The sequence below is a fragment of the Bufo bufo genome, chromosome 10 (genome assembly GCF_905171765.1).
Source record: "Bufo bufo chromosome 10, aBufBuf1.1, whole genome shotgun sequence".
Classification (NCBI taxonomy): Eukaryota; Metazoa; Chordata; class Amphibia; order Anura; family Bufonidae; genus Bufo; species Bufo bufo.
The window spans coordinates 62,923,957-63,034,040 of NC_053398.1; the positions used below are offsets into that span (position 1 = coordinate 62,923,957).

The 110,084-nt window shown below is 44.6% G+C and overlaps 3 protein-coding genes across 6 annotated transcripts; 2 read left to right on the forward strand and 1 right to left on the reverse strand.

Annotated features, from left to right (window-relative positions):
- Nucleotides 1-21,229: 21,229 nt before the first annotated feature.
- LOC120981219 (microtubule-associated proteins 1A/1B light chain 3C-like) lies at nucleotides 21,230-53,717 on the forward strand. Its single transcript, XM_040410768.1, has 4 exons — nucleotides 21,230-21,309; nucleotides 29,807-29,862; nucleotides 44,491-44,597; nucleotides 53,379-53,717. The coding sequence occupies exons 1-4, from the start codon at nucleotides 21,240-21,242 to the stop codon at nucleotides 53,536-53,538; spliced, it is 393 nt and encodes a 130-aa protein (XP_040266702.1). The 5' UTR covers nucleotides 21,230-21,239; the 3' UTR covers nucleotides 53,539-53,717.
- Nucleotides 43,314-76,186, reverse strand: ZBTB3 (zinc finger and BTB domain containing 3). Of its 4 annotated transcripts, XM_040410761.1 has the most exons (4): nucleotides 76,045-76,186; nucleotides 75,653-75,761; nucleotides 58,991-59,113; nucleotides 56,222-58,582 (listed from the first exon to the last, which is right to left on the reverse strand). In XM_040410761.1, exons 3-4 carry the CDS (start codon nucleotides 59,028-59,030, stop codon nucleotides 56,472-56,474), a joined length of 2,151 nt encoding a protein of 716 aa, XP_040266695.1. In that variant the 5' UTR covers nucleotides 59,031-59,113; nucleotides 75,653-75,761; nucleotides 76,045-76,186; the 3' UTR covers nucleotides 56,222-56,471. The 4 variants fall into 4 exon arrangements, 3 of the variants coding, with proteins under 3 accessions (XP_040266695.1, XP_040266697.1, XP_040266698.1); XR_005774649.1 differs by lacking the exons at nucleotides 56,222-58,582; nucleotides 58,991-59,113 and adding an exon at nucleotides 43,314-43,805; XM_040410763.1 differs by lacking the exon at nucleotides 58,991-59,113.
- A 136-nt stretch (nucleotides 76,187-76,322) lies between these two features.
- On the forward strand, nucleotides 76,323-97,841 carry POLR2G (RNA polymerase II subunit G). The gene is made up of 8 exons (XM_040410767.1): nucleotides 76,323-76,455; nucleotides 79,136-79,245; nucleotides 82,467-82,626; nucleotides 83,014-83,064; nucleotides 86,701-86,766; nucleotides 96,399-96,470; nucleotides 97,360-97,393; nucleotides 97,646-97,841. Exons 1-8 carry the CDS (start codon nucleotides 76,444-76,446, stop codon nucleotides 97,657-97,659), a joined length of 519 nt encoding a protein of 172 aa, XP_040266701.1. The 5' UTR covers nucleotides 76,323-76,443; the 3' UTR covers nucleotides 97,660-97,841.
- The last annotated feature ends 12,243 nt before the right edge of the window (nucleotides 97,842-110,084 follow it).

Genomic DNA, 110,084 nt, shown 5'->3' on the forward strand with positions numbered 1-110,084 from the left:
GTCATCAAAGGTCCTATTCCTCACAAAAGAAGACAGAAGAGATGCCGGCTGCACGAACAAGTGGATTAAGGTGAGTTCAATTTTTTTTCCGTTATTTTTTAACCCCTCCAGCCCTATTGTACTATGCATTCTGTATTCAGAATGCTATTATTTTCCCTTATAACCATGTTATAAGGGAAAATAATACAATCTAAACATTCAGTTTTTTATCACGCGTGTGTAAAACGCATTGCACCCGCGCGATAAAAACTGAACAACGGAACGCAATCGCAGTCAAAACTGACTGCAATTGCGTACCTACTCGCGCGTGTTTGCCGCAATGCACCGGGACGCATACGGACCTAATCTGGACACGTTTGTCTGCAAAGGGCCTTACTGTTTCCGATCCGCAAAAAACGCATAAGGAAACCATACGGATATGTTTTGTGGAATAACTGAACGGAAGAGGACTTAAATCAGAGAGAAAAAAACTCAGATACGGAACAACGGATTCGTGAAAAACGGACCGCAAAACAACAATGGTTGTGTGCATGAGCCCTAAAGGAAAGTTTTCAGACCATTTTACTTTTTTCACATTTTTTAATGTTGCGGCCTTGTGCTAATATAAAAAAAATTCTAGTTTTTCACAATCATTCCACACTCAATACTAGTTTTTTTTACCATCATTCTACACTCAATACCCCATAATGAGAAAGTGAAAACTGAATTTTAGAGATTTTTTTCAAATTTATTAAAACGGAAACACTAGAATTTTGCATTTACATAAATTATTCAGACCCTTTACTCAACACTTAGTTGAAGCACCTTTGGCAGCGATTACAGCCTCCAGTCTTCTTGGGTGTGATACCACAAGGTTTACACATCTGGATTTGGGGATTTTCTGCTATTTCAGTGGCTGTCCTGTCTCCCCTGAACGGCTGAGTATATTGAGTACAGTATGTCCCGCTTTCACCTCCTCCATAGTACGCAGAGACAGCTGATTGTAATGGTGAAGCAGGGAGCCGTCCACTCCCCGCTTCACTATGCAGCTCAGCCGCCGGCACTCCACAGCAGCAGCACAATATGCCTTCACACATCGCGCTGCTGTCTGTGTAGAAGGAGCAGGGAATCAGCCTCTGTGCTTCTTCTCCACAAACCAGCAGCATGATGTGTGACATCACATTGTGCCGCTGCTGTGGAGCGCTGGCATCTGAGCTGTGAGCATTGGAGGAACTAGGCGAGTATTTACTGTGTTTTTTACTTCTTCTGAAGGGGGCACCTATCTGAAGTAACCTCTGTGAGGGGGCACATATCTGGGCATAACTATTGTGAGTGGGCACATCTGGGTATAGCTACTGTGAAGGGGGGCACATAACTACTGTGAAGAGGGCACAGTGTGGGCATAACTACTGTGATGGACAGGATCCAGAGTTTTCACCAATGACAGCCAGCCTCACACACAGCCTGTCTGGGAATTCCCCTAGCAGGAGCTGCTAGAATCATTATTCACCAGAGACAGGAGCTGAACACAAACATATCCTGCCAGAGTTCAGTTTTATGGAATCAAAGAGGCCAAAAATAGGTATTTAATACAGTTATGATGTGTTCCTATTGTTAATAGTGTGATTAGAGCTGTATACTGAACTGGTTATATGTGTTTACTTGCAGTTACCTCAATTGCAACCGTACAATTGCAAATACAAATTGCAAGCTACAAATCGCAAGCATTAAGATTCCATATTGCAATCCAAATTGAATACAACCATACCAGATCATACTCAACCAATCTGCAAATAGTCACTGCTAACTGCATACTGCAAGTGAACTATTAGTTAGACCTCAGATATACCTCTCAGAGAGATCATAAAGTGCTTAAATAACTTAAAGTGATAGTACAGATACTCAAGAGAGAAAGGACCCCTAAATGTATCTGGTGGTCAATTGACCGTGACTGTAATTTCGGAATTATCCCGAGGGTCCCAACAAGGGCTCAAGAGTCTAGATTACAGTGAGGGGGCACATGTCTGGGCATATTTCTGAGAGGGGACACAGCTGGGCATATTTCTGTGAGGGGGCACATAACTGGACATGAATACTGTGAGGGGGCACATATCTGGGCATATTTCTGTGAGGGGGCACAGCTGGGCATATTTCTGAGGGGTCACAGCTGGGCATATTTCTGTGAGGGGACACAACTGGGCACATTACTGTGAGGGGGCACATATCTGGACATAATCTGTGAAGGGGGCACATATCTGGACATAATCTGTGAAAGGGGCACAATGCTCACATAAATACTGTGAGGTGGCATAAAATGGAAATAATTACTATGTGGGGGCATTTAGGGGACTGGGTGGGATTAGGTGTTTAGTTATTTTTTGGGCATAGTTAGAGGCGTGGCCTAGTGTGGAAAAAATTTGCCCATGCTCAATTCGCACATAGTGTCCCTCTTCCTTGTTTTCAAAAGTTGGGAGGTATGCATTACTACTGTGAGGAGGGCACGTCTGGGCATAACTACTGTGAGGAGCACAATGTGGGCATAACTTCTGTGAAGAGAGCACAGTGTGGGCTTTACTACTGTGTGTTGGCAGAAAGGGGAAATAATTACTATGTGGGAGCATTAAGGGGACTGGGTGTGTATAATTATGTTTTGGGCAGAGTTAGAGGCATGGCCTAGTATGAAAAAAAAACAACGCCATGATATTGTCCCTCTAAGTTTTTCAAAGGTTGGGAAGTATGCATTATTTTCTGCAGATCTTCTCAAACTATGTAAGGATGGATGGGGACTGTCAGTGGACAGCCATTTTCAGGTCTCTCCAAAGATATCCTATTGGGCTAAAATCAAAGCTCTGGCTGGGCCACTCAAGGATATTCACAAAGTTGTCCCTAAGCCACACCTGTGTTGTCGTAGCTCTGTGTTTAGAGTCACTATCTTGGTGGAAGGTGACGCTTTGGCCCAGTCTGAGGTCCAGAACACTCTGGTTCAGGTTTTGTTTAAGAATATCTCTGTACTGTGCTCCATTCAGCTTTCCCTCAACTTGCCACTACTATGCATCACTGTAGGGATGATACTGGGCAGGTGATGAGCAGTGTCTGGTTTCCGCCAGACATGACACTTATAACTGAGGCCAAAAAGTCCAGTCTTGACTTTCTCAGACCAGAGAATCTTGTTTTGCACTGTTTGAATGTCCCTTAGGTGTATATTTGCAAATGCCAGACTGACTTTCTTCTTTTCATCTTTAACTGAACAGAGGCTTCTTTCTCATCACTTTCCCATAAAGCCCAAATTAGTGAAATCTTGTGACAGTTGACCTTCTGTAAGTTTCTCCCATCAGGACACATGATCTCTGGAGCTGAGTCAGAATGACGATTGGGTTCTTGGTCACCGCTCTTACCAAGGCCCTTCTCCCTTAGTTTGATGGGGAGGCCAGCTATAGGTCCTGGTTGTTCCAAACTTCTTCCATTTAAGAATTATGGAGACCACAGTGCTCTTGGAAATCTTCAGTGCAGCAGAAATTTTGTGTGCCCTTTTCTCCACATCTGTGCCTCCACACAATCCTGTCTCTGTGCTCTACAGGCAGTTCTTTCCTCCTCATGGCTTGGTTTTTGCTCTGATATGCATTGTCAGCTGTAAGACCTCATATAGACAGCAGGGTGTTTTTCCAAATCATGTCCAATCAACAGAATTTACCATAGGTGTACTCTAGTCAAGGTGTAGAAACATCTCAAAGATGATCAAGAGAAATGAGTGGCACCCAGAGCTAAATTTCAAGTGTCATAGCAAAGGGCCTGAATACTTAACGTTTTTTTTTAAGGGAATATGGTTAACTGAAGTGGAAGGGTCAGGGTCAAAAACTTTAGCGTGTGTGTGTGGATTAGTTTTGGTCAGCCACTTGCTGACCATTGTAACAACCAGCAACGGTGCATGTGGTCACCTCATTAAACGTACCTATCCAAATAAATGCGTCTGTCATCCCTCTGTTGTGTCCTGCCATACTTCTTGTTCTGCTACAGTATTAACAGTATTTTTCATCCCATAAGACACATTTTCTTCCCCCAAAAGTGGGGGGAAAATGTCCCTGCGTCTTATAAGGTGAATACTAATGAGTGCTTCCATTATGGAAGTGCTCATTAGTACCAGAGGACTGTGAAGTGGTGAAGGCTCTGTACTCTCTGCTTCCTGGTCCCCCACAGCAGGAAGGGCAGGAGAGGTAAATTGATTTATTGTTTTATGTGCTTTGTGGCATGGGGGCTTATATGAGGCAATGGGGGCTGATGAGAGGCATTTGGGGGCTGATGAGAGGCATATCGCAGCTGATGAGAGGCATATGGGGCTGATGAGAGGCATGGGGTTCTTAACTTAGGTCTGTTTGGCGGTCATTCACATTGGGGTCTGAGCTGAGGTCTGATCTAAGGTCTTACTAAGTTCAGAAATTTTCAGATGCGGCGATACATGATATGGGCTCCAATTTGAAGGCATAGGGAGCTGCATCCCTCTCATTTTCCTCACAGATGTCAAGCTCACCGTTGATTGCGGCACCTGAGGTGTTAAATGACGGAGTTTGGCGGGATTGCTGTTCCCTGTCATTGCGGCCGTGCCTGCTGTATGATACAGCCGGCATCTGCAGTGTATGGAGCGGGCTCACTGGAGCAGCCAGGGGTGGACTGGAAAAATGTTAAAAGTGGCTCCATGGGGGGCATGGCCAGAAACTGATACAGCCGGACGTGTGAGCGCCTGTCTTCCCAGGCTCAATACTACTAAATTAGCGATCACCCCGACACACAATGAGGAAACCCCCAGAACCAAGACCTTGGGAGCCCTCCACTCCCAGACTTTGGACTCCTACTTATAGAGGAGCACTGACCATGCAGCCTCCAAGATGGCATTGCCTCGTTCCTCACCAGCACCAGACGATGAGGTACCTCTTTCCCTGTCTCCTTATCAGGCGATTAACAGCACGCCGACTCCCACTTCAGTCCTCTGGGGAGGGAGTGCAGTGCTAGTGTCTTTGCAGTCCCCTGCAGCCCTGTCACACACCGCCCCAACATAGGTTCCAGGCTTCCTCTAATGCCTCATCGGCTGAATGTGGCATATCGGCCATAGAGGACCTGGATACTGGGCAGCCTCCACAACTACAGGTTGCCGAACTAGCTCAGACTTCCCCCAGAATGTAGCCTGAGGGCCCTCAACTAAATGTGACCCTGCAGCCACCTCCTTATGGAGACCCCCATCTACTGGCTCCAGCTTAGGTACAACATGTTCTCTCTATGAACAGATCACTGCAAAGTTTGGAGATTCCTCTTTTAATCTCCAGCATTGTTGCTCCTGTCTCTCAAGACAACCCCCCAGTGCCTCTTCTGCTAGAAAGCTGCCTCCTCTTCCTCGGAGACCTGACAAATCTCTAGATGACCAGTCTGTGCCAGATTCTGCATTCCCTGTATCAGCGGGGGTATTGGTGTCCCTCAAATCTTGCAATCTTTCTCTTCATCAAGGCAATGGTGAATTCCTTGTCGGACTCTAATGGTCCTACTTCTCCCATTGAATCTCCTCCTAACTGGTGGTCTCATATGCAACAATTGCCTACAAAGCAAGATTTTCAGGCCCTTATCTCAGAAGTAAAAGATGCTTTTAAAGAGGATTTAGTTGCAGTAAGACAAGATGTACAAGCCAGCGTCTACACCAGCTGGAAGAGGATCATAATGCTTCACAGTGATTCACACCCTTCAAGTTCAAACAACCTCCAATTAGGCAACCTACAAAGCCATGTTGAAGATCTAGATAATAGGGGCCATTGTCATAGCATACGGGTACGTGGAGTTCCAGAAACTCAAGGAGAAGAAGATGTCCGTTGTACCCTTCTTACTATCTTCAATGCTATTTTGGGTCATCCCTGAGCTCACCCCATTCTGATGGACCGTGCACATAGAGCACTGCGACAGAAATTTCTAGAAGGAGTACAGCAAGATATTTTATGCTACGTTAATGACTTTAGTCTAAAAGAAAATATCATGGCAAAAGCACGTTCATTGCAACATTTGGATTACCAGGGGGCTAAAGTGTCTCTATTTCAAGATCTGTCCTGGATCACTCTTCAGAAAAGGAGAGAACTAAAACCTTTATGGGATCTTCTCCGCAAGCATACGATCCCTTATAGGTGGGGTCAAGGGGCGGACTGAGAACTGGTGGTCCTGGAAAAACTACAAAAAGTGGCCGTTGTAGTCGGGTCCAAATTGATGGAAGGCAGGGCAAGCAATATCATATTGTGGCACATTATACCACACCAACAGAGCCAAAAACCACAGTCCATCACAAAATACATCCCCAAAAACTTCCACTGGCCGGCCGTGAGGAGGGCTCAGACGGCCCCCTGGGCATCGGCCCACCGGGAAATTTCCCCGTAAGGCTACTTTCACACATTGGCGTTTTGGCTTAACGTTTGTGAGATCCGTTCAGGGCTCTCACAAGCCGTCCCAAACGGATCAGTTTTGCCCTAATGCATTCTGAATGGAAAAAGATCCGCTCAGAATGCATCAGTTTGCCTCCGTTCTGTCTCCATTCTGCTTTGGTGTCCGTATGGTGAAACTGAGCTAAACGGATCCCTTCTGACACACAATGTAAGTCAATGGGGACAGATCCGTTTTCTATTACACAATCTGGCACAATAGAAAATGGATCCGTCTTGGCTATGTTAAAGATAATACAAATGGATCCGTTCTGAACGGATGCAGATGGTTGTATTATCTGAACGGATCCGTCTGTGCAGATCCATGACGGATCCGCACCAAACGCGAGTGTGAAAGTATCCTAAGATCTATGGCCAATCTGCCCTGGGTGGGGTTTCCCCTTCAGTCTCCCTGCATGCAAAAAATGGGAATATAGCAGTCATAGAAAAACCTGAAGATCTTTCAGACTTTTGCGCCCGGCTAGCTATTACTCCACCAAAGTTGCCTGATTAGGAATGAACAATCAACCTTCCTCCGATTCCAGCGACCTGGACCACTGTTGGATCTCACAAAAGACTTCTGCAATCATCTACCACTGAGCGGTGAACTGGGTCCGTCACATGGATGGTTTCTTAACTAAGGGCACTGTACTAACCTTTGTTCCTTGTTTTTCTTCCTTCTTCCCTAAGAAGGTTTATATGTTCTATAGGGGTGTTTACTTTATGTCCCTTTTATCTATGGAGTCCTAGGGAGGGAGAGACTCTTGTTTTTGGTCTTGGTTGGGCGGTTCCTGCTATTTTTCCCCATGTGAGTTCATTGTATTTTGTTCAGCTGTCACTGGCTGGCTGTATGTTTAGTTCTTTTTGCTCCATTTTTATGACCGAATTCAATAGACATAAGATAATTAGTTTTACTATGCCTTTATTGTTACAACTAATTACCTTAGAATATTGTTCTGATACTGTCTCTAACAGTCTGTAGTTCTATAGTCTATTTTCCTCTCTCCGTGTCTTCTGTTCAGCTCTGTCCCCTGTCTTCTGCAGGTATTGAAGGTCTTCAGGAGGAACAGCTTGGTACCCTCTTTTTGGGGCCCTCCCTTTAAATATTTTTGCTTCAGAAGTGTGCTACCCTTTTTGCTTTGTCCTTATGGCTAATTATGTCTTTAAATGTTAAGGGTCTTAACTCAAACCTTAAAAGACACATTGCCTTGCGGGAACTTCGTAGATCCAAAGCCAATATTGATCTTTTACAGGTGACACACTTGACATCTGCTGGTCCATCCGCTTTTGCAAAGCATTGGTTTCCTAGAGCATACACAGCTTCTGCTAGATCCAAGTCTGTGGGAGTTGCAATTCTGATCTCCAGATTTTGCCCACTTCAGGTTGACAAAGTAGACCCTGATCACCTGGGACGATACCTGATTCTACAAGGTACTTTATATGGTGTCCAACTGCAGCTCTGCACGGTCTGCTCCTAATTGAGGTCAGCTTACCTTTCTTTCCTCTCTTTTATCCACTCTCTCTTCTAAATGAGGGCCAGTTCAGCTGATGGGGGGGGGGGGGGGGGGGGATTTTAATGTCCCTGTTTCAGAATGTTTTGACAGACTTACCACACCCCCGACACCTCGTAGTCAGAGTAAACGCCTTTCCAGAGGTTTCCGTAAGCTTATCCGCACACACTCTCTCTATGATCTTTGGAGAGTGGATAACCCCCCCCCCCCCTCTCGATAATTTTTTGGGCATTGTTTTGTCCCTTAGGTCCTTAATTGATGCATCTATTGGTCTGATCACCTGGTCAGATCATGCTCCCATATTCTTGGAACTAGCTCTTTCTTCTTCAGATGCCTTCAGATGACCCCAAAGATAAAAGTCTAAGGGGGTCACTGGATATGCGGAATTGCTACATGGTGATGTGTTTCCCTCTTTATGCACTGAAGCTGGCACGTTCCCTGAGTTTTTCCAGCAAGATGGTGCACCACCACATTAGGGGTGTCAGGTCCAAGAATTCCTAGATGAACAGTTTCCTGGAAAGTGGATTGGTCATCATGGGCCAGTTGAATGGCCCCCAAGGTCTCCCGATCTGACCCCCTTAGACTTTTATCTTTGGGGTCATCTGAAGGCAATTGTCTATGCTGTGAAGATACGAGATGTGCAGCACCTGAAACTACGGATACTGGAAGCCTGTGCTAGCATTTCTCCTGCGGTGTTGCTATCAGTGTGTGAAGAGTTGGAGAAGAGGGTTGCATTGACAATCCAACACAATGGGCAGCACATTGAACACATTTTATAAGTGGTCAGAAACTTGTAAATAACTCATGAAAGAATAAAGTTACGTTAAAACCAAGCACACCATTGTTTTTCTTGTGAAATTCCCAATAAGTTTGATGTGTCACATGATCCTCTTCCTATTGAAAAAACAAAAGTTGGATTCAAAATGGCCGACTTCAAAATGGCCGCCATGGTCACCGCCCATCTTGAAAAGTTTCCCCCCTCACATATACTAATGTGCCACAAACAGGAAGTTAATATCACCAACCATTCCCATTTTATTAAGGTGTATCCATATAAATGGCCCACCCTGTATACAGTCTGCTTTTACTAACTTTGGAATTACAAACATCATAGGTTTTCCAATCAGATTCTGATAGCGCCTGTTTCAAATGCAGGTTTAGCCCTCTCTAGTATTACCTTATAATATCTAGCAACCCATTTGAAGCATATTGCCTCTTGATCTACGCTTCATTCATACAATTGCTGGACCGAGATTGAGCGACTGTGGCTGCCACCAAGCCATCCAGGAACTATCATCTGGGGCTCTCCTCCTTCTATGCCAGCCTCTGATTTACTTAGCCCTATGTTGTTTACCAGGGAGATCTGGTATAGGAATAGGATTAGATATAACCTATCAACACTACGTTCTCCTCTTAATTTATTTCTCTTTACTCCTCACCTCTTGGAAAGCTCTGAAGAAGGGATGGTTAGACCAAGGATGGCTGCAGGACTTTATTGCTTTATCGACCCTTTCTGTGCGTATTTTGACCTTTGAGGAACTCCAGACTAAATTCTCCCTACACTTTAGTATTTCAATATCGCAGAATAATCCATTATTGTAGGAGTATTGTTAGGATCATCAGATGTTCCAACCCTCTCTTCTTTTGAACGTGTTTGCATCCGAGGCCCTTCATCTAAGGGCCTTATTTCTGATATATATCAGATTCTGACTTCTTTAGACTTGTGATTGCTTTACACTGGAGAGGTCCTGTACCTTCTACGAGATCTGACCGCTACACTCAGATGCAAGATATAAGGTCCTTGGAATACTCAGTGTCATGCCCGGCTCTGACGGTGTGCGGAGGTCTGTCAGATTGGCAGCACGTGTCTAACCTTTTGTTTGTTTTGGAGTCATGCTGGATCCGCCTTCCTTCAGGTGCTCTGGGTGGGGTCATTGGCTTAAATTGCCTTCAATCCCAGAGGGCCGTGCGTGTTATAGCTTTCTGTCTTTCTGGAAGGAAGGATTGTCTGTTCCAGCTTATTTCTGTTTGTGTTGTTTGCGGTCTAGGCTATTTGTGTGTCTTCTCCCCCTTCTCCCCTCTCACCATCTCAGGGATTCTAGGGTGTTTGCAGTCCAGGCACGTGGACACTTCATTCCTACCATTAAGGTCTGAAAGTGGGCTTAGCAGCATAGGGAGAGAAGTCAGGGATGTGCTAGGAGGTGACCTGTCCCCAGCATCTAGCCTAGACACTTGTGTATTTGGTTGTTTGTGTATCTGAGTTCCTGTCCGCCGTGACATTATAGCACGCCATACTGTGACTGCCATCACTCAGCGATTTAGTGATGGTGTCAATTGATGCACTGGTTGACCGCATGCAGGGATTGTCCCTGGAGGTTGCGGATCTGCGTGGTTCGGTCACACAGTGTCAGAGGGTTCTGGCATCAGGTGCAGGTCAAATTGGTGGGGAGCCTAAAGTCGCTCTTCCCGAGAAATTTACAGGGGGTGCGGATGATTTTGTCTGCTTTAAGGAGTCATGCAAACTGTATTTTCGACTGCGTCCATTGTCGTCAGGTGATGAAAGTCAGAGGGTTGGTATCATCATGTCTCTGCTTAAAGGGGACGCGCAATCCTGGGCTTTTTCTCTGCCGCCCGGTTCTCTGGCCCTCCAGTCGGTGGAGGAATTTCAAAGCCCTGGGATTGATTTACGATGACCCAGATCGGGTCTCGATGGCAGAATCTAAATTGCGTAACTTACTACAGGGTAAACATACTGCTGAGGTTTACTGCACAGAGTTTAGGAGGTGGGCTACTGAGTCGGGGTGGAACGACCCCGCCTTACGTAGTCAGTTTTGTCAGGGGTTATCTGAAAGGTTGAAAGATGCCCTGGCTTTTCATGAGTACCCGGATACTCTAGAGAATGCAATGTCTTTGGCTATACGGTTGGATAGACGTATCAGAGAGAGGTGTAAGGGTCCCTCCGTGCAAGGTATCCCTTCTGCATGTGGTTTTGTCTCACCTGCTGCCCAGGGTGATACTACTTATAACTCTGGGGTAGGGGAGGAACCCATGCAGTTGGGTCAGATATCTTTTCGTTCTGGTAGGAGAAACTTTAGGAGATTACATAAGCTATGTTACTACTGTGGTAAAAGTGACCATCTTGTTTTTGCTTGTCCTTTTGTTAAATCATGTGATGATATGAAAGAAAGAGAAACCGTCCTGACTCTTGGAAGCGTGAATGGAGTAGTGGAAAAAGCAAATATGCAAGCTCCCTGTAATTCTCGTTTTCTCCTTCCAGCCATGGTGGCGCTAGACTCAAGAAAATTCTTTGTCGAGGTATTCATTGACTGTGGTGCTGGGCTAAACCTTATTGACTTTCTTTTCCTTCAAAATCTGGGTCTAAGTACGTGCACTTTGGAAAGGGAGATTCCGGTGTTTGCAATAGATTCTTCACCTCTTTCTCAAAGGAGTCTCACTCATATTGCACATAATATTCAGTTGAGGTTGGGTGATTCACATGTAGAGCTTATTTCTTGTTTTGTCATGAGGAATTTGCCTGCTCCTTTGGTCCTAGGTTTGCCTTGGTTGACAAAACATAATCCAATTATTGATTGGCAGGCAAGACAAATTATTGGTTGGGGAGAGTTTTGTGCGGAGAATTGTCTTGGCACATCTATCTCAGGGGTGTCCATTGCGGTTCTACCTCAATATCTCTCAGACTTTGCGGATGTCTTTTCGGAGGGTGGGACCCAGGAATTGCCCCCTCATCGTGACTATGATTGTCCAGTTAATCTCATCCCAGGAGCTAAGTTGCCAAAGTCTCACCTTTACAATCTTTCCCAACCTGAAAGAGAGGTCATGCGAAAGTATATCGCCGAGAGTTTGGCAAAAGGTCATATTAGGCCATCTAAGTCTCCGGTGGCAGTAGGTTTTTTCTTTGTCAAGAAAAAGGATGGATCACTGAGACAGTGTTTGGATTTTCGGGAATTGAACCGTATTATGGTCCGGGATCCGTATCCCCTTCCTTTGATCTCCGATCTTTTTGATCAGATTGTTGGTGCCAGGGTGTTCTCCAAGTTGGATTTGAGAGGGGCCTACAATCTGATCGGAATCAAGGAAGGGGATGAGTGGAAGACGGCCTTCAACACGCACGCGGGTCATTTTGAGAATCTGGTTATGCCTTTTGGGTTGACGAACGCGCCAGCGGTATTTCAGCGATTCGTCAATGACATTTTTCATCACTTGGTGGGGAGGTTCGTGGTGGTTTACTTGGATGACATTTTAATTTACTCTCCTGATCTGAAGACCCATCAGGATCATGTGAGACAGGTTTTGACGATCCTTCAGGAGAATAAGTTATATGCCAAATTGGAAAAATGTGTGTTTTCTGTGCAGGAGCTTCCGTTTTTGGGATATCTGCTTTCCGACTCTGGTTTTCGTATGGACCCCGAAAAAGTCCGGGCGGTTCTGGAATGGGACCGACCAGAGAATCAGAAAGCTTTGATGCGATTTTTGGGGTTTACTAACTATTATAGAAAATTTATTCTAAACTATTCCACCATTGTTAAACCTCTGACTGATATGACAAAGAAGGGCACTGACGTCTCTGTTTGGTCGGAGGAGGCATTGCAGGCCTTTTTGACTATTAAGGAGTGTTTTGCGTCTGCTCCCATTCTGGTGCAGCCCGATGTGTCTCAACCATTCGTGGTGGAGGTGGATGCATCAGAAGTGGGGGTGGGAGCGGTGCTGTCGCAGGGTTCATCTCCTGGCAAATGGGTCCCGTGTGCTTTCTTTTCCAAGAAGCTCTCGGTTGCCGAGAGGAACTATGATGTGGGAGATAGAGAGTTGCTGGCTATAAAATTGGCCTTTGAGGAATGGCGTCACTGGTTGGAGGGGGCTCCTCACCCCGTTACTGTTTATACGGATCATAAGAATTTGGCTTACCTGCAATCTGCCAAGCGTCTGAACCCTAGACAGGCTAGATAGTCACTGTTTTTTACCAGGTTCAATTTTGTTGTCACTTTTCGTCCGGGGGTCAAAAATATCAAGGCAGATGCGTTGTCTCGCAGTTTTCCTGGGGGAGGTGATTCAGAGGATCCTGCTCCGATTTTGGCCGACGGGGTTGTGGTTTCCGCCCTGTATCCCGAATTGGAGATAGAGGTGTTGGGAGCTCAGGAGGGGGCTCCTGGTTCCTGTCCCCCAGGGAGGTTATTTGTTCCCGAAGAACTGCGATACAAGGTTTTCAAGGAACATCACGATACTGTCCTTGCCGGACATCCTGGTGGTAAGTCCACCTGTGACCTTGTGTCCCGGAGGTTCTGGTGGCCCGGGTTACGTAGGAGCATTGATGATTACGTGGCAGCCTGTGAGACCTGTGCACGATCTAAGGTTGCTCATACTCGACCGGCTGGGTCACTCCTTCCTTTATCTATTCCGTCTCGTCCTTGGACGCACTTGTCCATGGATTTTATTACGGATCTGCCGAGTTCCTCGAGGAAAACAGTAATTTTGGTGGTAGTTGATCATTTTAGCAAGATGACTCATTTTATATCGTTAACTGGTCTGCCTAATGCTAAGACTCTTGCGCAAATTTTTGTTGACAATATCATGAGATTGCATGGTATTCCTTCGGATGTGGTTTCTGATAGGGGCACGCAGTTTGTCTCCAGGTTCTGGAGGGCGTTCTGCTCTCGGCTTGGCATTCAACTTTCGTTCTCTTCGGCTTTCCATCCACAGTCGAATGGTCAGACGGAGCGTACTAATCAGAACCTGGAAACCTACTTGAGGTGCTTTGTGGCGGAAACTCAGGAGGACTGGTCCTCATTCCTGCCCTTAGCGGAGTTTGCTTTGAATAACCGTAGACAGGAATCCACGGGTAAGTCGCCATTTTTTGTCGCATATGGTTTTCATCCTCAGTTTGGTACCTTTTCTGGGACTAGTTCCTCTGGGATGCCAGAGGAGGAAAGGTTTTCTTCCATCTTATCCTCTATCTGGCGGAGGATACAAGTGAATTTGGAGACGATGGGTGAGAGATATAAGCGAATGGCTGACAGGAGACATGTGACTGGTCCGGACCTGTGTGTGGGTGATCTGGTGTGGTTGTCCACTAAAAACATTAAATTGAGAGTGCCATCTTGGAAACTGGGTCCAAGATTTATCGGCCCGTACAAAATATCTGCGCTGATCAATCCAGTAGCGTTTCGACTGGATCTTCCGCAGACTTGGAAGATCCATGATGTGTTCCATAGATCTTTATTGAAAAAATATGTGAGACCAGTGGAACCATCGCCATTGCCCCCTCCTCCTGTTCTGGTCGATGGGAATTTAGAGTTCGAGATCTCCAGGATTCTTGACTCTTGAGTTCTTCGGGGTTCCCTTAAGTATCTGGTACACTGGAGGGGATACGGCCCCGAGGAGAGGATGTGGGTTCCGGCACTGGAGGTCAACGCCAGCTGACTGGTTAGGGCTTTTCACAGAGCCCACCCGGATAAGGTTGGTCCAGGGTGCCCAGAGGTCACCCGTAGAAGGGGGGGTACTGTCATGCCCGGCTCTGACGGTGTGCGGAGGTCTGTCAGATTGGCAGCACGTGTCTAACCTTTTGTTTGTTTTGGAGTCATGCTGGATCCGCCTTCCTTCAGGTGCTCTGGGTGGGGTCATTGGCTTAAATTGCCTTCAATCCCAGAGGCCCGTGCGTGTTATATCTTTCTGTCTGGCCTTGGATTCAAGGAAGGAAGGATTGTCTGTTCCAGCTCAGATAAGTTTGATTTCTGTTTGTGTTATTTGCGGTCTAGGATATTTGTGTGTCTTCTGCCCCTTTTCCCCTCTCATCATCTCAGGGATTCTAGGGTGTTTGCAGTCCAGGCACGTGGACACTTCATCCCTACCATTAAGGTCTGAAAGTGGGCTTAGCAGCATAGGGAGAGAAGTCAGGGATGTGCTAGGAGGTGACCTGTCCCCAGCATCTAGCCTAGACACTTGTGTATTTGGTTGTTTGTGTATCTGAGTTCCTGTCCGCCGTGACACTCGGTCACACTTCAATGTGGCATGACGACCATATTTTTGAAATGCTGGCAAGCACGGGATGCTCGCAGGCCTACAATTCCATTATAGACGTGGAGAGACTTTATTTGTTTTTTTAATTCAGATTTTTCTTATACTTCTGTACAAAATGTAAATAGGTCCATATGTTTTCGACCATCCTCCTTATTGTTTACTGTTTGTGGTTTGAAAAATTGAAGACTTAATAAAATATAAATAAAAAAAATAAAAAAGTGGCCCCATGTTGTAGATGCGTCCAAATTGACAAAAGACAGGACAACACAAGTAGGCGGGGTCAGCAATACCATAGTAAAAATACCATCCCATCAGAACCATATACCATAGTGCAGCACAATATATTGCCCCAAAATCTGTCCCTCTGTGGTGGCCATTAATAGATGCCATTTTCTGCCCTCCTCCTGCTCCTTTGCTGTTTCTGATAAAGATATGGAGCAAGGGGCTTGAGATATGAGATTCGGGCCACAGCAGTTGAATTCAGGAGGGTATGTGTGGTCACTGGCCAAGTACACGAGTACCTGATCATTCATTATGTACCCAGCCAGTGGCAAAGAGCAGGGCTTGGGTGGCCCCCTGCGCATTGGCCCACCAGGAAATTTCCCTGTAAGGTCTATCGCCAATCCGCCCCTGACCTCAACCAAGGGGTTAATAAAAAACTCCCATTTCCCTGCACTAGTACCTGTACGGTTCTTCTGTTCTTAAGCTGTACTTGGATTTTTAATTTCCTTTGTGCTCAGCTGTAGGACCTTCCTCCCGATGTGCTCTCCTGCTATGGCTGATCATACAGATTGGCATATCTCCCAACTTTTTGGATGGTTAAAGAAGGACACTTATGGTTCATTGTGTGAAAGTCCATATTTACTGTATATTTATACACTTTAATAGTTTTCTTAGCGCACAATAACACAAAAATTATCTGATCATAGAAATTTCTAATAATGAAATAATTTACAAGGTGGGTCAAGTATACAGATGTATATTAGATGAACACTTTCTTGATCAATATTTTAAGTGTAACAATGCCAATCTACACTTCAAATCAAAAAGAGGGACATTGATGGAGAAAAGAAGGGACTTGGGTCCAAAATAAGGACTGTCCCTGCAAAAGAGGGACACTTGGGGTACCTGCAGCACATTTGGGAGGTCTCGATCAGTGTCGGCAGGGAGAGAGAGGAGAGTGCAGATGCACAGCTGTCTCACTGATTAGGCAAAGCGCTGAATGTGCGCTCTTCCGGATCATTAAGACAGTAGTCAGGAGGTTTGGCTATGCTGGATCTCTTGACTGTTGTTCATAAGACTCAGGCACTTTTTAGCAAATTTTTTTTCGCGTCTTAAAGCGAAAAATACTGGATGTCCATGTGAAATTTAGTTTTCAATAAATTTGCAAACATTTTTAAAATACTGTTTTTACTTTCTTATAATGGGGGTATAGAGGCCAGATTCATGGGGGAAAACCTGCAAAATGTGAAAAACGTGAAAGGGTCTGAAGACTTTCTAAATGCATTGTAAAATACAAAATTAGGTACCAGTGTAGCTTTCTGAAGGCAGAGTGCTGCATTTCTATGACGTCATACTTCACAGACGTATGTTAAAGAACACCACGTGGGAAATCACACTAGTGATGGAGTTTTATTTACAAAACACACTGAATCCGCAGGAACATACATGACCCTCACACAGGTTTCCAGATCTGACCGGTCTGGATACACATATACAGAATTAGTCACACAAGGGTCACAGCGTCCTCTTTCACCTCTTTGTCAGATGCGCGGATTTATTTGCGGTTATTTTAGTGTGTTTGCTCACACTCTCCAAGCCTTAAAGTGACTTTAATAGTTTGTTTTCTCAATGTAAGTGGAATCAGCATTGTGTAAGCTGTGAGCTGGGCCATTCTATGCTGATCACTGGATCCTGGTCTGAATACTGGTACTTACAGCTCCATTAAGGTGGATCTAATTGGTTTCTGTTTTATTTTTATGCTCATAATAAAAGAAACTAGTTTGAACCATGCATACATAGAATCACTGGTATACAGTAAGTTACACTTCACACTTGCAAAAAGACACTTAAAGGGGTTTTCTTACAATTGACATTTATCAATTATCCACAGATAAGGATAAATGTCTGATCACCGGGGGCCTACTGCTGTGACCTCCACCAAATCACTAGAACAGGAGACCTGAGCCTCTCAATCCTCCTCCCCGTGGTCATGATTTAATCGAGCAGTGGTCATACATTTGTGGTGCCCCTCTAGTGGTCTACAGGACTGAGGGAGATAGCCCAGAATGGCGCTCAGCTGTTTCCATACAGAGGCAGGGTTCATGGGGTTGTTCCACAAAATGTATTACTATGCAATTTATTTTCAACTAATATACATGCAATAAAATACTGCTTTTTTATATACTTATTATTTTATCTCTGGAAGCGTCCCTTGCCGACTGTCCCTCTGGTCCATCATCTCTTGCATTGTTTGGTGGACTACCATGCTCAGTGACATCTCTGCCCCCCTTCCTCTCAGTGCTGACATGGTGATCCGATAGTGAAGCTGCCCTGACACCTTTCATTCGTTCATCTTTACTTCTAAGGTCATAGAAATATTTAGCTTTATATGTCTCTATGGTCAGTGGGGAAGGAAATTGTGGGGGCATTACATACCATTTGTGTCTATGGGTCTATTTTCTTTGCAGGGAGTAAGGGGTTAACAAGCTAATTGCAGTACATCTCAGAAGATGCAGGTGCTTAATGTACAGCTGCCCACCCAAAGAAAGACAGGGAAGTCCTCCACATATGCAAGTATAAAAGTTTTACATTTGTGCGATAAACCCTTTAACTGCTGCTTCATTCAAGTGCCTCCCCACAGTGGTCATGCAGTGAGGAGCAACGGGGGGCTCAGGATCCTTGTTCTAGGGATTGTGGGGGGGTTTCAGTGATGTAACCTGCAGTGATCATACGTTTATCTCCTATTCTGTGGATACATGGTTATGAAATAAGCTGCTGCAAGAGGTTTTTGGCAGCTGCTTTCTTCCTCTCACCATGCAGAACACATGCATGCTCAGCCGAGCCTAGTGGCCATGTGAATGGGGGATGCGGGAGAGATAGCTGCTGGCTGAACGAGTACAGTTATCTTATGTCTATGGCCATGTACACCTCATAACATGACTGTCGTCTGCATTTCATGCAAGCATCTAGGGGGACATTTACTAAGACCAGTGATTTAGACTCCGGTCTTAGGCATATCAAGTTGCAGCAGACAGGGACTAAGTTATGTAGAGGCACCGATCCCTACATAACTGTCAAGACCATGGTCATGGTCGTGACTCTTTGGTCGCATGCTGTTGTCAGCGGTTTCCTTTTGTTGTCAATCACAGGTGAGGGCTCTGTGTATCTTGCCTCATGTGTGGTTGCCGCTGGCAACATGATGTGGTTGGCAGTGTAGCAGCTGGAGCTGGTGGCTAGGCTGCTCGCTGTCATAGCATGCAGTTGCCTCTGGCAACGTGTGGTTTTAGTGTTCACTTTTTATGTTTGGTGAAAGGGAGTTTAATGTCTGTACACTTCCCCTTTAAGTGACACTTACTTGGTTTGGTGATGGAAGGGTTAAGCTCCTTTCCTAGTGTGTGTGTGGGTTTGGGTTATTTAGCTTCCTGCTGGATGGCAGAAGCTTGAGGGGTACTCCAGGCATGTTGCTGGAGTTGTCCTCCTGGTATCCTGTTACCATCCTTCCAGTAAGGGCCACCCTTCCAGTCATAAATCCTTATCCCTGATGTTTGGTTTATGTCCTATGCTTTTGGTTGTTATTGCAGCTATGAATGTCCTGGTTCCTCTGTGTTCTTATGTGTGTGCTGTTTGTCTATGTCTGTGTGGACAGCGTTCCTGAGCACAGGTTCCAGTCAGCAAGGCTGTGGCAGGTTAGTGTGGAACAGTTAGGTTCACCTGTCATATTCATAGGCTGTTCTTGTTCCCTTTCTCCCTGCTGCTTGGCCAGTGAGACTCCTGTTCCTCCGTGCCTAGGAGGAATAGGTAGTCTTACCCTCCTCCTAGTTCAGATCCAGCCTGAGGGCTTCCAGGGACTATTAGCTTCCAGAGTATGAGCCCTCCTACCATCGGGGTCGGCTCATACGGCTAGGAGACAGGGTCAGTGTTAGGGACGCAATAGGAGGTGACCTGCTCCCTAATTCTGTCGTCCTGGCCGAGTAGCGACCGGACATCTTCTGAATATCGCACGGCTGAGGGTTTCCCCCATCCTCAGCCGTGACAATAACTTAGTCACATGACATGATCCAGCGGCCGTTCAGCAAGATTAAATCTACACCATCTCCCTTGCTGGCATAGATCTAAGTTATTTTATACGCCAAAAACAGGAGTAGAAAATTATGAATTAGCTGGGCATCCTGGCTTACCCTCTTCTCCGCCCATGCCATGCCCCCTTTTTCTCGGAACTCAAGAAAAGAGGTTTAAAGGGCTTCTGTCACCCCACTAAACTGTTGTTTTTTTTTTTGTTTTTTTTTGTGTACTTATAATCCCTATCCTGCGATATTGCTATACCTTATGTTATTAATAATTTTCGTTCAGTAGATTTTGTAAAAAAACTTACTTTTATGATATGCTAATTTCCTTTCTACCAGCAAATAGGCGTCTACTTGCTGGTAGCAGCCGCAGAAAACCGCCCCCTCCTTCTGTTGATCGACAGGGCCAGCCAGGATCTCCTCCTCCGGCCAGCCCTGTCAGCATTTCAAAAATCGCGCGCCTGTGTTGATTCGGCGCAGGCGCTCTGAGAATAGGAGGCTCGTCTCCTCAGTGCACCTGCGCCGATGACATCTTCTCTTTTGGTGACGTCATCGGCGCAGGCGCACTGAGGGAGTGCTGAGGAGCCGAGCCTCCTTATCTCAGAGCGCCTGCGCCGAATCAACACAGGCGCGCGATTTTTGAAATGCTGACAGGGCTGGCCGGAGGAGGAGATCCCGGCTGGCCCTGTCAATCAACAGAAGGAGGGGGCGGTTTTCTGCGGCTACTTGCTGGTAGAAAGGTAATTAGCATATCATAAAAGCAAGTTTTTTGCAAAATCTACTGAACGAAAATTATTAATAACATAAGGTATAGCAATATCGCAGGATAGGGATTATAAGTACACAAAAAAAAAAAAAAAATGTTTAGTGGGGTGACAGAAACCCTTTAAGTGGCGTACAGTCACCTATTTTGCCACAAAACAACTTTGCGACAAAATCTAATGTCTAGGGCTAATGTATGTGGGAAAGTGGGAACACTAAGAGGTAGTAAGCATTTTGGGAGGAATTTAGTTATTAGCTGTAGAAGAGATATTCAATAGAGAGGGGGCACTAACAGTGAAAGGACAGGTCACAAGGTGCTGCAAAGTCACAGCGGGAAGGCCGAGACATCATGGGGTTACATGGAAGTTATGCCGTTCCTAAGAAGAAATCACAGAAGGGAGGCAGAGACATGAAGAGAAGGACACGTACATCATGCAGGAGGTCGAGGCTGACTACTAAGCAAGCGGCAGATACAAACCCAGACACAGTAGATAGAAATCACATAGTTTTGGGTGGCTGTTATTAACTTACAACATTTGAAACCACCACAAGTCACTAAGGTGCATAGCAGGTTGCTCCAAATTGTGCCATTTTGATAAATTTGCGGATGCGCATGATTATTGGGAAGTCAATTATCTTGTGTGGCCAGGTTTCATTTACACTTCAGTACTTGATCAGCATTTTTCATCTATTTTTAAGCCAAAACCTGGATCCTAAACACCAAAATATAATGGAAATATTTGTATTTCCAGATGCTGGTCTAAAATAAAAAAAAAGAATTAAAATGTCAACTGTGAATGAGGCCAATATTGTCATGATTTGGTTGACAACCATAACATTCATATACTGGAAGAATCAGCTGGAGAAGATTTTTGTGTATGTTATACACCTATGTACCATATAGAAGAGATTTTCTACCTCTCTGTGATTATGGGCCCCATGGTTTAGTGTGATATTTCAGGCCCTCCGGTAAGATGTAAGATCTGCAGTTTTGCATTCTAGAGAACGTTCTGTAAATCTTCTGCAGTACATGTCACACACCAGTGAAGGAGCTGAGGTCAGGTCTACAGCTGGGTGTGAGATGTGGGGGGCAATTCAAGCATTCCTGGAACAGGGGAGGGTGGGAGCTGCCAGATCTAACTGGTTTCAGCTGCTGGCTAGTTATAAAAAGTGGGCAATAGTACGGGGTAGATTCACACAAGAGACCGAGGCCACACACAGGGACAATGCCACCTCTGATGACCAGCACCAGCCTGGAATTAAACACAGCCTCCTTCAAGCAGAGAAAAAGACTAGGTAAGAGGTAAACTAACTACTAAGGTAAACTAACATGGGGCATGGCTGGATACAGTGGTCCAAGATACTTTACTAAGTAGACAAGATGTTTCAGTTTCCTACATATATGGTTGCATGGCATTTTCAATCTCTTTATGGTTAGGTTATGATTTTTTTTTGCTTACGTTTTCACACCAGAAGGTCTTTACAGATTTAAAGGGGAACTACAACAGTGACAATTCACTCCTTTTAGGACAGCGACGGAAACACATTCTAAATCTTTCTTCTGCTGTACGTATACATGTCAGTCTAAATTGTCAGAACCGATAAGGATTACTGGCTGCAGTCCACTAATGAGTATACATAATACACACTGTGTGCTGTCCGCATCCGTATGTCCGTTCTGCAAAAAAAAAAAAATATGGAACATGTCCTATTCTTATCCGTTTTGCCATTGTTACAACAGGTCCGCAAAAAATAAAGATGAAACACAGACGTCATCTGTATTTTTTGCGTATCTGCGTTTTGCAGACTTCAAAATATATACAGTCTTATGAATGCACCCGAAATCATTGTGCCTATTGCACAAAACCAATAGGTAATGGCAACTGCCTATGCATTGTAACAATGATTATTATTATTAAAGCACAATTCATTGCATGGCGCTGCACATATGAAAAGGGGTATATACATAATAAAAAAAATGAAAACTTGAATTTTCAGTTGGAAATCCCCCTTTAACAATTAGTCTGTCATTTTCTGACAATACAGTCCTGATCAAAAGTTTAAGACTACTTGAAAAATGGCAAAAAAAATCATATTTTACATTGTTGGATCTTAACAAGGTTCCAAGTAGAGCTTCAACAAGAAGAAATGAGAGTGAGACAAAACATTTTTTGAGCATTCAATTTAATTAAAACAACGAATAAACTGAAACAGGCTTTTTTTCAGCTGATCAAAAGTTTAGGACCACATGCCTTTAAAAGGCCAAATCTGTGCAAAGATGTGGATTCATTGTCATTTTCTGTCAGGTAGTCACACGTTGTGATGGCAAAGGCAAAAAACTCTCCCTTTTTGAACGTGGTCGGGTTGTTGAACTGCATAAGCAGGGTCTCTCACAGCGCGCCATCGCTGCTGAGGTGGGACGCAGTAAGACAGTCATTTGGAATTTCTTAAATGATCCTGGGGGTTATGGAACAAAAAAGTCAAGTGGAAGACCCAAAACAATTTCACCAGCACTGAGCCGGAGGATCCAATTGGCTGTCCATCAAGACACTGGACGATCCTCGACCCAAATTCTGTTTTCTACGCGCCACAGTGGAGGGGGCGCCATAATGGTCTGGGGTGCTTTTTCCTTCAGTGCAACTATGGAGCTTCAGGAAGTGCAGGGGCGTCAAACGGCCGCTGGCTATGTCCAGATGTTGCAGAGAGCATTCCTCATGACTGAGGGCCCTCGTCTGTGTGGTAACGACTGGGTTTTTCAACAGGACAACGCTACAGTACACAATGCCCGCAGGACAAGGGACTTCTTCCAGGAGAATAACATCACTCTTTTGGCCCATCCTGCGTGTTCCCCTGATCTAAATCCAATTGAGAACCTTTGGGGATGGATGGCAAGGGAAGTTTACAAAAATGGACAACAGTTCCAGACAGTAGATGGCCGTCGTGCGGCCGTCTTCACCACTTGGAGAAATGTTCCCACTCACCTCATGGAAACGCTTGCATCAAGCATGCTGAAACGAATTTTTGAAGTGATCAACAATAACGGCGGAGCTACTCATTAGTGAGTTCATGTTTGGAAGTTGGATTTCTGTTTTGGCTGTTTTGGGGGCGTTCAGTTTTTTTTTTGAGGTGTGGTCCTAAACTTTTGATCAGCTGAAAAACAGCCTGTTTCAGTTTATTCGTTGTTTTCATTAAATTAAATGCTCAAAAAATGTTTTGTCTCACTCCCATTTCTTCTTGTTGCATGGTGAAGCTCTACTTGGAACCTTGCTAAGATCCAGCCATGCAAAATAAGATTTTTTTGCCATTTTTCAAGTGGTCTTAAACTTTTGATCAGGACTGTATGATGATACTAGGACTGGAAATGACCTTGTCAGCAGTGGCATACCCTAAATGTAGGCAGACCACACCACTGCTTTGGGGCTTGGGCAGTGGAGGGGACCCCCTATGCTAAACTCTTTCCTCTTCTCTGTGCAACAAAACAATGTTTTTTTCATGTAGTGGCTACTAGGTGGAGCTCAGTGCAAAGAAATCAATGGTAAGTATATAAATTCCTATGTACTGAGCTCCCCCTAGTGGTGGCTGCAGGCAAACAGTTTTAGTAAGCATAGTAAGTTTTGCAATGGGGCCCTGGGAGATCTGTGTACTCCCCTGCTTGTCAGTACTAATTGATTAGATGGCCATATAATGAAGATTAAAAAGCATACACCAAATATGAGTATAGGCACATTAAATAATTATAGAAACAAAGAACAGCAAACTACATATACACTGATTTTAATTATATATTATATATATATATATATATATATATATATAAAATATAGAATTCCGCAGCACATCCAGAAAAAAAACGTGAGTTTATTTACCAAAGATACAGCAACGTTTCAATCCTCTCAATCGGATCTTTCTCAAGCAATAGTGATACAGAGTAGTGCTCAAACACAGGTATATATACACCCACAATGCAATTAATCAATAAAAGGAATTAAAAATAATTAATACAAATAACATCAATATCAGTATGAAAAAATACATAAGTGAAAGTACATCATGTGAGTATAGGTGAGTTATAACATGATGAACTCATAAGAGTAAAAAACGCTGTGATGATATCTCATATATTAATATAAAAACCAAGGTTCATCATAAATAGTGATAATTACATGATTGGAAAAACATGTGAGAACACATATGTGATAAGTTAAAAAACTGCTTAAGGCAATACAGACAGTATGTGAACACTGACCAGCATGGAGACATATCATCAGCCTGAGCGTCTTCACAAATCGATTGCGCATGTCAGTAGAGATCTCCGATCACCTGACCAACCGACGTCAGTAGGTATAGGTCACGTGATCGGATCAGTGAAAATTGCATAGTGCGTCACCGAAGGTCCTTGCAGTCACAGGTAATTCCACCATGGATAATCGTAACTACCAAGGGCCTGCACTATCATGGGGCTGCTGAAAGAGTCACATGATCGGCTATTATAGTGACGCACAGAAGATTATAAATATATACCAAAGATAAATACAATATGACAACATAAATGGCTCTATTACAGTGACATAAGTATAAACAATATCACGGGTGGTCACCCAACATTCAACTCCATTGATACTATGCTCCATACAACAATATATAATGAATAGTAACAATTCATGAATAAGAAATAAGAAATAATGTTAATAGGCAATAAAAGGTGGGCATAAAATGCTGGAGTATAAGTATATCACACCTGCATCAGTAATATCATCTCCTCATGTTGCTGACAGCAACATCCAGTTCTCATCAGGGAGTACGGAAATAGCTGTCATTCGCAACAATATTGCAAGGAGTGTGCGGTGTAGACAGATAGTAAAATACTAAAGAGAATTCACAAGGGGAACCGACACCCATTGATCAGTAGACACCACACGGCAGTGTAGGGTCACCGATCGGGTTACCGAGGGGGAGCCTCACTGCCTGACAATGAGGATACCCCAAGGATCTGTCTGTCCCACACAAGATGCTAGAGGCCCATTCACACCACTAGACACAATGATCCTCACACTAAGCCCAGTCTTGATTGCTTAATTATTAACATGGAGAAATACATATGGAGTCACATTGACCTCCTCCGTGTATTGTATGTGTAAATAGGTCATGTCACATATAAAGAAACCAAAGAATTATGTCACATATATATATAGGCCAAGAAATCACAAAGGTAATCTTGATAGGCTTTTGATGGTAGCATGCTGGCCAGATAAATCACCTGCTCCCCCTTCACCAACTGTTAATAAAAACAAAAATAAAGAGAAATTAGTATATTCATATTTTAATACATAAACATACTCAAGTGGTGAGAACAGACAAAAAGTTCGAACACCTCAAAGGAAAAAGACAGAAATAAAGGATAAAAGAAAGAAAAGAAGAAGTGGAGAAGAGAAAAGAAAAAGAAATAAGGAGAAACTAGTTAAGGATCCACGGTCTGTATTCAACCTTTAAACCATATGGTTTCAATGTATTCAATTCGGACATCCAATGTAATTCACGTTTCTTCAGCAATAAATTTCTATTACCTCCCCTACGTGGGGTTGGATTATGATCTAGTAGCATCCATTTTAACTCACTTTCTTTATGGTCCAACTCAGTGAAATGTTTTGATGTGATATCTAAATCCAAACCGTTTTATGAGAAGATAAAAAAAGGATACGCAAGATACAAAACTGTCAAAATGGCAACGTGATCTCACTGATTATAATAATGGCGCTGTTTATAATTGGAAACTGAATAATCAAAGAACCCGTCTTCCTAATCCTAGGACTGTCAATAGAGCAGGTTTTAAGAAATCTACACCAGATTTACCAACACAGAACACAGCTGATTCTTTTTTAGAAGATCCCTCTACCTTGGTACAAAAAGGACAACCAGAAGAGTGGACGCAGGAGACGCAGACCCCCAAAAAAATCAAGAACAAGAAACAACCACAACGGAGAAAGAACTAGTGGAAACCAATACGGTAATAAATATCTCATCCCATGTTCTATCCTCTGTGCAACTTAATGTAGTGGAAAAAGGCCTCAGTTTCTGTCCCAATGTACATACTGACTGGTTGCAGGTCGATGCTGACCTGCACCAGTTTTTTCAGCGACTCAAACTGAAGGCCTGGTTTTCCATACAGCCTAAGAGTACAAAGAAACTGAGAACCTCAGAATTGAGCCTTGATGATTTTGATTTGTACAACAAAAGTGACTTTAACCGTCCAGTGGCATCACTTGCTATTGATCTTTTTTCTGAAGCTGTGTTACGTGACATACATGTTTTGAAAACCACATCTGTATTGTTGCGAATGACAGCTATTTCCGTACTCCCTGATGAGAACTGGATGTTGCTGTCAGCAACATGAGGAGATGATATTACTGATGCAGGTGTGATATACTTATACTCCAGCATTTTATGCCCACCCTTTATTGCCTATTAACATTATTCTTATTTCTTATTCATGAATTGTTACTATTCATTATATATTGTTGTATGGAGCATAGTACCAATGGAGTTGAATGTTGGGTGACCACCCGTGATATTGTGTATACTTATGTCACTGTAATAGAGCCATTTATGTTGTCATATTGTATTTATCTTTGGTATATATTTATAATCTTCTGTGCGTCACTATAATAGCCGATCATGTGACTCTTTCAGCAGCCCCATGATAGTGCAGGCCCTTGGTAGTTACGATGATCCATGGTGGAATTACCTGTGACTGCAAGGACCTTCAGTGACGCACTATGCAATTTTCACTGATCCGATCACGTGACCTATACCTACTGACGTCGGTTGGTCAGGTGATCGGGTCAGGTGATCGGAGATCTCTACTGACATGCGCAATCGATTTGTGAAGACGCTCAGGCTGATGATATGTCTCCATGCTGGTCAGTGTTCACATACTGTCTGTATTGCCTTAAGCTGTATTTTAACTTATCACATATGTGTTCTCACATGTTTTTCCAATCATGTAATTATAATTTATGATGAACCTTGGTTTTTATATTAATATATGAGATATCATCACGGCGTTTTTTACTCTTATGAGTTCATCATGTTATAACTCACCTATACTCACATGATGTACTTTCACTTATGTATTTTTTCATACTGATATTGATGTTATTTGTATTAATTATTTTTAATTCCTTTTATTGATTTATTGCATTGTGGGTGTATATATACCTGTGTTTGAGCACCACTCTGTATCACTATTGCTTGAGAAAGATCCGATTGAGAGGATTGAAACGTTGCTGTATCTTTGGTGAATAAACTCACGTTTTCTTTCTGGATGTGCTGCGGAATTCAATATTTTATGTAAGTCAAGTGGGTGGATCGCCCCCATAGCTGCTGGCACCCAGTGACTTTTTTTCATATTTTGGCTGTGCTGCCCTTTGTTTTGTATAATATATATATATATATATATATATATATTAGTGCAGAAGGACCCGGCTTCGCACGGGTATATTTCATCTAATGATGGTGTATGTCATTAAAAGATATTGACAGTATCCACTATAACAGTGACATCTACAGTACCCGCCCCTTTAACAGCGGGGTACTACCCCCTTAACAGTAACATCCAAAGTGTTCTCCCCTTTAACAGTGACCTCTACAGCGGCCGCCCCTTTATAAGTGACCTCCACAGTACCCAGTCTCGTTAACAGTTATTTCCACAATAACCCGCCCCCTTAACAGTAACATCTACAAAGCTCCATTCCCTTATAATGTGACCTCCACAACACCCCACCCCCTTAACAGTAACCTCTACAGCACCCTGCCCCTTAACACTGACCTCCATAGCGGACCGTCCCCTTAACTGTGACCTCCCCCACTCTCTGTTCCCTTAACAGAGACCTCCACAGCAGCCGTCCCTTTATTAGTGACCTCCACAGCAGCCGTCCCTTTATTAGTGACCTCCACAGTACCCCATCTCCTTAACAGTGATTTTCACAACACTCCGTCCCCTTAACAGTGGCCTTTACAGAAATCTGCCCCTTAACACTGACCTTAATAGCGGACCGTCCCCTTAAAGGGGTTGTCCGAGTTATTTTTTTGTTCTATGTTCCTAACTGGGCAAATGTAACAGCTCTCCAAATAACTCACTTTATCTCCAGTGGCTGGTTTCTCAGATTTCACCGAGAGTCACATGACCTGTGATGTCAGCTTCTCTCCCTGCTTTGGTAAAGTTTGTTTACAAGCCTGTAAACGAGACGTCACTGTGCTGGCCACGCCCCTCTTCACTGCCGGCTGTCTTCTCTCTCCTAGGATTCTTAACCCCTTCAGCTCCACACACTGGGTAGCTGCAGCAGTGAGGAGACAAGGCTGGGCACAGGAGCTGACAGACTAGAGAGAGCATTGCACAAGAAGGTAGGGGGAAGATCATGTGTGTATTAGCAGTGTCATTATACAGCTGGGACTTGTAGTCCTACACATACAACATGCTGCTGATTCTCCCAGCAGGCAGACATGTCACTCAGGGCAGCACTTGTATTAACTCCTTTAGCAGTGCAGGGGGAGGGGCAGAGAGATTGTTTTTATTGCATGTAAACAAAGGGCCAGAAAAGAACCAGGGAAATTAGGAAATATATATTTATTTTTTTGCATAAAACTTGCTTAGCTTAGTTATATATTGCTGCCCATCAGATTTTCAGTACTATATATTTTTTTTCATAACTCTGACAACCCCTTTAACTGTGACCTCCACAGCAGCCTGGCCCTAGGGTTGCCAGAAGTCCGGTTTTAGGCCGGAAAGTCCGGCTTTCAGACTCCCTGTCCTTTGAACAGCTCACTCTCAGACAGCAGCACTGTACTGTCTGAGCGTGAGCTGCAGGGAGAAAGTCACCCTCTCTCTCAACCCTGCAGCTGACAGAAGTTGATTTTTACCTTCATTTTTTCAATCCCCCAGTGGGAGGGGGCATGGCTTAGTGGGACCCGGGGGCAGGGTTTTTAAGTCCCTCTTTTGCCCCCTTAACTGTGACCTTCACAGCACTCCGCTCCCTTAACAGTGTCATCCACAGCGCCCTGCCCCTTTAAAGCTGACCTACAAAAGTGAAGAAAAATGGCTGGGTTGTTAGGGAAACCTGGTGTAAAACTGTGTGCATGTGGAGACGAAGGGCCTGCGAGCTTCTATTGGCTGATAAGGGTAATGTGACCAGGATTCTATTGGCTAATGTTTTTTTTTTGGGGAATATCTCAGGAACGGTACGTGCTAGAGAGCTGAGACCCAGTCTAAAACCTTCCCGGACACCTGATGTACCTGTGTGCCAAATATCCTGATTGTAAATGCAACGGTGCGGATTCCTTCAGCGGACATACACACACATACACTCAGCTTTATATATTAGATATATATTTAATGATGAAAGTCACATTGAAATTCTCACTTTGCTTTATTGAAACATTAAAAATATATGCTTATGGGGCAGAACTTTATTTTTAGGGGCCCTACTATACCTGCAAACTTGCCCGTTCTACACACTTCCAGCCTTGCCATTACCTCTAACAACACACACAATGTCAATGATGCATGCAGCATTTTTTGGCCGGCTGACAGCAGGCATTAGAGCCGACTCTCAAATACTGAGATGTGAACTCTGCCTAAGTTTTGCAGAGAAATGTTAAGTGAATGCTTTTATGAAGGATACTATGGTCTGTATTGGTGCCAACGAGGCTGTCGTGATTTGTACAGGGGTTCTAGGAAGTGCAATTACTGTAAGATTATAAATGAGAAACCTAAGCAATTCATTTTATATTTTTGTAGACAGTCGAATTCATGAAGTTAATAGAGTGAAGAGCAGATACCCCTGCAAGATACCGGTAAGATTTGATATTTTTTCTCCCTTTTTGGTTTTTAGCCAAAGCCTTGAGTAGGACCTAAATATACATAACATGGAAGGTCTCTATAAAGGTCTCATGCACATGACCATGTCTATATTTTGGCCTGAAAACAACAGGTCCACAAAATACAGATACCCTTCATATAATTATTTTTTTTTTTTTCAGACTCATCAATAGAAATGCCCATTCTTGTCTGCAAAATGGGACCAGAATAGTACATGTTCTATAATTTGCAACGTGTGAATGGTCCATAATGAATGGGCCAGTGTTATATCATAAAAAAAATGCGGCTAGCCGAAAGATAAAAAAAATATGGTCACATGCATGAGGCCTACATTTCTTTTTCGGCTTAAAAAAAAACTCAAAACATTTACAAAAAAAAAAATTTGTCCGAGTTATATAAAAGAAAAAATAAAGCACTGTAAATTTGATGGTCAGCAATATGTACATAGGCTAAGAAAGTTTTGGCCCTTTGTTGACATGCAGTTGCAGAGCTGTGGGGGCGTGTAACAACAATCTCTGAGGTTTTCCTCATGAATATTTGTGGGTGTCAACAAAGACTGCCTTTCCCCTCCCCTTGCTCTGCAAAGGGAGTGAATAAAGGTGCAGCGATGTCTGCAGTCTCACTGCTCGGATACTTATGTTGTACGTGTGGGACTACAAGTTCCAGCTGTAGAGTACAATGACATTGTGGATACACACAGGATCTTCCACCTGCCTGTTCTTGTGCAATTCTCTGCAGGGGAAGTGCAGGGGGCATGGCTCGTCTCACCAACCAGCACAGCCCAAAGTGAGGTTCAGTGCACAGACACAGACCTGCTCCTCCTGCTTCCTCAGGCTGCTGCACGAAACGTCATCAGAGCAGGGGAAGAAGCTGACATCACAGGTCATGTGTCCTCAGATTACTAGGAGAAGGAGGCCACTCAAGATGAAGTGATTGAAAAACATTTGCTTAGTTAGAAACATAAAAAGAACAAAAAAATAACTTTAACCCCTTAAATGAAATGTAGCACTAAAGGGAAAGATGACAGAAAATTACGTAAAAATTGCACAAGAATAAAAAATAAAAAAAAGATATGTTTTTTATGTTATTTCTGTAGTGTTTTTGTTTCAGAAACAGTTCTAGGAACATTTGTTTAGAGCCGTGTTAATGGCAAATCTAGTTTTCCAGAAAGCCTAGATTTTCAATGTTTTTTTTTTATAGCAGTGACTAACTGCAAAAAGCCAGAATTAGACTTACCGGTTATTCAGTTTCCACTAAATCACTACGATGGCCCACAAGGAGATTGACCCCTGACCTCTGTAGGGGCAGGAACAGAGAGAGGGTTTAAATTCCCCCCTCCCACCACCAACACCAGTGTGTCCAAAATTACAGAGACATAAATAAAGGTGGTGAGAAAAAATAAATAAGTCAAGAGGATATTACTTCATAACCTCCAGGATCAAGACCAAAATCTAGGGTAGGGAATATATGTGCCGTCGTGGTGATTTCGTGGAAGCTGAATTACCGGTAAGTCTAATTCTGGCTTTCCACCTCATCACCACGACGGCCCACAAGGAGATATAAAAAATTATAAACTGGGGACGACGACCGCCTGGAGGACTTTACGTCCAAAAGTCAAGTCTGAACCACCTGATAGGTCTAGTCTATAGGGCTTCATAAAAGTGTGAAGGCTAGACCATGTAGCAGCTTTACAGATGTCCTCTAGAGAAGCTCCAGCCCTCTTAGCCTGGGAAGAAGACATGGCTCTAGTCGAGTGGGCTCTAAGGTTGGAGGGGCAAAGGAGGCCCTGGATCTCATAACAAAGAGAGATGGAGTCCTTAATCCATTGTGCTAGAGAGGACTTGGAGGCTCTCAGACCCTTATTCTTACCTGAGAATAAGACTAACAGGTTATCGGTTTTACAGAATTCTTTTGAACCTCAAGGTACCGTAAAACTGAGCGTCTAACATCTAGTGAATGAAAACTAGATTCTCTACTGTTAGAGGGATTGCTACAAAAAGAAGGCAAAATTATCTCCTGGTTCCGGTGGAAATCAGATACCATTTTAGGGAGAAAACCAGGATCTAGTCTGAGAATGATTCTATCATCGGTGATACAGAGATATGGTTCTTGTATGGATAAAGCTTGTATTTCACCCAGCCTCCTTGCGGATGTGATAGCAATAGGGAAAGTGGTTTTCAGAGATAGGTGTTTAATTGAACAATCTGACAGGGACTTGAAGGGGGCAAGTGTCAGGCCTGTGAGCACTGCATTTAGGTCCCAAGTAGGGTTCCGGGACTTTATAGAAGGACGGAGCCGAGAAGCTACTTTCATAAATCTTCTAATCCAACGGTGGTTGGCTAGATCTTGATCAAAGAAACAAGCTAGGGCTGAGATCTGTACCTTCAGGGTGGAAGGTCTAAGACCTAGCTCAAGACCTAGCTGGAGAAACTCTAGGATTTTTTGAAAGTTAGAAGGTCCAGAGTTCGGGGCGGGGTTACCGATCCAGGAGCAAAACCTCTTCCAAATTTTCAGATAGATCGAATAGGTGACTTTCTTTCTACTTGCCTTAAGGGTAGATATTACTCGATCGGAGAGACCTTGTGATTTTAGCATCTGGACCTCAGGATCCAGGCTGATAATTTGAGGAAATTCGGGTTGTGGTGCAGGATTGGTCCCTGATTAAGCAGGTCCCTCCTGGATGGGAGAGGCCACGGGTTCTCTACCGAGAGGTTCTTTAGGGAAGGGAACCAACTTCTCTTCGGCCAATAGGGGGCTATTAGTATTAGAGTTGTATCTTCTTGGTTGAGCTTCTGGATTATCTTGGGAAGTAGAGGCACAGGTGGAAATGCATAACAGAGGTTCCAATTCCACCGTATCGTGAGCGCGTCCAGCGCCCAGGGATTGTCCCGTCGATTTAGGGAGCAGAACCTTGGTACCTTCGCGTTCTTCTTTGAGGCGAACAGATCTATTTGAGGGGTGCCCCATCTGTCTATCAGCATCTAAAACACGTCCTGGTTCAGTGACCATTCGGTGTGGTCTATTATGTCGACTGAGGTACTCTGCTTCTACGTTTAGTGCTCCTTTTAGGTGAATCGCGGAGATGGATCTTACGTGGGACTCTGCCCAATTGAAGATCTTTTCTGCCATGAACATGCAGCTTCCCTGATCTTGTCCCTCCTTGGTGAGAAAGGTACGCTACTGCTGTCGTGTTGTCGAAAAAGGACCTTAACATGTAGGCCCTCGAGTAGATCTTCTGCTGCCTTTAACGTTTCCCAAACCGATTTCAGTTCTCTGAAGTTGGAGGATTGAGAACGAGTTGTTGGCGGCCAGGAACCCTGAAAATAATGATCTCCCACTTTCGCTCCCCATCCTTTTTCGCTTGCGTCTGTTAGGACTTGAATGTAAGGAGTTTTCTCCCAAGGAACTCCTAAGGAGAGGTTGTTTGCGCTCGCCCACCAGTCTAGGGAGGCCTTTACCGTTGGAGGGATAAACACTTTGTGATTTAAGGAGGTCTGTTCCAGACTTTGAGGATACAGGCCTGGAGGGTTCGGAAGTGCGACTGGCTCCAGGGGACAGAAGGTATGCAAGACGAGAGAAGCCCCAGAAGGCTCATGGCTTCTCTTATGGGGCAAGACCTCCTGCCCTGAAACCGTCGGATCTTTAATTGAAGGTTCCCGATCTTGTCCGATGGGAGGAATGTATGTTGAACCCGGGAATTTAGTATGACCCCAGAAACTGGATTGTAGTAAATTTGATTTCTTCAGGTTTACTAACCATCCTAGATCCTGAATGAGTGACAGGAAGGTTACTAGGTCTGTTTTGAGCTGGCTTTCTGAGTTTCCAATCAGGAGAAAGTCGTCCAGGTATGGTACGATCACCAAGCCCTTGTGTCTCAGGGAGGCCACCATCTCGACCACTAGTTTCGTGAAGACTCTGAGAGCAGATGATATCCCAAAGGGAAGAGCTGTAAACTGGAAGTGAAGGGTTGCACCCTTGCGATCTTGAATGGCGAATGTCAGAAACCTCTGGGAATTCGGATAGATCAGGACGTGATAGTAAGCATCCCTTAGGTCTACTGTACACATCAGAGCGTTCCTTCCTATTAGTGGTATCAGGGATTTTAGGGACTCCATCCTGAATTTCCGATATACTATAAACCTGTTTAGGATCTTTTGCACCAAGAAGAGATTCGAATAGAACCCCTGTCCTAGCTGTGTTGATGGTACTTGGGTTACCACGCCCATGTCTAAAAGGTTCTGAACCCCCTGCAGGATCATCTTGCGTACATTGAAAGAGCTCGGATTGGTTACAATGAAGCGGTTTGGGTGAGATTAAGAAAACTCTATCTGGTAGCCGGATTTTATGATCTTCCAGACCCAAGGATTCAGAGTAATGGACTCCCATGGGGCTAGAAAATTCTTCAATCTCCCCCCGACCCTGGCGTCATTGTTTGTCAGAAGATTTATTCTGGGAAGAGGGGGGGGTACCTCTTCCCCTGCCTCCATTAGGGTAGCTCCAGCGCCCCGACTTCCCTTTATCTCTGTAGGGCCTACTCTGACTAGTGGGGGCACGAAAGGGATATCTCCTTTTATAGGGTCGTTCCTCCAGGAAACCCTTCTTCTTGTCTGCCACTTCTTCTAAAATACGGTCTTACACAGGGCAGAAGACGTACTCCCCCGAGAATGGGATGGAGCACAGCTTAATCTTTGAGGTGTTATCCCCCGACCAGCACTTCATCCACAGAGCCCGGCGGGCCGCATTGGAGAGGCCGGCGTCTTTGGCAGCGAATCTGACAGATTCTGCCGAAGCGTCCGCCATAAATGCAGTGGCGGATTTTAGCAAGGGAAGGGACCTCAAGATCTGTTCCCGAATATGAGACTCCAAGTCGTTCAACCACAATCCCATGGACCTTGCCACAGAGGTGGCGGCTATATTAGATTTTAGGCTGTACATAGCGGCTTCCCACGATTCTTTCAACAGACTATCCGCCTTCCTGTCCATGGGGTCGCGTAACTGGGAGGCGTCCTCAAAGGGTAAGGCAGTCTTTTTATTAACTTTTGCCACCTGTACATCAATTTTAGGTGATTCATTGAATATCTTGCATTCATTTGGATCAAACAGCAGTCGATTCTTAAAGGATTTGGACATCCCCACGCGTTTCTCGGGATGTTCTCTTCTACATGTGAAAACTCTGCATTTTCACACAGCTGCCACTAGGGGGAGCTCAATGCAAAGAGATTATTACAGTTTCCATGGTAGTTGTTTTTTTTCCTAATCACCGAACTCCCCCTAGTGGTGGATGAAGCCAGGCTGGCTTTGTAATAGAAGCAGGAGACTTGTCAATGTATTTTTGGCAGTTTTGTAACGTAAATACATTGAGAAATATGGTGCCCATATATTTGAAGCACCTATTCCACTTTTACCAACATACAAGTCAGATAAAGTGTGTGAGACCAAAGGGAACTTACTTTACTTTATTACAGTTTCTAATTAAAATTGCTGCCACTTAATAAAAAAAATAAAAAAAAGGAAATTCATCAGAAATCTGTGTGTGTTACTCATGTTCTGCATTGCCTGGGAGTGATTGATGCATGCACACTGGGAAACTAGGTGCAGGGGGCCCATACTAAGTTTTGCTAGGGGGCCCTATGAGATCTGTGTACACCATTGGCTCAGGGCAACAATTCAGTTTACTGTCTAGCCCTAAATACACTTGCCAGAGTGGCTACTTGCCACATCCACCCTTGCAGTAACCCATTTGTAAACCAACCGTTATTAAACCAAACTTGCCAACTCTCCTAGATAAAGAGGAAACCTCCTGGAAGAGTTGGCAAAGCTCCTGGGCATAGACCACCATGTATTTTACTTGTATGTGGCAGTGAGATTCTCAGTCATTATATGAAACTCTGGTGGCCAAAGTGCATTGAGGGGGTGGGGCGCCATACAAAAAGGGAAAGCAGGCAGACGTTCCGTGGCCTCTTCCTCTCAGGGAGGACCTACTGTCTTAAGGACCGCTCTTCCACCAGAATTTACGGTCACTTCGTTTAACGGCGTGGCTGTTGAGACATCCTGAAGAAGAGGGGCTTCTCGGACTCTGTGGTGAAGACCATGATCATGGCCAGAAAACCAGTTTCATCCCGGATATACTATCTTACCTGGAAGGCCTTTCTTGCCTTTTGTGAGAAACTGGGCGTTTCTCCCCTTCGTTTCTCGGTTCCGGTGGTCCTCTCCTTTCTCCAGTCGGGCCTTGAGATGGGAATGTCGCTGAGCTCTCTGAAAGGCCAGGTCTATGCTCTGGCCATTTTCTTTCAGCAATCCCTGGCTCTGCTCAGTCCAGTGAGGACCTTCCTACAAGGGGTGGCGCATTCGGTCCCTCCGTATGTTCTTACCCTGCCCCCTGGGACCTAAATTTGGTTCTGTCTTCCCTCCAGGCGGCTCCCTTTGAGCCTCTGAGGGAGGTTTCTTTGAATCTTCTCACCTGGAAGGTGGTCTTTTTGGTGGCGATCACCTCGATCAGGAGGGTATCGGAGCTGGCCGCGCTTTCCTGTAGGGAGCCCCTTTTGGTCTTCCACCAGGATAAGGTGGTGCTACGCCCGGTCCCTTTATTTTTGCCCAAGGTGGTCTCCGCCTTCCACCTTAATGAGGATATAGTCCTGCCCTCTTTTTGTCCATCCCCGGCGAACTGCAAGGAGTGCGCTCTCCATTCCCTGGACGTTGTCCGTGCTCTGCGAGTGTACCTGTCAGTTACTGCCTCTTTCCGCCGTACGGATTCCCTTTTCGTGATTCCTGAAGGGCCTCGTAAAGGTCTGGCGGCTTCCAAGGTCTTGGTAGCCCGGTGGATTCGGTCGGCTATTGCCACAGCCTATAGTGCCCGTGGTAGGGTTCCCCCAGCCGGGGTTACCGCGCACTCCACCAGGGCGGTGGGGGCCTCCTGGGCTAGGCGTAATCGCGCCTCGGCATCTCAACTTTGTAAGGCGGCCACTTGGTCCTCCTTGCATACCTTTTACAAAGTTTTACCAATTGCACTCTTTGGCATCGGCTGATGCTGTCCTTGGGCGCAAGGTATTGCAGGCGGTGGTTCCTGTTTGACCGCTGGGCGTTTTCCCCTGAAGGTGCTGGTTTTTCCCACCCCATGGACTGCTCTGGGACGACCCATGGTCTGTTTCCCCCAATGGAATGTACGAGAAAAGTATGGCGCTTGTTACTGTGGCTTAAATACCAGCACACTACCACTGGTAAGGTAAAATTACAGGGAGCGCTGCGGGAGAAGTGGCCACCAACAGCTAGGCTCTGGGAGACACTGCGCCTGCGCACAGAGCCTTAGCTACAGTAGTAGGGGGTGGGGTGGAAGCTGCGATGTGTGGAGAGGTGGGGTGGAAGCTACGACATGTGCGATGTGTAGAGAGGGAGGGAGCACCCATCGGCCCGCTGCCTTCCGTGTGAGCCTGTGAGATCAAGCCAATGCATTACAATACAGAAGTATTGTAATGCATTGTACAGGGAATGAGACCCCCAAAAGTTGAAGTCCCAGAGTTGGACAAAAAAATAAAGTGAAAAAAAAGTAAAAAAATAAATAAAGTTTAAAAATAAAAAAAAAGAGGCCTTTTTTTCCAAAATAAAAGTAAAAAAAAAAAAGATTTCGCCATCGGACCGAAAACCTTCAGGTCCCGAAGAACTAAACCAACCCTTCCTACAACAGGCAAGAATGGGAGGGAGCTGTGTCCCCCAATGGAAAAGACGAGAAAAAGATTTTACAGGTGAGTTTCACAAAAAATCTCCTTTTCTCGTACATTCCATTGGGGGAAACAGACCATGGGACGTCCCAGAGCAGTCCATGGGGTGGGAAAAACCAGCACCTCCAGGGGAAAATGCCCAGCGGTCAAACAGGAACCACCGCCTGCAATACCTTGCGCCCAAGGACAGCATCAGCCGATGCCAAAGAGTGCAATTGGTAAAACTTTGTAAAAGGTATGCAAGGAGGACCAAGTGGCCGCCTTACAAAGTTGAGATGCCAGGAGGCCCCCACCGCCCTGGTGGAGTGCGCGGTAACCCCGGCTGGGGGAACCCTACCACGGGCACTATAGGCTGTGGCAATAGCCGACCGAATCCACCGGGCTACCGAGACCTTGGAAGCCGCCAGATCTTTACGAGGCCCTTCAGGAATCACGAAAAGGGAATCCGTACGGCGGACAGAGGCAGTAACTGACAGGTACACTCGCAGAGCACGGACAACGTCCAGGGAATGGAGAGCGCACTCCTTGCAGTTCGCCGGGGATGGACAAAAAGAGGGCAGGACTATATGCTCATTAAGGTGGAAGGCGGAGACCACCTTGGGCAAAAATAAAGGGACCGGACGTGGCACCACCTTATCCTGGTGGAAGACCAAAAGGGGCTCCCTACAGGAAAGCGCGGCCAGCTCCGATACCCTCCTGATCGAGGTGATCGCCACCAAAAAGACCACCTTCCAGGTGAGAAGATTCAAAGAAACCTCCCTCAGAGGCTCAAAGGGAGCCGCCTGGAGGGAAGACAGAACCAAATTTAGGTCCCAGGGGGGCAGGGGAGGAACATACGGAGGGACCGAATGCGTCACCCCTTGTAGGAAGGTCCTCACTGGACCGAGCAGAGCCAGGGATCGCTGAAAGAAAATGGCTAGAGCATAGACCTGGCCTTTCAGAGAGCTCAGCGACATTCCCATCTCAAGGCCCGACTGGAGAAAGGAGAGGACCACCGGAACCGAGAAACGAAGGGGAAAAACGCCCAGTTTCTCACAAAAGGCAAGAAAGGCCTTCCAGGTAAGATAGTATATCCGGGATGAAACTGGTTTTCTGGCCTTGATCATGGTCTTCACCACAGAGTCCGAGAAGCCCCTCTTCTTCAGGATGTCTCAACAGCCACGCTGTTAAACGAAGTGACCGTAAATTCTGGTGGAAGAGCGGACCTTAAAACAGTAGGTCCTCCCTGAGAGGAAGAGGCCACGGAACGTCTGCCAGCATCCGAGTGACGTCCGAGAACCAGGCGCGGCGAGGCCAATCGGGGGCGATGAGAATGGTCGGAATCCCTTCCGACGTGATTTTGCAAAGGACCTTCGGTAGTAGAGGCAGAGGTGGAAACACATAAAGGAGGGGGAAGCCTCGCCACGGAGACACCAGCGCGTCCACCCCGTACGCCTCCGGGTCCCGAGCATGGGTCAGAAACGTGGGAACCTTGTTGTTGAGTCTGGATGCCATCAGGTCGACGTCCGGGCGGCCGCACCGGCGACAGATGTCCTCGAAAACTTCTGGATTTAAGGACCACTCTCCTGGATCCACCGTGTTGCGGCTGAGAAAGTCCGCCTTCCAATTGTCGATTCCTGGGATGTACACTGCCGACAGTACTGGAACAGGAGTCTCCGCCCACTGGAGGATCCTTTCTGCCCCCTGCATCACCGTCCTGCTGCGGGTCCCACCCTGGTGGTTGACGTAAGCCACGGCTGTGGCATTGTCCGACTGGACCCTTACTGGGTGGCCTGCCAGGAGAGGAGTCCAATGAGAAAGGGAGAGGAAAATTGCTCTGAGCTCCAGGACGTTGATCGGAAGGCGGGCCTCCGCCGCCGACCAAACCCCCTTCACCGTCCGGGCCTGTAGAACGCCACCCCAACCCAGGAGGCTGTCCAGGAGATCGAAAGAAAGGACCTCCCTGAAATCAGGTTTTGGGGGGACAGCCACCACTGGAGTTCCACCCGAACCCGAGGAGGCAGACGGACTCGAGAGTCCAGACCGCGCGACGTCCTGTCCCAAAAGGACAGAATCGCCCGCTGTAGAGGCAGAGTCTGAAACTGGGCAAAGGGGACGGCCTCGAAGGAGGCCACCATCAGCCCCAGAACCCTCATGCACTCCCGGATGGAGAGTCGTCGGGAGCGCAGTAGGAGAGATACCGACTCCTGAATTCGAGAGGACTTAGAACCTGGAAGGAATATCCGAGCTGCCGTGGTGTCCAGAACCATTCCTAGGAAGGTCACCCTATGTGAGGGGTGAAGAGATGACTTCTGGACATTGATCAGCCAGCCGAACTGCTCCAGAGTCTGAACAGTGATCCGGACGCTGTCCCTGGCCTGGGGAAGGGAGGAAGCCTTTATCAGTATGTCGTCCAGGTAGGGTAACAGAGATATGCCCCTGGTACGCAGGAGCGCCAAGAGCGGCGCCAAGATCTTCGTGAATACCCGAGGGGCCGTAGCCAGCCCAAAGGGCAGGGCGACAAACTGGTAATGCTGCCCACCGACAGCGAAGAGCAGAAACCTGTGGTGAGATTCTGCTATAGGGACATGCAAATAGGCGTCTTGTATGTCCACCAACGCAAGGAATTCCCCTGGAAGAAGAGAAGCAATAACGGATCGGAGGGATTCCAGCTGGAACCTCCGGACCCGCAGAGACCTGTTTAACAGCTTCAGGTCTAGAACAGGACGCACCGATCCCTCCTTCTTTGGCACCACGAATAGGTTGGAGTAGAAACCTGCGCCTTGCTCCTCCAAGGGAACTGGAACAATCACTCTTCTGTCCAAAAGGGAAGAGACCGCCTGAAAAAGAGCCGAGGCCCGGACCGGATCGCCCGGAACCCTGAGAAGAGAAGAAACGCTCCGGAGGCCTGGAAGCGAATTCTATTTTGTAACCAGATGTTACCATTTCCAGGGCCCAGGCGTCCTGGATATGAGCTCTCCAAACCTTTTGAAAGGAGAGCAATCGGCCCCCCACCGTAAGAGGTGGGGCGCCCCTTCAGGCGGAGGAGTGGAAAAGAGGGAATTCCTGGCTACCAGGAGAAGGAGATTCCCCCTGGATATCAAAAGTATCCCGGACCGCCGCCACCAAGTCTGCCACCATAGTGGACAGCATGGGTGAGGGCTCCAGCTCCAGCTCTGTGTCCTCGTCAGAACTCGACCTTTCCCCTTCCGATCTCTGGTCCCTGCGAGGAGGGGAAGTGTGTGAACTGGCCTCCAAGCGAGGAGGGGAAGCAGAATCATCCGAGGAAGGATGCTGCTGTGTACGCTACCTCTTAGTGGCCGAGCGTCCTCTGTGGGAACCACTGGGAAGCGGATTGGTGTTAGCCGCAGGATCCGTGGACGCCATGCGTTCCATGAAGGCCATGGCGGCCCGAGAGACTTGGGCTAAGTCAGCGGCCGTCCTAGAAATGGCAGAGGCCCAAGCGGGTTCCGTGGGCTCCGACAGGGCGGAGGGAGGACTGGGCTGAGTGAGAGGGGGTGGAGGGGGGAGAGGATGATCCTGCCCAGAGGCAAGGCAAGAGTCACAAGATCCTGTGACCGAAAGTGGCAAGCAGCAAACCTTACATAGCCCCAGTGGGGCCTGAGGGGCCGACTTGGATTTTTGAGAGGCCCCAGGTTTCGGCATGATGGTGGCAATCCCATACCTATCCTACCGCGACAGAGTGGAGCCGGGAGCAGCTGCGTATGGAGAGCGCTGAGCCGGAAGTGCGGAGCAGAAGAATAGGGCACCGCCCACAAATCGCGTCAGTAGGCGCGCGGGAAATATGAAAAATAACAGAGACGCGGCCGCCAGAAGGGTAGGAGGGCCCGCCCCCTAGACACTGCTGAGGGAGAGCCGAGGAAGTTGCCGCTTCTGATAGCGATGCCCCAGACAGGGATCCTTCCCCCGTTCAAACCACCCACCAAGCAGTGTACTTATCTGCGTCCTGCAGTCTTCGCCCTCAGATCCACACCAGCGAAGGTCACCTCTCAGTCAGCTGGCACAAGGAGTGGCAGTGATCTGGAGGAGGGCAGTAAGGTGACCCCGAATCTGGTAGGCTGCCGGTCGAGCCCGGTTCCACTTAACTTCTGGGGGAGGGTGGGAGGTAGCCGGGGACGTCAGTTCGACCCCGGCGCTTGCTCCACCGAGAGACCAGGGAAGCAGAATTGCGACCCTGCGTCCCTGCTGAAAAAAATAAACGGGAGTAGAGTCGAAAATGTCACCTCCTTATCTGACACTAAGCAAGACTGGGGTCCTCCCGGTGGAGCATGGGGGTATAGCCCGGGGAGGAGGAGCTTTCTTTTTTATTTGCATAGTGTCTCCTCCTAGTAATGACCTAGGCTATACCCATGGTCTGTGTCCCCCAATGGAATGTACGAGAAATAAAAAATAAAAACAGTGCCAAAAACAGCAATTTTTTGTCACCTTGCCTCACAAAAAGTGTAATACCAAGGGATCAAAAAAGTCTCATTTACCCCAAAATGGTACCAATGAAAACGTTACCTCATCCCCGCAAAAAATGAGGCCCCACATAAGACAATCACTCAATAAATGAAAACCAATGGCACCCGTAAACCAATCCATCAAAATCTGTGCTGAAAAAGCCTTATGGCGCTCCTTCTGTTCTAAATCTTGCCATGTGCCCCTACAGCAGTTTATCACCACATATGGGGTGTTGACGTATTCAAGAGAAAATGGGTAACAAATTATGGGGTGCTTTTTCTCCTGTTACCTCTTGTGAAAATGAAAAATTTTGGGCAAAAGCAACATATTTTTGGAAGAAATGAAACTTTTCATTTTCACAGTCAAGCGTTTCCAAATTCCGTAAAATGCTTAGGGGGTCAAAGTGCTCAGTACCCCCCCTAATATATTTTAAGGGGTGCAGTTTCCAATATGGGGTCACTTTTTGAGGGTTTCTAATGTAGGGGTACATCAGGGTTTCTTCAAATACAAAATGGTGCCTAAAAACCATTCTAGCAAAATCTGCCTCCAAAATCCATATGGCACTGCTTTCCTTCTGACCACTGCCAAGTGCCCATAGAGCAGTTTACTGCCACATATGGGGTATTTCTGCAAACTGCAGAATCAGAGTGATATATCTTGAGGTTTACTTTGCTGTTAACCCTTGCTGTGTTGCAAGAAAAAAAATTGATTAACATAAAAAATCTGCCAAAAAAGTGAAATTTTTAAATTTCACCTCTATTTCCTTTAATTCTTGTGGAACACCTCAATGGTTAACAAAGTTTTTAACATCAGTTTTGAATAATTTGAGGGGTGTAGTTTCTAAAATGGGGTCATTTATGGATGGTTTCCATTACATAAGCCCCTCAAAATCACTTTATAACTGAATTGGTGCTTAAAAAAATGGTTTTGGAAATTTTGGTGAAAAGTTTAAAAATTGCTTCCAAAATTCAAAGCTTTCTAACGTCCTAAACAAATAAAATGACATTTTCAAAATTATGCCAACATAAGACATATGGGGAATGTTGGTTGATAACTATATTATGAGGTATCGGTCTTAAAAATTGAGAAATTCAAATTTCAAAAATTTTGAATTTTTCCAAATTTGGATTATTTTATAAATAAAGGTGAAATATATTGACTCAAATTTATCAATGTCATGAAGTATAATGTGTCACAAGAAAACAATCTCAGAATGGCTTGGATACGTAAAAGCATTCCAAAGTTATTACCACATAAAGTAGCGCATGTCAGATTTGCAAAAATCGGCCTGGGATTTAAGATAGAAAGAGGCTCGGTAGTGAAAGGGTTAAAGTTTTTTTCCTTTAACCAATATATTAATTTACCTTCTAGGATAGCGGATAAACATCTAATGAGTAGGGGTTTGGTTGCTGGGAACACCACAGATCACAAGAGTCTCGAGTCCCCGGAATGAATAGAGTGGCAGTCAAGCATGTGCGTTGCTGCTCCATTTGTTCTCTGCTGGATTTCTGAAGATAGCTGAGCTCTAAACCTCGGCTACACAAAGACTTTTTGCAAAATAGGATTTACTATAATAAACATGTCAAGAGAGCTCCTCTATAAATCCAGTGACTCACAGGTGAAGTCTCCTCTGATTGTAGACATTCTCTTTCCTTTTCTTCTGCATTTGGCTCATACCACCATGATCACTTCTCCTGACAACTCCAGATCTTTCTGCCAAGACATCCTTGGCCCCTCGTTTCTGCATCTATCACCAGCCTCTATAAAACACAAATAAATTCAGCCATTAGAGTACCTACAGACACAGGAATAAATACAGACCCCTAAATAATTAATTGTTGAATATTTGATCATTTACAGTTAACACATTTATGGCTTTGGTGGTGAAATAAGTCAGACATCTCCTTTAGTCAATTTACAGGTATAATGGAATGCTATCACAGAATAGTACAAGTACAAATGTTTCCGACTCTATACCTAAATGAAATCACTGCCTAATAGGATAATAATAATATTTTCTATTGCCGTCCCATTAGGCAGTGATTTTATAATGGAATGTTATGCAATTTTCTAATGTATTTTGTGTGTCAATCCCTCTGCTTGCTGTCATTGTAATGGAACCTCCATTGTTTACTTCCAGAAGCTGAAAATCCTTCCAGGTCATGTAATGAGCACACAGTAGCATGGGTTGTTACAGCCACAGAACATTTATCAAGGCTCTCCTATTGGGACAACCGATAAACCTGTGTGTCCATCACATGACTCTGGGGGAAAAAATATATATATTTTATTACAATTACAGCAAACGGAGATCTCCGAAACCATGATGAAGTGATACCGTACAATGGAAATCTACACATTTTGTATCTAAAAGTACAGTGTTCTATGCATTTCATAATATAGTATATAGGAAAGCATATTTATTTAACCTTTTTATGTGTGCAGGTTATAGTAGAGAGAAGTCATCGGGAAAAACTGCTACCTCCACTTCAGAAGATTAAATTTCTTGTACCTCCAGAAGTCACAATGGGGCAATTTGTCAGTATGATAAGGTAAGAAGAACTTAGAAAGTAGAGATAAACAAACTAAAACAGGCTGAAGAGTCATATACCTATACAGAGAGAGAACTAGCCATACGTTTCCCAGTGTCTCAGAGTCTGTACATTGGTAGTTTAAATTGATAGAGAATGTTAAAGGGCATCTGTCAGCAGATCTGTACCTATGACACCGGCTGACCTGTTACATGTGCACTTGGCAGATGAAGGCATCTGTGTTGGTCCCATGTTCATCTGTGTCCGCATTGCTGGGAAAAATGTTTTAATATATGCAAATGAGCCTCTAGGAGCAACGGGGGTGTTGCCATTACACCTAGAGGCTCTGCTCTCTCTGCCACTGCCACACCCTCTGCACTTTGATTGACAGGACCAGGCAGTGAAAACTTCAACACGACTGGCCTTGTCAATCATAGTGGAGAGAGTGCAGCAATTTCAGAGAGAGCAGAGTCTTTAGGTGTAACGGCAACACCCCTGTTGCTCCTAGAGGCTCATTTGCATATATTAAAATATCATTTTTCTCAGCAATGCGGACACATATGAACATGGGGCCAACACAGATGCCTTCAGATGCTATGAGCACATGTAACAGGTGAGCCAGTGTCATAGGTACAGATCTGCTGACAGATGCCCTTTAAGAAGCTTTGAACCCCGTTTTTTTTTACTAACTTGCTCCCAATACCTGTGTAATGTTCTTACCTGTAATCTTACATAGCTGACCTAATATGTTAATCATCAAAAACTATTATGACCATGCATTAAAACCGACAAACAGTGAGCCGGCAGACATTCAACCACATCTTACAGCACTTGGATGCAGAGAACTGGGAACAATTACCTTATTAGGACTTATAATATTGGTCCAAGCATAACTGATAGGTCAGATATATCTGTTCCATAACAGCGACAATCCAGCATCGACATCACACCCAGACACTCGGTTGTGTGCAAAAAATTAACCCCTAGCAGACCAAGGGTGATGATGTTGATGGCAGAATGTCACCATTATAGGACAAATAATCATGCCTTGACCGTATTATTGAGACTGGCTTGTTAATTATTCCTGGTCCTGGGGATCCGAGGGTTGTAAGATGTATTTCCATGTCTGCTGACTCACAGATCGTCCCTTCGAATCCCTGCAACAGAGTGCTAGTAATTAGTGGATGCAGTACACATTGTAGCCAAGGTGACTGGGACACGGCAAGTCACAGCGCCTGTGCTACACAACGTGCCATATTGTTACCATGGTGATGGGGATGCTTTCAGCCAGCAGAATGCTGTGAGTAATAGTCCCTGTGCTGTGCAGGTTACTAAAATGTGAGGAAGCTGTAGGGATTTCCAAGTGCGTGATGTGTGCTGCATGCTCAATTCTGATAACTGGACATGCATGCTAAATGTTAAAGGAGTACTGTGGTGTATTTCCACCACTGGTGAGATTTGGGCTACAGCCAACTAGGAGCTTTTTTGAACAGGACTTTCCCTGATTGGGTCTAACACTGCTGTTTTCTGATCACACTGGCATCATGGATTCTGTTATGAAAAGATCCATGATCCTAATGAATCTCATTGACCATCAGATCAGTTTTTTTTTTTGTATAACCAGCAAAGCTTGAATGAAACCATGAGGACAGTGTGAATATGCTCATAGTCCCACTCTGAAGCCCTCAAATGATTTAGAAAAATCAAAAGGGGGCCAGCAACCCCAGGGTAATCATAGTAAAACTTTAAGGGGTTGTCCGGATTCAGAGCTGAACTCAGACATAAGCTCCCCTTCACTCATTTACCATGTATGAGAGGAGCTTCGATGTTCCCACTTGTCCTGCGCTGTCCGCCTAGCATACCCATGTGGAGCCCGGTACGTCACTGGTAGCACAGGGCGATGCAGGGCAAGGGGGAGCATTGGAGCAAGAAATGCTCTGATGCTCCTCTTAGACATGGTAAGTGAGTGAAGGGGAGCTTGTGTCCGGGTTCAGCTCTGAACCCAGAAAACCCCTTTAACTTTTAACTCCTTCAGTTCAGAGCTATTTTTTTCACCTTAAAGGAGTTCTGCACTTTGTTTAAACTGATGATCTATCCTCTGGATAGATCATCAGCATCTGATCGGCGGGGGTCAGCTGTTTGAGAAGGCAGCAGCAGTCCAGCAGCGCCGCGGCCTTCTCACCGTTTACTGCTGGCCCAGTGACGTCATTACTAGTATCAACTTGCCTGAGCGGGGCCAAGCCCTGTTCACTTGAACGGAGCTTAGCCGCGCCCAGGCCAGTTGATACTAGTCATGACGTCACTGGGCCTGCGGTAAACAGTGAGAAGGCTGCTGGAGCGCCGCTGCCTTCTCAAACAGCTGATCGGCGGGGGTCGCGGGTGTCAGATCCCCGCCGATTAACCCCTTCACGACTGCAATCTGTATATATACGTGATAGTTGCATATGCCCCGTGCAGCTACCACGTATATAAACGTTCTGGCAGCTCTTAATTAAAGCTTCTGCCCCTGCCCTGCTGCTGTCATGGACAGCATACAGTGCAGTAATGCCGACAAGGGACCAATCAGTAATGCTGGCAATCGATCCGATTGGTTAGTCTGTGTAGACTAACCAATCGGATCGAGGCAGTGTTAAAATGCCGGTTTCAGGCTCTGATCTGCGCTCTGCAGATCAGAGCCTGAAATCAGGTAATGTGTCCTGAAGCCCCCGATCTGTGCCCCCTTCTTGAAGCCCCCGATCTGTGTCCCCTTCTTGTCCTGCCCCCGATGCGGTCCGCCCCCTCCTGCCCCGATCTGTAATTTGTAAAATGCTGCCCCCCCTCCCCCCTTTCCAGCGATGCCCCCGATCGGTCCCCCTTCTGTGTGTGATGGCGGCGGCTCCATTCCTGAGCCGCCGCCATCAGCAGCGTGTCAGCTCTATGCTGACACTGCTGTAACCCCATAGATGCCGCAGTAGCGGCATCCATGGGGTTAATAGAGGGAGGGGGCTCCCTCTCTCAACCATCAGGGCTGCTGCGATCGCAGCGCCCGATGGTTCCCATGGCAACCGGACGCTTTGCAAAGGCGTCCGGTTGCCATGGCATAGGCGTCCGGTGCTGCCACCTACAGGGCATCTGATTGTATTATACTTTGCAATGCAGAGCATTGCAAAGTATAGTACAACCATCAGCCCCACTGGATCTTCAAGATCCAAGAGGGAACTGAAAAAAAAAAAAGGGAAAATAATAAAAGTAAAAATAAATAAATAAAAATGTAAAAAATAAATTGCCTTTTCCTATAAAAAAAACAAAAAACAAAACAAAAACCACACATATTAGGTGTCACCGCGTCCGTAATGACCATCTCTATAAATATATCACATCATCAACCCCGTCCAATAAACACCATAAAAAATAAAATATAAAAACGGTGTAAAAAAATAAGCAATTTTTGTCACCTTACATCACAAAAAGTGCAACACCAAGCAATCAAAAAGGTGTATATACCCCAAAATAGTACCAATCAAACAGTTACCTCATCCCGCAAAAAATGAGCTCATATTTAAGACAATCGCCCAAAAAATAAAAAAGCTATGGCTCTCAGACTATGGAGACACTAAAACATCATTTTTTTGGTTTCAGAAATGCTATTATTGTGTAAAACTTAAATAAATAAGAAAAAGTATACATATTGGGTATTGCCACGTCCGTAACGATCTGCTCTATAAAACTGTCACATGACCTAACCCCTCAGATGAATACTGTAAAAAAAAAAAAAAAAAAACTGTTCCAAAACAGCCAATTTTTTGGCCACCTTGCCCCATAAAGTGTAATAATGAATGATCAAAAAAATCATATGTACCCAAAAATGGTACCAATAAAAACCTCAACTCTTTCTGCAAAAAACGAGCCCCTGCACAAGACGATCGGTAGAAAAATAAAAAACATATGGCGTTCAGAAAACCAATCCAGCAAAATCTGCCTTCCAAAAACCATACAGTGTTCCTTTCCTTCTGCGCCCTGCCGTGCGCCCTTACATCAGTTTACGACCACATGTGGGGTGTTTCTGTAAACCGCAGAATCAGAGTAATAAATATTGAGTTTTGTTTGGCTGTTAACCCTTAATGTGTAAAAGAAAAAAATGTAATAAAATAGAAAATCTGCTAAAAAAGTGAAATTTAGAAATTTTATCTCCATTTTCCTTTAATTCTTGTGGAACACCTAAAGGGTTAACAACGTTTGTAAGGCCTCTTTCACACTTGCGTTGTCCGGATCCGGCGTGTACTCCACTTGCCGGAATTACACGCCGGATCCGGAAAAACGCAAGTGTACTGAAAGCATTTGAAGACGGAACCGTCTTCCAAATGCGTTCAGTGTTACTATGGCACCCAGGACGCTATTAAAGTCCTGGTTGCCATAGTAGGAGCGGGGAGCGGGGGAGCGGTATACTTACAGTCCGTGCGGCTCCCGGGGCACTCCAGAATGACGTCAGAGCGCCCCATGCGCATGGATGACGTGATCCATGTGATCACATGATCCATGCGCTTGGGGCGCCCTGACGTCACTCTGGAGCGCCCGGGGAGCCGCACGGACGGTAGGTATACTGCTCCCCCGCTCCCCGCTACACTTTACCATGGCTGCCAGGACTTTAGCGTCTTGGCAGCCATGGTAACCATTCAGAAAAAGCTAAATGTCGGCTCCGGCAATGCGCCGAAACGACGTTTAGCTTAAGGCCGGATCCGGATCAATGCCTTTCAATGGGCATTAATTCCGGATCCGGCCTTGCGGCAAGTGTTCCGGATTTTTGGCCGGAGCAAAAAGCGCAGCATGCTGCGGTATTTTCTCCGGCCAAAAAACGTTCCGTTCCGGAACTGAAGACATCCTGATGCATCCTGAACGGATTTCTCTCCATTCAGAATGCATTAGGATAATCCTGATCAGGATTCTTCCGGCATAGAGCCCCGACGACGGAACTCTATGCCGGAAGACAAGAACGCAAGTGTGAAAGAGCCCTAAAATTGGTTTTAAGTAACTTGAGGGGTGTAGTTTCTACAATGGGGTCATTTTTGGGGGGTTTCAACTATGTAAGCCCCACAAAGTGACTTCAGACCTGAACTAGTCCTTAAAAAGTGGGTTTTAAAAATTTTAAGAATTGCTTCTAAACTTCTAAGCCTTGTAACGTCCTAAAAAAATAAAATAACATTTCCAAAATGATGCCAACATAAAGTAGACATATGGGGAATGTTATGTAATAAATATTTTATGAGGTATCACTTTCTGTTTTAGAAGCAGAGAAATTGAAATTTAGAAAATTGCAAATTTTTGGGTAAATTTGGGATTTTTTCATAAATAAAGGTGATATATATTGACTCAAATTTATGACTGTCATGAAGTACAATGTGTCATGAGAAAACAGTCTCAGAATGGCTTGGATAAGTAAAAGTGTTCCAAAGCTATTAACACATAAAGTGACGATTTGTAAATTTTGACCTGGACACTGGGGCATCAATGACCTTTGGTCATGAAAGGGTTAAACAAAGTGCAGAACCCATTTAAGGACCAGGACAAATTTTGGAATTATGATGTGTCACTTTATGTGGTAATAACTTTGGAACACTTACTTATCTAAGCCATTCTGAGATAGTTTTTTTGTGACACATTGTAGTCAATGATAGTGGTAAATTTGAGTCATTATAAAATCACCTTTATTTATAAAAAAAAACCTACATTTGCTGAAAAAAATTTGCAATTTTCCAAATTTTTATGTGACTGCTTTTAAGGGCTCATGCACACAAACGTATTTTCTTTCTGTGTCCGTTCAGTATTTTTTGCTGACAATATGCAGAACCATTCATTTCAATGGGTCCGCAAAAAAAAGGTAAGTAAGGCTACATTCACACGTCCGTGGTGTGTTGCGGACCCGCAAATTGCGGGTCCGCAATACACCAGCCCGTCACCCCCATTGAAATGCCTATTCTTGTCCGCAAGCTGCGGACAAGAATAGGACATGCTCTATCTTTTTGCGGAGCTGCGGACCCAAAATCGGGGCCGCGCTCCGCAATTGCGGCTGCAGACAGCACACTGTGTGCTGTCCGCAACCATTCTGTCCCCATAGAGAATGAATGGGTCCGCACCCATTCCGCAAAATTGTGGAAAGGATGCGGACCCATTTTGCGGACGTGTGAATGGAGCCTTACTCCGTGTCCATTCCGTTTTCGTATGTCCGTTCCGCAAAGGAGTAGAACATGTCCATATTACAGACAAGTATAGTAGTGTTCTATTAGGGGCCAGCTGTTCCGTTCCGCAAAATACGGAATGCACATGGACGTCATCCGTATTTTTTGCGGATTGCAAAATACATAAGGTGGTGTGCATGAGCCCTAAAGCAGATAGTGGTACCTTACAAAAAGTTATTACTTTATATTTACCGTATGTCTACTTTATGTTGGCATCATTTTGTAAATGTATTTTTTTAAGACATTAGAAGGCCTATAATTGTAGAAGTAATTCTTAAAATGCTTAAGAAAATATCCAAAATCCAAAAGGACCAGTTCAGTTCTGAAGTCACTTTTGAGGCTTACATAGTAGAAATCCCCCATATATGACCCCATTTTAGGAACTACACCCCTCAAGGTATTCAAAACCGATTTTACAAACTTTGTTAACCCTTTAGGTGGTCCACAAGAATTAAAGGAAAATGGAGATTAAATATCTAAATTTCACTTTTTTGGCAGATTTTCCGTATTAATCCTTTATTTCCTGTAACAAAGCAAGGGTTAACGGCTAAACAAAACTCAATATCTATTACCCTGATTCTGCAGTTTACAGAAACATCTCATATGGGGTTGTAAGGGCGCACAGCAGGGCTCAGAAGGAACGGAGTGCCATTTGGTTTTTGGAAGGCAGATTTTGCTGGAATAGTTTCTAGACACCATGTCCCATTTTAATCCCCCTGATGCACCCCTACAGTAGAAACTCCCAAAAAGTGACTCCATTTTGCAAACCACGGGATAAAATAAAGCTCAATATTACGCTTTTTGTGAGGCAAGGTAACCAAAAAATGGCTGTTCTGGCAGTTTTAATTTTTGTTTTTTTACAATGTTCACCTGACAGGTTAGATCATGTGATATATTTAAAGAGCTGGTTGTTATGGATGTGGGAATACCTAATATGTCTATATTTTTTTATTTTGGTTTTACACAATAAAAGCATTTTTTTGAAAAAAAAAATATCATGTTTCTGTGTCTCCATTTTCTGAAAGCCATATTCTTTTTTATTTTTTGGGTGATTATCTCATGTAGGGGCTCATTTTTTGCGGGATGAGGTGACTGTTTGATTGGTACTATTCTGGTCTATATTAGACTTTTTGATCTCTTGGTATTACACTTTTTTATGTAAGGTGACAAAAGAAAATAGCTTTTTTGGTACAGTTTTTATTTTCTACTGCATTCACCTTGGGGGTAGATCATGTGATATTTTTAGAGCAGGTTGTTAAGGACCTAAAATGTCTATTTTTAAAAAAAAAAAAAAAATCGGTTTTACATAATAAAAATCATGTTTTTGTGTTTTATTTTTTGATAAAAATGTTGGGGTGATTGTCGTATGTAGGGGCTCATTTATTATGGGATAAGGTGACTGTTTGGTACTATTTTGGGGTACATAAGACTTTTTTATCACCTTTTATACCATTTTTGGGAAGGGGGGGTAAGCAAAATTGCAATTCCATTATAGTTTTTCTTTTTGTTAAGTGGCTTTTTTTTTTTTTTTTATACAGCAGGTCGTTACAGACGCGGCGATACCAAACATGTGTAGTGTATTTTTTCATTTTTAACCAATTATAAATTTGTGTATATACGAAAAAGTTAGATTTTGTAACTTTTTTTTGTTTGAGCGCTACATGCCACCGGCCATCCTGAAAGGATGGGTGGCACACTGAGACCTGCGGAGGGGGGCTGTCATTCATAAATTTCACAAGGTTCCGATCCCCACAGTTCATGATCAGAACCATTTGGCGGCAATTCAATCCTCTTATTGGTTAGTCTGTACAGACTAGCCAATCAGAGCGAACATCAGCTCAGGACCGCCCTCATTGGTCCTTGGCTGTATATAACAGCTGCGATCTCAGCATAGACATGGTGACAGTTTGCAGCAATGATTACCCTGTACGTCATGGAGGCTTAATGCAGTGCAGTTAAGGATGTAAAGGTACGTCATGGTGGCTTAAGGGGTTAATGTCCTTGTTTATAAAAAAAGATATTAAAATATTGCTCAAAACAATAACAAAATGCAGCAAATAAGGTGGTGCTGTTGACTCAACCATGCTCTATAGTAATCGGAGTGGTCTTACCATTCCTGTTGACACGCCAATATGCAGAGGGATGCAGCAGGTCGTCACAATCTGGGTTCCCTTGAGTAGGCAGCAGGACACGCTATCTGTCCCTAAATTGCCCTACTTGGCCTAGTCTTAACTGTATGTCCAGCCAAGCAGAGCACCAGCCTCGAAAGGGGCGACCTCTTTGGACAGTCCATCTCTTGCCTGGAGACCCTCCACTCAACCCTGACCCAGGTGGTAACGGTCCTGCTGTACAGAGGTGACAGAAAGTGAAGCAAAGTTTTGGGACTCCGCTTGGCTGGACGTACCAGACCATAATACGTTTTGCTATGGGTCTGTGAGATGTGTATGCCTCTGATGATACAGTTACACTGATTTTTCTGTACATAACCCAGACCTTTCACTTGTCATTATAAATAGCTGGTTTCCCATGTAACAATACCCTGTCTGAGGAATAACTGCATTCGTTCTAATGGCCCTTACTGTCTACACAGGTGCAGACTCTCCTTGCCTCCATCGCATTCACTCTGCATAATGGTCAATGGACGCCAAATGGCAAGTTTATCAATGACCATGCTGGAAGTTTACGCAGAACATCGGGACCAGGATGGCTTTCTATATGTGACTTATAGGTCACATGAAGTATTTGGCTGAAGACCTCTTCAAGCACTCATTGAGCAGTACACTGTAAAAGTTGTGATCACTCACAGTTCTGGCTGAGAAATTCTGCATGATCTCACTACCTCTGTAAGGACAGTGACAAGGTGCAGTGGTATTTAAAGGAAAGGTATAACAATCGTAGTCAGATACTACATACATTTGCAATGAAGATGCATGTTTCACTAGTGACTATCAATAAGTGCTTACTGCTATCTGGAAGCAAGATGAGATTTTTGTAAAAATATGGGTTAGATTTAACAACAATATGTGCAATATGCATAGCAATATTGTAATACTGGACAACCAGACGATGCTCCTGGCTGGATATCATTGTAGGAAGGTGTGAACTACACTGACCACCGTAGTAGTCATTTACACAAAAGCAAACGGCTGCAGAGACCTCTTTACATGAAACTAGAAACAGTGAGAACTGTCCTCCCACAGTTTGGACATTCAATGTAATCGAACATGAAGAGAAAACATGGGCCTCTTCAGGATTTATTACAGGATGAGAAAAACCTTCCTGCACGTGTTAACGGGTTCTGGTACTGCACAGGGTACCTTAAACACTGCATATTTTTGTCCCATATAACGGTTTTAATGTGGGAGCTTTCGTTTCCTCCAGAATGTGCACTTGGCTTACTCCCTGTTCTATTAGCCCTCTGCGGGGTCGGGTGCGACTACTGCAGAAGGAAAAGTGTAGCAGGCGCTAAGAAACATTTCAGGACAAAGCTGATGGAAATAGGAAGTCCTGAATGTAAACATCCGGCCTCCATGCTGAGAACAGGGGAAGGAAAGTGCCGACATGAAAAGCAGGTATATGGGGCAAAATGTGCAGTGTTTGGGGTACTCTGGACAGATTGGAAAAACTGAATTATGGGACTAGAGAAACCCTTTAAAGGAATATACGTTATATTGCTATAGATATCACAGTAGACTGAGAAAACTATGACCTAGATCAGGCATGCTCAACCTGCGGCCCTCCAGCTGTTGTAAAACTACAACTCTCACAATGCCCTGCTGTAGGCTGTTCAGGCATGCTGGGAGTTGTAGTTTTGAAACAGTTGGAGGGCCGCAGGTTGAGCATACCTGACCTAGATGGTCATATTTAGGGGGCATCTGCTCTTTGGCCTCCCTTTTATTACATTGTTCGGCTGGAGCATTGATAGTATTCTTATACTATGAGCAGAGGCAAGAAACAGATATGCACTTGCGAGTAAATAGTGGAACAAGCTATCACCCTAATATGCTGCTTTAATTCAGGTGAGCATACTTTTGTGTTCAGATCCACACGACCAAATTCTAAGTAAAAACAGCTTCTTTTGTAAAATAGGCTTAAAACAAATTTGTTTTATTCAGGAACGCATGGCTGCCCCCATTCTTCTAAAAGCCTTTCTATAGGAGGCTCCTGTCTTCGAGCTAATACATATTATAAATCTTACTATATGACCATAAGGCACCTACGATTTTATGCGGAGACACACAGAAGTTTTTTTTTCTGTATTTGAGAATATGTGGGAACATTTTGTATCACAGGGGAATTCACTGTGAGAAGTATTTATACTAGGGAGAAGAGGCACCACACAACTGCACACGCAGAATAGATGTAGTACGTAATAAAGCCCCACAGAGACTCCAGTGCCATATAGGGTCCATGGCTACTTCAATGCGGTGTACATCTTAGAAGATCTTAGAAGGGTGGAAAAGCCCTGGGCATGAAAATAACTCCTAAATTTGTCTGCTCGATAAAAACATTCACTTGCATGGGAGCTGAGCTGCAGTATGCCTGATCAGTAGGGATGCCAGGTGTTGGACCCCCCACCAATCTCATACTGATGACCTATCTGGAGAATAGGTCATCAATATCTAAAGAGGGGAAAACTCTTTTAGATATTTTCCTGGTATTTTTCTGTCTATTGTCCTTTGCATTTTCTGTCAAATTGCAGCATGCTCTGGGTGTGGTATTTTTTTCAGGCTCGTTTTTTCAGACTGCTCTAGAGAAAGAAAAAAAAAGGTCTGAGAAGTAAAAAGCTGTGCGACTATAAAACACCACCCAAAAAAAGGGTAAAAATACATCACTACTACCTGCTCTTATCTGTACTACAGAAACTGCCCGGCAGACAATACTACAGGATTTCTTTTTCTTTAACATAATATGCACATTTAAACATATTGTAAATATATTACTTCTGTGATACATTCATTTTGATTCTGGAATTAGCATTTTTGGTATTAAAAACATGTTTGCTTTACAATTATATCCCGGGTCATCACTTCTGCTTCTTGTATATTTTATACAAACACTGTACTGACATGTGCTGTACATGGGTACAATGAGACCATAAGCTTTGGCTTTTCAAATTTCTAAAACACTAGAATGACCTAACTGCAACTAACAAGGTCCAGTAAGAGAATCATCAGATTCTTGCTAATACCATCTGGTCTACTATGCATATTGTATTTATTTGCCCTGAATTTTGCATTTGATTTCCTGGAGCAATTTCACACACACCAACACTCGTCAGGAGACACTGTTTAATGACTCTTGTGAAGACACCACTGATATACCAGAATATCAGAGTACAGAGAAGTGCACAACATTATTCCAATGTTGCCAGCTTCTCAAAGCACGTTAGTAACTTAGAAAGCCAGTACTCTGATGTACACCACTATTTTAATAGCTATCTCACTTTTGTTATTTAGCAAGTTCCAAGCTCTGATCAATTCTAGATACAAGAAAAAACCCACAATATTACTGTCAATAAATAAAACCAATTGAGAAAGCCTTAGGGATAAAAAGGGAATATGAACTTGGCTTGGTCCATAATGGACACAGCTCTCCCAACTAATTTCGAACTCTCGAAAGTCAAAAGTTACTGAAAAGTTAATTATATTAGCTCAATGATGTAAAGTAACCATCCAACATTTTAAGGCAAGTTCGGGGGTGTAGGCTCCAGGTCCCCCTTGGCTTTTTTGATGCCTGGTTCCTGTTGACTGTGTGCCTTGCGGATATGTCTATACAAGTCTCCACTCTGTGTATAACTGCGCAAACAATAACGGCACTCATAGGGGCGCTCCCGTGTGTGAACTGTAGCATGGCGACGAAGGGTATATGAACAAGAGAAGGTTTTTCCACATGTTTTACAGGTGGGCACATCTTCAGGGAAAAGTGGAAATCCAGGATGTCCTTCAAAATCCTGTAAATACATACCCTCTGGGTGCATGGATGGAGGCAATATGCCTCCATAGCTTGGGTGGTGCCCACTTGGCACAGCAATCATATGGTAAGGCACATACCCAGAATCTTCTTCTCCTTCCTCCTCTTCATCATATCCATGTCTTTTAAACGTTCCAACTGCCCTCTCACACTCTTCGTCAGATATAACAATGGCTTCTATCTTTACGGCAACACCAGGAGCTGGCTGGCCCTCACTTACAGTGGAGCTACATGGGCTAGGTGCAGCTGCTGTTTCCATGCCTGGCTGAGTGGTGGTAGTAACTGTCAACTCCGATTTGGTGCATTCTCTTTCTTCTTTCTTGGCAGCAGGGGACTCTGGACTATGCAAAGGGTATCTTGACGTTCCTGGCAGTGCCAGTGCATTTGTTGCAGACTCTGGACTTTGAAGAAAGCATCGTGATGGGCCAGGAGCTACAGCTGTGCTAGCTGTGGGCTCCTGAATTTGCAGATTATATCTGACACGCATTGGCACTCCCTGTATGCTCCCTGTGGGTTCTTGTAAGGAAAATCTAGAAGTGACTGACTGTGCTAGGCTGTTGCCTGCCAAATCTGGACTCTGAAGTGAATATCTGACTGTACCTTGCATTGCCAAAATGCTTCCAGCGGGATCCTGAGTTTGCACAGAGAATCTGGAGTTTCCTACAACTGGCAATGTAGAACCAGCCTCATCCTGTGACTGCAAAGAGTACCTAGGCGGAGGTAAAGACTCAGTACCCAAACCAACAGTATCCTGTGCCAGATGTGAATATCTAGAGCTTCCATTACCCTGTGTGCTTCCAGCTGGCTCTTGCCTCTTTGGGGAGTTTCTAGAAAGCCCTGTATGCCCAACTGACCCTGTATCTTGATTCTGTGAGGAGAATCTTGGATTAGATGGCATGGCTGTACTTTCAACCGCTTCCTGGACAGAGCATCTTCCAGCTTCCTCCATCTGTTCACTGTTTGCCATGTCCTGGATCTCAAACCTAGATGTCCCAGCCACCTCCTGCTTGTTCACTGTTATTTGTTGCAACTGACACTTGGCGCTTCCAGTGACTGCTTCACTACTGCCTGCTCCTTGGTGCAGCTCAAACCTGGAACTGCCTGTTATACCCTGTCCACTTTCTGCCATGCCCTGCATCTCAAATCTGGATATACCCGCTACTCTTCCTGATGCTTCAGGACCCTGACATTTTATAGTTGTTAATAACTTCTGACTATTTCCTGCTGTATCTTGCCTCTGATATCTGCTGCTTCCTGCTACTTCCTGCAAATTGTACATGGCACTCCCGGATGCTCGCTGCCTATTTCCTGCTGTTTCTTGCCCCTGGTACTGCAAACTCTTTTCAGCTGTGTGGCCACCCTCTAAGTCCTCGTGTCTATGGTCTCCATTATTATCTTCTAAACCTAAGCAGCTTGTTCCACTTTCCTCCTCTCGCCGTGTGCTATCTGCTTCAGCAGGTGCTCGACCCTGCAACCTTTTCTTGCACACCCTTACAACTTCATCCATATGCAAATAGCTAGCAGCTGCCAATACATCCTCAGTAGGTGCCTCCTGAAAACTAAGTTTTCCACAATACATAAAGCTGAGGAGTAAAGAAAATGCTGGCGCTGTGACAATCTGGTTGTTGAGTGTGAGTTCTTGAATGTCTGGTCGCTCCCTGCATGACATGTGGAAAAATGGGCTGCATGATGCGAGGACTGAACGGTGGGCCAGGAAACGAGCAGTACCAACTGACACTTGACAATCACAAAGGAAACCCTGGGACTGTTGGTTTCTAAGGCTGTGCAGTATACGACGACTGTGATCAGGAAACTCCATGGCTAGGAAAAAAAAACAAAAAAACACAAAATAAGTAATTAACACTAATGAACCTGGTTTAAAAAAATGTATTCTGGTTATTAGCGCGAGATCAAAAGTTCAGGAAAAAATAGACTTCTCACAACTTCAGTGCATAGAAGAGATTACTGAACTATGATAAAATATATATACTGTGTAATGTCCTCCATTACTGCTCCTGCTTCTGGGGTTGCTCTACAAAGAGTATTTGAGAAATTACAGACAGACTGCAGAGGGAAAAAATGCTAAAAATGGCAGATACAAGTCATATAATGATCAGAAATAGTGTTATTCCTCATGTACACTCACATGGCAGCTTATTCTGAGAAATTACCTGAAACTGCAGTTACAGTTCACAGTACTTGGTGTCCTGTACAGTGGCGTGTCCTCACCTGTAGACTGCTGAGGACACTGCCTGGCTGCAATGGTCATGAGCCATATCCAGACACATCGCGGATGCGGTTTGAAAACAAAACAGCGGCCAGAGTATCGGTGGACCGCTGCCGAGAACGGCGCTGGAATAAAGGGCGAGTATATGTTTGTATTTTTTTTTATTAAAACACATTCTAGTTGTTGTCTGAGATTTAATTAATTCTTTAAAGGTCATACGCTGATCACACAAGTCCTTAAAGTGGTTATCCAAGGCCTATAATGTGCCCCCCCCCCCTCCCTCGCTCCCCGACACCGACGTTGCTTTTGGAAGAGGCTGGTGATAACTCAGGGTCAACGTTGGAACAAACGACAGAAAACATGGTACGTGGAAGATCCTTAATCATTTCAAAGAACTAAGGGGGTCAATTACTAACCAGAAATATGCCTATTAGGCGTATTTCTGGAGCAGATTGTGGCACAAAGATCCTTTGCACTGCGATCTGCAACTTTTCCCCACTCACGCCAGGTCTAAAAAAGTGGGCACGACTGGGAATGGGACGGGCTGATAGGCCTGACTCATTTACCATATTTTACGCCTGGTTTAGGCTTAAAGATAAAGGAATCTCAGCTGCTGTGTCTTTATGAATAAGCTTCTTTTTATTTTCTCAAAGTAGAATGTCCTACAACCAGGACGCGTTTCGGCATACAAGCCTTTCTCAACAGATACATCCAAAAAGAAAAATCAAGCTATATATAACATATAGTACCGCCCATCTAGGGACATCCCCAGCCATTCTGATGGGTGGTATTCAATTAATGATCAATCAAACTGATTAAACAGTTTGATTGATCATTAATTGAATACCACCCATCAGAATGGCTGGGGATGTCCCTAGATGGGCGGTACTATATGTTATATATAGCTTGATTTTTCTTTTTGGATGTATCTGTTGAGAAAGGCTTGTATGCCGAAACGCGTCCTGGTTGTAGGACATTCTACTTTGAGAAAATAAAAAGAAGCTTATTCATAAAGACACAGCAGCTGGGATTCCTTTATCTTTGATACATTGGAGGTTGCTCCTCTCCCGTGCAGCGTGCAATACCAAGGTGAAGTGCTGACCTGTTTCCTTCTTTCCATGGTTTAGGCTTAGACTGGGAAAAGATACTGTCACACAATAATACAGATAATGGGAGAGTTTTAAAAGGGTTTTCTGTGATTTAAATACTGATGACCTATCCTCGGGAAAGGTCATCAGTATCAGATCGGTGGGGTCCGACATCCAGAACCCCTCGCTGATCAGCTGTTTGAGAAGGCACCGATGGTCCTGTGAGCACTGCTGCCTTCTCACAGCTCACCAAGCACAGCATTGTACATAGTATAACAGCTAAGCTTGCTATTGCGCTCAGCCCCATTCATTTCTATGGGGCTGAGCAGCCGATCAGATACTGATCACCTATCCAGAGGATAGGTTATCCGTAGTAAAATCTCAGTAAACCCCTTTAAATCTACTTTGAATAATTAATAATTATGTTGTAAAATGTATTCCTGCAGGTAACAAACATAAATGACTGCAATTAAACCCCATATGGCCTACTTTTAAAAGGGCAATAAATAAATGCATTTAAAAAATACTAATCTGAGAGGTCCGTTGTAGCATTTGACATTTACAAGGGACTCGATAACATATATATATATATATATATATATATATATATATATATATATATATATATATAAAAACCAAGGTAAGTCTGCTAAACAATGACAACGAGGAAGATGGTCACTGGGGATCAGGAAAAGGATATAGTCCAAACTAAGCTAAATAAAGTGAATGTGAACAAGGCTCCGGCTCCAGATGGATTACACCCAAGATTTCTTAAAGAGCTCAGTTCAGTTATTGCTGTGTCCTTGTTCATAATTTTTAGAGATTCTCAAGACCAGTGATTGCAAACCTTTTATAGACCGAGTGCCCAAACTGCAACCCAAAACCTATTTATCGCAAAGTTCCAACGCGGCAATTTAACCTGAATACCAATACAGTATACAGGTACAAGAAAAAGTATGTGAACCCTTTGGAATGATATGGATTTCTGCACAAATTGGTCATAAAATGTGATCTGATCTTCATCTAAGTCACAACAATAGACAATCACAGTCTGCTTAAGCTAATAAACACACAAAGAATTAAATGTTACCATGTTTTTATTGAACACACCATGTAAACATTCACAGTGCAGGAAGAAAAAGTATGTGAACCCTTGGATTAATAACTGGTTGAACCTCCTTTGGCAGCAATAACTTCAACCAAACGTTTCCTGTAGTTGCAGATCAGACATGCACAACGGTCAGGAGTAATTCTTGACCATTCCTCTTTACAGAACTGTTTCAGTTCAGCAATATTCTTGGGATGTCTGGTGCGAATCGCTTTCTTGAGGTCATGCCACAGCATCTCAATCGGGTTGAGGTCTGGACTCTGACTGGGCCACTCCAGAAAGGCGTATTTTCTTCTGTTTAAGCCATTCTGTTGTCGATTTCCTTCTATGCTTTGGGTCATTGTCCTGTTGCAACACCCATCTTCTGTTGAGCATTAGCTGGTGGACAGATGGCCTTAAAGAGGACCTTTCACTACAATAAAAAATCTAAACTAACTATACAGACATGGAGAGCGGCGCCCAGGGATCTCCCTGCACTTACTATTATCCCTGGGCGCCGCTCCGTTCTCCCGGTATAGGCTCCTGTATCTTCAGATTTTCGGCTCAACTGGGAGGAGCCTGCCGGCGTCTCCTTCTCCCAGGCTGGAGTGCTGGCCAATCGCAGCACTCAGCTCATAGCCTTTTTTCTCCCAGGCTATGAGCTGAGCGCTGCGATTGGCCAGCACTCCAGCCTGGGAGAAGGAGACGCCGGCAGGCTCCTCCCAGTTGAGCCGAAAATCTGAAGATACCGGAGCCTATACCGGGAGAACGGAGCGGCGCCCAGGGATAATAGTAAGTGCAGGGAGATTCCTGGACGCCGCTCTCCATGTCTGTATGCTTAGTTTAGATTTTTTATTGTAGTGACAGGTCCTCTTTAGGTTCTCCTGCAAAATGTCTTGATAAACTTGGGAATTAATTTTTCCTTCGATGATAGCAATCCGTCCAAACCCTGACGCAGCAAAGCATCTCCAAACCATGATGCCCCCACCACCATACTTCACAGTTGGGATGAGGTTTTGATGTTGGTGTGCGGTGCCTCTTTTTCTCCACACATAGTGTTGTGTGTTTCTTCCAAACAACTCAACTTTGGTTTCATCTGTCCACAGAATATTTTGTCAGTACTGCTGTGGAACATCCTGGTGCTCTTGTGCAAACTGTAAACGTGCAGCAATGTTTTTTTTGGACAGCAGTGACTTCCTCTGTGGTATCCTCCCATGAAATCCATTCTTGTCTAGTGTTTTACGTATCGTAGATTCGCTAACAGGGATGTTAGCATATGCCAGAGACTTTTGTAAGTCTTTAGCTGACACTCTAGGATTCTTCTTCACCTCATTGAGCAGTCTGTGCTGTGCTCTTGCAGTCATCTTTACAGGATAGACACTCCTAGGGAGAGAAGCAGCAGTGCTGAACTTTCTCCATTTATAGACAATTTGTCTCACCGTGGACTGATGAACAGCAAGGCTTTTGGAGATACTTTTTTAACCCTTTCCAGCTTTAAGTCAACAATTCTTAGTCGAAGGTCTTCTGAGAGCTCTTTTGTGTGAGGCATCATTCACATCAGGCAATGCTTCTTGCAAAAAGCAAACCCAGAACTGGTGTGTGTTTTTTATAGGGCAGGGCAGCTGTAACCTCCAATCTCATCTCATTGATTGGACTCCAGTTGGCTGACACCTCACTCCAATTAGCTCTTGGAGATGTCATTAGTCTAGGGGTTCACATACTTTTTCCACCTGCACTGTGAATGTTTACATGGTGTGTTAAATAAAAACATGGTAACTTTTAATTCTTTGTGTGTTATTAGTTTAAGCAGACTGTGATTGTCTATTGTTGTGACTTAGATGAAGATCAGATCACATTTTATGACCAATTTGTGCAGAAATCCATATCCTTCCAAAGGGTTCACATACTTTTTATTGCAACTGTATGTTCCATGTACTCTATCATTTAGCTATAACAGCCTACCTACATTCACTGTACTGCTTGTGCTGTTCATAGTGCGCCCTGCTCTGATGAAGGGCAGGAAAAGTCTAAGGCATATTGGTACCCCATAGACATTTTCCAGGGTGCGGGTGCCCACAGAGAGGGCTCTGAGTGCCGCCTCTGGCACCTGGTCCATAGGTTTGCCACCACTACTCTAGTGAATGGAGCAGTGCCAAATCACTGGCACTAGGCAACTGTGGTGCCTAAATTCAACTAACTACTACTTCACCAGGTATCCCAGGCATCCGGGGATAATAGCTGCGATCAGCGATAGCATTGATTTGCAGACATTTAACCCCTCTGATGCCTTGGTCAAATGTGACCATGGCATGTGAGAGGTAAAAAAAATATTCAAAAATCAGCCTATTTTCCTCAAAATGAAAATAAAACTAAATCAATAAAATAAAAAAAAACAATATCATAGCCATTGCCCGTCTGAAAAAAATATAATTTTTTTTTTAATCTCATATGGGGAAAGGCGTAACAAAAACAAAAAACGGCTAATTTGCTGTTTTTCGGCGCTTCACTTTCCAAAAAATTTAATAAGAAGTTATCAAAAAGACACACTCCAAAATGGTATCAATACAAAAAATTAGCTTTCACACAGCTCTGTACACATGCCTATAAATCAGTTATAGTGGTCAGAATATGGCAATGAAAGGAAATTAAAAAAAAAATCCAAAGTTTTTATTTTTTTCAATATTAAAACATAACTATAAAAATGTGGTATAATTGTAATCACACTAACCCAGAGAATGAAGGTAACAGGTCAGGTTTAGGAAGCACAGTAAAAAAAAAACAAAAAAAAAAAAACATAAAACTGTGGCGGTTGTGGGTTTTTTCCCCAATTCCACCCCATTTGGAATTTATTTCCAGCTTCCCACTACATCATATGCAATATTAATTGGTGCCATTAGAAAGTACAATTTGTCCACATATGACTATTGGGGGGGGGGGGGGGGGGGGGAAATAAAAAATAAAAATAAAGTTATGGCTCCAGGAAGGCAGGGAGTAAAAAATGAAAACACAAAAACAGAAAATCACCATGTCAGGAAGGAGTTAAAGGACTATATACAGGAGTATGTGACTGTTAATACCATAAGTGATAACCAGCATGGGTTTACCAAGGACAGACGTTGTCAGAATAACCTGATCTGTTTTTATGAGGAGGTGCATAAGTGTGCACACCCTCTTATAACTGGGGATGTAGCTGTGTTCAGAATTAAGCAATCACATTAAATAGGAGTGAGCATACACCTGCCATTATTTAAAGTTCCTCTGATTAACCCCAAATAAAGTTCAGCTGCTCTAGTTGGTCTTTCCTGAAATTTTCTTAGTCGCATCCCACATGTGGTATAACATATTTTTATTGCGCGCATACTTAGTATCTATTGTGACTGAAATTTATTTGAAGCACATTCATTCATTTATTTCATTTTTATTGATTATTGATCAATTTATTTTATTGGAGGGACAGGATTCGATATGTAGGTTGGGTAGTTTTTTATTGGTAAAATACAAATACATTTTTATTAGTAATATACAAACTAACTTTTAGAATTGTCTGTTTCAAGGCGTAATTTCTATGCAAATAACCGGATATTTGCGTGCCCTCCATATAATTTAATTGACCTCTGAAATTATATATATATTATATATATACACAGTACAGACCAAAAGTTTGGACACACCTTCTCATTCAAAGAGTTTTCTTTATTTTCATGACTATGAAAATTGTAGATTCACACTGAAGGCATCAAAACTATGAATTAACACATGTGGAATTATATACATAACAAACAAGTGTGAAACAACTGAAAATATGTCATATTCTAGGTTCTTCAAAGTAGCCACCTTTTGCTTTGATTACTGCTTTGCACACTCTTGGCATTCCCTTGATGAGCTTCAAGAGGTAGTCCCCTGAAATGGTTTTCACTTCACAGGTGTGCCCTGTCAGGTTTAATAAGTGGGATTTCTTGCCTTATAAATGGGGTTGGGACCATCAGTGGCGTTGAGGAGAAGTCAGGTGGATACACAGCTGATAGTCCTACTGAATAGACTGTTAGAATATGTATTATGGCAAGAAAAAAGCAGCTAAGTAAAGAAAAACGAGTGGCCATCATTACTTTAAGAAATTAAGGTCAGTCAGTCAGCCGAAAAATTGGGAAAACTTTGAAAGTAAGGGCTATTTGACCATGAAGGAGAGTGATGGGGTGCTGCGCCAGATGACCTGGCCTCCACAGTCACCGGACCTGAACCCAATCGAGATGGTTTGGGGTGAGCTGGACCGCAGAGTGAAGGCAAAAGGGCCAACAAGTGCTAACCATCTCTGGGAACTCCTTCAAGACTGTTGGAAGACCATTTCAGGGGACTACCTCTTGAAGCTCATCAAGAGAATGCCAAGAGTGTGCAAAGCAGTAATCAAAGCAAAAGGTGGCTACTTTGAAGAACCTAGAATATGACATATTTTCAGTGTTTTCACACTTGTTTGTTATGTATATAATTCCACATGTGTTAATTCATAGTTTTGATGCCTTCATAGTCATGAAAATAAAGAAAACTCTTTGAATGAGAAGGTGTGTCCAAACTTTTGGTCTGTACTATATATATATATATATATATATATATATACACACACACACACACACACACACACACACACATATACAGTGGATATAAAAAGTCTACACACCCCTGTTAAAATGTCAGGTTTCTGTGATGTAAAAAAATTAGACAAAGATAAATCATTTCAGAACTTTTCCCACCTTTAATGTGACCTATAAACTGTACCACTCAATTGATAAACAAACTGAAATCTTTTAGGTGGAGGGAAGAAAAAAATAAAAATAAAAAATAACTGGGGATGTAGCTGTGTTCAGAATTAAGCAATCACATTCAAAATCATGTTACATAGGAGTCAGCATACACCTACCATCATTTAAAGTGCCTCTGATTAACCCCAAATAAAGTTCAGCTGCTCTAGTTGGTCTTTCCTGAAATTTTCTTAGTTGCATCCCACAGCAAAAGCCATGGTCCACAGAGAGCTTCCAAAGCATCAGAGGAATCTCATTGTTAAAAGGTATCAGTCAGGAGAAGGGTACAAAAGAATTTCCAAGGCATTATATGTACCATGGAACACAGTGAAGACAGGCATCATCAAGTGGAGAAAATATGGCACAACAGTGACATTACCAAGAACTGGACATCCCTCCAAAATTGATGAAAAGACGAGAAGAAAACTGGTCTGGGAGGCTACCAAGAGGCCTACAGCAACATTAAAGGAGCTGCAGGAATATCTGGCAAGTACTGGCTGTGTGGTACATGTGACAACAATCTCCCGTATTCTTCATATGTCTGGGCTATGGGGTAGAGTAGAATGGCAAGACGAAAGCCTTTTCTTACGAAGAAAAACATCCAAGCCAGGCTACATTTTGCAAAAACACATCTGCCAAAAGCATGTGGGAAAAGGTGTTATGGTCTGATGAAACCAAGGTTGAACTTTTTTGCCATAATTCCAAAAGATATGTTTGGCACAAAAACAACACTGCACATCACCAAAAGAACACCATACCCACAGTGAAGCATGGTGGTGGCAGCATCATGCCAAGGGGCTGTTTGTCTTCAGTTGGAACTGGGGCCTTAGTTAAGCTAGAGGGAATTATTAACAGTTCCAAATACCAGTCAATATTAGCACAAAACCTTCAGGCTTCTGCTAGAAAGCTGAACATGAAGAGGTACTTCATCTTTCAGCATGACAACGACCCAAAGCATACATCCAAATCAACAAAGGAATGGCTTCACCAGAAGAAGATTGAAGAGGACCTTTCATTACGATAAAAAATCTAAACTAAGTATACAGACATGGAGAGCGGCGTCCAGGGATCTCCCTGCACTTACTATTATCCTTGGGCGCAGCTCCGTTCTCACGGTATCTTCAGATTTTCGGCTCAACCGGGAGGAGCCTGCTCTTGTTCTCCTGGGCGTGTCCTTCTCCCAGGCTGTAGCGCTGGCCAATCGCAGCGCTCAGCTCATAGCCTGAAGATACCGGAGCCTATACCGGGAGAACGGAGCGGCGCCCAGGGATAATAGTAAGTGCAGGGAGATCCCTGGACGCCGCTGTCCATGTCAGAATACTTAGTTTAGATTTTTTATTGTAATGAAAGGTCCTCTTTAAAGTTTTGGAATGGCCCAGCCAGAGCCCAGACCTGAATCCGATTGAAAATCCGTGGGGTGATCTGAAGAGGGCTGTGCACAGGAGATGCCCTCGCAATCTCACAGATTTGGAGTGTTTTTGCAAAGAAGAGTGGGAAAATCTTGCCAAGTCAAAATGTGCCATGCTGATAGACTCATACCCAAAAAGATTGAGTGCTGTAATAAAATCAAAAGGTGCTTCAACAAAGTATTAGTTTAAGGGTGTGCACACTTATGCAATCATATTATTTTTATATTTTTTCTTCCCAATACCTAAAAGATTTCAGTTTTTCAATTGAGTTGTACAGTTTATAGGTCACATTAAAGGTGGAAAAAGTTCTGAAATTATTTATCTTTGTCTAATTTTTTATCAAACATCATTACGATAACAAGTACCAAAATACTATTATTAGTATAAAGTCATCTGGCTGTGAGATACTCAATGCGATTATATGGACACTGAAAACTATACAGTAACTTGATTCTCCATTGCTGAATATTAGCGAGTGCAAATCTGTCAGTAACGCACATGTGGTATAACATATTTTTATTGCGCGCATACTTAGTATCTATTGTGACTGGAATTTATTTGAAGCACATTCATTCATTTATTTCATTTTTATTGATTATTGATCAATTTATTTTATTGGAGGGACAGGATTCGATATGTAGGTTGGGTAGTTTTTTATTGGTAAAATACAAATACATTTTTATTAGATATATACAAACAAACTTTTAGAATTGTCTGTTTCAAGGCGTAATTTCTATGCAAATAACCGGATATTTGCATGCCCTCCATATAATTTAATTGACCTCTGAATTTATATATATATATATATATATATATATATATATATATATATATATACACATACATACACACACACATATACAGTGGATATAAAAAGTCTACACACCCCTGTTAAAATGTCAGGTTTCTGTGATGTAAAAAAAAAAATTAGACAAAGATAAATCATTTCAGAACTTTTTCCACCTTTAATGTGACCTATAAACTGTACAACTTAATTGAAAAACAAACTGAAATCTTTTAGGTGGAGGGAAGAAAACAAAAAAAATAAAAAATAACTGGGGATGTAGCTGTGCTTAGAATTAAGCAATCACATTCAAAATCATGTTACATAGGAGTCAGCATACACCTGCCATCATTTAAAGTGCCTCTGATTAACCCCAAATAAAGTTCAGCTGCTCTAGTTGGTCTTTCCTGAAATTTTCTTAGTCGCATCCCACAGCAAAAGCCACGGTCCACAGAGAGCTTCCAAAGCATCAGAGGGATCTCATTGTTAAAAGGTATCAGTCAGGAGAAGGGTACAAAAGAATTTCCAAGGCATTAGATCTACCATGGAACACAGTGAAGACAGGCATCATCAAGTGGAGAAAATATAGCACAACAGTGACATTACCAAGAACTGGACGTTTTGCAAAAACACATCTGAAGTCTCCCAAAAGCATGTGGAAAAAGGTGTTATGGTCTGATGAAACCAATGTTGAACATTTTGGCCATAATGCCAAAAGATATGTTTGGCGCAAAAACAACACTGTACATCACCAAAAGAACACCATACCCACAGTGAAGCATGGTGGTGGCAGCATCATGCCAAGGGGCTGTTTTTCTTCAGCTGGAACTGGGGGCTTAGTTAAGGGGATTAATAATAGTTTCAAAATACCAGTCAATATTGGCACAAAACCTTCAGGCTTCTGCTAGAAAGCTGAACATTAAGATGAACTTCATCTTTCAGCATGACAACGACCCAAAGCATACATCCAAATCAACAAAGGAATGGCTTCACCAAAAGAAGATTAAACTTTTGGAATGGCCCAGCCAGAGCCCAGACCTGAATCTGACTGAAAATCTGTGGGGTGATCTGAAGAGGGCTGTGCACAGGAGATGCCCTCGCAATCTGACAGATTTAGAGTGTTTTTGCAAAGAAGAGTGGGCAAATCTTGCCAAGTCAAAATGTGCCATGCTGATCGACTCATACCCAAAAAGACTGAGTGCTGTAATAAAATCAAAAGGGGCTTCAACAAAGTATTAGTTTAAGGGTGTGCACACTTATGCAACCATATTATTTTATTTTTATATTTTTCTTCCTTGTACCTAAAAGATTTCAGTTTGTTTTTCAATTGAGTTGTACAGTTTATAGGTCACAATAAAGGTGGAAAAAGTTCTGAAATTATTTATCTTTGTCTCATTTTTTTACAGCACAGAAACCTGACATTTTAACAGGGGTGTGTAGACTTTTTATATCCACTGTACATCTGAATACTAACTATTTCAACAAAAGTATTGTGACACAGCTGTTAACCATTTAATGCAGGTGATTCATTTAGTCCTATTGCCACAGGTGTATAGGATCCAGCACCTAGTCATGTAGTCTGTCTTTACAAACATTTGTGAAAGAATGGCATGTTACAAAGAACTCATTGAATTCTAGCGTGATCCTGTAATAAATCAATTTTCAAAATGTATTACCTCCTAGATATTGTACAATCAACTGTGAGCAGTATTACTACAAAGTGGAAGAGTTAAGGAACCACTGCAACTCGGCCACAAAGAGGTAGACCATGTAACTTTACAGTGGGAGCACTGAGCTGCATAGTGCATAAAGACCCACTTTTTAAGGACCAGTTCAGGTCTGAAGTCACTTTGTGGGGCCTACATAGTGGAAACCCCCCATAATTAACCCCATTGTAGAAACTACACCCCTCAAGCTACTCAAAACTGATTTTACAAACTTTGTTAACCCTTTAGGTGTTCCACAAGAATTAGAGGAAAATGGAGATGAAATTTCAACATTTAACTTATTTGGCAGATTTTCCATTTTAATCCATTTTTTCTTTAACACATCGAGGGTTAACAGCCAAAATAAACTCAATATTTATTACCCCGATTCTGCGGTTCACAGAAACACCCCACATGTGGTCGTAAACTGATGTAAGGGCACACGGCAAGGCACAGAAGAAAAGGAGCGCCGTATGGTTTTTAGCAGGAAGATTTTGCTGAACTGGTTTTTAGATGCCATGTCCCATTTTAAGCTCCCCTGATACACCCTTACAGTAGAAACTCCCAAAAAGGGACCCCATTTTGGAAACTAGGGGATACGGTGCCAGTTTTATTGGTACATATGATTTTTTATTGCTCTAGATTACGTTTTTTGTGAGGCAAGGTAACCAATGTTAAAATTGTTTTGGCACAGCTTTTATTTTTTTTCAAATATTCATCTGACAGGGTAGATTATGCGCTATTTTTATAGAGCAGGTTGTTACGGACGCAATGATATCAAATATGTCTACTTTCTTTGTTTGTTTGTTTCAGTTTTACATAATAAAGAATTTAAAAAAAAAAAAAGTTTCTGTGTCTCCATTTTCTGAACGCCATTTTTATTTATTTTTCTGCCGATCGTCTTGTGCAGGGGCTCGTTTTTTGCAGGAAGAGTTTAGATTTTTATTGGTACGATTTTTGGGTACATATGATTTTTATTTATTTATTTTTCCAGCGTTCACCTGAGGGGTTAGGTCATGTGATATTTTTATAGAGCAGATCGTTACGGACGTAGCAAAACCTAACATGTATACTTTTTCTTATTTGTTTTACACAATAATAGCATTTCTAAAAAAAAAAAAAATGATGTTTTAGTCAGGGCTGTGGAGTCGGAGTCGGAGGCAATTTTGGGTACCTGGAGTCGGAGTCGGCAAAAAATGAACCGACTCCGACTCCTACTAGATTTAAATTGGAGTAAAAAAAAAAGCAAGTTAGGCTACTTTCACACTAGCGTTCGAATCGGGTCCATCTGATGTTTCATCAGACGGATCCGCTCCTATAATGCAGACGTTTGCATCCGTTCAGAACGGATCCGTCTGCATTATAACTTAGAAAAATTTCTAAGTGTGAAAGTAGCCTGAGCGGATCCGTCCAGACTTTACATTGAAAGTCAATGGGGGACGGATCCGCTTGAAGATTGAGCCATATGGTGTCATCTTCAAGCGGATCCGTCCCCATTGACTTCCATTATAAGTCTGGACGGATCCGCTCGCCTGCGCACGGCCAGGCGGACACCCGAACGCTGCAAGCAGCGTTCAGGTGTCCGCTCACTGAGTGGAGGCTGAGCGCTGGCAGGCGGATGCATTCTCAGCGGATCCGCCTCCACTGAGAATGCATTAGGGCCGGACGGCTGCGTTCAGGACCGCTTGTGAGCCCCTTCAAACGGAGCTCACGAGCGGACACCTGAACGCAGGTGTGAAAGTAGCCTTAAAATGTCCCAATTCACAAAAAGTTATAATTAATTACCGTATTTTTCACCCTATGACGCACCTGCCCATAAGACGCACCTAGGTTTTTGAGGAGGAAAATAAGAAAAAAAATATTTTGAACCAAAAGGTGTGCTTTTAGTGGGTTTTGAACTAATGGTGGCCTGTGGATGACACTATTATGGGGGCATCTGTGGGTGGCACTGTTATGGGGGTATCTGTGGGTGGCACTGTTATGGGGGATCATTGTGGGGGCATCTGTGGATGACACATATATAGCATCTTATCTTATGTGTCATCCACAGATCCCCCCCATAACAGTGTCCCTGTGTAGTGAATGGGGGCCGGCATCTGTTTCTGTAATGGCAGCGGGGCCCGTTGCCTGCTTCATTCATAAAGTGCGCGGAGTAGTGAGCTTCGAGCGCCCGCCCAGCCTCCTGACTGCCAAGAAGTTAGTAGTAAGTAGTACAGCACTAGATTTAAGATGATTGGAATACTTTAACAATACCCACAAGTTAGATATGATTACCGTATACTACAGTGAGCGGGGCCCGGTGTAGTAGAATACAGTGACTGCACCGGGCTCCGCTGCCATTACAGAAACAGATGCCGGCCCCCAGCCCCTCCTCCCTCTCAGCCTATTCACCGGACGGTCGCAGCATTTGCCCCCATACGACGCACTGCTATTTTTCCCACACTTTTGCGAAAAATACGGTACTTCTCTACTGTAAGAATAAAGGCCTAATGCATGCAGTGCGTCACGTTACCGCAAAACGAACAAGTTAAGTGACCGTGAAGAAGTATGCTTTTCATGTGCTTCACTATATGGCACGCAACACGCAGTTAAGGAGCGGCAATACTTATACTTTCCATTGCGCTGTGTTCCGCCCATGGTTAACCTAGCCTCTCACTGATAACTGATTAAGTAAATATGTTTTTTGCAGGACTAGACACTTGTATAAGTGAAGGGAATGGATAGTCAATAGTTCAAGACTGAAGCTGTAAACCATTTGAAAAAACTGCTGTCATTCAGCTAAGGCCTCATGCACACGGCCGTGTTCCGCAGCCGAGAGCGGTCCGTGGTAACCCGGCCGGGATTCCTTCTGACAGCAGGAGCGCACGGCGTCATTGGTTGCTATAACGCTGTGCGCTTCATGCCGCCGCTGCTGTTCAGTGATACACTGGTATAGATCTATACCAGTGTATCACTGAACAGCAGCGGCAGCATGAAGCGCACGGCGTTATAGCAACCAATGACGCCGTGCGCTCCTGCTGTCAGAAGGAATCCCGGCCGGGTTACCACGGACCGCTCTCGGCCGCGGAACACGGCCGTGTGCATGAGGCCTAAGGCTATAAAAACTTGTAAACTCAGATTGTTAGCTTAAACTTTAAACATGACTATGGGATTCTACTAGGGAAATCATGTTTTACAATAAATGCCCCTTCCTGGATCCCCCCACTGCCCTATCTTCAGCAGAAGATCAGCACACAAAGGAGAAGGCAGCGGCTTCCTAGCCAGTAGTTCTGTGGTAATGACATGTATGTTGCCTTTCTTTCCTTCAAGGAATGTATAAAATACATTCGCATATTAAATACAGAGGAGTCGGAGTCGGAAGTACCAAAAACTGAGGAGTCGGAGTCGGACCATTTACCTACCGACTCCACAGCCCTGGTTTTAATGTATCCATAGTCTGAGAGCCATAGATTTTTTTTTTTTGGACCGACAAACGTTTTTGTTTTTTGTTTTGCCTTCAGTTTCTGTATTTCCGTTCAAAGATAGAACATGTCCTATTATTGTCCGCATATCGGACTAGGATAGTAATGTTCTATCAGGGCCCAGCTGTTCCGTTTAAAACGGAATGCACACGGAGGTCATTCGTATTTTTTGCGGATCGCAAAATACTGAAAAAGCCATACGGTTGTGTGCATGAGGCCTTAGGTAGGGTCTTCTTTTTTGCGGGATGAGGTGACTGTTTGATTGGTACTATTTTGGGGGGCATACACCTTTTTGATGGCTTGTTTTGTGATGTAAGGTGACAAAAAAAAGGCTTTTTTGGCATTGTTTTTATTTTTTTACGGTGTTTACCTGAGGGGTTAGGTCAGGTGGTATTTTTATAGAGCGTAACGGACGCGGCAATACCTAATAGGTCTAATTATTTTTATTTATTTCACTTTAGCACAATAATAGCAGTTTTAAAGCAAAACAATTTAATTATATTTTAGTGTCTCATGTTCTGAGAGCTATAGTTTTTTTATTTTTTGAGCGATTTTCTTATGTAGGAGCTCATTTTTTGCGGGATGAGTTGACGGTTTTATTGGTATCATTTTGTGGGACATACGCCTTTTTGATCGCTTTGTGTTGCACTTTTTGTGATTTAAGGTGACAAAAATTGCTTTTTTTGAGACAGTTTTTTTTAAAGGTATTTATCGGACGGGGTTTTTCTTTTGATTTTAAACTTTTTTTTATATTAAAAACACTATTTTTTTGTAACTTTTTTTAACTTTATTTCTGACTTTAACTTTTGGGGGGTCTGATCCCCTCTGCAATGCATTACAATATATCTGTATTGTAATGCATTGCCTGTTAGTGTATGACACTGAGTAATACACTAACAGATTGCCTAGGAGACCCAGACTGAGGCTAGATCTCCTGGGCACCCATAGAAGGCAGGTCCCGATGCCGTGCAAGGCATTGGGCAGCCTGTGCATGGCATTGGGCTGCCTTGTCACCCATTGGGTCCCCACCACAGCAGTGCAGGAACCTGATGGGCTCCCTCACCCGCAGCAAACCCTTTCTATGTCGCGGTCAGCGCTGCCCGCAGCATAGAAGGGGTTAATGTGCTGGCACTGGTGTTTTCACCGATGCCAGCGCATACAGCAGGGGTCTGGCTAACGGACACAGCCGGTCCCCTGCAGCTGATCGGGCGGGCACAGCACCTGCACCCGCCCAATCAGCGGGCTGTAATCATACTGCGCTGGGCGGCAAGTCATGTCCCGCTGCGCTGTACTACTACGGCGTTGGTCGGGAAGGAGTTAATGTATAGGTTAGGAAAAGGATGCAAAAATGCAGTACACTATGTTTTTCCATCCAGCAGAGTCTGGCAAAAAAACATATACGTTAAAGGGGTTTTCTGAGACGTAACTACTGAGGTCATTAGTATCTGATCGATGGGGGTCTGACACCCAGGACCTTCGCTGATCAGCTGTTTAAGGACACTGGCGCTGACAGTAGTGCCACAGCCTTCTCTCAGTTTAGTCTAAGCCAGTGACAACACATTCATTGGTCACATGGCTTAGGCACAGCTCAGCCCCATAGATGTCAATGGGGCTCAGCTGTGACACCAAGCTGCTATCAAATGGAGGGCCCTGCTTGGTAAGATGAGAGAAGGCCGTGGTGCTACTGCAAACACCAATGCTTTCTCAAAAAGCTGATCAGCTCAGTCGTTAGGTCTCAGAAAACTCCTTTAACATATACGTTTTGTTTTTGCCAGACTCTATAGGTATATAGTGTACTGCATTTTTTTGCATCCTTTTCTTAACGTACACGCTAAACGCTGGGCCAAAACGTGAACCCAGCCTTAAGGGTGTATTAGACATCCAGATGCTGCTAGCGATTGTCAGAAGGGAAGTGTTCACTCCAGCAGTCGGCAAAGGACACCGCTAATAGATACAGCAATGTCCTCCGCAACATGGGGAGGAGCGATCACTATGCCATCAGGACAGCATTGTGCCAGAGGCAGATCGCGATCAAATCCACATTGGACTGCCCGATGAACGGGCGTTTGCTCGTACATCGGGCATTTAGAGGCAGTATTAGACTGTCAGATGATCGCTAACGAGTGACAGCCAGAAAAGGAGGCAATATGGAGAATCACAGTACATTAGTAAGTGCCTTGTATTAACTTTGCCAAAGTGAGAGAACCCATTTAACCCACGAATGCACCGTCATGACAACAGAACCTACTGACAAGTCCTGTTACCCACCATAAAGCCATCTTGGTACACTCATTCACTGTCAATGGCGGTGTATTCATGTGTCCAGTACCACTTACCTGCAAATATCCTAGAAATATGCTCTGTGGGTAAATCAGCTTATAAGTCTTCTCTTGGTCCTTGCATCAGATAACCCATCATGACTGGCTGAGGCCTGGAGACTGCTGCCTGCAGGTACATATCCATACATGAGACATGAGCAGAGGATGAGGGCTGCTATTGTGTTCACCTATATCACCCTAGCCTTACCATGGCTGTAATGACAAGAAGCCATCCAGTGAGTGCATTCTGCATGCAGCCCTTTACACCTTGTACACTACAGCTTTACGTCATGTAAACATGCCTTGCTTTTTGGCATTTGTTAAGCTCGGAGGTCATGAGACCTTTCCTAATGATTACCAATAATGCAGTATTTAATTGTGGGTCATGTGATCTCTGCTCTGTCTCTCACCTGCACAAAGCAAACCTTCTAAAACCCGCCTCTTTCGCCGTTCGATTGGAGAGTGCTTGACCCGACCTCGCTTCGCTGATTGGTCGGTAAGACACGTGATTGATAAGACTCTCGTCCAATCAATAACAGGGTCCCCTGTGAGGCCCCTATACGGGTTGTATTCGTCCGTTTATAACGCGGTAGTCCGGTGGTCCTCTTCTCGAGTGTGAAAACCCCGCATATTCCGCAAAGTGCAGCAGTAAGCGGAGCACAGGCAGTTACACATCGTCGTCGCTACGTCACTTCCCACATGGTGTGACGTAAAGCGCGGAAACACCGCCCTGGAACAACTAGTTTGAACAAGCTTTATTGATCGCGCTGTGGAGACAGAAGCGGTTCCTGTGTATCGCACCGTTCGCTATGTTTTATCACGTGAGTATATCATGTCTTGTGGCCTATATAATTATATATGGTTAGATTTAGTGCTGAGCCAGTGTTCCTGGAAATGACCCTTTTCTTTGACTTCTATGGAGACTGCCTAGAAACCCATTGGCTCATCCAGGCTACACTGCAGTACCTGACTGCCCCTGATCTGGAGCTAAAGCCATGTTCACACAGACAACCCAGTGCGCTCTTCTGGATTTCTGCTGCTTGTGAATACAGTGCAGATTCTCATGGAGGATTGTGAGTGGATTCCACATGGAGTTTGTGGCGAACTCGGGACGGAAAGTCTGCAGTGTGAACAGGTCCTAGCAATGTTCAGAGCCGCTTTTGGACCCGTGCACACAGCGCTGTACAGAGCAGTAAGGGTGTGTTCACACGCAGCAGGATTTTCTGTCGCTATCAAATTCATCATGCTTGCTGCCAAAATCTCCCCATTCAGATGAGCAGAATTTCAGTTGCAGAAAAATCTATAGCAAATCTGCTGCGTGTGAATATACTCGAACATCGGACCTTGCCTGATTATGGACCCCAATGCTAGGCCCTTACCGCTACAACCTGAGATACAGAGGTGTGCCCCCGAGGGAGTGCGGAGCAGCGCATAGAGGGGCTTGTCTGGCAGGAATTCATTTTTATATAAGGGGCAGAATGGCTTTAGGCTACTTTCACATCTGGCAGGGGATCAGCAAAACCGCATCCGGTAAATATACAACTGTCTGCATCTGTTCAGAACGGGTCTGGTTGTATTATCTCTAAAATGAACAAGGCGGATCCGGCACTTTAAACCATTGAAAGACAATGGACGCCAGATCCGTTTTTCTTCATCTCCCAAAAAACTGATCCAGCACCATTGACTAAAGCTACTTTCACACTTGCGGCAGAGAGATCCGGCAAGCAGTTCCGTCGCCGGAACTGCCTGCCGGATCAGGCAAAATGTATGCAAACTGATGGCATTAGTAAGGCCTCTTTCACACTTGCGTTGTTGGGATCCGGCATGCACTTCCGTTGCCGGAGGTGCCTGCCGGATCCGGAAAAACGCAAGTGTACTGAAAGCATTTGAAGACGGAACCGTCTTCCAAATGCTTTCAGTGTTACTATGGCACCCAGGACGCTATTAAAGTCCTGGTTGCCATAGTAGTAGTGGGGAGCGGGGGAGCGGTATACTTACAGTCCGTGCGGCTCCCCGGGCGCTCCAGAATGACGTCAGAGCGCCCCATGCGCATGGATGACGTGATCCATGTGATCACGTGATCCATGCGCTTGGGGCGCCCTGACGTCACTCTGGAGCGCCCGGGGAGCCGCACGGACGGTAAGTATGCTGCTCCCCCACTCCCCACTACACTTACCATGGCTGTCAGGACTTTAGCGTCCCGGCAGCCATGGTAACCACTCTGAAAAAGCTAAATGTCGGCTCCGGCAATGCGCCGAAACGACGTTTAGCTTAAGGCCGGATCCGGATCAATGCCTTCCAATGGGCATTAATTCCGGATCCGGCCTTGCGGCAAGTGTTCCGGATTTTTTGGCCGGAGCAAAAAGCGCAGCATGCTGCGGTATTTTCTCCGGCCAACAAACGTTCCGTTCCGGAACTGAAGACATCCTGATGCATCCTGAACGGATTTCTCTCCATTCAGAATGCATTAGGATAATCCTGATCAGGATTCTTCCGGCATAGAGCCCCGACGACGGAACTCTATGCCGGAAGACAAGAACGCAAGTGTGAAAGAGCCCTTACGTTGTGTTTTGTGTCCAGCATGGGAACGCAACAAAATGGAATGGAGTGCATTCTGGTGTACCCCGCTCCTGTTTGTTCAGTTTTGTCCCCATTGACAATGAATGGGGACAAAACTGAAGCATTTTACTCTGGTTTTGAGATCATCAATAGCAGAAGGGTAAAGCACAGTGTGAAAGTAGCCTTAAAAGTGCTCACCCCACTCGTCTCTTGCACTTTCCACACTCAGGAAATTATATTTTCTTTTGTGTTGACCCTGAACCAGGTGAGAAATGCTTTCCCCCGTTCTGTCCCTCGTATAAAAAAAAATGTTAACCTGCCGACAACCCCTTTTATTATGAACGACCAACATTTTCTGTCTAGTGTCAGACTATTGGCGGCTATTTGCCATCGCTGGAGTAAGGTAACCTGAGTATTCCTCCTTTTAGAGGACAAGGCAGTTATTGCACTCAGTATAAGGCCTCTTTCACACAAGTGATGGATTGTCAGGGTCTGTTCAGGGAAAAGCTGGTGGTTTAGCAGGCAAGCTCAATCCGTTTTTCTGAGATTCCGTTCAGTGTGTGCGTTTTTCCTGTCCGGAAAGAAGAATAACAATCAACACTTCCTACCAACCATCAGTGAAAAGTGAATTGCATTCGGATGCTTTTAGTTTTTCACGCAAGCCCCATTCACTTCTAAGGAGGAAGGGCTGTGTGAAAAATGCACAATATAGAATATGCTGTGATTTTTTTTTTTTTTTCCTGAACACAGAGATAATGTGTGAAAAATGATGCTCATGTACACAGATCCATTGAAGTAAAAGGGTCAGGAGTCAGTCAGATGCTATGCATTTGCTACACACATGGTACCCAGACAGAAAACTCGCCTGCGTGAAAGAGCCCTGAGAGTATAGAGGTGCATTGTACTTGTAGATATTGTTTCATATATGCTATTCTTCCATAGATTTCACTGGAACATGAAATTCTTCTACATCCAAGATACTTTGGGCCAAACCTTCTCAACACTGTAAAACAAAAGCTTTTCACCGAGGTGGAAGGGACTTGTACTGGCAAGTAAGAGTCACTGATAATGGGTTAAGGCTACTTTCACACTGGCGTTTTGGTTTCCGTTTGTGAGATCCGTTCAGGGCTCTCACAAGTTTTCAAAATGGGTCAGTTTTGCCCTAATGCATTCTGAATGGAAAAGGATCCGCTCAGAATGCATCAGTTTGCCTCCGTTCCGTCTCCATTCCGCTTTGGAGGCGGACAAGCAGCGTTTTGGTGTCCGTCTGACGAAACTGAGCCAAACGGATCAGTTTTCTATGACACAATCTGGCACAATAGAAAACGGATCCGTCCTCCAGTGACTTTCAATGGTGTTCAAGACAGATCCGTCTTGGCTATGTTAAAGATAATACAAACGGATCCGTTCTGAACGGATGCAGATGGTTGTATTATCTGAACGGATCCGTCTGTAGATCCATGACGGATCCGCACCAAACGCGAGTGTGAAAGTAGCCTGAGCTGTGCTCTCGGGTAGCGGATATGCTGCCGAATTGTGCGCGGGGAATCCACAGCATTTCACAGCACCTGTAAAGTGGGTGAGATTTTAAGAAACCTTATCCACCTGCTGTAAAAAAACCTAACGACCTAAATCCAAGGCATGCTGCACTTCTCTTCTGGATTTCACCCTTTGCCATGTAGAGGATGAAATCAGCAGCAAATCCAGAACCTGCTGTGTGTTTCCTCTGTCAAGTGTCTATATATGTGTCGTCCATCAGATTCCTGCCAATCACCTGTATACTCTAGGAATGTAAGGCCAGATCGGTTACACATGAGTACAGTTTGTTTCCTTTGGGAACGGAGGTGGAAATTCACAGCCTCTTCCATGAATACGCTTCGCTGGCATTGTCAGCAGAAAGAGTAGCAGCACAAGAAACCATGACAGACCGCACTATAAGTTGGGCTAGATTCACACTAGCATTAAAGGGAACCTGTCATCAACGTTATGATGGCAGTATAAAGTAGAGACAGGTGAGTTGATTTCAGCGGTCTGTCATTTAAAAGTTAAAAGTAAGTGGTTGCCGAGAACCAACTTCACAATCATTGCAGACTGGGCCTGGAAAAGAGTCCCGGCCACCTGAGAAGAGTCCTGGTTATTCATGAATTCCTGCTGATGACTGACCGTCTTCTACCTAGTTGTCTCCCTTTCTCTCTAGGAGAGAACTGCCAATCATCAGCAGATGGGGGAGAGAGCAGGAGATTATGAATAACCAGGACTCTTCTCAGGTAGATTTGACTCTTTTCCAGGCCTGGGCTGCAATGATTATGATGCTGGTTCTCGGCAACCACTTACTTTTAGCTCATGAGTGACACACCGCTGACATCAGCATTTCTGTCACTATTTTATGCTGCCCTCAGTGAGGTCAGCAGAAAGTTGATGACAGGTTCCCTTTAAGACATGTCCAGCAGGCTCCTGGCAGTTTTCGTCCGGCGTATTCTCGGCATGTTTGCTGGCAGATCTATGCCGATCCCCATTATAGTGAAGGGGCCGGATGGCGATGGGATTGCAGAGAGATCCGACAGGCTGTTCCCTGCTGGATCTCAAAACTGCAGTGTGAGACTAGCCTAAGTATGTGGTGTCAGATGTCTGTGGTATCTGTCATGCGACAAACAGCATCGTGTTGTGGCTTCCATTATAAATGGATGCCGTACTACATGACATGCATTAGACCATGGAGTGAAAGGGACAGCTGCATTTCCTCCTTCCCTGTTATTACTGCATTAGTCTAAAACAAAATTTGTAATGGATTGGGGAGTTTTCTGGTATTTTAATTGAATTGTAGATGTGGAAAGTAACTACTGGCTACTGTAAGTCGAGGAAAACGACACCTTCTTATATTACTAAGGTTCATCTATTCACATTTACTTAAAAAATAACAGTAGTTATGCCGTTAGCCAGATTTGCTGCAGTGGCTCTTTAAAGAAATATTCGTAAAGGGGATGTCCAGGATTCGTATATTAATGACCTCTCAGGATTAGGGTTGTTGCGGGTATTGAAATTTCGATACCCAATCTATACTTTTGTCCCGGTATTGTATCGATACCGGGATTTCCATTTTTTCGATACTAGGCTGCGCAGTCTAGTATCTCTGAACATGAGCGCGCTCCTGTTCCCTCAGCAGCACAGGGGAGAAGGAAGCAGTCTCTTCCCCCCCCCCCCCCCCCCCCCCCCCCCCGTGCCGCTGCTGCCAATGGGGGGAGAGAGGTTGGAGGAGGGGAGGGCGCACTGCTCCACCAATGATAGGAGGACCTTTTTTATTTGTTCGGGAGATCCCTGAGCGCCGCTCTATGTAGCCTGGTAACTTAACTTAGTCCGGACCCACGAAAGGTTGTCTTTAACTTTTAATACAGGAGGAGGTGCCGGTGTTCCTCTGACAGGGAGCTGCGATCAGCGGCAGTGCGCCCCCCCAGCATTACAATCATTGGTGGCGCAGTGCCCCCTTCCCCCTCAACCCCCCCCCCCCAGTATTAAAATCAGTGGTGGCAGTGGCCACAGGGTTCCCTCCCCTCCTTCATTGGTGACAGTGGCAGTTCTGATCGGAGCCTCAGCAGTGTAATCCTGGGGCTCCGATCAGTTACCAGGGCAGCCAGGACGCTACTGAAGCCCTGGCTGCCATAGTCGGCTCCCTGCTGCTGTGTGTACTATGCACAGGGCAGCAGGAAGAGTGTGTGGTCCTATTCACCCTGATAGAGCTCTATCAGAGTGAATAGGACAAGGGATGAAAAAATCCCAGGTTCTAGCCCCTAAGGGGGAAAATAGTTATTAAATAAAAAGTAAAAAAAAAAAAAGAAATATTAAGTATAAATTACATATAAAATATATAAACAATAAATAAACATATCGCCACATCCGAAAAGTCCAAACTATTAAAATAGAAAAAAATCTATGCGGTGAATGCCAAAAAAAAAAAGGCGCGATTCGGCATTTAAAAAAAAAAAAGCGGAATGCACGTGTCTTTTTTTTTTTTTTTCGCGTGGTATCTAGTATGGCAGTACTTTTTTATGGTATCGAAATCTAATCAAAAATTTGGTATCGCAACAAATCTACTCAGGATAGATCATCAGTACCTAATCAGTGGGGGTCTGACACCCAGTGCTGCTGCCGATCAGCTATATGAATAGGCTGTGGATAGGTCATCATTGTAAGAGCCCTGGAAAACCAGTGCAGCACCTTTTCCATTACTACTCTGTTCCCTGGTCTTCATGCCCTATTTATTCTTCTCCTTTCTCAGGTATGGTTTTGTGATCGCGGTCACCACCATTGACAATATTGGTGCTGGGGTTATCCAGCCTGGCAGAGGCTTTGTGCTGTATCCTGTCAAATATAAGGCTATTGTTTTCCGCCCCTTTAAGGGAGAAGTAGTCGATGCTGTAGTTACCCAAGTCAATAAGGTGAGTGGGCCATGCACAACTACACATCCCTTTTGAGTTGCCTGTTGTATAGATCTGAATGTAGCTGGAATGAATAACATGTTACCCTGTGACAAATCTGTGTTGAGTTGCTATTGGTTACGTCCTGCGTTGGAACCTTGTAATTTAGGACACATTATTGGTAAGAACCAGGGTTGTGGTTAGTGTCCTGATCTGCTGTCCCATCATGCCTATGACAAACCAGGAAGTAGGATTCAAGCATGGGGGATAATAGAAAACGGCAAATTAGGTAAATTTGACAAAAAAAAACTATCCAAAGAGGAATGGGAGCTAGAGTAATAGAGTAATGAAAAGAACACTTTACTGTAGATTACCCCTTCAATAAAGGTTTGTTTTTGTTTTTTTCAGGTTGGATTGTTCACAGAGATTGGACCTATGGCGTGTTTTATCTCTAGACATGTAAGCATAATAGTTCCAGATCTTAAAGTGTAACTGCCATTTCACTACAAAAAATGAAATTCCTAACATGTGATGCTGAAGGGAAGATATTCATGAAGCTTTATTTTTCAGGTAATTTTACCTTTCTGATGTCTGTATTCAGTTCTTGGCAATCCTATTTCTCTGTGCCTGCATTTCAGCTTCTACCCAAAATGGCATCTGCTGCTCTTCCTGTGATCTTTGGCCTGTCCTTGAGGCAATCCTGTATTTCCCTCACTTCCCATAAGCCCTTGCTCTCCTCCTGAACTAACAGGACCAAGCAAAATGCAGATAACTTCGCCCACTACCCCAGAGCAGTGTGTATCCTCTCACATACAGCTAACCAGAGACAGACAAGACCAATCGGAATGCAGATAACTCCCCCCACTACCTCAGAGCAGTGTGTATCCTCTCACATACAGCTAACCAGATAAGCCCTGCAATTACATACAATCAGTAAGCATTTGTTTTAGCCTATTAATTGTCACATTAAAAGTTTTTTTTTTTTAGGAACCATTTTGGGGTGTATATATAGTGTATTCAATAATTTTTATTTAGTTTTAGGGGGAAAGATAAAAAAAAATATTTATTTTTATTTTATTTTTTACATTATTTTGTGGCGTTCACTTTGTGGTAAAACTAACATCATTTTATTATGTGGATTACTATATTGATGTCACACACATTTCCATATATTTTTCTCAACTTCTGCAGCCTGTCAGCTCTGCAGCTGCTCCCTCATTCTCCTCCACACTGACGGGGAGGGGGGTGGCTGCTTTAACTGCTCATATCTCTGGTTTGGTACCAGCTATGGCTTTGTATTGGCTGAAAGCTGACATTCCAAGCTTTCAGACAATACCAGAATGACAGCAATCTGTTCAGTACAGGGGAAGATATTACGGATCGGGATGCTGTGAATCAAGCTAAAAGTAAAAGCAGATTTTTTTTTTTTTTTTATGGAAAGGCTGAGCACTCACCACCTGGGCCAGACAGAGACACGAAGCAAGTGGTATGAGACAGAGATAATATTTATTACACCTATTTATAATCTAAACAATTAAAATCTATATTAAAACAATAAGATAAAAGTACTAGATAAGTAATACAACAATCATAAATGCTAAAATGTTAAGCGACACAAAATACGTCAATACATTTAATATATACCAATAGCATTATGAAAGGTTAGAGGAATAAATATTAACGATCATCTAGGATACAAGGAAAAAAGAATCAATAAAAATATTCGATAAAATAATCGATTATATATTCAATGGGAAGTTCGCCAATGGAGTTCTTGATAATTTAAGCAGATAAGACTGTAGATTAAATTAGCGGTTGGTATGGTCAATTCGATCATATGGACAAAAACGGCATATGGTCAATTAGCAGATTGCACCTCTTAATATAGTTCAGTTGCCGTCTGACATGAGTTAACCGTGGCGTCCCACGTGGTTCACAATGTCAGATCTGGCGGTACCTGGTTCCAGTTGCTTTTTGTAGTAGTTCAGGTGGTTGTATAGTCCCCAATATGAACGGTCTCCTGATGGTATTCACCAATTATATAGCCTGGACCTGGTTTGAGGTTGAGGTGTTCCCTCCACGCTGGAAAAAGTCGGAATTGCGACAAAGTTGAGATCCAATTGTCAAAGTGTTGGGGTCTCAGATGTTCATCAGCTGATGTGCGGTTCTTGCAGTAGCCAAACGCGTTTCGGGGTCCTTTCCTGGACCCTTCCTCAGTGGTGCGAGATTTTACCCGCGATTATTCCTGACTTTCTAACAGTGATTTCTCCTCTGTTTCTTGGACTTCAGCTGTCATTCTGATCTTGTATGGAAGCCTGGAATGTCTGCTTTCAAACAGTTGCATGTTTCTAGCTGCTACCATTCAGGAGATATCCTCATCTAAGGCTACTTTCACACTAGCGGCACGGACCTCCGGCAGGCTGTTCCGTCGGGTGAACAGCCTGTCGGATCAGTCCTGCCGCTAGTGAACGTGTGCCCCCGGACTGCTGCTCCGTCCCTATTGACTACAATGGGGGCGGGGCGGAGTCACAGCAGCACACAGCGAGAGGCTGCCGGAATAAAACTAGTACATGTCCGACATTTATTCCGGCAGCCTCTCGCTGTGCGTACGCTGGAACTCCGCACCGCCACATTGTAGTCAATGGGGACGGAGCAGCAGTCCGGGGGCACACGGTCACTAGCGGCAGGACTGATCTGACAGGCTGTACAACCGACGGAACAGCCTGCCGGAGGTCTGCGCCGCTAGTGTTAAAGTAGCCTAAAGCAGCTCTCCCCCTTCAACTTTCTGCCAGAGCCCAGGCACTCAGGGCTGTGCGCCTCCTCCCAGTGCTCCCCGTCTCTTGTTATAATACAGAGGAGACGGCTGCACATGACAGCGCTGTAGAATAGGAAAGTGGCACACATTTGTGGGAGTTATCAGGTAAAACTGAAAATGATTAAATTTTAAAGCACTTATACAGCAGGGTGTACTATACTATTAGTGTATAAAAAAAATGAAACGGCAGTTACACTTTAATGAAATTGGTATCAGTTTAAAGAGGTTCACTGTCTTATATTAATCACCAGTAGATAGAAGTCTTTGAGTTGCTATGTTAAGACTAATGCTTGAAATTGTAGAGTTATATTTCTGGGAGTCTGGGGTAGTCTGAAACACACCTCTATCTTGTGATTTGTTGATGGCAAGGGCAGAATGATTTTAAAGTTAACCATTAATGACATTAAAAGGGTTATCAGAAATTTTGATATTGATGACCTATCCTGAGGATAGGGCATCAATATCAGATTGGTGGAGTCCGACCCCCAGATGCTTGAAGAGGCTGTGGCACTCTGGTGACCTCCTCACAGCTTACCAAGCTCAGCGTATATAATGGCTGTGCTTGGGATTACACCTCATTCTTTTGAATAGGACTGAGCTCTGCTTGGGCCATGTGACCAATTTATGTAATGTTACTGGCCTATGAAGAGGCTGGGGCCCTCATCAACCACAGCCAGTTCAAAGAGTTGATTGGGTGCTCTGGATCGGAACCCCACCAAACATATATTGATGACCTATCCTGTGGATAAGCCATCAATCTTAAAATCTTGGACAACCCCTTTAAAAGTTTCAGATGATTGCCATACACAAACTGGTGGGGAAAAAGCTGTATTGGGGGGCGGTCTGCTTTCAAGATACTCTGACCAATGTGTTTGTAAGACGACTATGCACTTACTAATCTGTGTGGTAAAATTATACTCCATTTTCTATATTTCTAAGGGTATGCCCCCTTGTTTGGCAGGTCTTGTGATTAGGCATGATCTCCTCCATTCAAATACAGTGCAGCAGTCATCTGAACTAGCACTGTGGGGAGTTTAACTAGAGGAGGTCACATGACCCTCCATTAGCGGCCATCTTATGGATGTGACAGAAGATTTACCTAACAAGGGGACATGGCTTCTGAAATATAGCAAACTGCACAGAATATCTACGAGTCTATACTAGTAAGTGCCACCTAGTCAGCTTACCTACACATTGGTCACAGGTAGCCAGAAAGTGTCAGTCCCTTTTAAGCCTTTTCTGCTGTGAAGGTGAGTTTTGTCTTTTCATCCTTGTTTCAGTCCATCCCATCTGAAATGGAGTTTGATCCGAATTCTAACCCACCATGTTATAAGACTGTAGATGAGGTAAGATTTATACAAGCATTCTTTTTATTATTTTTATTTACACTGTCTGTATATTAACCCTTTTTTACTACAGAGTCACTTTTTACCTTAAATTCCAGGCCACTTTTTGCAAATCTGACATGCGTCACTTTGTGGTAATAACTTTGGAACGCTTTTACTTATCCAAGCCATTCTGAGATTGTTTTCTCGTGACACATTGTACTTCATGATAGTGGCAAATTTGAGTCGCTATATTTCACCTTTTATTTATAAAATAATCCTTTTTAGAAACGACACCCCTTAAATTATTCAAAACTGATGTTACAAACCTTGTTAACCCTTGGGGTGTTCCACAAGAATTAAAGGAAAATGGAGGTAAAATTTCACTTTTTTGGTACACTTTTTTTATTTTTTATTTTTTTTTGTTAACCCCTTAAGGACCAGGCCATTTTTTTTTTTTGCAAATCTGACCAGTGTCACTTTGTGTGAATAAGTTTAAAACTATTTTACTTAGCCAGGCCATTCTGAGATTGTTTTTTCGTCACATATTGTACTTCATGACACTGGTAAAATGGAGTAAAAAAATTCATTTTTATTTATAAAAAAAAAATAAAATAAAATTTACCAAAAAATTAGCAAATTTAAATTTTTCTACTATTATAATAGATAGTAATAGCTCCAAAAATAGTTATTATTTTACATTTACCATATGTCTACTTCATGTTTGGATCGTTTTGGGAATGACCTTTTATTTTTTGGGGACGTTAAAAGGCTTAAAAGTTTAGAAGCAAATCCTTGAAATTTTTTCAGAAGTTTTCAAAAAGCCTTTTTTTTTTTTTTAAGGACCAGTTCAGGTGTGAAGTCACTTTGAGGCTTACATAATAGAAACCACCCAAAAATGACCCCATTCTATAAATTACACCCCTCAAGGTTTACAAAACTGATTTTACAAACGTCGTTAACCCTTTAGGTGTTCCACAGGAGTTAGGCTGGGTTCACACGAGCGTGTCCGGATGCGTCCCGGTGTGTTGCGGCAAACCCGCGCGAGTAGGAACACAATTGCAGTCAGTTTTGACTGCGATTGCGTTCCGATGTTCAGTTTTTATCGCGCGGGTGCAATGCGTTCTGCACGCGCGTGATAAAAAACCGACTGTGGTACCCAGACCCGAACTTCTTCACAGAAGTTCAGGTTTGGGTTAGTTGTTGTGTAGATTGTATTATTTTCCCTTATAACATGGTTATAAGGGAAAATAATAGCATTCTGAATACAGAATGCATAGTAAAATAGCGCTGGAGGGGTTAAAAAAAATAAACAAATTAACTCACCTTCTCCTCTTGTTCGCGAAGTTCCCGGTATGATGAGTTGTGGGTTAAAGGACCTTTGGTGACGTCAGATCACATGCTCCAATCACATGGTACATCACCACGGTGATGGACCATGTGATTGGAGCATGTGATCTGACGTCACTAAAGGTCCTTTAACCCACAACTTATCATTAAAGAAGAGACCGGGAACTTCGCGATCAAGAGGAGAAGGTGAGTTAATTTGTTTATTTTTTTTAACCCCTCCAGCGCTATTGTACGATGCATTCAGAATGCTATTATTTTCCCTTATAACCATGTTATAAGGGGAAATAATACAGTGAATAGACTGTCACCTAGCAACCATGCGTGAAAATCTCACTGCATCCGCACTTGCTTGCGGATGCTTGCGATTTTCACGCAACCCCATTCACTTCTATGGGGCCTGCGTTGCGTGAAAAATATAGAATATAGAGCATGCTGCGATTTTCACGCAACGCACAAGTGATGCGTGAAAATCATCGCTCATCTGAACAGCCCCATTGAAATGAATGGGTCCGGATTCAGTGCGGGTGCAATGCGTTCACCTACCGCATTGCACCCGCGCGGAAATCTCGCCTGTGTGAACGCAGCCTTAATGGCACATAGAGATAACATTTCAGAATTTCGTTTTTTTTTGTTTTGTTTTTTGGCAAATTTTCTATTTTTTTTCCAGTAACAAAGCAAGGGTTAACAGCTAAACAAAACTCTATATTTATGGCCCTGATTCTGTAGTTTACAGAAACACCCCACATGTGGTCATAAACTGCTGTATGGGCACACGGCAGGGCGCAGAAGGAAAGGAACTCAGAAGGCAGATTTTGCTCCACTGGTTTATTTACACCATGTCCCATTTGAAGCCCCCCTGATGCACCCATAGAGTAGAAACTCCATAAAAGTGACCTCATTTTGGAAACTACGAGATAAGGTGGCATTTTTTTTGGGACTATTTTTAGGGTACATATGATTTTTGGTTGCTCTATATTACATTTTTGTGAGGCAAGGTTACCAAAAATAGAAATTCTGAAATTTCATCTCCATTTGCCATAAACTGTTGAACACCTAAAGGGTTAATAACGTTTGTATAATCAGTTTTGAATACCTTGAGGGGTGTAGTTTCTTAGATGGGGTCACTTTTATGGAGTTTCTACTCTAGGGGTGCTTCAGGGGTTCTTCAAATGGGACATGGTGCCAAAAAAAGACCATCAAAATCTGCCTTCCAGAAACCATGCGGCGTTCCTTTCCTTCTGCGCCCTGCCGTTTGGTGATACAGCAGTTTACGACCACATATGGGGTATTTCTGTAAATTGCAGAATCGGGGTAATAAATATTAAGTTTTGTTTGGCTGTTAACCCTTGCTTTGTTACTGGAAAAAACAGTTTAAAATGGAAAATTGGCCAAAAAATAGCTGTTTTGGCACTGTTTTTATTTATAATTTTTTTTTGACCGTGTTCATCTGAGGGGTTAGGTCATGGGGTATTTTTATAGAGCAGATTCTTACGGGCGCGGCGATACCTAATGTCTTATTTATTTAGGTTTTACACTATTCTTTTTTATAAAAAAAAATACATTTTGTATCTCTGTAGTAAGTTCACATGAACGTGTATGATCCGTGGCCGTATTGCGGGCCACAATACACAGCCACAGTTCCGTGTGCATTCCGCATCACGGATGCAGACCCATTCACTTCAATGGTTCCGGAATCGCGGAATGGCCGCACGGGACGGACCCCTCGGAAGCACTACGGAGTGCTTCCGTGGGGGTACGTCTGTTCCGCAAAAAGATAGGACATGTTCTATCTTTTTGCGGATCGCGGACCCATTAAAATGAGTTTGTGTGAACTCTGCCTAAGAGTCAGTTGTGTGTTTTTTGTTTGGGGGTGGGGGATCTCTACCTGGAGGGGGTGGGTAAGGAGGCCGCGTTGATTTTTCCGCACTGTCCCACAAGCGGACGTGGATCTGGTGGCGAGGGACTGGAACAAGGGGATACTAGTATAAAAGTTATCCACGTACAGGTTGTAACCCTTATATAGCAGTGGGTGCATAAGGTCCCACACAAGTTTCCCGCTAACACACAGAGTGGGGGGACATTCTTGGGGTCCAATACGGGAATCGTACACCCGAAACTTGTAAGTGTACCCTGAGGTACGCTCACAAAGTTTGTACAGCTTCACGCCATACCTTGCCGCCTTAGAGGGAACATACTGTCGGAAAATGAGTCTCCCCTTGAAAGCAATGACTCATCAACCGCGACCTCCCTTCCATGTACATAGGCCTCCAAAAATTTGGCCCCAAAGTGATCGATGACCGGCCTGATTTTTGTACAGGCTGTCATAGGCGGCATCACCTCGGGGGGCATTTCCGGATGGCCTCAAACCGGGTACGTGTCATGGCCATACTGTAAAGTGGGGTCTAGTAGAGGACGTCACCAATTCAGTAATGCCTGACACTGGGTTTTTTGACTAGGCCCATGTGCAGCACGAGTCCCCAAAACGTCATCTCGGCTGTACTGACCGGAGTCCATCCACCGGCCCTAGCCAAAAAGGAGCCCGGGTGTTGGGCAATGAACTGTTGGGCGAAGAACACGTTCATTTACTCCACCATCAGATTCACAAAGTGGTCACTGAAAAAAAGACTAATATAGTCATATTCAGTGAAGTCCACTGTGGGAATCTGGATTCCTGCTTGGCCAACAAAATCAGAAATCGCAGGCTCAAAATGCTCTGGGTTACACCATGCAAGTTCACCGGTAGGGGGCTCCGGTGGACTTAACTGGTGGACCGGAAAACTAGTACGAGCCCCAGAGCTTCTCCTACTAGTGTGGGCCTACTGCGTCCCTAGCATGGTGGTCACATTGCTCCGCCTGGCGGTGTCTCCGCCGCATTGGGGGCTCATTATCGCTAGATGATGATGATGCGGATAACAAAAGGGGAAAGGGGGGGTCATCCTCGTCCTCACTGGGGCTCTCTGAGTCGGAGGCAAGCTGGGCATATGCCTCCTTGGCCGAGAACATCCAGGGGGCCATAGGGGAAAGGGGGGGGGGGGGGGGTGTATGTGCGTGCATGGAAATCTTAATTTAGTGTGTGTGGGGGCATGGGTGTTCGCAGACTTTGCCCTAAAACTAACAGAAAAAAAAAAAAGGCCCAAAAAATGTGAATTATTTTATATATTTTTTTCAAACTCTCTGATCAGTGACAGAAGCTGATCAGCGGTGGGGTGTGCGATGCGCTAAGAGTGCCGGCCACAGTCAGCATACGCAGGAAAAAAAAACTGCTTGCGCCCCAAAAAAATGTGGGTGGGGGGGGGCAATCTGCAGCACCCCTGGGGGGCTTAGTGTCACACAGCTGTGCTGTGGACCCCATACACCCAAATAGGGTGATGCAACATTAAACTTTCCCTGAATATCGCTGCCTAACCTAACCTTTCCCTAAATAACTTTTAGTGTCAGATGGCACTGTGGAGGGTCAGAAGGGGGTGCTGGGCACAGATGGGGGTGCTGGCTCTAGAGATCCGATCGCAGGGTCCTCACTCCTGGACATAGAAAGGAGGAGGAGAGGAGTGCTGCAATAATTTGAACTTCCCGCCCGCCCTGCAGCCAATCATAAGCGGTCCTGAGAGGTGATTATCACACCACCGATCACCATCCTGTTCCGGGTTATCGGGTCCCCCAGAGACCCGAATAACCCGGAAACGCAGCAAACCGCAGGTCTGCCGCAATTGCTGATACAGGGGGGTGTCACGCGTTGTCCCAGGGTGCATGCTGATTGATTTCAGCAGGCTGCGCGGTGATCGGAACTACACATGACGTACCGTTACGTCATGTGTTCTTAAGTGCCGGGACATCATGACGTACTGGTATGTCATGTGTCCCCAAGAGGTTAATCAATCTTTTCTTGCAACACAGCAAGGGTTAGCAGCAAAATAAACCTCAATATGCATTACTCTGATTCTGCAGTTTACAGAAATACCCCATATGTGGCGGTAAACTGCTCTATGGGCATGTCCCAGTGGTCAAGGAAAGCAGCGCCATATGGATTTTGGAGGAAGATTTTGCTAGAATGGGCACCATTTTGTATTTGAAGAAACCCTGGTGTACCCCTACACCCCTTAAAGAAGGGGGTGGGGGGGTACTGAGCACTTTGACCCCCTAAGCTTTTTATGGAATTTGGAAACGGCTGTGAAAATGAAAAGTTTCTTTAGCCCCAAATTTCATTTTCACAAGGGGTAACAGGAGAAAAAGCACACCATAATTTGTTACCCATTTTCTTCTGAATACGGCAACACCCCATATGTGGTGGTAAACTGCTGTGGGGACACATGGCAGGATTCAGAAAAGGAGAGCCATATGGCTTTTGCAGCGCAGGTTTTGATGGATTGATTTACGGGCCATTATTTTATTTTTTATTTTTTTTACTTTACAAACTTCTGTATTGTAATGCATTGGCTGTAAGTGTATTCCCACTGTAATACACTTACAGCCTTCCTGCCTGTGAGATCCAGGGGGCTGGATCTCACAGGCTAACACTGATGGCAGCCACGATGCCTAGGGAAGGCCTTGGACCTCCGTCACAGCAGCATGGAGACCCGATGGGTGCTCCCTCCCTGCATGGACATTGCATGTGCCGCAGTCAGCGCTGACCGCGGCACATCTAGGGCTAATGCACCAGCATCAGTGTTTTCACCGATGCCGGCGCGTACAGCAGGGGTCTGGCTATTAGTCACTGACGCACCCCTGCAGCTGATCGGGCGGGCGCAGCTCCTGCACCCGTCCGATAAGCGCACCGTGCACTGGTATTTAAGCCAGAGCCGTACATGCACGGCGCTGGTAGAGAACGAGTTAAACCACCTTAACGCAATCTGACTTGCATGTAGATGCACTGGGTATGTATAGAGTGGGCTCAGGAGCAGAGGCCTCTCCACACATGGTGCATGCTGGCTGTGTTATACTACTTACAACAAGATAACTCTGATCCTGGCCATTTAGTCCCTCAGATGCCTCTTTCAATAGTGACCATGGTTCCTTCTTTGTTTTTACACTTTTCTTTTGCACTCCCTGCCTTCCCAGAACAAGATTTATTTCTTTTTCTTCCATTCACATAGCCTGCTACAGGCAAGGGCGCCATAGAAAACATTGAGCAGCAGCCTCCTCTCGTTCACTATGACGGGGGTTGCTGCACACAAGCTCCAGCTCCTCCGCTCGCCGCACTGGGAGCCGGAGCATTACCGGAAGCATGTGCTTCCAGTATTTACAGCGCTCAGATGCTGTGGTCAGGATTGACCACTGCATCTAAAGTGTAATGTGACATTAGCCGCAGGTGTCTGCTGTATGAAACGGCTGGCACCCCGTGGCTATGGCGCCCGCTCTGCTTGGGAGCGGGTACCATCTTTAAAGACCCGGCCTTCCACAGTTACTACTAAATGGGAGTTCAAAGATTTTGTTAGTGATAGCCAGTGGATAGGCCAGTGAATCCGCTGTTACCCTGTAGCTCAGGTTCGCTGTGGACGGAGCTGCTGTCAGTCACGTAACCAGGAGCAGCACTGCAGTGATTGGCTTCCTCCACTACACAATGGGCAGAGCTGCTTGGTTCCAGTGCTGATCAACAGGGGGGTGTAAGACTCCCACCGATCTGATAGTGATGAACTACCTTGAGCATAGCCCTTTAACGCTTTCCCGACCAGCGCCGTACTAGTACCAGATCCAAGGTCGATTCGTTAAAGGGAGTCTGTCACCTCCATATGGCCATATACAGCGCTTACATTGTCCTATAGCACAACTATACATGAATGTAATGGTACCTTTTGTATTACTGCGCATGTGCTGCCGAACGCCCCCTTGCCTACTGGCATGCGCAGTAGTTAAAGCGATGCCGTGCCCACAATGGGCATCGCAGTGCGCAGGCGCGGAATCTCGGCCAGACTGAAGGATGGTGCAAGAGAATAGGAGGGCAGGCAGAGGCTGGGGCGGGGAACTAATGAAAAAAGCTGCGCAGCCTGGGCTCCAACACGGTGAACACCGCCCTTGGGCACTTTGCAAGTGCTCATTTGCATATGAATTAAAGGGATTCTGTCACCTGGATTTTGCCTATAGAGCTGCGGACATGCGCTGCTAGATCGCCGCTAGCACGTCCACAATAATTAGTGCCCAAGGGGCTGTTACTAATGTTTCTAGTGCCACGCCTACTGTGAAGGCGCCCAGCACCACCCGCATCCTCCGAATCTTCTCCTTGCTCCCCGATGTCACAAAGTTACAGCGCCGTAATCTTGTAGCTAGCGCATGCGCAGTTCGTTCCCTAAGGCTGATGCCAGCGCAGGGAAGGAACACTATGCCTGCACTGACATGCGGCGTACTCGCGCATGCGTGAGATTATGGCGCTCTAACTTTTTGACGTCTTGGAGGATGCGGGCGTGGCTGGGCACCAGAAACGTTAGTAACAGCCCCTTGGGCACCTTACTTGCCTCATTTATATATAATCCCTTTAAACTTTGTTTTTCCAGCTTCTGCAAGTCTAAATAAAATAACAAAGGTACCATTACATTCATGTATAGGTGTGCTATAGGACAATGTAATCACTGTATATGGCCAGATGGAGGTGGAAGACTCCCTTTAAACTTCTTTTGTAATGCTGTTTCTGGTACAGTATTAAAATGTACAGTACAGACCAAAAGTTTGGACACACCTTCTCATTCAAAGAGTTTTCTTTATTTTCATGACTACGAAAATTGTAGATTCACACTGTGTGAAACAACTGAAAGTGTGAAACAACTGAAAATATGTCATATTCTAGGTTCTTCAAAGTAGCCATATTTTGCTTTGATTACTGCTTTGCACACTCTTGGCATTCTCTTGATGAGCTTCAAGAGGTAGTCCCCTGAAATGGTTTTCACTTCACAGGTGTGCCCTGTCAGGTTTAATAAGTGGGATTTCTTGCCTTAGAAATGGGGTTGGGACCATCTTTTGCGTTGAGGAGAAGTCAGGTGGATACACAGCTGATAGTCCTACTGAATAGACTGTTAGAATTTGTATTATGGCAAGAAAAAAGCAGCTAAGTAAAGAAAAAAACGAGTGGCCATCATTACTTTAAGAAATGAAGGTCAGTCAGCCGAAAAATTGGGAAAACTTTGAAAGTAAGGGCTACAGTATTTGACCATGAAGGAGAGTGATGGGGTGCTGCGCCAGATGACCTGGCCTCCACAGTCACCGGACCTGAACCCAATCGAGATGGTTTGGGGTGAGCTGGACCGCAGAGTGAAGGCAAAAGGGCCAACAAGTGCTAAGCATCTCTTGGAACTCCTTCAAGACTGTTGGAAGACCATTTCAGGTGACTACCTTTTGAAGCTCATCAAGAGAATGCCAAGAGTGTGCAAAGCAGTAATCACAGCAAAAGGTGGCTACTTTGAAGAACCTAGAATATGACATATTTTCAGTTGTTTCACACTTGTTTGTTATGTATATAATTCCACATGTGTTAATTCATAGTTTTGATGCCTTCATAGTCATGAAAATAAAGAAAACTCTTTGAATGAGAAGGTGTGTCCAAACTTTTGGTCTGTACTGTATGTGCTGCATGTATGAAAACTATGTTTCGGCCAAACTCTGTAAATTACTACGGTATCCCTATCTGCGTATTTAAAACATTTTAAAATAGGAACCAGCCAGTACCGATACCAACTTTGGATTCCTATTTTAAATTTTTTTTTAAATACGCAGATAGAAATTCTCTACGTTTTTCTACTCGGAGCACATACATTTTAATGATGTACATGGAAACAGCATTACAATGTTGTGTGTTTTTTTTTTTTTTTTTTTTACGAATCTGCTTTGAATCTATGATCCGAAGGTCAATTCACTGAACCCTAATATAAGATGTGATGCTCCCCAATTGTTATTTCATTGGGAATTCCAGTAGTTACTGAAACAAACACGTCAGGAGAGGTGATGACTAAATGGTTTATCTAGATTAGTCTCTCTGGTTGAAACAAAAACATATTGAGAATGCATCCAAGTGTATTATGAATGAAGGATGCAGAAGACATCAGATCAAAGCAGATGTGTGAGAACAGCCCTGATGACGGTCTCCACAGTTATATAGGGGTGTTTATATATGTGTCCATTTGTTGAGTAGGTCGGACGCAATGAGATTTGTATGGATTGGCTTTTTTCCTAATGCTTTGAATATATAGGATTTTTTTTCTATAGTGATTTGTGTTGTACAGAGTTCATTGGTTTGAATAGTGTGTGTGTGTGTGTGTGTGTGTGTGTGTGTGTGTGTGTGTATAAATATATATTATATTTTTTTATTTTATTTTTGGTAGGATGTGGTTATTCAGCAGGATGATGAGATTCGCCTTAAAATTGTTGGAACCAGAGTGGATAAGAACGACATAGTAAGTGCAGTTTGAATTTTCTGCAGATTAATGATTATTTTTGACTTAAAAAAAGACTGGAGGACAGAAGCCAATTCGTTCTGGAGCAGAATTGGGACACCCGTCACTTGTGCTCCTAAAAGGATTGTCCAGTAAAAGGTCAGAATGGATTGACATATCAGAATAAGGCCTCTTTCACACGACCGTATGGCTTTTTCAGTGTTTTGCGAGCCGTTTTTTTCCGGATCCGTTCTGTTTTTTTGTTTCCGTTTTTACGTATGGCCTATACAGTAATTACATAGAAAAAATTTGGCTGGGCATAACATTTTCAATAGATGGTTCCGCAAAAAAAAAACGGAACGTCTACGGAAGACATACGGATGCATTTCTGTATGTGTTCCTTTTTTTTTTTTTTTTTTTTGCGGACCCATTGACTTGAATGGAGCCACGGACCGTGATTTGCAGACAAGATTCTAAATCTAGCAAAAACAGAATTGCGGACATACGGAAACGGAATGCTCACTGAGTACATTCTGTTTTTCTTGCGGAACCATTGAAATGAATGGTTCCGTATACGGAACCGCAAAAAACGTTCGTGTGCACGAGCCCTAAGTGTTATTCACTTGACCTTGCTGCAGCTGTTCGGATACTTACTGGTCCACGATATTGTACTTACATGATGATATGAGTACAGTGCAACAGACCCAGGGCCAGACAAGAACCGAAAGAATCATAAATCACTATTATTCTGTGAGAGGGTCAGATAAGCCCCAGTCTGGAGATGCAGCGACACCTGGACAGTTTTTCCCAGACCGCACTCCGTTGTCTGAATCTCCTGTGTGAACCATGGCTTATAGCAGGCGCTGTCGGTGCTTTATTCCGGATCCTAATTTCTCTTTGTTCTTTACAGTTCGCTATTGGCTCTCTGATGGATGATTATCTGGGTAAGTGCCACTAACCAGACCTCCTCTAATAAGTATACTTCTCTCATGTATTAATAAATATGCAGCTTGCTGCCATGTAGCCCTTACATTTTAAAGTGACCATGCATGTCACATGGGTGGGGGGTCTCTGTAATCTGTCTCCCACCTCTGTCATTTCCAGTCGGGATACTATGTCATCAGTGATGGCACCCCTTTAACAAAATCAACTGATTCATGGTTAACCTCTTCTTCTTCTCCTCTCGTCTCTTACAGGTCTGGTCAGCTGAGGTGCTCTCGGACTTTTGCACTTGGAAGAAGTTATTTTACGTTCTGTATAATGTGTTTCAGCTGTTTCTTTCATTTGTAGTGGTAATTCAGCTGGAATTAATGCTGTATCGGTTTTGATATTGAATATGTGAGCTCTGTTTCTGACAGAATGTTATTTTATTAAAGAAATTGGATGACAGTGTCTTTTTAAATTTGTTTGATAAAGAATGAATCCCAGAAAGGGGTTTGGGGGGGAAGAACTATCTCAGCTTGGGGATAGCGAGGCGGCTGATAGGCCGTACATGCTCTTTCTTCCAGAATTCCAGGGATGCAAATGAGCTCTGATGCCACCAGATGTAAGGCAGCTTTCCTATATGTCAGTGTTTGACTCTTTAAATAGGCCTTGACTCTCAAGTCAGTACACTGCCCCTCATCAGTGCAGAGTAATCACCCCGAAACAGCTGCCTGCAGATGCGGTGCTGGCTTATTTATTATCCTAGTCATGTCTCGAGGCCTATTTATAGGGTCTAACATTGACTTATAGAATAGCTGCCTTACATCTGATGGCATCAGAGACAGAGCTTTTTAAGGGCTCATTCACACGACCGTGTGAAGCCCGTGCTGTGGACCGCAAATTGTGGTCCGCAACGCACGGGCACCTTCCGTGGGGCAGGCGCGTGGGGATCGCAGACCCATTCACTTGAATGGGTCCACAATCCCTCAGTTCCGCAAAAAGATAGAGCATGCTCTAACGAAACCCCAGAAAGCACTTTGTAGTGCTTCCGTTCCGCATCTCTGGATTTGCAGACCCATTGAAATGAATGGGTCCGCATCCATGCTGTGGAATGACAACGGAATGGTGCCTGTGTATTGCGGATCCGCAATACGGGAACGGGACACCAACAGTCGTGTGAACGTGCCCTAAGACTTTTTTCCATCCCGTTCTTCCTAAAGAGGGTGGAATGAAAATCTTTAAAAAAAAAAATCTCACTCATTAACCCCTTTAAGGACTTGGCCCTATTTCACCTTAAGGACCAGGCCATTTTTTGCAAATCTGACCAGTGTCACTTTAAGTGCTGATAACTTTAAAACGCTTTAACTTATCCAGGCCATTCTGAGATATTTTTTTTTTTTTTTTTGTCACATATTAGTACAAATCCATTTATTTATAAAAAAAATACCAAATTTGCCAATTTATTTTTTTAAATTGCAAATTTCCACGTTTCAAATTCTCTACTTCTATAATACATAGTAATACCTGCAAAAATAGTTATTACTTTACATTCCCCATATGTCTACTTCATGTTTGGATCATTTTGGGAATGATATTTTATTTTTTGGGGACGTTACAAGGCTTAGAAGTTTAGAAGCAAATCTTGAAATTTTTCAAAGACCCAATTTTTAGGGACCAGTTAAGGTCTGAAGTCACTTTGCGAGGCTTACATAATAGAAACCACCCAAAAATGACCCCATTCTAGAAACTACACCCCTCAAGGTATTCAAAACTGATTTTACAAACTGTTAACCCTTTAGGTGTTCCACAAGAATTAATGGAAAATAGAGATACAATTTCACATTATTTGGCAGATTTTCCATTTTAATTTTTTTTTTTCCAGTTACAAAGCAAGGGTTAACAGCCAAACCAAACTCAATATTTATGGCCCTGATTCTGTAGTTTACAGAAACACCCCACATGTGGTCATAAACTGCTGTATGGGCACACGGCAGGGCGCAGAAGGAAAGGAACTCCACATGGTTTTTAGATGCCATGTCCCATTTGAAGCCCCCTGATGCACCCTTACAGTAGAAACCCCCAAGAAGTGATCCCATTTTGGAAACTAGGGGATAAGGTGCCAGTTTAATTGCTACTATTTTTGGGTACATATGATTTTTTGATCATTCATTATAACACTTCATGGGGCAAGGTGACCAAAAAATTGGTTGTTTTAGCACAGTTTCTATTTATTTTTACAGCGTTCACCTGAGGGGTTCAGTCAAGTGACATTTTTATAGAGCAGATTGTTACGGACGTGGCGATACCTAATATGTATACTTTTTCTTATTTATTAAAGTTTTACACAATAATAGCATTTTTGAAACAAAAAATTGTTTTAATGTGTTCATGTTCTGAGAGCTATAGTTTTTTTTTATTTTTGGAGAGATTTTTTGCGGGATGAGGTGACGGTTTTATTGGTACCATTTTGTGGGACATACGCATTTTTGATCACTTGGTGTTGCACTTTTTGTGATGTAAGGTGACAAAAATTGCTTGTTTTGACTTTTTTTTTTTTACGGTGTTCACCCGAGGGGTTAGGTCATGTGATATTTTTATAGAGCTGTTATTTACGGACGCGGCAATACCAAATATGTCTATTTTATTTTTAACTTTTTTTTTTTTATTCCTTACTTGGGGAATTATTATTTTTTTTTTTTACATGTGAAACCTTTTTGTTTTATTTTATTTTTTTCAACCCTTTATTTTTTTATTTTACACTTTTCGTCCCCCATAAGGTCATACAAGACCTCTGGGGGACATTTACTTCCCTTTTTTTTTTTTTTTTTCACTTTTGATTTCTCCTGTAACTGGGGCTGACATAGTAGCCCCAGTTACAGGAGAAATACACCCCCCAGAGAGGCTGTACAGCAGAATACAACGCTGTACAGCCTCAGTGCAGGGCTGATCGAGGTCTCTGAAAGACCTCACACAGCTCCTGCACTCTCCGGTCACATGACCGCCGGGCTGGAACGCGCTTCCTGCTCTGCATACACAGCGTTCGGTGAGCGCCGTGTATGCAGCGATCCAGAAGGCAGGGACACCTGGGCACTGTCCCTGCCTTCTCTCTGGGTTGCCCTGCTGTCACTGACAGCGGGCAACCCGATCAGCAGCAGACACCCCTCACAGAAAACCTTGGGGTGTCTTCTTTCCAAAATGGGGTCACTTGTGGGGTATTTATACTGCCCTGGCATTTTAGGGGACCTAAAGCATGAGAAGTAGTTTGGAATCCAAATGCGTAAAAAATGCCCTGTGAAATCGGAAAGATACTCATTGGAATTTGGGCCCCTTTGTGCACCTAGGCTGCAAAAAAGTGTCACACATGTGGTATCGCCGTACTCAGGAGAAGTAGGGCAATGCGTTTTGGGGTGTATTTTTACATATACCCATGCTGGGTGAGAGAAATATCTCTGTAAAATGACAACTTTGTATAAAAAAAAAAATGGGAAAAGTTGTCTTTTACAGAGATATTTCTCTCACCCAGCATGGGTATATGTAAAAATACACCCCAAAACTCATTGCCCTACTTCTCCTGAGTACGGCGATACCACATGTGTGACACTTTTTTGCAGCCTAGGTGCACAAAGGGGCCAGAATTCCAATGAGTATCTTTCCGATTTCACAGGGCATTTTTTACGCATTTGGATTCCAAACTACTTCTCATGCTTTAGGTCCCCTAAAATGCCAGGGCAGTATAAATACCCCACAAGTGACCCCATTTTGGAAAGAAGACACCCCAAGGTATTTCATGAGGCGCATGGCGAGTTCATGTAAAAAAAACTTTTTTGGTCACAAGTCAGTGGAATATGAGACTTTGTAAGAAAGAAAAAAAAAAAAATATATATATATATATATATATATATATATAGAAAGAAACCAAAAACAGAACTCAGCAGCACAAGACAAAAAGCAGTGGGTGCAAGTCCTCTCAGCCGCAGGCTAAGACGGCTATAAATAAGTATAGATTCCAAAAACGAGGCAGCACTCCAATGGAAGTAAAAACGTGGATCCTTTATTCCCCTCTGTGCAACGTTTCAACCGTCTCAATGCGGTCTTTCTCAAGCATAACAAAAAAGGTGTCATCAAGGGGTATATATACCCATAATACATTGCAAATAATGAACGTGACAATTATATAATCTTCAGACCAATGAAGCATAAACCATACAATCCATGGTGTACAAAAAACAAAAGTCATGTATAGCCGAATGGTCTACATTGCATAATATATATCATAGTGCAAAACAGTGTACATATATATTTGATCATTATGATAACGATCAAATGAAATAATTGACCAATATCTAGTTAATCAAAAAAGTGTAACATCACCTGTGCAAATGAATAAGTGCATGTAGTTTAAAAAAAGGAACTCACACCGGATCGTATGGGACGGCGCGCCAAACTTCCGCGTCCTCACCGTCAAAGTGCGCATGTCCCAAGTGCCTGCCACGTCACCAGACGGACGCTCCAAGCCGAGGAGCCAGGCGTCATCACCATGGAAACGTGTGGGCACATGACCACCGCGATAGACACGTGACTCCTCAGGAGGACGCGCCGGGTAGAAGCACGCCCACAAGGCCGGCCCCGCGTCGCTAGGCAACATTCCCGTCAAGACTTTAGTACAATCTCATATTGGCCCTCGCAGGGTGGGTTCTTATCCCTGCCTTGGCTGCGTCAATTGCGCCTACATGACCAGGGGGGAGAAGTTTACTCACCCTGTTACGGGGATCCAGTATGGGATTGGACATTTCTTGACATGCAATAGTTCATATGTGATCTACGTGCTCTCCTGTCCTTGTGGCCTCCTCTATGTTGGGGAGACCACTTGTGACATGAAGGCACGGTTGAACAATCATCGTTTCTCCATTCGACAAAAAAGAAAAGATCTGCCCGTGCCTAAACACTTTGTCGAGGCCAACCACAAGGAGAAGGATTTGAAGTTTATGTTAGTGGATCATATTTCTCTGTCTAGAAGGGGAGGTGACAGGACATTGGCTCTCAAACAACGTGAGCTTAGATGGATCCATCGTCTCAACACACTGAGACCCCATGGTCTCAATGTTGATTTTAAGTGGAGTGTAGTATAGGATGTGGCTTTTTTAGCTATTCCCTGTTGCCCCTCCCCTTGTCGTGTCCTGGTGTATGTGAATTCCGTATTGGTGTCATTCTTTTGATATATATAACCAATTTGTTACATACAGATGTATAATTCTCTGTCTTATTGCTTATATTCTACTCTTTCTTTCTTTAGATCATTGGTGCTCCGCTGGCGTTCTCTGTGGACGGTATGCGCCCTCTTCTGCTTATCCATGTTGGGATTATGATGATGGGAGAGATCCCTGGATGCATTTGTATTGGCTTTGCCATGTAACGTGTGGGTTTACTATAATTATGTTGTCTATCTGGAGTGGTGGTCTGTTTATTTCATCTTGGACTGTAGGGTCGGTGTCTGGGTTTGGGACCTGTGGCATGGACGTGTCTCTGATCCCTCGCCTTCCATGGAACAGGGGTTCTGCCGTGACAACGGCGGGACCTTTTGATCCCCGGCCTGTTGTCCTATTTTTGAAGTATGGCACGGGTTATTACTTATTTCCAGTGCTGATATACTTCATGCAAGCCACGTTCACTCTGATTTTTATTTATATATATAAATATACAAACTACAGTGACCTGCTTTGGTCCTTCTACCCACATAGTTCATTGTTGCGATGCCAGTGTCTTCCTTTTTTTCTCTCCTCTCGTCTGTTAATTCCCCCTTTCCTGCCGTTTCTTATGTGCCCGGGTACCTGTGCCTGCCGTGTGGCCGGTGGGTGGACTACGATACACACTGCGGGACTGCTGATGCTGGGGGAGCAATGTTTCATTGTTGCCTAGCGACGCGGGGCCGGCCTTGTGGGCGTGCTTCTACCCGGCGCGTCCTCCTGAGGAGTCACGTGTCTATCGCTGTGGTCATGTGCCCACACGTTTCCATGGTGATGACGCCTGGCTCCTCGGCTTGGAGCGTCCGTCTGGTGACGTGGCAGGCACTTGGGACATGCGCACTTTGACGGTGAGGACGCGGAAGTTTGGCGCGCCGTCCCATACGATCCGGTGTGAGTTCCTTTTTTTAAACTACATGCACTTATTCATTTGCACAGGTGATGTTACACTTTTTTGATTAACTAGATATTGGTCAATTATTTCATTTGATCGTTATCATAATGATCAAATATATATGTACACTGTTTTGCACTATGATATATATTATGCAATGTAGACCATTCGGCTATACATGACTTTTGTTTTTTGTACACCATGGATTGTATGGTTTATGCTTCATTGGTCTGAAGATTATATAATTGTCACGTTCATTATTTGCAATGTATTATGGGTATATATACCCCTTGATGACACCTTTTTTGTTATGCTTGAGAAAGACCGCATTGAGACGGTTGAAACGTTGCACAGAGGGGAATAAAGGATCCACGTTTTTACTTCCATTGGAGTGCTGCCTCGTTTTTGGAATCTATATCTCTATATATATATATATATAAAAAAAAATATATCTTTTTCCGCTAACTTGTGAAAAAAAATAAAAACTTCCATGAACTCACTATGCCCATCAGCGAATACCTTAGGGTGTCTAATTTCCGAAATGGGGTCATTTGTGGGGTGTTTCTACTGTCTGGGCATTGTAGAACCTCAGGAAACATGACAGGTGCTCAGAAAGTCAGAGCTGCTTCAAAAAGCGGAAATTCACATTTTTGCACCATAGTTTGTAAACGCTATAACTTTTGCGCAAACCAATAAATATACACTTTCTTATCAAAGACATGTAGAACAATAAATTTAGAGAAATTTATATAGAAATTGTTTTATTTGAAAAATTTTACAACAAAGTGAAAAATTAAATTTTTTTCCAAAAATGTCGGTAAATTTCGATTAATAACAAAAAAAGTAAAAATGTCAGCAGCAATGAAATACCACCAAATGAAAGCTCTATTAGTGAGAAGAAAAGGAGGTAAAATTCATTTGGGTGGTAAGTTGCATGACCGAGCAATAAACCGTGAAAGTAGTGTAGTGCAGAATTGTAAAAAGTGGTCTGGTCATTAAGGGGGTTTAAGCACTGGGGGCTGAAGTGGTTAACTCAGTCTGCTCTCTACAATGTGATCATGGGGTGCCTGTGGTTGCCATGGCACCTGAAAGCATTACAAAGGTTTCTGGGCCGGCCATGTATGGAAGCCTGTGGGGACCAGCACCCAGGTCGTAATGCCATAAAAAAAAAAAAACTGCCAGAAAAGTTTTTTTTTTTGTTTTGGCATCTTGCCTCACAAAAAAAAGCATTAAGCAAAATCATAAAGAATCGTATGTACCCCCAAAATGGTACCAATGACGTTACCTCATCTAGCACAAAATGAACCCTCACACAAGACCATTGGAGAAAAATAAAAAAAAGACTCTCAGAAAATGGCAACGCAAAAACTTTTTTTTCCCCCCAAAATACTTTGTGTTGTAAAACTGAAAAAAAACAACTAGAATCTCTATTAGAGATGAGCAAATTTCCGCTTCTGAAACGCGTTCACACTTCTTTTGGTGGTAAAAGGTGAATTGTGTTATGGATTCCGTTTTACCACGGACCATAACGCAATTCTATGACTGAGTGCATAACGGAACCATATGTATTTTGCAGTCAGCGACTCTGCAAATATGGACACCAGCTGCGTGCATGTTATTATAGAACATGTCCTATCCTTCTCCATTTTGCTGGCAAGACTAGGCGTTTCTACTATTGGGCCTGTGAAGAAAGTGGCGTACACGGTCAGGTCGCAAAAAGGAGACTTTTGTATTACTTACCAGTAAAGTCTCTTTCTCGCTCTTCCTTGGGGGACACAGGAAACCATGGGTATAGCTCTGCTCCCTAGGAGGCGTGACACTAAGTGAAAGCTGTAAGCCCCTCCTCCATCAGCTATACCCCTCAGCCTGGAGAAGAGACTGCCAGTTGCGTGTCCAAGTAGTGAAAGATAACCACCAACCGGAAAAAGAACCGTCAAGCCCCAACGGGGGCAACCAAGCCGGAACCACAACTGTAAACCCAAATGAAGGGCGGGTGCTGTGTCCCCCAAGGAAGAGCGAGAAAGAGACTTTACTGGTAAGTAATACAAAAGTCTCCTTTTCTCGCCCATATTCCTTGGGGGACACAGGAAACCATGGGACGTTCCAGAGCAGTCCCAGAAGGGAGGGACCAGAACAAACTAGACCAACACCGGAGGCATCAATCAACTGCCGCCTGCAACACCAGACGGCCTAAAGCAGCGTCAGCCGACGCATGAGTATGCACCCTGTAGAACTTGGTGAAGGTGTGCAAGGAGGACCAAGTGGCCGCCTTGCAAATCTGCTCCGTAGAAGCCCGATTTCTCTGAGCCCAGGAAGCCCCGACCGCTCTAGTGGAATGAGCGGTAACACCGAGGGGCGGAACCTTGCCCTTGGCGAGATAAGCCTCAGTAACAGCCATCTTGACAAAACGGGCGATAGCAACTTTGGATGCCGCCAACCCTCTGCGCGACCCCTCCGGAACCACAAAGAGCGAGTCAGTACGCCTGAAAGAGCCGGTTACCTCCAGGTAAGCCTTGAGCGCCCTGACAACGTCCAGGCGATGAAGTTCCCTCTCCCTAGGGTGGGAAGGGGAAGGACACAAAGAGGGGAGAACGATGTCCTCGTTCAGATGAAAGGCGGAGACCACCTTAGGAAGGAAGGAAGGGACCGGACGCAGAACTACCTTGTCCTGGTGGAACACTAGGAAAGGTTCCAGACAGGAGAGTGCAGCCAATTCGGACACCCTCCGGAGAGAGGTGACTGCTACAAGGAAAATAACCTTGCAGGACAGAAGTCGCAAGGAAACCGTCCGCAGAGGCTCGAAAGGAGAAGCCTGGAGCGCTGAGAGAACCAGGTTCAGGTCCCAGGGCGGTACCGGAGGCCGGTACGGGGGAACCGCGTGAGCCACGCCCTGAAGGAAGGTCTTGACAGGACCAAGGGGGGCCAGTGGGCGCTGAAACAAAATGGACAGCGCAGACACCTGACCCTTCAAAGAACTAAGACCCAGACCTTGGGCAAGTCCGCTCTGCAGGAAGGACAAAACGGTGGGGAGAGAAAAGCGGAGCGGAGGAATCCCTAGATCGGCACAGAACCCCAAATAGGTCCTCCAGGTCCTATAATAGATCCTAGAAGAGGACGGCTTACGGGCGCGGATCATGGTGCGGACGACGTCCGCAGAAAAACCCCTACGTGTCAGGACGGTGGTCTCAACAACCACGCCGTCAAACGTAGGGACCTTAAACGCGGGTGGAAGATCGGTCCCTGAGAGAGAAGATCTTCCCTGGCGGGCAGCGGCCAGGGCGCGTCTGCCAGGAGCAGCATGAGGTCGGCATACCAAGACCGGCGGGGCCAGTCCGGAGCGACCAGAATCACCGAGACGCCTTCCGCCGCGATCTTCCGAAGGACCTTGGGCAGGAGTGGGATGGGAGGGAATATGTATGGACGCGCGAAGCCTCGCCAAGGAAGAACGAGGGCGTCGGCTCCGCAAGCTCCCGGATCCCTGGCCCTGGACAGATAGGCGGGGACCTTGTGGTTGAACTTGGAGGCCATGAGGTCCACGTCCGGTATGCCCCAACGAAGGCAAATGGCCTCGAATACCTCCGGGTGAAGAGACCACTCGCCGGGGTCGACAGTGGTGCGACTGAGGAAGTCCGCCGCCCAATTGTCCACCCCTGGAATAAAAATTGCCGATAGGGCCGGGACGTGGGCTTCCGCCCAACGGAGAATGCTGGAGACCTCCCTCATTGCAGCAGCGCTGCGAGTGCCCCCCTGGTGGTTTATGTACGCCACAGCCGTGGCGTTGTCCGATTGTACACGAACTGGATGACCCTTCAACAGATGAGTCCAGTGTCGTAGAGACAAAAGGGCCGCTCTCAGCTCCAGGACATTGATCGAGAGTTTGGACTCCGATGGAGACCAAATGCCCTGGACGGATCGGGGAGGAAACACGCCTCCCCAGCCCAAGAGACTGGCATCGGTTGTAACCACCAACCAGTTGAGTGGCAGAAAAGACCTGCCCAGAAGAGGGGACTGTAACCACCAGCGGAGAGATGACCTCACCGGAGGCGATAGATGGAAGGGATGATCCAGAGACTGCGGCGATTTGTCCCAGGAGGAGAGGATCGCCCGTTGGAGAGGGCGGGAGTGAAACTGCGCAAACGGGATCGCCTCGAAGCAGGCAACCATCTGCCCCAAGACCCGCATGCAGAAGCGGAAGGACGGTCGACGGTGGAGAAGGAGACCCCGAACCGCCCCACGGAGGATCAGACGTTTTTCCGAGGGAAGACGTACTTCCGCCGCTCCCGTGTCTAAAAGCATTCCCAGGAAGACCAGTTGTCTGGAGGGGGGAAGGGAGGACTTGGGGAAGTTGATGACCCAACCGAACCTCGTCAGAGTCTCTAGAGTGAGATCCACGCTGGCAACCGCTTGAGAAAGGGACGGAGCCTTGATGAGGATATCGTCCAAGTATGGTAGCAGAAAAACACCCCTGGAACGGAGTAAGGCCAAAACCGGGGCCAGGACCTTGGTGAACACCCGGGGGGCTGTTGCCAGCCCAAAGGGAAGGGCGACAAACTGGAAGTGGAGGTCCCCCACGGCGAATCGGAGGAAGCGATGGTGACACCGGGCTACCGGAACATGGAGGTAGGCATCCTGTATATCGATGGAAGACATGAAATCTCCCTGCTCCAGGGAAGCCACCGCGGAACGGAGGGACTCCATCCGAAACCGTCGAAGGAAGAGAAAACGGTTGAGCTTTTTGAGGTCCAAAATGGGCCGCACCGAACCTCCCTTCTTGGGAACAACAAAGAGGTTCGAATAGAACCCTTGGAACCTTTCCTCTAGAGGAACGGGGGTAATCACCCCTCTGTCCAGTAAGGCTTGAACAGCCGCGGAGAACGCAGCCGCGCTTTTCGGGTCCCGCGGGGGGCGGGAGCGAAAGAACCGATCTGGAGGGAAAGACGCAAATTCGATTTTGTATCCTGAGGACACAATTTCGAGAGCCCAGGCGTCGGAGATGTGAGCCATCCAGATGTCCCTGAAAAGGAGGAGCCGGCCCCCCACCCGGGTGGGTGGGGGCGCGCCTTCAGGCAGAGGATTGCTTTGCTGCGGGTGTGCGGGCAGCCTGCGGCCTGCGCCAGGAGGGCTGTGCCCGAAAAAACGGCTTCCTACGTTTATCCTGGGGAGGGGCCGAAGCGGCAGCTGCGGGGGGAGCCCCAGAGGTCCTGCGGGAGGACCGAAAACGAGACGCACCGGGGCGTCCGCGGGGGGCGCCCCTGGCTTGGGGTTGAGGGAGATGGGTGCTTTTACCACCCGTGGCCTCCGAAATAAGCTCGTCTAGGCGGACCCCGAAAAGGCGGGAACCCGCAAACGGTAGCCCCGCCAAGGAACGTTTGGAGGCAGCGTCCGCTTTCCAAACTTTCAGCCAGAGCTCCCTCCTGACGGAAACCGCCAGGGCGGAGGAGCGTGCAATAAGGGCTCCCGCATCAAGGGAGGCCTCACAAACAAAATTCCCGGCCCGAATAATAAGCTGGGCCAAGGAACGTAGGTCCTGGATGGGGACGTCCGAGTCCAACTCCTGTTCCAGCTGCGCACCCCAAGCAGAGATTGCTTTACCTGCCCAAGCAGAGGCAAAAACCGGTCTGAGAGCAGAACCGGAGGCAGCAAAAATGCCCTTGGAAAGGGTCTCCATGCGACGGTCCTCCGCTGACTGAAGAGAGGACCCGTCGGGAACAGGGATGGCCGTGTTTTTTGACAGACGGGCCACAGGGGGGTCCACCTTGGGTGGGGACGACCAGGTGGCCACGACATCGGCTGGAAAAGGATAGCAAATGTCCAGCTTCTTGGGATTGACAAAACGGGCGTCCGGGCGAGCCCAAGCCTTAGACACCACGGAGGAGAAATCAGAGTGGATTGGAAAGACTTTTGAGGCCTGCCTGGGTCTGATAAAGGAGACGCTAGCTGCGTCAGAGCTAGGGGGGTCATCCTGCACCTTAAAGGTGTCACGAATATCCGAGATGAGTTGACTCATCGCTGAGGCTAGCTTGGACGGCAGGGCCGAGTCCATTTCCAAATCTGAAACCGCCAATTCACCTTCAGAGAGCGAATCCTTTGGAGAGGAGAGGCTCGTCTGGGTGCGCACGCGTGGCGGGGAGAGGGAGGCATCCGAGGAGGAGGCTCGCTCTACTCTAAGACGCTTCTGAGAGTGCCTGGCTCGGGAGGGGTCACTAAGAGGGAGTGAACCCGCTGCAGCGGCAGAAGCGGTGGACCCGGAGGGCGCGACAGTAAAAGTAGCGTCCTGCGGGGTAGGTGGCCTGTCTATTAGGCGGCCCACAACATGAGTGAGGCTTTCCACGGCCTGGGACAGGGATCTAGCCCAGTCAGGCGGGTCAGAGGAAGCAGGGAGCGACACAGCGGGCGACTGAGGCTGCGGTGGAGCTCGGCATGCAGGACAGTGCGGATCAGACTGCCCCCGGGGAAAGGGTTCCCTACAAGCAGTACAGGCATGGTACCAAGGCTTGGCAGCTGCAGAAGGGTCTGACATGGTGGAAATGTTGCCTTATGGGAGACCCCAGGGCAAAAGGAACGGAGATTACACCC

Excerpts from the sequence above, each read along its gene's own strand:
- ZBTB3 (XM_040410761.1), bottom strand. The coding sequence starts at position 59,030 with ATGACCATTGCAGCCAGGCAGTGTCCTCAGCAGTCTACAG. Across the intron at positions 58,583-58,990 it reads GTGTCCTCAGCAGTCTACAG|CCATGGAGTTTCCTGATCAC; the intron begins GTGAGGACACGC and ends TTTTTTTCCTAG.
- LOC120981219 (XM_040410768.1), top strand. The coding sequence starts at position 21,240 with ATGCCACCTCTGATGACCAGCACCAGCCTGGAATTAAACACAGCCTCC. Across the intron at positions 29,863-44,490 it reads GATACCCCTGCAAGATACCG|GTTATAGTAGAGAGAAGTCA; the intron begins GTAAGATTTGAT and ends TTATGTGTGCAG. Across the intron at positions 44,598-53,378 it reads CAATTTGTCAGTATGATAAG|GTGCAGACTCTCCTTGCCTC; the intron begins GTAAGAAGAACT and ends CTGTCTACACAG.
- POLR2G (XM_040410767.1), top strand. Across the intron at positions 86,767-96,398 it reads GTTATAAGACTGTAGATGAG|GATGTGGTTATTCAGCAGGA; the intron begins GTAAGATTTATA and ends TATTTTTGGTAG. Across the intron at positions 96,471-97,359 it reads GAGTGGATAAGAACGACATA|TTCGCTATTGGCTCTCTGAT; the intron begins GTAAGTGCAGTT and ends TGTTCTTTACAG.